At 46.3% G+C, this 125294-nt stretch overlaps 2 protein-coding genes across 2 annotated transcripts; one reads left to right on the top strand and one right to left on the bottom strand.

Annotated features, from left to right (window-relative positions):
* Nucleotides 1–20911: 20911 nt before the first annotated feature.
* COL26A1 (collagen type XXVI alpha 1 chain) lies at nucleotides 20912–125007 on the bottom strand. The gene is made up of 13 exons (XM_088657760.1): nucleotides 124552–125007; nucleotides 101318–101440; nucleotides 95271–95374; nucleotides 40374–40435; nucleotides 38556–38712; nucleotides 35983–36072; nucleotides 34092–34244; nucleotides 28419–28511; nucleotides 26520–26581; nucleotides 25850–25912; nucleotides 23893–23937; nucleotides 22090–22174; nucleotides 20912–21161 (listed from the first exon to the last, which is right to left on the bottom strand). The coding sequence occupies exons 1-13, from the start codon at nucleotides 124707–124709 to the stop codon at nucleotides 21004–21006; spliced, it is 1353 nt and encodes a 450-aa protein (XP_088513886.1). The 5' UTR covers nucleotides 124710–125007; the 3' UTR covers nucleotides 20912–21003.
* PFN4 (profilin family member 4) lies at nucleotides 88438–89059 on the top strand. The gene has a single exon (XM_035140184.3). The coding sequence runs from the start codon at nucleotides 88492–88494 to the stop codon at nucleotides 88876–88878; it is 387 nt and encodes a 128-aa protein (XP_034996075.1). The 5' UTR covers nucleotides 88438–88491; the 3' UTR covers nucleotides 88879–89059.
* Nucleotides 125008–125294: the final 287 nt, after the last annotated feature.

The raw sequence follows: 125294 nt of genomic DNA, 5'->3' as shown, positions 1-125294 counted from the left end.
ATTTCATTGCATAAATCTTTCAATGGTTGTACTAACCAATCTTTCATTATCTTGTAATATGCATCAGTCAAACCATCCGGTCCTGGGGTCTTGCCCGACTGCATTTGTTGTATAGCATATTCCACTTCTTGCGTTGATATCTGTTGGGAAAGTAGGGATTTATTCTCTTCTGGGATTCTATGCAGCCCAAATTTGTCCAAAAACTGCTCCACTTCCTCTTTATTTTGATTATCTTGTTTGTACAATTGTTTAAAATACTTCTGAAAAGATTGTCCAGACCATTGTCCAGACCTTTGTCATTTACAGTGGTACCTTGGCTCTCGAACGTAATCCATTCCGGAATTCCGTTCAACTTCTGAAACATTCAAAAACCAAGGCACGGCTTCCGATTGCCGTAAGGGGCCCTTAAACAATAGCCAACAGCTGCATTCGAAACATTTGAAACATTCAAAAACCAGAACACTTACTTCTGGGTTTTCACCGTTTGGTAGTTGATTTGTCCGTCAGCTAAGCCGTTCGAGAACCAAGGTTCCACTGTACAGTGGCATACCAAGGGGGTGCGTTGGGGGTGGCCCGCCCCAGATGCCACCCTGGAGGGGGTTGACACTCGGCGCCCCCCCCCCACGACTCCCAAGCCGAGCCCTACCGCCTGGTAAAAAGCCTCACTCTGCGTGGCGGTGCCTCGCTTGCTTGCTCACCTGCTCGGCCGGCATACACTTTGCTTCTTCCTTCCTGCTGGGCGGAGCTGTGGAGGCTGGGCGGAGCATAGTGACACATGCGTCATACGATGCTGCGCATGCGCGCTCTGTAGCGACGCCCCATCCACAGGTGCTCGTCATGTTTTCCGCTCCGGGTGCCCGAGCAGCTTCCTACACCAGTGACTGTACTTTCAAGTTTCTTTTCCGCCGTCCCTTCCCTCTCTCCCTCCTTCCCTCCCTCTCTCCTTCCCTCCCTCCCTCCCATATCACTATCCTTGTCTGCCCCCACCCCCAATATTTTCTTCAGGTTGGTGCCTGTGCCCAGTATTGTTTTCCCACCTAATAGCTACAGGTACAGGTGAGAGGGATGGAGGAAATACCCAGGGCCGTCTTAAGCATGTCGGGTGCCCTGGCTCCGTGGTGCGGTGATCCCTCCAGCGCCCCCCACCCCATTTCTCTATGCAGCTGGCAGGCGCAGCGCACAGTGCGGCTGCCGCAAGCGCAGCAACACAGCGCCCCCTGGTGGCCCAGTGCCCCCTGGCGGCCCTGCGCCACCCAGCTTAGCCATAGGACCGGCCCTGGAAAGACCCCAGCCATTAGTGTCTCCAGCTTCCAGCCTCCAATGAAGGAGAGCCCACCACTTTCCTTTTTTTAAAAAAAATATAGAACTTTATTCAAAAGAATTTCAAAGAATACAAAAACAAATTTGCAAATCAGATAAAGACAAAAAATACATTAAAAATTCAAAAGTAAGAGAAAAAAAGGAATACAACATACCTTTACATAAAAATGCCTAGGCTCAAAGGTACGGGGAAAAAAAAGAAAAACCAAGGAGAAAGAAGAGAAAAAAGAAAAAAAAGAAGAGAAAAAAGGGGGGAAGGAAAAAAAAGGGAAAAAAGAAAACACAACTGAGAATAAAAAGAATTGTTTCCTATTATTTGTAACACGCGTCCCTGGATATATTACTTTTCCATTGCTGAATTCTAAATTATATCTATACACAATTCATTATTAATAAATTCACATTATGATGAATTCTCCTCTTGTAATTTATTTACTCTAAGCACATCATTAAATTACATTCTAAATTCTCTTTCTCCATATAATCCTGTACATATCTCCATTCGTCCATGATTCTCTGCCTGGGTACGTCTCTAATTATAGCTGTCAATTTCACCATCTTCAAATATTCAAGTAATTTTTCCTGCCATTCCTGGATTGTTGGTAATACAGGAGGGCCCACCACTTTCCGTGAGAGACCCTTCCACTGTCAAACAGCTGCTGCGGCCATATAGTTCTTCTCAAAGTTTAATCAGAATCTCCTCTCTTGCCATTTGGGCCCAACACTCTGGAACAGTAGAAAACAAACTTGCTCCGTCTTCCACATGACAACGCTTTAAGACAATTGAAGGTAGCTATTTGCACCGCTCCTCTGTTCAGAGCGGAGGGGAGGGGATTCGGCAAATTCATGGAAGGCATCACCAATTACTAGCCACAATGGCTTTCTTCTGCCTCCAGTTTCAGAGGACTTTGAACAGAGGTTGCAGAGAATCACAAGTCAGAAGAGTTGCACTCAGATCCTCTGGAGGGCTGTTTTTGACGATGAATACAAACTGCATTCCCTGCAAGTATCCCAGAAAAAATGGGACATCCTGTTTTTTCTCGTGACAGAGTGGTGGCCATTTTGGACACCATGATCTCTCGCCATTTCACACCGCAATTTCCTTTCCCCAAAAGCCTATTTCGGGGCCTCGATCTTGTGCAGTAAACCAAAATAGATGTTTTGAGGTGCCTGGGAAAAAAATGCTTTTTTGAGGGAGAATTGCACGAGATCATAGCGTCCAGAATGGCAGTCATGATTTCGCTCAAGAAACATGGGGAAATGGCGCCCCAGATTATGTCCCAGATTTTGCCATTGATGTCTTGGAGGGTTTGAAACTGTGCAAATAGGACTACAGGCAGGGCAGTCTCGAGCAGGTCGCGCGCCCTGGTGCTGAGGGGCGGAGATCGCTCCGGCGCCCCCCGCCCTCACAGGGCGCAGCATGGTTTCCTACCGGCCCGGCGCCCTGGCGCACCGCGCCACCGGGGGTCTACCTAGAGCTGGCCCTGACTACAGGTGAAACTCGGAAAATTAGAATATCGTCGAAAAGTGCATTTATTTCACCAATGCAACTTAAAAGGTGAAACCAATATACGAGATAGATGCATGACATGCAAAGCAAGATATGCCAAGCCTTTATTTGTTGTAATTGTAATTATTTGTCGTTAGGCGGGTCAATTATAAATGGAATGTAATTAATGAAATGTAATAGCGATGTTTATTTTTGTATTATTGTAACTATTCATTTTATTACTGTGGAATTTCTAAAAGAAAGCATTTGTAAAAATTAAAATGAAAATAAAAAATAAAAAGTTGCATTACTGAAATAAATGCACTTTTCGACGATATTCTAATTTTCTGAGTTTCACCTGTATCCAAACTTTTTCTGTAACTGCTATACTATATAATTTTTTTAAGTGTTTTATTTCCATCAGTTAAATGATGGAGCACACAGAGACCAAGGGTGTGTGTGTGCATTGGGATAGATTTAAACCTGTGCATTATATTTCTTTATTGTTCCTCACAGACACACCCCATTAGAAGTTAGATAAGGGAGAAAAAGAGAAGATTATCTGAGCCCTTGGGGGCTTATTTTGGGGCGTACGAAAAAGAAGAAAGCTAAAGAAACTGTTATTCTCCAGTTGAATAAAATGCCAGGTTTAACATTTCACTAATTATGGCACTGTTTTTTTACAGCAGGGATCTTAAAAGCTTTTTCTTTTTTTTTCCAGAAAGGGGAGGGGAAGAGGAGAGGGGGGGAAATCAAAGGGGAAAGATTGACAAAAACACAGAGGAGAAGGTATAAAACAAGATTTATATCTACATAATTTCCTGTAATTGCTGATAGAAGATGTTAATATTCCTTTTGATGCTCTGTACTTAACGCCTGGGGTCTTTGGCGTAACTGCCAGGAATGGCAAGGAGTCAATGGGGATTAAATCAGAGGTCCCTTGGCACAGTAGCCAACAAAAGAAAAGAAAAACTTTAAAAACTTTAGGAATTGGTTGGGGGAGGAGTAAGAGGTGTTTAACTCAAAGCCAGATTATGTCCTCATGACCCACTTCTTCCCACCCCCAGAAAAACTACAGAAGCATATTGAAAAAATTCCTTCTTCAGAAGAAGTGTGCATGCACACGAAAGCTCATACCAAAATAAAAACTTAGTTGGTCTTTAAGGTGCTACTGAAGGAATTTTTTTATTTTACTTCGATCCAGACCAACACGGCTACCTACCTGTAACCAGAAGCATATTGAGTAAGACAAGAATCACATTCTGTTTTTTTAAAATAATATTTATTCATTTTACAAACCACACAAGCAAAAATATTTCTTATAATACATATTTTTTCTTAAACATTGCTATGTGACTCCTTCCAATCCCCTCCATCTGAATTTCATATCAAATCACCTTTGGCAGTTCCTAAATCCAATACCTCATTCTAACTCTAAAAACAAAACCTATTCTTTACATTTACACCGAATGCCTCCAACCTTTTCCCTAAAGGATATTAAATGTTACAATATTTTTCAAGCTATAACTTACATTTCTTCCAATCTTCCTCCACCTCCTCCTCTTCCCGGTCGTGGAGTCTCCCAGTCAGTTCAGAAAGTTCCATAAACTCCATCATCTTCATTTGCCATTCGTCTATTGTTGGTATCTCTTGACTCTTCCAATTCTTAGCCAGTAGTAGCCTCGCAGCAGTTGTGGCATACAGAAAGAAAGTAATGTTCTTTTGGGGGATTTCTTTCCCCACAATTCCCAGTAAAAAGGCTTCTGGTCTCTTAATAAAAGTGTCTTTCAACACTTTTTTCAACTCATTATAAATCTTTTCCCAGAAGTCTTTTACTTTGGGGCATGTCTACCACATGTGGTAAAAGGTTCCTTCTTTTTCTTTACATTTCCAACATTTATTATCAGATGTATGATACATTTTTGCAAGTTTTACCGGTGGTAAATACCATATGTACATCATCTTCATGATATTTTCTCTCAAAATAGTACATGCAGAAAATTTAATTCCTTTTTTCCACAACCACAAAAATCACATTCTGAATAAGAACATAAGAAGAACCGCTGGATCAGGCCAATGGTCCATCTAGTCCTGCATCCTGTTCTTACAGCATAGCTGCCAAGTCTCCCGTATTCCCCGGGAAACCCCTGTTTTTCTCCCCTCATGGCTTTGATCTATAGGTTGCCACTAAAATGAGGCTGCATTTTAAGCTGCATTTTAAACTGTATTCTAACTTATATTTTAATCAACTGTTTTTGTTTTTAAATGTTTTTACTGTATTTATATTCAGTGTTAGCTGCGCTGTGCCCGGTCTTGGCCAGGGCGGGGTATAAATTATTATTATTATTATTATTATTATTATTATTATTATTATTATTATTAACCCATGAGTGCAGAGGGCACCCTCACTTTGTTGCAACCTTGCTCGTTCATTTGGGGTGCTGATGAGGACACTTAAGTGGCCATCTCAGGTTGTCGCCTTGCAAAGAAAGTTCTCTGACCTGTTCAGCAACCTCCTCCTCTCTTAGATTCTAACCCTCACTGGGTACCAGACCCTAAGAATTGGAAGCAACTCGGGGCAACATCTGGAATGACCCACAATGATATTATAGCTGCACGAAATCACAGCACGAAGCAAACAAGCCCTCTGGGGAGCAGTGCTGTGCTGATGACTAAGCTGTGAATGTCATCCGCACAAATTGACAGCCATACAATAAAACCCAACCACAATGAACATGCTATATGCTTAGAATGATTAAGTATAAATTACGCACCAAAGCTTCCAAAATGAATCAGCGGAGAGAGAGCGAGAGAGAGAGAGAGAGAAGAGGAAGAAGAAGAAGAAGAAGAAGAAGAAGAAGAAGAAGAAGAAGAAGAAGAAGAAGAAGAAGAAGAAGAAGAAGAAGAAGAAGAAGGAGAAGGAGAAGGAGAAGGAGAAGGAGAAGAAGGAGAAGAAGAAGAAGAAGAAGAAGAAGAAGAAGAAGAAGAAGAAGAAGAAGAAGAAGAAGAAGAAGAAGAAGAAGAAGAAGAAGAAGAAGAAGACCTGCAGGCGGGTGAAAAAAGATGAATGGCCATGCTTGCACAGGGTAGAGATGGGGAATAAATTCAGCTCACTTTGCTTTCAATGGTGAACTCCTGCACTTTCAACAACAAGAACAAGAACAAGAACAACAACAACAACAAGAACAACAACAACAACAACAACAACAACAAGAACAAGAACATATTTATACCTCACCCAGCTTGCTGGGTTTCCCCAGCCACTCTGGGTGGCTCCCAATCGAATTCTAAAAACACAATACAGCATTAAACAACAGAATTTGAAACAGAGCCCACCTTTGAAATCCAGACTTTCCTGAATTTTGCAATGCAGTTCTACAGCTGTGTAATGTGCACAATAATGATGTAAGATGAGCACAGCAATACTAGTGAAAACAACATGCTAAACTCCATTGTATCAAAGGAAATTGCTTTGCAAAAATTGCTTTGCGTCTGGCAAAATTGCATCTAAACGTGTGTATTCACACCAAAATGATGAAAGGAAGACTTAAAATAATAATACAATACAATCACATTTTATGTGGTGGTTCAGTTCCAAGGGATCCACATAGACTCAAAAATGTGTATACAGTCATATCTCGGTTTAAGTCCGCTGTGGTTTGAGTACTCTCGGTTTGAGTACTCCGTGGATCTCTGCAGCATGCACATGCACAGAAGCGCTCTATCGGCGCTTCGCACACACGCAGAAGAGGCACTTCATTTAAGTACTGCTCGGGGAGCGAATGGCTCCCCGGAACCAATTGCGTCCTTAAACCGAGGCACCACTGTGCTCAAATGATAATGATAATAATGATAATTTATTATTTATACACCGCCCATCTGGCTGAGTTTCCCCAGCCACTCTGGGCGGCTTCCAATGCAATAATCTATTAAACATTAAAAGCTTCCCTAAACAGGGCTGCCTTCAGATGTCTTCTAAAAGTCTGGTACAGTGTTACCTCGCTAGACGAATGCCCTGCTAGACGAAATTTTCGCTAGACGAATGGGTTTTGCGATCGGAGGTTGCCTCGCAAGACGATTTCGTTTTGTGAAAAATTCATCTAGCGAATCGCTGTTTCCCATAGGAATGCATTGAAATTCAATTAATGCGTTCCTATGGGCAAAAAAAATAATCAATGCATTCCTATGGGATTCGCTAGACAATTTTTTCGCAAAACGAATTGACTCACAGAACAAATTAAATTCGTCTTGCGAGGCACCACTGTAGTTGTTTTTCTCTTTGACATCTGGTGGGAGGGTGCTCCACAGGGCGGGTGCAACTACCGAGAAGGCCCTCTACCTGGTTCCCTGTAACTTGGCTTCTCGTAGTGAGGGAACCAGCAGAAGGCCCTCAGCACTGGACCTTAGTGTCCGGGCAGAACGATGGGGCTGGAGACGCCCCTTCAGGTATACTGGACTGAGGCCGTTTAGGGCTTTAAAGGTCAGCACCAACACTTTGAACTGTGCTTGGAAACGTACAGGGAGCCAATGTAGGTCTTTCAAGACCGGTGTTATTTGATATCAGCGTCCGCTCCCAGTTTCCGGGTCACCTTCAAAGATAGCCCGACATAGAGCGCATTGCAGTAATCCAAGCGAGAGATAACTAGAGCATGCACCACTCTGGCGAGACAGTCTATGGGCAGGTAGGGACTCAGCCTGAGTACCAGATGAAGCTGGGAGACAGCTGCCGTGGATACAGAATTGACCTGTGCCTCCATGGACAGCTGTGAGTCCAAAATGACTCCCAGGCTGCGCACCTGGTCCTTCAGGGGCACAGTTACCCCATTCAGGACCAGGGAGTCCTCCACACTCGCCCGCCTCCTGTCCCCCCAAAATCTGTTCACCCCACCCATCCTCCAGCCGCCTCCAGACACTCACACAGGACCTTCATCGCCTTCACTGGTTCTGATTTGAAAGAGAGGTAGAGCTGAGTATCATCCGCATATTGATGAACACCCGGCCCAAACCCCCTGATGATCTCTCCAAGTGGCTGCATGTAGATGTTGAAAAGCATGGGGGAGAGGACAGAACCCTGAGGCACCCCACAAGTGAGAGCCCAGGGGTCTGAACACTCATCCCCCACCACCACTTTCTGAACACGGCACAGGAGGAAGGAGCGGAACCACTGTATGACAGTGCCCCCAGCTCCCAACCCCTCTAGACGGTCCAGAAGGATGTTATGGTCAATGGTGTCAAAGGCCTCTGAGAGATCCAGCAGAACTAGGAAACAGCTCTCACCTTTGTCCATAGCCCGCCGGAGATCATCAACCAGTGCGACCAAGGCAGTTTGGAATTGCCCTCCACAAGCAACCTGGGACTTCCCAAGTATGGCAGAGAGCTTTAAAAGCTCTCTTTTGCAAGGTTTATCCATTCCCCTCACAGAGCTACAATTCCAGAGAGGTTCAACAACTAATCCCTCTTTCCCATAGAACTCTGGCAATTGTAGCTCTGCTTGGGAGATATAGGGGTCTCTTAAGAATTCTCAGCACCCTTAAGAAACTACACATCCCAGGATTCTTTGGGGGAAGCAGTTAAAAATGTTTAAAGTGGCATAGCGCTGCTTAAAATGTATGGTGCAGATGTGGCCCAAATCTTTCCTGGTATTTCTCGGTGATCTGGTGTTTCTATAGCGAATCTTTCACCAACTTGCAGTGACACACAAATATTTAAAGTGTGCCATTATATGCAAGACCTTGCCATTCTTTCTATTCCCGAGTCAAATATTCCATGCTAAAACATTCGCACCCACAACACGAGGAGGGTGGCAAGGCAAAATGTTCAGGCTTTTAACTCCTTTCATAATTAAGGGCCATTTTAAATCCCTGGTGTTTTTAGTAATGGCTTATTTTAGGCATGTTGTGCCGATGAACGATTGTGGGGATATATTATTCACCGAGCCCATGTCTAGTGAGAAATATTTTGACGGGTTAATGAGTTTTGGTGGGGAGACATTTGCACTTTTATTAACTTTAGATACGATACCCCAAGGATACAAAGAGGCCAATTTTGTAGTTTAAAGTGTTTGGGTTTCTTTTCTTAATGACAATTTAATTGAAGTCACAATGCATTAAATACAATTGTGTTCATCCAGGTGCAGAAAGGAAGAAGGGGGGTCTAGTTAGATGAACAGATACGTCCAACCAGATGCAGTGGCAGATTTGTGGCCTGTGGTCTGCAGAGTCCTTTTGGGGGGGCGCGCATATATATATGGTAGAACTAAATGTATAAGAATGTGTCACTGATTAACATGGACTATACGGTAAGTTGTTGTTAGGTTTACTTCTGTATCAACATATTCCTTCTCTCCATGGCCTTGGTGCTAGCAGTTGTGGACCCTGACTTCATTGTACTAAGCCAGGCATAGGCAAACTCGGCCCTCCAGATGTTTTGGGACTACAACTCCCATCATCCCTGACTACTGGTCCTGTTAGCGAGGGAAGATGGGAGTTGTAATCCCAAAACATCTGGAGGGCTGAGTTTGCCTATACTGTACCTGTACTAAGCATTGGTACTGCCCACTGGAAAGACAGATCGTGAAGCTGAGGCTCCAATACTTTGGCCACCTCATGAGAAGAGAAGACTCCCTGGAAAAGACCCTGATGTTGGGAAAGATGGAGGGCACAAGGAGAAGGGGACGACAGAGGACGAGATGGTTGGACAGTGTTCTCGAAGCTACCAACATAGGTCTGACCAAACTGCAGGAGGCAGTGGAAGACAGGAGTGCCTGGCATGCTATGGTCCATGGGGTCACGAAGCATCAATTCTTCAGCGATCAGCCTCCCATCTCCTTCCCAAAGCTGGGAAAGAGAAAAGGAGCATGTAGGACTCTAGGACCCTGTCAGAGCCTTCATGCCTCCTTCCCAAAGCGCAACACCTCTCCTACCTGACTTTGAGAAGGCAGCATGGGGGCAAGGGGGCAGGGCATCAAATGTTGCCGAGAGCCGCCAAAATGGCCTTGAGGGCCACATGTTGAACTATCCTGCCCCAGACCCCCAGAAAGCTGTTGCTAATATACCTCTTATACTGAATAACCTATAGTCAAGATGATTTGGGAGGTGTCTATTAGGGTGGGCGATATCTGGTTTTCAACTTTGTGATACATCATCAGCTAAACATCACAATATACTGATATATCACAGTATCTGAATTCAAGATGGAGCTATGTAGAGGCATTGGCTAGCTTCACAGTTTTTCCCGCATTGTGATTTTTGCATAGCACACCCACCCACCATGATTTGCAATATATTGCGAGGTCAAAAATTATGAAACCGATATGGACTTGAAACTGGTTTTGGACGATATATCGCTCAGCCCCAACACAACCCATGATTTGCGATGTACTGCTGAATCAAAAACTACTACACAAGATATCACAATATCAAACCAGTTTTGGTTGGTATATCGATATATCAACCAGCCCTAGTGTCTATATAAACATGCGTCCCTGAATCGCTGCCTCTTCGAATTACTAACAGTGTTATATATATGTTTGTGTTTCATGCTATTGCTTGAGTAATAATTGCTTGAGTAATTTGTGAAAAACTTGAGAAACCATTTCCTTTCCTTTTACAGTCGTTTTTAATTGTCATTTTCAAGAACCACCATGAAAAACGTACGAGAAGAGTGTCGCTTTATAGAAGATTAACTATAGAAACACTCCTGATTTAGGTTCCCTGCTTAATACTGGAGTGTGAAATAATTGTTTCTTTCCTTCATCCTCTAGGCAGTGGCTGCAGTTAAAGGAACAAAGTCAATATAATTAGAAGGCGTTGCCAGTTTGGATTGAGTTGGAGCCTGCCTGGGTGGGGAGAAAGCAGCCCTGTTAAATCCCGGCACATCCATTGTCCCCGGAGATTACAGCTAATGCTTCCTGTTGCCACCCATCTTGAAGAAATTAGCAGGTGGGCAAGTTCGGTATTGTAGGATGAGCGGTTGCGGTTTACTTTGCCTGCTTCTCAAAGTGTGCGACACATTCCGGAAAATGGTTGCTTGCAGGAATGTGTTGTAAAAGGAAGACATACCTATTGTTTCAGCAACCAGTACAGTGGTACCTCTGGTTAAGAACTTAATTCGTTCCGGAGGTCCGTTCTTAACCTGAAACTGTTCATAACCTGAGACACCACTTTAGCTAAAGGGGCCTCCTGCCGTCGCCGTGCTGCCGGAGCATGATTTCTGTTCTCATCCTGAAGCAAAGTTCTTAACCTGAGGTACTATTTCTGGGTTAGCGGAGTCTGTAACCTGAAGCGTTTGTAACCTGAGGTAAAGGTAAAGGGACCCTTGACCATTAGGTCCAGTCGTGACCGACTGGGGTTGTGGCGCTCATCTCGCGTTATTGGCCGAGGGAGTCAGTGGACAGCTTCCAGGTCATGTGGCCAGCATGACAAAGCCGCTTCTGGCGAACCAGAGCAGCGCATGGAAACACCGTTTACCTTCCCGCTGTAGCGGTACCTATTTATCTACTTGCACTTTGACGTGCTTTCGAACTGCTAGGTTGGCAGGAGCTGGGACTGAGCAACGGGAGCTCTCCCCGTCACAGGGATTCGAACCGCCGACCTTCTGATCGGCAAGCCCTAGGCTCTGTGGTTTAACCCACAGCGCCACCCGCATCCCCTGAAACCTGAGGTACCACTGTACAAATTTGGACAAAAAATATTGAACCACACCAAAGGCAATTTGTGGGTTTCTGCATGAGGACAGGAAGGTGACTTTTGATAAGACTGTCACAATTTCTCCCAGGAGAGGATGGTTCTCAAGCCAAGACCTTGTAGGTGAGTGGTCTGCAAGTATGTGAATACCCTGTTCTGAACAGGATTGCATTCACTCTGAAGGAACAATTAAGTAACCTGGAGGGGTTCCTGAGACTCTATCTTTGTCATATGAGACCAAGTGACCCCCTCTGTGGTTCAGAGTGCCCCGTACCAACTGGTTGGTACAACAATTACTGGTACACCTTTTCCTGGATAGGATTAGCTTAGCAAGTGTGGTTTATTTATTCAATTACTTTTATACCTTTCATAAAGGACACATTGCATGGAAATCCCATTGGGAAACTGTAGAGAATCACTCTCCAGAGAGGTGGACAGCTGGAATCTGAGAACCTGCTTTAGCTAAATAATAATAATAATAATAATAATAATAATAATAATAATAATAATAATGCAGAGTAATCCAGGGGGTATTGAAAAGAGATAACTTCAATTTTGTATGGTTCCTTTTGCTCTCTTATATCAATGCTATCATCCCTCCCACCCCCAATCACTCAACCCCTTATGGGGAGGTTCCGGAAGGAGGCCAGTCTGGTGCAGTGGTTAGGGTGTCAGACTAGGACCTGAGAGACAAGGGTTCAAATCCCTCCTTGGCCATGAAGCTCACTGGGAGCAACTGTCATGGACTGTGGAACCCCAAAGGGAACCCCCAGGGAAGAAAGCTCAGAGCCAGGGGTATGGGATGGTGACGAGCAGTCAGAAGAAGAAGAAGATGGAGAAGACTGGGAGGAGGAGGTGTCTGAAGATGAAGAGGCAACAGGGTTTAGTGAGCAGGAAGAGTCTGTGGCAGAGAGCAGTCCAGACTCAGAGGCAGCAGTAGAGAGGGGCCAAGAGGCAGAGTAGAGGCAGGCTGCTAGCTCCCCTCCCTTCTGAACACACAGAGAAGTGAAAAGAGCAGAGGAGAGATTAGTTGCATGCAGATGGCAGTCTGTGGTTGCTTAGGGGGGAACCCTGGAGAGGAGAGAACTTAGGGATCTCTGGGAAAGCAGGGGCTTTTAGTCCCCACAACTGGGCAAGACCTACTGAGAATTGCTGTGATCACTAGGCCTGTGCTGTTTTGGTTTCTTCGAATAAGGAGTTAACTTCAACAAACACTGTTTGTTTATTGCTGATCTACACCTGACTCTGGCTCTTGAGAGTGACCCTGGGCCATTCACTGTCTCTCAGCCTAGCCTAGCCCACAAGGTTGTTGTGCGGATTAAATGACGAGAGAAGAGAGCAGCATACACCATCTTGAGCTGTTTGGGGAAGAAAGGTGGGATAGAAATGCAAGGCAAATAAAATAAATAAGACAACTAGACATTGTGAACTAAATATCTTTCAAATATTTACTCTCAGCCGTTTCAGAATACAAATATTGTAGTGTATTTGCACACTTTGCTTTGAGTAATTAACAACCGTTGTACTCCGGTTTTGTATCTGTTTTTCATATATTGGGTCCTCCCTAACCAGAGGGCATGTGTTGCAGTGTGACCTGGCAACCAGACCCTGTGTTGTGGGTGGGAACGTTTGGATGGCCACAACACCCTATTGGAGGTCCCTCGATCATGGGTGCAATCAGACCGATGGGATGACGGCTAAATCGATCGAGGGACCTCTATTTAAGCCCATGCATGTGTCCCTGAGCTTCCTCTTTTGGGTTTGTGCATCGGAACACCCGCCCACCTCTCCCTATATTTAGGTCTTGCGCTTGACTTTGCTATGCCGTCGTGTGTCATCTATTGTTGGGACAGGGACACAGCAGGAATTTTCCCCACTTGGCTGATTGGCTGGTGCCATTTGGGTTTCGCCTGCTGCATAGCAAATCGTCACAACATGTAAGGTTGCGGATAGGCTCTGGTTCAGGTGATAGGGATGGGGGAACGTTCTCGCCGTCCCTATGCGATGGGTATTCCGCTAAAGGAATCCACAGACTCATTGGTTGGTCAACCCTGTGAGGGGTTGTGCCCTGAGCCTGAGTCCAGGGGACATCTGGGTGGAGGACTAGCAGGGCCCCTGCTTTCCACTGTCCTAGGTGTTCACCCGAGGCTGACCTATGGTTGGTGCCCAGGTGCAGGGAGCTAGTCAAACCAGAGCCTATGCAACCACTCACTTGATTGTAATCAATAAAGTTGTGACCTAAATTCTGCCAAAAACCAAACCTAAAATTTGAGTCTTGTCTGAATTTATTTCTGGGGTGTGTGTGTGTGTTAATACACGCAAACTTACCTAAAATTAAAAAACAATAAAATACATTTGCAAAAAGGGAAGTGAAATATACTCAGAGTCGAGAGTGAATTTCATGCTCTTTATTCAGCTTGTAGTAGCAATAGAGGAAGAAGAGAAGATTGGCTGTTTCCCTAAAAAACGTCTGCTTATATACATTATTTACACAATGGCCTTGCGTGATTGGCTACTTCAGGGCTGCACCTGTGGGCCAATCAGGTTGCGGATTCACTTCCACCTGGAGCTGGATTGGGTGGCTCCTGCGGACCAATCAGACTGCTGCATTCTGGATCCTATTGTTCTAGGATTCAGCTCAGTACATAACAAGAAGCAAGCAGAAGGTAGCAGCAGTGCATAACAGAGAAAGCTGTGGTTCTTGGTGCAAGGGAATGCGAAACACAACCCATTTGGGTTCATGAAAAGCTGAGGGGCTGTGGAGTCTGCTGTAGGCTTGTTAGTGCCATCTAGTGGCTCCCAGTTTTTGGTTTCTGACAACACAAAGCTGAAAATCCCCAAAGTTCAGGGAGCTTTAACAGTATATGCCAGTGTCTGTGTTTTTCTTTCCTTGGAAGACCAGGGTTCAGCAACCTTTTTCAGCTGTGGGCCGGTCCACCATCCCTCAGACTATTGTATGTGGTGGGCAGGACTATATTTTGGAGGGGGGGGGAATGAATGAATTCCTATGCCCCACAAATAACCCAGAGATGCATTTTAAATAAAAGCACACATTCTACTCATGTAAAAACACGCTGATTCCCGGACCATCCGCAGGCCGGATTGAGAAGGCGATTGGGCCGCATCTGGCCCCCGGGCCTTAGGTTGCCTACCGCTGTTCTAGACTTTCCAGGTGGAAAGAGGCACATTGCTATCTTGATGATCAGAGCAGTGAGGAGCATAAAAGGGCAGTTTGGGCCAACTCTCACATACCCTTACAAAAAAGTGAACATCATTAGAGTCAGAGGATCTCAACCCTCTTGACAGCAACATTGGATGTGGCCATGACTCTGCTGCAGAAGGAACGATGTTAAGAACCTCCCTGCTTTTCCTCCAAGCTTCTGGGATCACGACCAGTTCTCCACAAGCCCTCCGAAGCTTGCAGCTGCCATGATGTGCTTTGCTTTTCAAAACAATTACAGGCCGAGGAAAGCAAATGAGATCAGAGCGGTGTTGTCAGAAGGCATCGAGGCAGAGGACATCTCCAAGGGGACAGAGCCTGACAGAGACTTTTTCTTTCTTTCCTTATCATCGGCTGCTGAGGCATTAGCGCTCTCCCTGTTCCCATTGCCCTGGCTGAGGATGAATCAAGTGTTGTCAGTGTCAGACCTCCTTGCTGAAAAAGGGAATTAAAAGGGAGGGAAGAGGGCAAGAGATTGCAGGAGAATGGGGGAACACTGCTTTGGGAAACCATTTTTGACTCCAAGATCTGCCAGGCTAATATCATACAATGGGTCCATTGCCAACTAGTTGTTGTTGTTGTTGTTTAGTCGTTTAGTCGTGTCCGACTCTTCGTGACCCCATGGACCAGAGCACGCCAGGCATTCTTGTCTTCCACTGCCTCCTGCAGTTTGGTCAGACTCATGTTGGTAGCTTCGAGAACACTGTCCAACCATCTCATCCTCTGTCGTCCCCTTCTCCTTGTGCCCTCCATCTTTCCCAACATCAGGGTCTTTTCCAGGGAGTCTTCTCTTCTCATGAGGTGGCCAAAGTATTGGAGCCTCAGCTTCACGATCTGTCCTTCCAGTGAGTGCTCTGGGCTGACTTCCTTAAGAATGGATAGGTTTGATCTTCTTGCAGTCCATGGGACTCTCAAGAGTCAACTATATTGTCCCCCCAGTTTGTAACACAAGGCAGTTTTCCCCAAGCCATGACTCTCTGTCAATCAGCTGACACCATTGTGATGTCAGCTGAATTCTCGGTCACTTGTCAAATTTGGCCCATGGGGCCAATCCTAAGGGCTCGATGACCCTTGGGGTCCTTCCAGGGCAGTCTCGAGCAGATTGCGCGCCCTGGTGCTGAGGGGCGGAGATCGCTCTGGCGCCCCGCCCTCGCAGGGCATAGCATGGTTTTCGCGTGGCTTTGCCACGCGGCGCCCTGCCTACTGGCCCGGCGCCCTGGCGCACCGCACCACCGGGGGTCTACCTAGAGCCGGCCCTGGGTCCTTCCCAATACTACAGTTCCATGCCCTCCAACATTTCTCTGGTAAAAATAGGGACAACCTATTTCATAATAATAATAATAATAATAATAATAATAATAATAATAATAATAATTCTAGTATTTATACCCTGCCCATTTGATTGAGCTGCCCCAGCCACTCTGGGTGGCTAGTAACATATATAAAAGCATAATAAACATTAAACATTTTTAAACTTCCCTATATTCTTCTGTGTCCAACCAGTCCATGACAAGGGGGAACCCGGGTTCAACCCCCAGTATCTGCAAGCTGGGCTTCGAGCGTCCCTCGACTGCAACCCTGGAGAGCAACTGCAGGTCAGTGTTGGCAATACTAAGCTTGATGGACAATGTCCGGGATCAGTATTTATTTACTATTTCATAAAATTAATATGCCTCTTGATCGTAACAAACCTCCAAGCAGTATACTGTAGTGCTTCCTGGTTTGATCCAGCAGGACTCTGTGCTAAGAAACCCCCACATTGCGTAGTTATATTTTGGGATGCAACTTTTGGCCAAAAAGCCAGACTTAATAGAGAAATAAAGGACAGAAGGCTCCACTTTTCGCTTACAGTATGTTTTATTTCTCAGTGCATTAAATAAGAAAGTTTTGGTATCTATGGGTTCTTTAATAGTGTCTCCAATAGTACAAAACATTTCATACACAGTAATGAAACCCATAGCAAATTGGGAGGGTGGGAGAAGATACAATTAACACCTGGCAGGTCTGAACAGTAATGATGCACGATCTGTAGGCAAAAGCTTTCTTTTCCCTTTAGGGGAACTATTTCCCTTTAAGGGTCAGCATATGGAAGCCTCCAGGCTGAACCAGGTTTCAAAACTGCCCTGCCCACATCAGGTTTCCATATCTCAGACCCAAAGCGAGGTCTGCAGGAAGCTGCAACACGAACTTTTGAAAGTAGGCTGCTTTAGGGTGGGGAGGCCCAAGCTGGCTTCCATGTCTGCCTGAAATCTAGCTGCCAACCGGGGCTCGCTGCTCTATAGCCTGACAGACCAATGGAGCTCGATGGACCTTGGTAGCTGAACATCAGCGAGACCACACAACCAGTTGCGAAGGCAAGGAGTTTATAACAAGACGAGATACTTGCAAACATTTAAAACACACAGAGATCCGGCCGAAACCGTCTTGCATAGCTCAAAACATCTCAGAATGAGCTTTGCGGAAACTAATAGCACCTTTCCTGTTCGTTTGATTCTACAGCAAACGGCGGGTTTTGTGGACATCTCTGTAAACACTGAAGCAGAATGGGCGGGGGGCTGCCTCCCCTCCAAAAGGATATTGCAGAGATGGAAATGTTTGTGAAAATGTTGAGCGAAATGACCAAGGCGCTGGAACAACTCCCCGATATGAGGAAAGCTCGCCATATTTATGACTTTTAGTTTAGGGAGAAAGGTGAGTACAAAGTGAGGTTATAGAGATGTTGTTGTTTTTTTAAAAAAAATATATATACATGGTGTGGAAACGTATTAGTGCAGGGTAGTGTTTAGTTTGTTGAACATGGGAGAGCCGGGTTCAAATTTTCACTCATCCATGTAGCTCACTGGGTGTGACCTAGGACCAGTCACTGCCTCTCAGCCCAAACGATCTTACAGTGGGTGGGGATTATATGAGAGGGAGAACCATGTACACCATATTGAGCGCTTGGAGAATCAGCTAGGATCTGAGTGCAACAAATGTAAGTGTTAGGACAGGCATAAAAATAAAGAATGGCATTGACACCCACAAGGGATGAGATGGCCGCCATCTTGGATGGCTTTGAAAGAGGATTAAACCCTTAAAATGGCTTTTCTTGCCGGAAGCAAGCCTATACAGGTGAAACTCGGGAAATTAGAATATCGTCGAAAAGTGCATTTATTTCAGTAATGCAACTTAAAAGGTGAAACCAATATATGAGATAGATGCATGACATGCAAAGCAAGACATGTCAAGCCTTTATTTGTTGTAATTGTAATTATTTGTCATTAGGCGGGTCAATTATAAATGGAATGCAATTAATGAAATGTAATAGCGATGTTTATTTTTGTATTATTGTAACTATTTGTTTTATTACTGTGGAATTTCCAAAAGAAAGCATTTGTAAAAAATTAAAAGAAAAATAAAAAATAATAAGTTGCATTACTGAAATAAATGCACTTTTTGACGATATTCTAATTTCCCGAGTTTCACCTGTATACGTACTTGCAGAGGCAGAGAAGAGTGAAGGAATCCCCAGTTATTACTTCTCTCCTACAAAGTGGCATGAGATGGGGGAGGATTTCTGATTTATAGCAGAGATCAGGCTTTTTAACCCCCTGCCCTGGGACTTATCTTATGGGTTGGAATGCGGCTTTGAGTTCTCGGCTCAAAGAAAGGAGCTGAATGTTTAAAATAACCGCATTTCTAACAGGGTTAGTCAGTCTTTTAACAGTGTGTGGGTAAACTCTGGCAGAACCAGTTCCTTACTGGCATTGCATGCTGAGAGAATGCCCTTAGGATCATAGAATTGTAGCGTTGGGAGGGTCCCGGAGGGTCAGCCACTCCAACCACCTGCAATCACTTTTATTGGTTGTGGACTAGTAAATACTGTTGGTCGATAAGCCTAGCTGAAACTGATGAACCAGAATTCCCCTGGTACGCTCTTTTTACTAGTGCATGCGTTTGTAGGTTCACTTTCTCCCGATAGATGCGTACTGTGTGTGTGTGTGTGTGTGTGTGTGTGTGTATAAACACTGGTGGATGAGAGAACTGCCCTGCAGAGTATGGATAAGTGTGAATTTTGTAGGATGGCTGTGTTTCGCTTCTCGTGCTGTGCGACGTCGATAAATTCGGCTTGAAATGCACCCTGTGTGCAATTTCCCCCCCCATCCCGAGTCGAGAGATAAAGAACTGTGCAAGAAGGAATAGAGCAGTCTGCTTGGTGTGCATGAATTCTCTAGGACTGTTCCCTTGCTTATGCAGTATGTGAAATGAGAGGTCTGGGACTCCAATCACCACCACTGCTCTCCTGGAAAAGCTGAAATCTCTCCTTCCTTTGTTTCTTCAGATACTTACATGGCTGTGTTTCATCCCCCCCCCCAATTCGAGTTTGCAGGAAGCTGTTGGGCTGCCTTTCAAACAAACTTTCTGCTAGATCTGTGATTTGTTCTGAAGTCTGTCAGGCCTGTCTTGTACTAGTTCCCCAATCAAACATTTTGGTACCTGTAAGGGGGTGGGCTTACAGGGAACAGCCACCCCTCCTCAAATCCAGCTCTTCGAATGGCTCGGACAACAGCGGAGGGACAGGAGACAGGAAGGAGGAAGTGAGCGGAGCGGGCCAGGGCTCAGGCAGCATACAAGAGCCCTACCTGCAGCCTGTGATATCAGCAAGGAAGGAGGGGCCAGCAGAGAGTTCCAGCAGGGAAACAGCAGAGGGGTGTCCTTTCAAATTCAACCCGGAACTGAGGCGATCAGCGGCTCGCAGACGCAGGGGGAGGAGATTTAGGGGCCCCAAATCTCTGCTGGGAGAGGAGCCGAAAAGCGCCATTGGGAGAATCTGATAGTACTGAGTAGACATGTTTTCATGAAGCTCTTGCATTGTAAATAACTTTCACAACAAAAGTACTAAAGAGAAGATGGTTTGGAGTGTCGTTGCTCGAGGGTAGCCAGCAACCGCCCTGACAGTACCTAATGAAAAACCCACCTAAAATTAAATTGGTACAACGGCCACATCCAGCCATGAATTCACAGGATCATAGGGTGGGGAGGAACCTCCAACCCTCTGCAATGCAGGAATCACAGCTAAATATTCCGGAATGCAGGCGGATTCCACCGCAGACACAAAAGGGTACCTCAGCAAGCAGGGGTCGATGCAAAGGCTTCCATGAAGGTGGGAAATTTGGGCAGCTCTTGCATCAATAGCACCCTCTAAGAAGTGTCCTTATCACACATGGCCTTGAGGGTTTCTGGGCAGGATTGTAGTCATCTGAGATGGACACTGACACAGGGGCAGAGATAGGGCAATGTAGTAACTGTGAAGTATACATTTTAAAGATCAAAGAGAGTTCAAGGAATGCCTTCCTATTCCGACGGGTTGATTCATCCTCCTGTCCTGCAGGGACCTCTGTGCCTAAATCTCTGGAAGATCTTCAGCCCTCGCTCTTGGACCTATCAATAAAAGGGCTCATTACAGTGGGACGCCTCCCAGATGCGAAAAAAATACACATATTGCAATTTTGTCTGACCTCGGCGCCTGCACAATTTTATTTCAAAAGAGGAAACTTTCCTCCTCGAGATGAAGCAAGATTGTTTCGTTCAGCCCGGGCACCGAAATCCACCTCTGAGGGCCTTCAGGCAGTTCCCTCACTGCGAGAAGTAAGGTTACAGGGAACCAGGCAGAGGGCCTTCTTGGTGGTGGCACCCGTCCTGTAGAACTATTTGACTTTTTGTATGTGCTGGAAGCCGCCCAGAGTGGTTGGGGCAACCCAGCCAGATGGGTGGATGTCATTTGAAGCAAAATGGTGATGAAAGCTGTACTGATCCAATCAGGGCAAAGAAAGCCTTCTGTGCAAAGCAGACCCACAAAATCAAGTACCCTGGAGGAAAAGGGTTTGGATAAACGGAAACGTTAAACTAGCAGGGCCCACCCTGATCTAGCAGCAGATCTCCAGGGATCCAGGACAGAGTCCTTCCCAGCCCTCACTGGAGCTGCTGGGGTTTGGGTCTGGGACGTTCTGCATATAAAACAATGGGAGTTAAGTTAAGGCACGGCCAACTTGTCCCCTTGATTTCAATGGGGTCAAGGCATGGCCAACCGAAGCTCAATGAGCACATGACGCAACTCAGCTCCCTTATAGCCTGGCAATGGAGACATCGCTGTCTTTCCCAGTGGTGCCACTGAGGATCGAACCTGCGGCCTTCTGCAAGGCAAATCAGACACTCAACCCCTGAGCTACGATCCCTTCCCCAGCACAGCCTCCGCATGCAATTTGACATTGTGCTTAGACGGGTAGAGGATCAGGGCCCTTACTGGTGTCCTATTTCCTCCGGCTCCTTTTCCCTTTGCTCTCACTGCCGTCCAAAAGCGAGGAAAGAATCTGGTTGGAATGATGCCGCTTGGTTTTCACATTTGCGCGGAGAGGGGCGCCCAGGATCACGTCTTGTCCCGAGCCTGGTTCAACGGAAGACAAAGAATCTGAAAACAAAGGAAAGCCAGGGACAGGGAGACGCAGTCAGGCCTGGGGGCCAGATGTGGCCCTCAGGATCTCTCAATGCGGCCCTTGGGATTCTCCCCCAGGCCATGCCCCTCACTGGCCCCAATCTATCCCTTCCACAGGCACTAATGCCTGGCTGGAATGCACCTCTGAACTGTGGCAATGCCTCGATGAAGAGAGATGTGATGAGGCGGGAATTGGGAGAAAGAAACCTCTTTTGCACAGTTGCAGAAGCTTACTGTACTGAAGGTAAGCGTCATAGCCTTTGCATATCATCCACTTTTGCTTCTAGCCCTGCCCACCCTCTGCATGCAGTTTTCCCCGCCCCCCCCCCAGCAAGGGAATTATTATTATTATTATTGTTATTGTTATTGTTATTATTAATCATTACTATTTATTAATTACATTTCTATACTGCCCTTTACCCAATGACTGGAAATAGGTTTGTATTTATTTATTAAATATCCCTTCTTTTTTTCCTGGCCTGGGACTCAAGGCAGCTTACACAAATTAAAACAAGGCAGAAAGCTAAAAACATATCCAAGATCACGCTTTAAAAAGTGATTAAGCTGTAACAGGATTAAAACAATAGGAAAAACAACTGTATTAAAATACAGATAACAAAAAGGGAAGCCCTTTCCTTAAAAAAACAGTCTAATCCCAAAGCCTGTCGGAATAAGACAGTCTTCACTTGTCCGTGGAAGAATAAGGAAGGGAGCCTGCCTGGCGCCTCTAGGGAGGGAGTTGCAGAGACTGTGAGCAGCCGCCGAGAAGTCTTGCTTACCGTGATCTGTAAGCTACTCAGGGAGCCTTTTTCTGATGGAAGAGCTGCATGAATATTATTCAATAAAAGGAGCCTCCTCTATCCCCATAAGGCAAAGCTGAGCAGAACATTTCCCCATCACTCACCATGGATTCCAATCATATGCTCTAAAATCAACACTCTCTCTGCTAAAATCTTCAGGGCCTCCCGAAGCTGTTGGACACCTTCGCCCTACAAAGGAGAGGAGGAGGTCTGGGTTGCTGGAGGCAAGCCATTGTGGTTCATGCATTCAAGGGACACCCGTTACTTAGGGAAATTGCAACCACCCTGCTTAGGCTTCTTCCTTCCTTACTAAAACAGCCAACTTGTATCTGGACTGTACCACTGCAGGCAGGAGGGGGAGGCGTCACATGGTAGAAGATAAATAGATGGTCGATCATCTATATATCCAGGCACACTAGGGAGAAGGGAAGGCTGCCTTCGGTATACAGTGGTACCTCTACTTACGAATAACTCTACTTACGAATGGAGCTCCGTCCGCCATCTTGGATGCAGTTTAGATAGGATTTTTTCTACTTACGAATTTTTAGATAGGTTGCTTCTACTTACGAATTTTTTCTCCCAATGCATTCCTATGGGATTCGACTTACAAATTTTTTCGACTTACAAATGTGAGTTCGGAACGCATTAAATTCGTAAGTAGAGGTACCACTGTAGGTCTCTAGAATATGTCCTTAGGACTCACTCGTTCCCATCTGCACAACTCTCAGTTAACAATGGTTAATTAACAACTAGCAGCCTGAAACATGGCGTTGCATGGAAACTGCAGTTTTGCAAGGTTCCGTGTGTCATCTTGACTCAAAATGGCACTCAAATGCGTCCAAGCATAGCTGAAAACTTGTACACCCATGGTTCAAAATTTGGTCATGATATCTTAAGAAGCATCCAAATGCAAATGGAGATGTTCTTTTATTTCTTCATATTCTTTCAATTTTAGTGATAGCCAACAAGGTGTCTTCGATTCTAGTAGGGCTTTGCATTTTCCCCCAAACTTTATACAATGATTTCCTTATTATGTGGTTGTGGAATCCTTTGTGTATTTTTGCTTTCCCATACCTAATAATAATAATAAATTTTTATTTATACCCCGCCCTCCCCAGTCAAAAGCGGGCTCAGGACGGCTAACACCAATAAAATTACAATAAAACATAAAAAGCAATTAATTCAAATACAGATTAAAATACAATATTAAAATTTAAAATGCAGCCTCATTTTAAGTAGTCCATAAATCCAAGCCATGAGGGAGAAAAACACAGGGGTCAGACTAAGTCCAGCCCAAAGACCAGGCGGAACAGCTCTGTCTTGCAGGCCCTGCAGAAAGATGACAAATCCCACAGGGCCCTGGTCTCCTGTGAAAGAGCGTTCCACCAAGTTGGGGCCAATACTGAAAAGGCCCTGGCCCTAGTAGAGGCCAATATAGCCACCCTATGGCTCGGGATCTCCAGAGTATTGTTGTTTGTGGACCTTAAGGTCCTCCGTGGGGCATACCAGGAGAGGCGGTCCCGTAGGTACGAGGGTACCTACCTTACCTTAAGTAAGCATGCCTTGCCTGGCCTGGCCATTCTAGATCCTTACGTTTTCGGCCATTAAAACATATCTCTTTTGGGATCTACTTTAGCTGCAAGGCAAATCACGAGGACTTTGCATATGCAATACATAAAGGACCACAAGGCAAATCCTACGATATTAAGGAGCCTTCGCCAATGTGGTGCCCTCCGGAGGTCGGCTCCCATTGGCCACAGCCAGCACAGAGCAGTTGCGCAGCCTGATGGAAGTTGTAGTCCACAACATCTGGAGAGCATCAGGCTGGCGAAGGCAGATCTTAAATACCTACTAGCAAGGGAAGAGGGGAGAGTGTAGCAACAATAAAGAACTGGTTGTGCTCTTACATCTGCGCCTTTGTCTCCTTCGTCACCTTTCTTACCAGGTTCCCCCTAAAAAAATAAAGAACACCGGGAAAGAATGAGGAACAGAATGAGGAACAGAATCCCAGTCGCTAACTAGGGGTGTTTCAAACAATCTGTTTACTGAGCATTTAGCCTGATTTGTTTGCAAGGGGAACTGATGGTGTTGGGTGTTTGGGTTAGTTTTTACTTTGATTTGTTGGTGGGGAGGCTAGCAAGAGTTATCCTGCACTCCCAAACCAGCTTCCATTGCAACTGGATCCCACTGGAAAATAGTGATAGTTTACATCAGGGGTTCCCAAACTAAGGCCTGTGGGCCGGATGCAGCCCAATCACCTTCTAAATCCGGCCCACGGACGGTCCGGGAATCAGCATGTTTTTACATGAGTAGAATGTGTCCTTTTATTTAAAATGCATCTCTGGGTTATTTGTGGGGCCTGCCTGGTGTTTTTACATGAGTAGAATGTGTCCTTTTATTTAAAATGCATCTCCAGGTTATTTGTGGGGCATAGGAATTCGTTCATTTTTTCCCCAAAATATAGTCCGGCCCCCCACAAGGTCTGAGGGACAGTGGACCGGCCCCCTGCTGAAAAAGTTTGCTGACCCCTGGTTTACATGCATTGCTACAAGGGAACCCCTTGACTTTCATAGAACTTCTTTTGGAGCAAATGGTTGTGGGGGGCAGATTTTGCACAAGGGTAGCTGATACTAACTTGCTCCACCAGGAGGTAGTGATGATCACCAATTTGGATAGGTTTAAAAGAGGACTGGACAAATTCTAAGGTGGAGGGTAAGGGATAAGGTTATCTGTGGCTACTAGCCATGATGGCTATGCTCTGCTTCAATGGTTGGAAGATATTAGAAGTATGCTGGAGATACAGTGGAACCTCGGTTTATGAACACCTCGGTTTATGAATTTTCGGTTTATGAACACCGCGGACCCATCTGGAACGGATTAATTCATTTTCCATTACTTTCAATGGGAAAGTTCGCTTCAGTTTATGAACGCTTCAGTTTATGAACAGACTTCCGGAACCAATTACACCCATGCTTCAGTTTATGAACATTTCAGTTTAAGTACTCCGTGGACCCGTCTGGAACGGATTAATCCACTTTCCATTACTTTCAATGGGAAAGTTCGCTTCAGTTTATGAACGCTTCAGTTTATGAACAGACTTCCAGAACCAATTGTGTTCATAAACCGAGGTACCACTGTATAATGAGGCAGAGGGTACGTTTTATCATATGTGGTGGACTTGTAAAAGGGTAAAAGAGTATTGGGAAATGATATATAATGAATTGAAAAAAATGCTCAAAAGTACCTCCCCCCCCAAAAAAAAACCCCACACCAGAGTCCTTATTGTTGGGGATAATTCAGAGGGAAATTCCCAGGTGTCAAAAAAGACTATTTATGTATGCCACTACTGCGGCCCGTGTTTTGCCAGCTCAAAAGTGGAAAACGAGTGAAGTCCCAACCGAAGAAGAATGGCAACTTAAACTAATGGAATAAGCGCAGCTTGCAGATTTAACATATGGAGTAAGAGAACAAGAAGAATATACGTTTAAAGAAGACTGGAAAATGTTTACTGGTTATATGGGTGAAAATTGTGTACATTTAAAAATGCTGGTAGCATTAAGATAAACTCAACAGTGTAAATGAGTTTTGATGGTATAACAATGGATTACTGAATGGCTTAGTTCATTTTTCAAAATATGTGCAATCAGAATGTTGGACTAGATGGGCCACTGGTCTGATCCAGCAAGGATGTTCTTACGGTAGGTTCTTATAATCCCCGATCATTGGTCATGCTGGCCGGGGCTGATGGAAGCCCAAAGTTCCCCATCCCTGATGTCCTTGCAGTTGCCAAGCACGGCCACCCAAATACATGAATGAAGGGAGCACCAGGCGATTTGCCATGCATGGACTTGAAGGTGAACTCACCCTTTCTCCTCGATCTCCTTTGGAGCCTTTTGATCCGGGCTGTCCAGGAGAACCAGGCATGCCCTGCGGGGAAGAAAGAGAAGCGGGTAGCCGCCGAGTGTAAGAATGCTTTGCTCCCATACAGTATCTTGTGCGGTGGAACGAGACCTTGATCTGGGAGCGGTTAGGGCTTCAGAAAAGGCAGCCCTCTGTTGAAAGGTACCTTCTGTTTGTTAGGCAAACCGGCCCCACATCTGATGTCGTGTGGGATATCAACGTGGGGCAGCTGGGCATGGTTCAGCCTGGTGGGCCAAAGGAGGGGAGGGAACCAGGGGCTGGAGGTTCCCAACCCCTGATATAGACCTTGGGCCTTTGGGAAGAAGAAGAAGAAGAAGAAGAAGAAGAAGAAGAAGAAGAAGAAGAAGAAGAAGAAGAAGAAGAAGAAGAAGAAGAGGAAGAAGAGGAGGAGGAGGAGGAGGAGGAGGAGGAGGAGGAGGAGGAGGAGGAGGAGTTTGGATTTGATATCCCACTTTATCACTACCCGAAGGAGTCTCAAAGCGGCTAACATTCTCCTTTCCCTTCCTCCCCCACAATGGGAATGGGGGAAGGTGTGAGTAGGGCTGAGGGAGGAGAAATAAGGCGGTTAGAAGCTTGCCACTGTTTTCATCTGTGAGAGAGCTGGTTTGCCTACCTGCAGCCCAGGTGCGCCAGTAGGTCCCAGGGCCCCTTTGGGACCCGAAGATCCAGGAGGCCCTAGTTGGGGGGGAGAAAATAGATCGGAATATTAGGAGCTAGTCTGGATTATTGGCACAAGGAAGTATAGGATACAGCTTTACTTGAACAACCGGCATTCAGATTGAGTCCTTAGAGGCCAAAGCAAAAAAGATAAATTCTATTTTGGTATGGCATGGCTCTCCTTTTGCTCGTAAAAGACATTGGGCTATAGCCAATGCTAGCCGTACTCAGAGCAGACCCACTAAAATTGATGGGTACAACTACCTTAGGTCTATATTTTGGTATGAGCTTTCGTGTGCATGCACACTTATTCAGGTACAGCTCATACCAAAATATAAACTTAGTTGGTCTTTAAGGTGCTACTGAAGGAATTTTTTTATTTTGCTTCGACTCAGACCAACACGGCTACCTACCTGTACCTTAGGTCTATTCATCTCAGTGAACGAAATCTACTCTGAATGGAACATACAGTGGTACCTCGGGTTACAAACACTTCGGTTTACAGACTCCGCTAACCCGGAAGTAGTACCTCAGGTTAAGAACTTTACCTCAGGATGAGAACGGGAACCGTGTGGCGGCAGCGGGAGGCCCCATTAGCTAAAGTGGTGCTTCAGGTTAAGAACGGTTTCAGGTTAAGAACGGACCTCCGGAACGAATTAAGTTCGTAACCAGAGGTACCACTTTACAGTTAGATAGAACCCAAACCGCTATAAGAAGAGGAGAGCCAATGGCCTATCTAAGTTCAGCATCCTGTTCTCACAGTGGCCAAGCAGATGCCTCCATGGCAAACCCTCAAGCAGGACTTGAGCGCAAGAGCCGTCTCCCCTCCTGTAGGGGTATTCAGAAACATTGCTGCCTCCAGGTGTGAAGTCAGAGCATAGCCACCATGACTAGGAGCCATTGAAGAAAGCCAGCTTCCTGGATATTGTCCGCTAATACTTTACACATGGACAACAACACCCAGCTAACCCACTCGCATTCATTCCCCAAGATCTGCACAACCCACCCATTTTTATTTTTATTTTATTTTTTGCTATGGCCCTTGACCTTTCCCAGTTCCAGGATCTGAAGTTTGCAACTCCGGACGAGAAATTCTCTCCGTGTGACTTTTTTTTCGAACAAGGAAGCATTTAATTATTATTTTTTTAGAGTGTCTTCCTGGCGTGGAGCTGAAGTGCTTGGCAGAATGAGAACACTCATTTGAACATATCTACTTGTTATGCTGCATTGTTAAGGAGATGTGTCTCCTAATGGCTTTATCCCACTTAGGGAGTGTGTGGGTGGGTGGGGGATTATAATTTCTTCCAGACGCTGACTATTAATTACACTTGCAGTTCGAGGAGAGGGGGGGGCAGAGGAGGACTCCTTCCGAACTCAGCTTTTAATTGTTTCGGATGAAACCCCCACAAGCATCAGGCACCCACCAGGGCAATTGAATCAGCCTCCATAATTAATGCAGCCCTCATATATCAAAGTCAGGAATGAAATGAAATGAAGTCTAAATGGATGAATGTGGTAATAAGAATGGGGGGGACGGGATGGGGAACCTCTTGCGCTCTTGACGGGAGGTCATTTCTGAGTGCCTCTCATGCAAAACCATTTAAGACATTTCCCTTCTCCTTTAAATCAACATTTTTTTTAAAAAAATGGAAGTGCACGCTCAAGTCTAATAGCTGGGATTCTTCATAGAATTGTAGAGTTGGAAGGGATCCCAAAAAGTAATCTAGTCCAACCTCCTGCAAAGCAGGAATCTCGGCTAAAGAATCCATGACAGCGCCTGGCTTCGTTGTTCCGGCTGCTGTCCCTTGTTGCTTCCCACTCCCTGAGCCCACCTCTTTCAACCAGATCTATTTACCTGGAAGTCCAACGGGCCCAGGTGCGCCACGAGGTCCAGGCAAACCAGCCAGGATGGTGTCAATCACGGTGGACGCCAGTTGTGGCTCCCCATCTGCATTAGAGAGAATCAAGGAGAGGAAACCGCTGTAACTGAGGAGCACGGGAATCTGGTGAACATTTCCCATCGTTTGGGGACATCGTGGTGATTTGGGGCTCGTCCCCACTTCCACTAGCCCCATGCGGTGGGGGGGGAGGGGCTCCAGCAGTTTTCTCCTTGTCTCGTTCCTTTCCCAGGAAAAACCTGGCCTTTAGCAATAAATCGGAACAAACAGCAATCTGCGGGGAAACCCCCGAATTGCCATTTGCTCCAACTGAGAGCTAAATAGAGGCTTCCCCGCTGGGGAAAGCAGCAGAACAAGAGGTACACCCTTTGTTAGCTGCCTTGAGCAAGTCAGTGAAACATTATTATAGTGGTACCTTGGTTCTCAAACGCCTTGGTACTCAAACAACTTGGAACCCAAACACTGCAAACCCGGAAGTAAGTGTTCCGGTTTATGAACTTTTTTCAGAAGCTGAACGTGCTCCATTTTGAGTGTTACGCTTCCGATTTGAGTGGCACACTTCCGTTTTGAGTGTTAAGCTGAGGTCTGTCTGTTTTTGCTATTTATTTTGCGTTTTTGTTTTTGCGGCTCTTTTTGTTTTGCTTTTGTGACTGTGTGGAACCCAGTTGAGCTACTGATTGATTGATTGATTGATTGTGTGACTGCAGTACATTGTTTGTTGCTTTCATTTTATGGATCAATGGTCTTGTTATATAGTAAAATTCATGTTAAATCCCTGTTTTAGGGGTTGCTTTTAATGCAAATCCATTTTGCCTTACTTTCTATGGGAAAGCGTGCCTTGGTTTTGGAACACTTTGGTTTGGGAACGGATTAAATTTGAGAGCCGAGGTACCACTGTACAAAAGGCTAATAATAATAATAATAGCTGGAAAGTAAAGTACAAAAACAGGTCTGTTAAAACAGAGGTAGGTTAAAAACAGTACAGCACTATTTAAAAGTGGGACCTAATCTAACTGCTTCAGTAATCAGCATGTATGGATGTTTCCCCACCCTTATTCTGGAAGGTCCATGTGAGCCTAAGAGATCATAGCTGCAACTTGCTCCAGAATGGAGCCTGCTTTCTTTACCACGGATGGCTGAAAATGTGACAGGCAATTGCTGACAGCAGGACGCTCTGGTGCACTGAAAGCATGCTGGATAGTCATAATCAGGCACACGCACACCCCAAAATACCCCAAATAGGCCTGTTCTTCCCATAATTGTTTTGGGAGTGTGTGTCGTCGGTAAGCAGGGCTCTACTTCCCTCTGCTGTTGGCAGTTTGGAATCCCATGTCACTGGTTTTTGGGAGTGCTGCATTATGCAAAGGAATCTTTTATGCATTAGGTCTCCATAGCTTGAAGAACCGGCGTTTCCAGCCAGGCTCAAGCAAAGGAACTTGCGCAAAAGCCAGGAACTTGCGCAAAAGCCAATAAACAAAACCGGCCAAGCTCCGATGTTTGCAAGGGCAAGGCCAGCATTTGATACAAGGCGGTATAGATCCCTGCAGGATCTGAACCAAGCACCATCTAGTTCAGGGTTTCCCGAACTCGGGTCTCCTGCTGTTTTGGACTAAGACTCCCATTATCTAGCAAGACCAGTGGCCAGGGATGATGGGAACTGTAGTCCAAAAACAGCTGGAGACCCAAGTTTGGGTAACCCTGATCTAGTCCAACATCCTGTTCCCCAAAGTGGCCAAGCAGATACTTACTGTGAAGCGCAGGCATCCCCAAACTTTGGCCCTCCAGATGTTTTGGACTACAATTCCCATCTTCCCCAACCACTGGTCCTGTTAGCTAGGGGTCATGGGAGTTGCAGGCCGAAACATCTGGGGAGCCGCAGTGTGGGGATGCCTGGTGAAGCGCATGAGCAGGATGTGAGGGCAAAAGCATTTCTCCACATTGCGGGTGTTCCAGCAAGTGGAATTCAAAGCTATCTTATCTCAAAAATATCTCATCCATGGCTGGAGGCAGCAACGCTTCTGAATACCAGTTGCTGGGAACCACAGGAAGGGAGAGGACTCTTGTGTTCGGATCCTGCTTGAAGGTTTGCCATGGGGTCATCTGGTTGGCCACTGTGAGAACAGGGTGCTGGGCTGGTCACTGGCCACTGGCCTGATCCAGCAGGCTCTTAAGTTCTTATGAGAGCGAGCTTGATGTGTCACGCTTGCTTTAGATATTTATTCTAAAAATGCACATTCCTAAATTCTCAAAAGAGACCCAAGGCAGCAAGCAAGCCCAAACATCACACTCTGTTGAACTATATTGCTATCCCTGTGCCAAGTCCCAATCATACTGTCACCAAACACCAAGCTAAGAATTAGTGCCTGAGCGTGCTTTCCGCCTCTCCTCCCTCCCAGGGTTGTGCCTCTTACATTTGTGAGCCTGAGAACAGGAGACCTCGCAGGGTCTTCTCACCGATCACTGTAAACCACTATGGGAACCTTTTGGGGATGACCAGTTCCAGCCAGCATGACCAGTGGCCAAGCACATTGTCCTAAAACATCTGGATGCAGCCAGATTGACCACTGCCCAAGGATGGAGAAATATGTCAGACTTTTCCCTTCACGTTTGGTTTAAGAAGTCCCTGCATATCACAATTTCAGAAAAAAGTTTTCTCCTTTGATGCATTTTTCATGAATGAACCACAACCATGAGTTCTTCTGAAAACTATTTTGATGTGAATGAACCACAACCATGAGTTCTTCTGAAAACTATTTTGATATGAATGAACCACAACCATGAGTTCTTCTGAAAACTATTTTGATATGAATGAACCACAACTATGAGTTCTTCTGAAAACTATTTTGATATGAATGAACCACAACCATGAGTTCTTCTGAAAACTATTTTGATATGGTGAAGTGATCAGGAGTTACCCTCTGTTAAAGCGGTTCTCGAAAGGTGTGGCGTGCCTCGCTGGGGTAGCAGGAAAGGACGGCAAGCGTGACAGGAAGATTTGAGGACAGTCAAAGAAACATTGAAACACTTCAGTGTGCAGTGGTACCTCGGGTTACAAACGCGTCGGGTTACAAATGCGTCAGGTTACAGACTCCGCTAACCTGGAACTAGTACCTTGGGTTAAGAACTTTACCTCAGGATGAGAACAGAAATCGCAGGACGGCGGCATGTCAGCAGCAGGAGGCCCCATTAGCTAAAGTGGTACCTCAGGTTAAAAACAGTTTCAGGTTAAGAATGGACCTCCAGAACGAATTAAGTTCTTAACCAGAGGTACCACTGTAGTAGAGTTGTCGTGGACTGTGGGGACACAGAAAAATTGTGGGAGACACCAGCTGGGGAACCCCCAAGGGAAGAAGAAGAAGAAGAAGAAGAAGAAGAAGAAGAAGAAGAAGAAGAAGAAGAAGAAGAAGAAGAAGAAGAAGAAGAAGAAGAAGAAGAAGAAGAAGAAGAGTTTGGATTTGATATCCCGCTTTATCACTACCCGAAGGAGTCTCAAAGCGGCTAACATTCTCCTTTCCCTTCCTCCCCCACAACAAACACTCTGTGAGGTGAGTGGGGCTGAGAGACTTCAAAGAAGTGTGACTAGCCCAAGGTCACCCAGCAGCCGCATGTGGAGGAGCGGAGACACGAACCCGGTTCCCCAGATTACGAGTCTACCGCTCTTAACCACTACACCACACTGGCTGGTGGGAAGAAGACTTGGAGCCTGGGGAGGGGTGGGGGCCCAACAATGAGTGGTCAGGAGGAGAAGACGGGGAAAAGGAGGCATCAGAAGATGAGGAGGCAACAGGATTTAGTGAGCTGGGAGAGTCTGTGGCAGAGAGAAATCCAGAAGAAGAAGAAGAAGAAGAAGCTGCAGCAGGAGAGGAGGGAGACCAAAAAGCAGAGATGTGTCAGGCTGGTGAAAAAGCCAGGGTGTCTCCCCATCCTATGGCAACAAGCTCCCCTCCCCCTGGTCTCCCAGGACCAGAAGAGGTATGAAGAGGAAAGAGCAGAGACAGGCACACCAACAGAGTCTCAGATTGGGAAGGACCGGGGGGGGGGTTAGGCAGCGGTGGGAAGGTGGGGCTCTTCAACCTCTGCAACTGCCTCATAGGAGTAAGACCTACTGAGAAGAGTTGCTATGCTCATTAGGCCTGGCTCCCCTGAGCTGGCCTGGTTTATGCTAATAACAAGTTAACTTCGTGTTCTCCATGTGGTTTATTGCTGGCTTCCTGGCTATAGTATTGTATAGTATAGTATAGTAGAGTATAAAAATAAAAGGGACGCGGGCGGCGCTGTGGTCTAAACCACTAAGCCACTTGGGCTTGCCGATCAGAAGGTCAGCAGTTCGAGTCCTTGTAACGGAGTGAGCACCCATTGATCTGTCCCCGCTCTTTCCAACCTAGCAGTTTGAAAACACACCAGTGCAAGAAGATAAATAGGTACTGCTGTGGCAGGAGGGTAAATGGCGTTTCCGTGCACTCTGGTTTCTGTCACAGTGTCCCATTGCGCCAGAAGCAGTTTAGTCATGCTGGTCACATGAACCGGAAAGCTGTCTGTGGACAGACGCCGGCTCCCTCGACCTGAAGCGAGATGAGCGCTGCACCCCATAGTCAAGTTTGTCTGGACTTAACCATCCAGGGGTCCTTTACCTTTTTATAGTATAGTATTTTTATAAATAAGATTACCCAGCAAAAGCAAGCTCACATCTCTCATTGAGTCTGCATATAAACTTAAGGGACATATGTAAGAGTTTCATTTATCATTATACAGTGGTACCTTGGGTACCTACTTAATTGGTTCCAGGGTGCCATTCGCACCCCGAAAAATACTTAACCCGAGCGGCGATAGCACACGTGTGTGAAGTGCCGATAGAGCACTTCTCTGCATGCACGAAGCACGCAGAACGCTTCTGCGCATGCGCACGTGGTGGAACCTGGAAGCAAATACTTCCAGGTCCGCCGTGTACTTAACCTGAAAGTACGCACCCTGAAGCGTACTTAACCCGAGGTATGACTGTATTGGGAATGATTCATGTTCTAATGTAGCTGCATGGTTTTTATACTTTATGGATGTCCCATGATCATATTATAAAGTAGTTTTGTTTTATAAATCAAGCACTGCTAGGGGTTGTTTCCTGTTTTCCAATGTTCCTAAAGGTAAAGGTAAAGGGACCCCTGACTGTTAGGTCCAGTCATGGACGACTCTGGAGTTGCACGCTCATCTTGCTCTATAGGCCAAGGGAGCCAGCGTTTGTCCGCAGACATGTCATGTGGCCAGCATGACTAAGCCGCTTCTGGGGAACCAGAGCACCGCACGGAAACGGCATTTACCTTCCCGCTGGACTGGTACCTATTTATCTACTTGACGTGCTTTCGAACTGCTAGGTGGGCAGGAGCTGGGACCGAGCAACGGGAGCTCACTCCGTCGCAGGGATTCAAACCGCTGACCTTCTGATCAGCAAGCCCTAGGCTCTGTGGTTTAGACCACAGCGCCACCTGCGTCCCTAATGTATTTCCTAGCAATACAAAAAATTGGCATGAGCAAATTTTTATTCTGAAAGCGTGGCCCAGAGAAAAAGGTTTGAGGGCAACTGGGTTAAGCAGATGATAGGCTCCTGCGGCTCCTCTTTGAAATGGAAGGAGACCTACTTTCTTTCTCAGCGTTGGGCTGCAGCGAGTACAGAACTCCTTGCTGGAAGGTTAACGGGAAGCCAGGAGATGCTGGTGGTCCTGGGGGTCCGGGAGGGCCAGGAATGCCGGTTTCACCTGGATATCCCCTGGGTCCCGGAGGTCCAAGCAGCCCTGCGAACCGGAACAAAGAGAAGTCAGCAATTACCCAGGCATTTGTGAGACCGCTAGCACTGCATGCACTTGAGTTAGCAAGGTCCTGTTCCAGATGCCAAGGCATCACCCTGGAACACAAGGAGCACTGATTGAGAGCCTCTCCCCCAGCACTAAACCCGGCTGGACATGCGCTGCTGTTCCATCGCCAAGTCACAGCCACACCACAGCTGGAACATCAAGCACCATGTGTTTACATGCAAGTTCCAGGTGTTCCAGGAGGCAGTCATGGTGAATCAAGGAGCCAGAGATCCTCAGTGTGTCAGCTTTGAGCCTCGGACGGGAGTCCGAGTTGAGCTGGGGACCAGGAACAGTGACTACGAAGCCAGAAGTCAAGACCAGCGAGCAAGGGGAGAGCCACAACATAAATTTAAAGCGCATCCAACACACATTTAAAGCATATGGTTTCTACCAAAGAATCCTGGGAAGCTGTTGTTTGTTAAGGGTTCTTGGGAATGGTTGTTGTCGATTTCTACCCCACCCATCTGACTGGCTTGCCCCAGCCACTCTTGGGCGGCTTCCAACAAAATATACAAAGACACAACAGAGCATTGCACATTAAAAACTTCCCAATACAGGGCTGCCTTCAGATGTCTTCTAAAAGTTGTGTGGTTCTTTATCTGCTTGACATCTGATGGGAGGGTGTTCCGCAGTTTGGGCACCACTACCAAAAAGGTTCGCTGTAACTTCACTTCACTTCTTGCTGTGAGGAAACTGCCAGACGGCATCAGAGCAAGACCTCAGTGTCTGGGCTGAGTGATGGGGGTGGAGACACACCTTCAGGTATCCAGGGCCAAGGCTGGTTAGGGCTTTAAAAGTCAGCACCTGTCAGGGGCTGGGTAGAGGAGGAGGAATGCTGGAGACCGCCTCCTGATCCTGATCTTTCAAGGGAGGAAGTATAGACTTATAACAGTGGTTTGTGGGAGGTCAAAGCTCAGGGGCAGATGAGGGGGAAAGTTGGGAAATAATGGGAGAGGGCAGGCAGAGCCAGAGCAGCAGCTGGCTGGCATGTTGTCACAAGAAAGCGTTCCAGGTCCAACATCTCCCAGAACCTGGCGAGCCTTAAAAATAGGAGAGCAAAGAGCTTGAAGACAGAAGGCACTTAGCGGCACCCAGAGGAGGTGATGATGACGACGAATAAGGAAGCAGGAGATAAGGGGATGGAGGTTCACTCAGGACAGCACCATTATCCAAGAGGCTGGGTTCTAGAGCCTCTCTCTGTAAAGTTTGAAATAAAAAAGGACTGCAAGAAACTTTCCCTTGTCTTTATGCTTTCCTGGGCAACCAGCCGGGGGCCGCTGACAGCATCCTGACAGCACCAACACTTTGAATTGTGCTGGGAGCCAATGTAGATCTGTCAGGACCGGTGTTATATGGTCCTGACAGCCGCTCCCAATGTGACAGTCGTGTTCTGGATTAGTTGTAGTTTCCGAGTCACCTTCAAGGGTAGCCCCACATAGAGCTCATTGCAGTAGTCCAAGCGGGAGATAACCAGGGCATGTACCACTCTGTCGAGACAGTGCACAAGCAGGTAGGGTCTCAGCTGGCGTACAAGATGGAGCTGGTAGACAGCCACCTATAGGTCTGTAAGGGGGGAACTACATCCCTGCCTGGAGATGCTGGAGATTGAACCCGGGATGTTCTGCTTGCAAGGAAAACACTCTACCGCTGAGCTGTGGCCCTTCCTCCGGAGACTCACCTGGTGGTCCAGATGGGCCCCTGTCACCAGTCTCTCCCTTTTCACCTTTCGGGCCTTGCGGTCCTGGTTTCCCAGCTGGCCCCGGTAATCCTGAAAACATTGAGGGCACAAACAGTTGGGCAGAAAAGAAAAGACCCCTTTGCAGAGAAGATGTACATGTGAAGTTGAAAACAAACATGTAACATGGAAGAGAGCACCTTGAGCAATAGCAGAGTGCAATTCACTCAGCTCAACCCAAGCGGTGGGCTTGGGTGGAAGTGTTCCCAGAACAAAGGCTGCAGCCTTGCCAAGCACTGCCTGGGTGCGGTCCAGGAAACTGCAACCATATCAAGGCTTTCCTGTGTGGAGTAAGCCATCAGGGTTGCCAGCTGGAGCATCAGACACTGCAGGTGACTGCAGGTAAGTACAGTGGTACCTTGCTTCGCAAACCCAATCTGTTCTGGAAGTCTGTCCGACTTCCAAAATGTTTGCAAACCAAGGCGCGGCTTCTGATTGGCCTGGGAAACAATGCCGACAGCCGAAACGGACGTTTGGCTTCCAAAAAACATTCGCAAACCGGAACACTTATTTCTGGGTTTGTGGCATTCGGGAGCTGATCTGTTCAGAAGCCAAGCCGTTTAGGAACCAAGGTAACACTGCACTGCCATTTTACATGTCTAAGGGGTAGCCACAGAGAAGTAGTGAGTCAACCCATGCAAATAGTGTAATTTGCATTGAATAATGTAATTTGCATTGTTTGCCACTGTCGTTTGGTTGCAAAAATCTTACCAAATTTCTTCACAGGATGCCTTGTTTTTCCAAAATTGCAATGTTTGCTTCTAAGACCTGGGGCATTGGGGTCTTGAACATAGCTGCCAAGTCTCCCGTTTTCCCCGGGAAAACCCCTTTTTTACTTACCTTTTCCCGGTGGTCCCCCGTATCACTTCATCTCCCGTTTTTCTCCGTTATTTTCTCCTGCCGGCGGCCATTTTTTTCTTTCCGATTTGCCCTTCTATGGGCACAAAAAATGGCCGCTGCCAGCTTCAAAAGTCGCATCTACGCATGTCCGGAAGTGTATAGACGTGACTTCCGGTATTGGCGGTGGCCATTTTTGGTGCCCATAGAAGGGCAAAGCGACACCGGAAGTTACATCGACACAACTTCTGGTGTCAAATGGCTGCCGGTCCCGGATTCTGCAGTCCGGAACTTGGAAGGTAAGGTCTTGAATGTAAAGAGGGAAAGAAAGGCTAGGGTATGAGGAGAGGTGAGCCAGCAGGATTCAAAATGAAAACATGCACTGGCAGACTCTGCAAGAAAATGCCTTCTGGACGGATGGATGAATGAATGAAAATGTCATCAAAAAAAATCAAAATATGGATGTATATGAAACAAAAAATAAAAAATAAAAATAGGAAGAGGCTCTCTCCTGTCTCTGGAGAAGGAAGGTGATCTCCAATGCTAGTCATACCAGGGGGACAGCTATACAGCTGCAAATACAACCTTTTAAGTGTGTTTTAAGTGCATTATACAAATGTAACACCATATGGCGCTGATGAGCTAATGGCAAATTCCATATACAGTGGTACCGTGTTTTTCCGAAAATAAGACACTGTCTTATATTTATTTTTCCTCAAAAACAACAACAACAACCCACTATGGCTTATTTTCAGGGGATGTCTTATTTTTTCCCTCCTTCTCCTGCCGCGGCCAGCATTGCTGCTGCGCCTATCACTATGCCTTATTTTCGGGGTATGGCTTATATTCCTTGAATGCTTAAAAATCCTGCTACGGCTTATTTTATGGCTACGTCTTATTTTCGGAGAAACAGGATACCTTGGTTTGCATACGTTTTGGATTACAAACATGTCAAACCCGGAAATATGTGTCCCAGTTTGCAACCTTTTTTTGGATTACAACCCATTTTTTGTGGAGGCCCTATTGGCGAAAGTGCGCCTTGGGTTACAACCTGTTTTGGTTTACAAATAGACCTCCGGAACGGATTATGGTTGTAAACCAAGGTACCACTGTACTGTATATTTTACAACTTTTTTAAAGAAAAACACACACACACAACATTTTCACATTTCACAGTGGTATTTTTTTATATCTGTTTAGATTCTGCCAAGGGCTATTTGTTGCCTTTGTAACTTCCTGGTTCGCTACTACAGTAAACAATGTACTGGACTCAATGGCCCTCTGTTGATTTATTAGAGCTTTCCCTGTGGTCTAACTTGGGCAACAACCCCATGAGAATAATGTTAACCAATTAAATTATTTTATTAAACCACTGGTAAGAGCAGCTATTGCATAGCTGCCAAGTTATCCCGTTTTTTAAGGGATTTTCCCTTATGCTGAATAGGCTTCCTAGCGAGAAAAGGGAAAACTTGGCAGCTATGCTATTGCAAAACAGCCGGGTATAAATGCTGCAAGGGAATAATTAAATAAAGCCCTGTAATGCAGAAGTGGGATGGAACGGACTTGGGCTGCAAGTAAACAAATAAAATTACAGATAATTGCATGCAAAAGCGACACAGATCAGCTCCTCCTTCGCACAGCATGATGGGCAGGGAAAGGATTCTCTGCAGTTTGCTCACCAATGGGTCCTGTCGCTTTCCTCAGGATGGTCCCTGGATTGGCCAGGGGGATGGCATCTGGCACTAAGTCGTCGTACCATGTGGGGACCGTCGTCTTTGCCATTGGCAGGTCATTTTCTGATGGTGGAGCCTGCTCTGCAGCCTCGAGCAGAAGGATCTGGATTCAAGTCACAACAATCAACCGGAGCCCCAAACAGCTTGAGAGACCGGTGTAACCGTGAAGCCGTCTTACCCTGCAAATGCCCGCTCCAACCAACCTGACCTGCAGAACTGGGACAGTTACAGGGGCCACACGATACTCATTCAGCCAAACCCCTCCGCTCCTCACAGCAGCCCTATCACTACTTGATTCAAACCTGTGCTGTTGTTTAAAACCACCATTTAAAAACCTGCCTTCTCTTTTTGCTCCTGACTTCAGAAGCGCCAGCTTCTGAAAAAGATTGCAGGGAGCCGACGCGACGTCCTGACATCACCACCACCATAATAATAATAATAATAATAATAATAATAATAATAATAATATATTACTGGAAGCTGGGATTTATAGCAGACATTTAATCCACACTATGGAGGGTTTTTGTTTAAAGATGTGGGCGGGTTTCACAATAACAGGCTAGGGACTGTGGTCATGCGAGGAATCTAGTCATTAAATGGGGCTTCAAAGAGTGTGTGTGGATCAGGGCTGTCCTCACAGCCAGATGAAAGACACTCGCTGCCTGCCTGCAAAGCCACAGAGAAGGATGGATCAGGGGCAGAGGGGCTAGAATTTCATCTGCAACTGAGGGGGATACATATCACATGTGGTGGCGGTGTAAAAAAGTAACATCATTTTGGGAACAAATATATAATGAGTTAAAATGATTACTAAAATATACATTCCCAAAAAAACCGGAACTATTTCTGTTAGGATTGATGGGGAAAGAAGTTAGAAAAGAGGACCACAGAATATTTATGTACGCAACCACTGCTGCCAGAGTGCTTTTGGCGCAGAAGTGGAAAACCCCAGATACTCCAATGGTGGAGGAATGGAGGGTAAAGATGGTAGAATATTTAGAACTGGCCAGGCTGACTGGAAGAGTAAGAGATAAAAAAGACCAAAAAACTCAAAAAGAGTGGTGTAAATTTAGAGAATATCTGAAAACATATTGTAAACCGACAATAACGCTAATTGGCTTGACATAATCCCAACAACTGTTTAAAATAAGAAGGGGATATGTTAGAGAATTCTACAAAGGAGAAAACATATGGAAACAAAAAAGAACGAGCAGATAAGAGAGAGGAGAATAGAAAACCAACTGTTAAAGAAGGAGGAAGCTGAATTCGGCAGAATTTACAGAAAACGGAGATAAAATATTACAATTGGTGAAGGGTGGAGGATAGGGAGAAGGGTTGTAAAATGTTGTATATATGTATTGTATATAGTGACTGATGATGTACAAGGATGCATGAATGCTTATGTTTTATTCTTTTCTTTACATACTCGAAAATTCAATAAAAATTATGTTTAAAAAAAATATTCATCTGCAACACGCTTGGACATTCCAAGATGGCGACAGGCTGTCTAGGATGCCAGAGAAGTTCAGAGGGCTGGACTTTGCTCTCTCCGACCCCCACATGAAGTGGGAGGCAATGACTCAGCAGAGTTACACCCCGGGGGAGGCTGATACAGTCGTACCTCAGTTTGCGACCGCTATCCGTTCTGCGGAGCCGGTCGCTCCCCGAATTGGTCGCTCCCCGATGCACACTTCTGCGCGTGCGTAATAGACAGTAGTAGTAGTAGTAGTAGCAGCAGCAATAGAAATAATAATAATCCTTTACCTTGGCTTCAAGGGTGTTCAGCCTCTCAGTCATATCTGTGAGTCTCGTGCAATTCATACATTCTAAAACAGGGGACAGGGGAAACACAGTAAAAAACAAATTAACATCATTTGGAAATATTTGCCATTATTTTCATTTTATTAGATGAGCTATAGATTAATGAAATCTCCTCTAGGGACAAATATTTATATAAAGAAGCAAAAAAAACACGAGAAGTTCCTTCACGGTGCGTATTGACCTCCAAACCAAGAAACATCGTTTTCTTTCATGACAAATGGGTTGCAAGATTCTCAGCAGTTTTAGCAAATAACGCTTTTCAAACACATGGCAGCAATCAGACAAGAAAGCTAATTTTTCTGACCATCTGTAAAGTTGGATCATTTATTAATAAGTTTGTGCACAGATCTCTCTCTCAGATTGATCTATCGATCAATCAATCAATCAATCAATCAATACCCAGGAACATAGCTTGGAAATGTGGAGCAGAATTTTCTTAGCGACATTTGTTGCTAGTGGCCATTCTTGTAAATTGCAGGACCAACTGAGAGATGCCTGTCGCCTCCAGCTTCAATAAGGGGCATCCAAAATGATCATGGGACTCGCTGATGCTGCCTGTGCGGATCAGGAGAAATGGAATCTATCGGCCATATACTTCTGTGATGCTGTGTCTATGAGGATGTGCGAGGCGAGCTTATCCACACTATACTGGCAGAGCTACCTGGACGCTCGGATAATTTCTATATAGAGTGGCTTCTTTCTGACGCTAACCCTAATGTGTCAGCGAAGGTTGCCAAATTCTGTGCTAGAGCCATAAAAATTCGGTCCAATCTAATTAGCAGTGTCCAAATCATAGCTGCCAAGTTATCCCTTATTTTAAGGGATTTTCCCTTATGCTGAATAGGCTTCCTCGCGAGAAAAGGGAAAACTTGGCAGCTATGGTCCAAATATCCTCAGAACATCTTCAGGACTAGCTAAAGAGGATCCAGTGATATTAACTGCTGTAGTCTACCTCCCTAAGTAGTAATACTCCTTTTAATTAGTTTTCTTTTAACCAATTGTTAAAACTTATACTTATTGTCTATTTTTAGATATTCTTGTCTTCTTTTATTGTTTTTATGTATTGCATATTTATGTGTGCTGGTCAAGAACCATAATAAATCAAAGATGGGACTCTCTTATGAGGAAAACTTGCCGTGTTGGGGACTTTTTCATTTATAAAAAGGCCAGGAAGAGGTGACCTGATAGAAGTTTATAAAATGATGCATGGCATGGAGAAAGTAGGTAGATAGATAAAGTTTGTCTCCCTCTTTCAAAACACTAGAATTAGTGGACACATCCAATGAAACTGAATGTTGGGAGAGTCAGGAAATAATTAAGACTATTGAACTCACTCCTCAAGAGGCAGTGATTGGTCACCAACTGGGATGGCTTTAAAAGAGGATTGGACAAACCAGAGTCCTTCCTGTTGGGGATAATTCAGACTGAAATTCCCAGGTGTCCAAAAAGGTTATCTATGTATGCCACTACTATGGTCCGTGTTTCGTTAGCCCAAAAATGGAAAACAAGCGAGGTCCCAACCAAAGAAGAATGGCGGCTTAAGTTGACAGAATATGCGCAGCTTGCAGGCTCAACATACACTTAGAGAAGATTGGGAAATGTTTATTGAATTCCTTCTTCTTCTGTAGCGATCACTCGTAGCCGAGTAAGATTGTCTTCCATAGACACGGTTTAAACAATGAGTCCGTAAGTGACAAGTTATGGAATACATGGGAAATAACTGTGTACAGCTGAAAACGCTCACAGCGTTAAGATAAATTCAACAGTGTAAATAAGCTTTGATGGTTGCAATAATGGAATGCTGAATGGTATAGCTTTTGTAAAATATGCACGGATTTATGATATGTAAAATGAACCATGGAAAGAGAAGGAGGGAAACATCGATATCGCAAGGATGTAAAAATGAGTACTTTAAATTGTAAAACAGAAAATTTAATTTAAAAAAAATTATATGCAAAAAAAGAGAGGATTGGACAGATCCATGGAGAATTCATGATTTCAGCTGTAGAAGAAAAGGCATCTATTTATAAAAAGTTTAGCAAATTTAACCATTTTCAGGAGAGGAGGGGGGCAAAATCAGGCCAAACGCTGGTGGCACTTCCTAGCAAACATGCCAGGACAGCGGGACAGAAAACCATTTCTTCCCAGAAGTCCCATAGGAATGGAATAGGAATGTACTTCTGTATCATCTTGGGATTCCCCCAGGTATGCAACAACTTCTCATCTTTCTGGTGACGGCCCCACTTTTTGCTATTCGAGGGAATTCTAGTTGGCATCTGGATCCTCCTCGGACACAGGTAGCCATGTGAGCAGGGATGCTAGAGGGGTTTTATTTCTGTGAATCCCAATGCCAACTTTTCTGATCTGCAGCTCCTGGATCATAGAATCATGGAATTGTAGAGTCGGAAGGGACCCCAAGGGTCATCTAGTTCAACCCAATGAAATGCAGGGATCTTTTGCACAACACGGGGCTCAAACTCACGACCCTGAGATTAAGCGTCTCATGCGCTTATCGACTGACAATCCTTCCGTTTTCACACTTCTCCAAATTTAGCAGTGCGGTTCTCTACCTAAGACCCATACTGGATATAATAGTGTGTTTTTAGGACATATCTGATATGCAATTAAATTTGCATTCAAATATGAATTTTCACGCAAAACTTGTTTTAAAAAAAATTATTTGCAGGCAAATGCAGAAACAGGATGGAAAGGAATTATGCATGTACACAAATAAATACTGACTGCACAAAGTTTCATCCATCCACCTCTTTCTTCAAGTATCAGCCACTTGGACCAAGGCAATAGCAGTTGTTGTTTAGTCGTTTAGTCGTGTCCGACTCTTTGTGACCCCATGGACCACAGCACGCCAGGCACTCCTGTCTTGCACTGCCTCCCGCAGTTTGGTCAAACTCATGTTCGTAGCTTCGAGAACACTGTCCAACCATCTCGTCCTCTGTCGTCCCCTTCTCCTAGTGCCCTCAATCTTTCCCAACATCAGGGTCTTTTCCAAGGATTCTTCTCTTCTCATGAGAAGAGAAATATGCAATAGCAGCATATATGCTAAATATCAAGCCACTAGATATATATGCTATATATCAAGCCACTAGATGGCAGCATTGGCAAAGTTATGGCCACAGTGGACCATCCTTCTCCAGCCTATGCTGGCTTGAGGGTGATGGGAATTGTAGTGGTACCTTGGTTCTCAAACTTAATTCGTTCCATAGAAAATAATGCAAAACGGATTAATCTGTTCCAGACTTTTAAAAACAACCCCTAAAACTGCAATTTAACATAAATTTTACTACCGGTATCTAACAAGACCATTGATCCATTAAACCAAAGCAATAATCAATGTACTGTACTATAAAATAAATAAGACAGTACTGTATTGTAGATTATAAAAATCAAAATTAATCCCCCCCCCGCAGTCACATAATCAATCTATCAGTAGCTGAACTGGGTTCCACACAGTCACAAAAACAAATAAACCGGAAAAAAACATCAAAAACAAAAACGCAAAATAAATAGCCAAAAACAAAAGCGCAAAACTTAATCCGTTTTGGAAGTCCGTTTGACTTCCGAAATGTTTGAAAATCAAGGCGCAGTTTCTGATTGGTGCAGGCACCCCAGAAACAATAGCCGACAGCCACATCGGACGTTCGGCTTCCAAAAAGCGTTCAAAAACCTATTTCTGGGTTTTCGGGGTTTGAGTACCAAGGCATTTGAGATCCAAGGTACCCCTGTATCTTTGTGGAGGCAGGTCCGTCCCAAGGAGCCCAGCCCTTGAACCTCCACTTTCCTTCAGCACTGCATTCCACCTGCAGCTGTGGGACACCTCTAGAGTAAATGGCATGTGTGTACACCGCAGCTGGACTTCAGTTCCTCCCAAGCCTGCTTTATCCCTTCTTGCCCCCAGTTTTCTTTTTTCCAAGGGTGGCAAGAGGCAGGCATCCAAGCCTCCTTCTCCCCAGATGTGCCGTTGCTGCCTTCACAAAAGCCCCTCTTGTGTGTGCGCTTTTAGGTAGCTCATCTGCCAAGCAGATGTGCGGCTCCCAGAGCTCCCAAGGCTTTCCCTTACAACAAATCTGCAGATGTTAATCGAGGTACAAAGCTGCTTCTTAAGCAACCTTTTACCTCCTCTGGAAATCCCCAGAGCTTCCTGATTAGCCTTCGCAGGAGACCTGAAATCTATTTTCAAATCTGAGCTCGGATTCTTCTCTTTTTTCTTTCCTTTCTTTTTTTTTTAGTGTGTGCACACCGAAGCAATTTCCAACTGCATGCATTTACCAGCTTGGGAAAAGCAAGTGTTTCACAGTCCAGAGGGAAGAGGGATAGAATGCAACGGCTTTGGTATTATGGGTTGGCGGTGTTATAAGAATTTAAGGCAGGGGTCAGCAAACTATTTCAGCAGTGGGCTGGTCAATTGTCCCTCAGACCTTGGGGGGGGGGCTGGACTATATTTTTGGGGGGGGGATGAATGAATTCCTATGCCCCACAAATAACCCAGAAATGCATTTTAAATAAAAGGACACATTCTACTTATGTAAAAACATGCTGATTCCCAGACCGTCCACGAGATTTAGAAGGCGATTGAGCCGGATCTGGCCCCCGGGCCTTAGTTTGCCTACCCATGATTTAAGGTCTCAAATATATAAATTAAATGTTCATAAATGTACAAGGCAAACACATACATACATATGTAAACCACGTATCTGAAATACCGTAGTACACAAGCCAGAAGTCATTTTGACTCTCCCAGTGTCCTCAAATATTCCTTTGCAGTTTGGATGGAAATGGGGAAAACCCTCCCCATTGTCTCTGTGCTCACAAATCCTGCCTTAAGAGCACATTTAAGATATGAATAGGGTGAGCCTGTGACCTGGACTCAGGAATTAAATATTTATCCTCACAAAAGAATGGCCAGGATGCCCAGATAAAAGCAATCAATGACCATTAACAGGTTTCCTGCCAGACCACCCCCTTATGTATTTCTGCTGGGGACCACCTCTTTCTGTGATGTATGTATGATGTATTGGGGGGTGGTCTTGGGCTACAGGGTGGCAATTTCAAAAGTCTATATAAGGGCTTGCACACCATTGTTCTGGGTTCCTCCTCCCTCCTGCATGTGGTGAGTGAGGACCCTGTTGCAACCGTTTAATAAAGATCAGGCTTACTAGCCACTTTGCTTCTCAATATTCTCTGGTTGGCCTCTGTTATTTTCTCCTACCAATAGGGAACCGACTTAAGGACTCTATACGGGCTCTTGGATACCCCATAAGGCAGGCTTCCACAACCTCAGCCCTCCAAATGTTTTGAGACTACAATTCCCATCATCCCTGACCACTGGTCCTACTACCTAGTTGTAGGAGTTGTAGGCCAAAAACATCTGGAGGGCCGAGGTTGAAGAAGCCTGCCATAAGGGGAAAAGAGCAGATTTCTTCTAATAAACATTTAAACAGTTAACTTGACTTACTCCTTGTAATTTATTGCTGGCCTGCTCCTGCCAATGTACCAACGTTCTACCTATCTAGGTAGGCTTGAAACAGAAATATTTTTAGCAGGCAGCGAAAAGAGTGCAGTGTTGTCAATAGGCAGGGAGTTCCAAAGTTTGTGTTCTGCCAGACTAAATGGGTATTGTGGGTATTATGTGGTACCTGTAACCGGGGACCCAGGTGGCGCTGTGGGTTAAACCACAGAGTCTAGGGCTTGCTGATCAGAAGGTCGGCGGTTCGAATCCCTGCAACGGGGTGCAGGGTAAAGGGCGTTTCCGTGCGCTGCTCTGGTTCGCCAGAAGCAGCTTTGTCATGCTGGCCACATGACCCGGAAGCTGTCTGTGGACAAATGCCGGTTCCCTCGGCCTATAGAACGAGATGAGCGCCACAACCCCAGAGTCGGACACGACTGGACCTGATGGTCAGGGGCCCCTTTACCATTTACCTTTTTATGTGGTACCTGTAACAGTGCCAGTTCTGCAAATCAAAGCGTTTGAGTGTGCTTACCTAGGGTAAGGTGATCATAGAATCATAGAACTGTAGAGTTGGAAGGGACCCCAAGGATCATCTAGTCCAACCCCCTTGCAATGCAGGAATCTCAGCTAAAACATCAATGACTGATGGCCATCCAACCTCTGCTTAAAAGCCTCCAAGGAAGGAGACCGCACGACCTCCAGAGGGAGACCGCTCCATTGTCAAACAGATCTCATTGTCAGAATTTTTTCCCCCGAATGTTTAGTCAGAATCTCCTTCCTTGTAACTTAAAGCCATTGGTTTAAGTCCTGCCCTCTAGAGTAGCAGAAAACCAGCTTCCTTCCTCTTCAATGCAACAGCCCTGAAGATATTTGAAGAAGGCTATCATATCTCGTCTCAGTCTCCTATTTTCCAGGCTAAACATACTCAGCTCCTTCAAGTGCTCCTCATAAGGCTTAGTTTCCTGATCCTTGATCACCTTGGTTGCCCTCCTCTGCAGGAGGAGTTTTCTTGCAAGAAAACTGGTCCCAAGTGTTAAACTGGTCCCAAGTTATTTTAATTGTAATGACTTGTTCTGGAATATACTCCTCTGCCTTTGGCTCCCCACCGCTTTTTTTTTACATCAACATTTTTACTTTTCTCATGTGGCCCCTGTAAGCCTGCCCAGAAGGGAACGCGGCCCCCGAGCTGAAAAAGAGCAGCAAAAAGTTCTTACTCTCCCCACTGGGGACTATGCTGTAATATAAGCAACGTTTTATTCCGCAAGGAGGACATTTCTGCAAAGATTCCTGGGAGGGGGGGGGGGAACCCTCTCCGTCCAGCTTCCTATGGCTCAGAGAAAACGACGCTTGGCAAGGAATCTAGAAAGCTGGTTGGAAAGAAGGACTTATGTTTTATATGTTTCATAAATATTTCCTTTTTAAAAAAAAAGAAAAAGAAAGAGCCCTGGATTATGAGAGAATCCTGTAGGGCGAGTGCCAAAGTAGAAATATGTTTTTACATGGAAACAGAGGTTCCACCTGCTTGGGACGAGGACTTTTTAAATCCTTGATTTATATGACTTTCTGGGCCAAGTACAATATCTTTAGAGGCAGACAATTAATGCAGGTTGATCTAATTTAACCTGAAGGATTCATGCAGAGCTGCTTCCAGGGAGTACGTCTCGGGGGCGGGGAAGGATAGCAATATTTATCCCTTTATTTTTCTATCTGTCCATGTTGCTCAGGGGTAACATATTGGGCGTTATCCCCATTTTAACCTCACAAATGACCCCGCTATTCCCTCCAAGGAGCTCAGGGTGGGGTACATGGCTCTGTTCCCATTTCCACTCACAGCAGCCCTATTAGGCAGGCAGTTTATTTATTTGGGACGCAGATGGCACTGTGGGTTCGGCGGTTCAAATCCCCGCAAGGGGGTGAGCTCCCGTTGCTTGGTCCCAGCTCCTGCCAACCTAGCAATTCGAAAGCACATCAAAATGCAAGTAGATAAATAGGTACCACAACAGTGGGAAGGGACCCAGGTGGCGCTGTGGTTAAATCACAGAGCCTAGAGCTTGCTGACCAGAAGGTCAGCGGTTCGAATCCCTGTGACAGGGTGAGCTCCCGTTGCTTGGTCCCAGCTCCTGCCCACCTAGCAGTTTGAAAGCACGTCAAAGTGTAAGTAGATAAATAGGAACCGCTACAGCGGGAAGGTAAACGGTGTTTCCATGTGCTGCTCTGGTTTGCCAGAAGCGGCTTTGTCATGCTGGCCACATGACCTGGAAGCTATACGCCGGCTCCCTCAACCAATAAGTCGGTCACGACTGGACCTAATGGTCAGGGGTCCCTTTACCTTTACAGTGGGAATGTAAACGGTGTTTCCGTGTGCTGCTCTGGTTCGCCAGAAGTGGCTTTGTCATGCTGGCCACATGACCTGGAAGCTGTACGCCGGCTCCTTCGGCCAATAACGCGATATGAGCGCCCAACCCCAGAGTCGGTCACGACTGGACCTAATGGTCAGGAGTCCCTTTACATTTATTTCTTTCTTTCGGGGTGGGGTGCACAATTAATACACACAAGAACCCCCAGAACGCCCAAAGGTCCCCATTTTCCAGATTTACAGAAGTTTTTGATTTGATCCCAGAATGTCCCTCTTTCCCTTAGGATGTCACTATTTTCATCGGAGAAATGTTGGAGGGTATCTTCCCCAAGCCAAGCTTCAGAATACATCTGAAGGCAGCCCTGTATAGGAAAAAAAATTCAATGTTAAATGGTTTATTATGTTTTTATATATGCTGGAAGCTGCCAAGATTGGCCAGGGCAATCCAGGCAGATTGGTGAGGTGGTATTATTATTATTATTATTATTATTATTATTATTATTATTATTAAAAAGGTCGTCCCTATTTTAATTGGAGAAATGTTGGAGGGTATGCAACCCTGTGAGGTGGGTTGGGGTTGGGAGTTTGTAACTGGCCCAGTCTCACCCAGTAAGTTTCGTGGTAGAACAAAGTCTTAGCCCGATGCTCCATCCACTAAAACCCTTCACTACAGTGGTTAAGAAGAGTTTGGATTTGATATCCCGCTTTATCACTACCCTAAGGAGTCGCAAAGCAGCTAACATTCTCCTTTCCCTTCCTCCTCCACAACAAACACTCTGTGAGGTGAGTGAGGCTGAGAGACTTCAAAGAAGTGTGACTAGCCCAAGGTCACCCAGCAGCTGCATGTGGAGGAGCGGGGACGCGAACCCGGTTCCCCAGATTACGAGTCTACCGCTCTTAACCACTACACCACACTAGCTCCACTCATTATAAGGCCTGAATTGATGACACAACCGTCTGCGCCTTCTTCTTTGTTCCTTGCATTTACACCCCACCTCAAGGAGCTCAAGGTGGTGGGCATAGTTCTCCCTCTCCTCATATAACCCCCAGAACAGCAGCCTTGTGAGTTTGGGCTGAGTCAGTGAGGGAACTCCAAGATCACCCAGTGAGCCTCATGGCTGAGTGCAGGATTTGAACCCTGGTCTCCCAGGTCCTAGTCCAAAACACTAACCACTGTACTAGACTGGCAGTCAGAGCACCTTCAGAGTATAAATCCTTCCATTCTGGACAAGGATTCGTCAAGAGATTACCCAAACATCCTGTTCCAATTTCACAACAGCTTTGTTTACTAAATCTATGGGACAATCAGCTGAAAGGTTTCAGCTCTCGGGAACTCTTGACGGGTGGTGGCTGCCAGAACCTCAAAATTGCCCCAAAATGGAAAACTTTACAGAACTTGAAACTTTCACTTTTGTATTTTATTTAATTTTTTTAAGTGGAGTTTAGCATTGGCTGAGGGAAAAACAACAACTCGTAAATTACGTGTTGCCAAAAGCTTGGAATACCCTGAAAAATGATATACTTTTTGGTAGGGTTTTGTTTTATATACAACAAATGCAGACCCACAGGACTCCCTCTGTACAGCACAACGTGACATTTGGCTTTCCTCGTGGTCTTTAGTTCTCTACCAATCTAATATTAAGATTTTTTCTGGATATACTGCGGTGCTTTTTTGTACCTCCCTTTTTTATTGCATCAATTTGTTTGATTTGCTGCAATGAAATGGTTTTTTTTAAATAAAAAAACCCTTCCCCAGCACAGATGCAGGTCACCAAGCCCAATTTCACATTTGCAACCCCTTGCTTGAGTTTGGAGGCGTTTGCAAAAAAACAAAACAAATGCAAATAAATAAAATGAAAATTCAGTTCTACGTGAAGCCATATAGATTGCATCTTCAGGTCAATAAGAGGTTGGCTCCTTGGGTTCTTGCTGGGGCCCCTGGTTTGGCCCCTCTGCCAAACCTCATTCCCTGCTGGCCTTTCTGCAGCCTCTCCTCTTCCTCCTTGCTGTGGTTGCCTGTTCAACCTGACCTCTCTGCTAGGTAAAAGGTAAAGGGACCCCTGACCACTAGGTCCAGTCGTGGACGACTCTGGGGTTGCGGCGCTCATCTCGCTTTACTGGCCGAGGGAGCCGGTGTACAGCTTCCGGGTCATGTGGCCAGCATGACTAAGCCGCTTCTGGCGAACCAGAGCAGCACACGGAAACGCCGTTTAGCTTCCCGCCATAGCGGTACCTATTTATCTACTTGCACTTTGACGTGCTTTTGAACTGCTAGGTTGGCAGAAGCAGGGACCGAGCAATGGGAGCTCGTTCCATCCTGCCAACCTTCTGGTCGGGTAGCCCTAGGCTCTGTGGTTTAACCCACAGTGCCACCCGCATCTCTGCTAGGAGCCCCTAACAATTGGCTCCTATGTTTGGAACAAACCTTAACTTTTTTGCACCCCATGGATTATCCTGTCTCCTGCTGGAAACAGAATACTGGGATGGACTAGTAGACTAGAGATTCAGTTTGATCTGGCCAAGCAGTTCTTATTGGACTCCTCTGGCTTCTAAGCACACAGAGGTGAGATGCAATGCTAGCACGAGCGGTTTTTTTAATTTTACAAAACAAAACAAAACCAGAATATCGCCTTCCTCCGCTTTAGTCGTTGGGAGTTGTCTTATAATCCTCACTCAGGCAACTGATTTCTCTTTGCTTCTGTGCTGCTGCCAGTTCGGATCCTGCTGTCAGCCTGCATCACTCCTAGCAGGCTAACAAGCTTGCAAGAGGCAGCTAGATAAGCCCTAGCCAAATGCTTGAGAAAAGATGGGGATCAAATGCCAGCCGCTAAAATGCAGAGGGGTGCCGCCTAATCTAATCTCCCATTGCCAAACACCTCTTCTCGAGTAACGCGGCTAAATCTAAGAATCTCTGCGAAATAAAACGTTGTCCGCTCGCTTCTTTGCCCGAAAGACTAATGGGCTCGTTCCACAAACTGTTGCACCCACGATGCTTTCCTAGCTAATGCAGACCCACAGCGTCAGATATCTATCTGCTTCTGATAAAATATTAGTTGCTCGCTATTGCCCTCCAATCTTACAGGAAGCCATGTTCGAGAAGACGTATTGTCTGCGTTCGGGGGGTGTTGTTGTTTTATTGAAACCATATGAGCGCAGAGTCTCGGGTCCTGGCCTGCAGCCAAAACACATCAGTAGAAAATTACGAGAGTGTAAAATGGTGAACTGGATTAAAGAAATAAAGGAGGGGGTGTTACCTTTAAATAGGAGCCCAGAAATCTGCCTTATGCCATCAGATCACTGGTGCTTCTAGCTCAGTATTGTCTACACCAGGCATAGGCAAACTCGGCCCTCCAGATGTTTTGGGACTACAACTCCCATGATCCCTAGCTAAAAGGACCAGTGGTCAGGGATGATGGGAATTGTAGTCCCAAAACAGCTGGGGGGGGGGGCGAGTTTGCCTATACCTATGCCTGGTCTACACACTGACTGGCATTGGCGCTCCAAGGTTTCAGGATGCCAGGAATTGAACTCGGGGCTTTCTACATGCAAGCCAGATGTTCTACCATGGCCCTTCCCCAGTAGAATTTTAATCGACAGGTGGATTAAAATAAAACCTGGGATAGCCCAGTTAGTAGAGCATGAGATTCTTAATCTCAGGTCATGGTTCAAGCCCCACTTTGGGCAAAAGATACCTGCATTGCAGGGAGATCACTCCCCAGGGTCCCTTCCAGCTCTACAGATTTATGATTCTATGATAATATTTCTACCTTACTACCCAACCCAAGACTGGCCCAACAATGGCTCATGGAAACTCGTGGATTGTCTCACAATTGAGCATCCTAGAGTTGGGCTTGTCCCCAGCAAGCAAGCTCTTTCCATGCCAGGTAACCCCCAAGCAGACATTGCGCAAAAAAAAGTTTTTAAATTCTCTTGCATTTATCTTGCACAATTTGAACCAGACTCCCTTCAATAGCACGCGGTCAAAACCGCACAAGTTTAATGTGCCGAGATGCAATTGCCCTGTGCTTATTATTATTATTATTATTATTATTATTATTATTATTATTATTAAAATGTGTGTTTAAGAATGTAGGTTATATTCTGTAATTACAGTCGTACCTTGGATCCTGAATGCCTTGTGAGCCGAACCTTTTGGAACCCCAACGTCCCGACACTGCTTCCGATGGGCAGCCCATCGGAAGCCAGGCCTTGGTTTCTGAGAGTTTTGGAAGTTGAACGGACTTCCGGAACGGATTCCGTTCGACTTCCAAGGTACCACTGTATTAAGCACAAAGGAAGCTGCCTTCTCGAAGTCAGGCCAGTGGTCCATTGAGTTCAGCATTGTCAATGAATGGCAGTGGCTACCCAGGGCTTCAGATAAGGAATTACACCCAGCCCTATGTAGAGATCCCGGGAATTTAACCTGAGACGGTCTTTGTACAAATCAGCTTCTCTGCCCTCTGAGTCACATTGTGCAACAGGCAGTGAGCTGAATGCAGAACATCTGCAAAAGCAGAGCCCTTAGGTTTCCAATTGTCCCCAGGGAAAAGTAGCTAAGATTGCTTTCTAAAAATAAAATGAAAGACTGTCTAGGGCTTCCACAGCACAACCCGCCGTTTGCTTTAAGCTTTTACTGATGCCCGAGTCCCCCATTTCCCTTCCCAGGGCCTATAATTTTTTTTTACGGGCAAGCTGGAATTACTGAAGTGCTTTGCACTTAACCATGTCATCCCGGGAGGAGCTGGTGGCTCTCAAAGTACACACAGCCACATTCTCTCAGGATACGCCTGCCCTTTGCAACAAGAAAGGAAAAGGAAAGGAAAGAAGTGCTCTCTGGAGGGTCACACTGCAGACTTGAGAGCGGAGGGGCTGCCTTGACGCTGAGTGACTAAGATAAATTGCAACCTTTGTGTTATTGCTCAGCCTTCAAACAGGAAACTCCAGTCGGTGAACCCTAGGAAAGAACAACACACGCAAGATGTGCTCTGTAATTTGCTCTGGATGCTACCCGCTCCCAAATCCCACTCCCCTCTCCAATTGTTTTTGGAAGGACAACTGCATTTCCACCCATGTTCAACCCTTCTCTCCAACACGGAGCCCGGCACTCTAAGCACAGAATCACGATGTGGGAAGGGAACCCCGGGGGTCATCTAGTCCAACCCCCTGCGATGATGGACTCACAGCCAAATAATCCCTGGCATACCTAGGTTATATGTGCTTCTCAAATCCAGCTTGGTGAAAAATGCTGGAGGGGCTCCTTCATGAGTCCTGGCATCAGAGGGAGGGGGTAGCGGTTGGGCACAGTGATGAGGTTGAGATCACAGAAGGCGAGTTAAGTTGGCCGAGATTTCCCCATTTAGAAGACATCTGAAGGCAGCCCTGTTTAGGGAAGTTTTTAATGACTGATGGTTTAATGTATTTTTAATCTTTTGTTGGAAGCTGCCCAGAGTGGCTGGGGAAATCCAGCCAGATTGGGCGGGGTATAAATAAATTATTATTATTATTATTATTATTATTATTATTATTATTATTATTATTATTATTCAAAGCCTCCTCATTAGTTATGTGGATGATCCCAGCCAACCAGGGACAACAAGGGCAAATTTTGTCAACAGAGAAAGAGAGAGAGAGAGAGAGAGAGAGAAAGAAAGAAAGAAAGAAAGAAAGAAAGAAAGAAAGAAAGAAAGAAAGAAAGAAAGAAAGAAAGAAAGGTGCAAATAGACTAGCAAATGCTTCTGGAAAGCAATCAATCGTTGAAAACCTTGGGGTGGATTTTAGACACGGCTGAAAATGTTCCCAGTGAACAGCAGGTGATTTTGTCTCAGTCATGATCAGAACCGTGTATCAAATGATAACTGGAGATTAATAGCATGAAACAAGAACCACCAGCCCAAGTGGAGTAACATATGTGAAGTTAATCTCCTTTCTCCCTCCCATTGCCCCCCTCCCACCTGCAATGGCAGCATCTGAAAGGGGATGCCATCTCTCTCCTCTAGCAAATTTCCCTAGAATTCCCACTGGCTAACTCTGGAAGGATGGCAATCCCTTGAGCGGAGCTAAAACATTTACACATTTTCCATTGACTGAACCTCCAGATCTTAGTTAGCTGCGGCAGCAGAGCCATCCCCGGGAACAGTTTTTAACAGGATACTGTTTTAACTCAAAACTTTGCAAGTTGCTCAGAAATGATTTCCCCTGCTGGTGTCTTTGCTTGTCAAGAGCAAAATAAACTTACTGCCTTTGTTGTCTTTGTTGTCTTGAAAGAACACAAAGAGGTGCATCTTCTGCATTCGCTGATAGCTGAAGACACCAGACGCACATTTGCAAGGAGGGCGCTCCACAACTTAGTAATAATAATAATAATTTATTATTTATACCCCGCCCATCTGGCTGGGTTTCCCCAGCCACTCTGGGCGGCTTACAACAGAAAAATAAAATAAAATAATTGATTAAACATTAAAAGGGCTGCCTTCAGATGTCTTCTAAAATTCTGGTAGCTGTTTTTCTCTTTGACATCTGATGGGAGGGCGTTCCACAGGGCAGGCGCCACCACCGAGAAGGCCCTCTGCCTGGTTCCCTGCAACGTGGCTTCTCGCAATGAGGGAACTGCCAGAAGGCCCTCAGTACTGGACCTCAGTGTCCGGGCAGAACGATGGGGGTGGAGACGCTCCTTTAGGTATACTGGACCGAGGCCATTTAGGGCTTTAAAGGTCAGCACCAACACTTTGAACTGTGCTCGGAAACGTACTGGGAGCCAATGTAGATCTTTCAAGACCGGTGCTATGTGGTCTCAGCGGCCGCTCCCAGTCACCAGTCTAGCTGCCGCATTCTGGATTAATTGTAGTTTTCGGGTCACCTTCAAAGGTAGCCCCATGTAGAGCGCATTGCAGTAGTCCAAGAGGGAGATAACCAGAGCATGCACCACTCTGGCGAGACAGTCTGCGGGCAGGTAGGGTCTCAGCTTGCGTACCAGATGGAGCTGATAGACAGCTGCCCTGGACACAGAATTGACTTAGAAAAGAAAAACTTAGGAGTTTTTAAGGATGGTGGGACAACCAAGAACCCCCTGCCCCTGCATATCTTAGAACCCAAGAGGGCCTGTAGGAAAGGAGGCAGTCTTTCAGGTATTTGGGGCCCGAATCACTTTAGACTTTAAACATTAACTTGTGCAACTTGGAACAGGCCTGGAAACAAACTGGCAGCCTGTGGGTGCAAGATCTCTGCTCTATCTATATACTGTATATAAAAATGTAAAATGGCCATGTCTGTTAGTATCCACGTTTCACCAAAACCGCTTGACCGACTGCGTTCAAATTTTGACACAATGCCACATGCGAATATGAGATGAGGCCCATACCATTTTCAAAGACAGGTGTCACACCTGTGCCACGTAAAAATCCCTAAAACCCCGTGTTTCAAAACACACCACTCAGACGAAAATGCATTCTGGGAAAAGAACCAGGTTGCAAACCACCGCCCTCTAGTGACAGCTACACTGGTACTGCACCTATAAAACCTTCCCTCTCAACAGCACCTCGGCTCCCGTTTACATACTAGGCCGAAGCCTTTACAGACTAGGCCGAATAGAGGTACTGACTCGCCTGGGTGGGGGTTGGGGGGAGGAGGGGGCAGGATACATCATGGATCGGCACAGGGTGGGGAGTCACAGGGATGCACCTGCGTAAACAGAACACGTGTAAAACGGGGACTCTGAAGGTGAGGGGAGTCTGAAGGGGGACCCTGAGTCTCCATTTAACAGACTGAGCCACAGCAATGCATGGCAGGACCAGCTAGTATGCCTATAATCCTTGTTTCTTCATGTCGCTGGGAGGGCAAACAGCCTGTCATGACCCCAGAGTCTAGCAGCAACCAAGATTCAGCATGAGAGACAGCAGAATCCCCAGCTATAAATCCAGATCAAGTTCAGGGGCTGAGCATCGAGTTTGGGAGGTCCCTGAGCTCAAGGCTGACAGGAGCCCATGGAGCAATCTCCTATACTGCCAGGCTTGTAGGGGCAGAGCCGGGATCACCTTTATCTGTTTGGTTGTTGACACTCTCAAATAACTTTGATAGGTCAGTGAGACAGGGCTCACCTTTGCTGAAGCCATGCTAGCTCAGCTTCAGCAAGGCTTGTTCTTCCCTAACACACACCTTCCTGTAAGCCTGGGGAACCCAATGCCTCCCAAGGCACCCGGTGGTACAGGGAACATACCAGGCTATGGGGCAGAGGAGGAGTGCCTGTCTTCAGGCCACAGGGGTTGGCCTTTTAGGACTCTAAAGTTATCCACAAGAGGGCAGACCCTGGGAAAGGCAATCTGCAAGCAGAGACTTTTCAAAGGCTCAGTTGGCTCTCTGCCTTCATTAGAGCAAGTTGCTCACTTGGAGCTATCCATGGTCCTGACCCTGGATCCCCATGGGAGCCGGAATCAGATCTGAACACAACACAGCCAGTGGTAACCCCAGACATTTTAGGTAGCAGTTAACGCTAATCCTGCTCAGAGTAGGCCCACCAAAATCAATGAAGCTAAGTTAGTCATGTCCATTAATTCCAATAGGTCTACTCTGAGTAGGACTAGAGTTGAATGTCACACTTTGCTTTGAAGCAGGTGCCCAAATGGTGCCCCAATAAAGTCTAATGGACCGTCTCAGGCATCCTTTTTTGTGCACATAATGTTGAGGTTGTATAACAATCAAGCACTATATGAATGTTGTAAATAATAATAATAATAATAAATTCTTGCTGCTACCTACCACTGACACCTGTCAGAAGGAAGTCACTTCACCCTCCCATAGCAGGCTCAATATTCTTTAAGTGTTTAAATCTATTGGGTATGGCTCATTTAAAAACGGTTTGCTTTTCCAGCCAAATATAGAGGAGTTAAAAATAAGGGGGGCACAATCTGCTATATATTATTTGAACACCACTTCAGATATCATAGCCAAATTTCATCTGTGATTCGATAGATGCCATCTTGATTCAGACTGATTTTTTCAAAACTGCACTGGCTTCAACTAAATTTCTCATGGTACTTCCTGAGATCAAGGAGCGGTCCCATTCCCCCCCCCCCCAGTTTGGAAACAATTGAATACCATTTTGGATCAATATTGTGGCTTGAACCTTTCACAAATGCACTGATTTTTAACCACTACTTTCAAAACTGATTTTGTTTCTTAGAATACCCAAGCAAAGCCAGGCAGCAATGAAAAACTGGACAGCTGTTTAAAATCCAGGGCATCGTTATGCATCTTCAAGTCGATGTTTGGCATCCCCAATGAAAGCAATGGGTGGTGCAAAACGTCAGCCAGTTAACGCAACTTGCTCCTCATTCCCCACTTCTGACACCATGTAGCGTTTCTGGGTCCAGTAACAGGTACCAAGCATGAGGAATAGTTTGTTCAGAGCTTTATTCAGAGGAGGCTCAAAGGCCCTCTGCTAAAACTCAAAACTAAAAGCCTAAGGAACTGCCCAGGTCATGTGACTCAGGGTATAACACTAAAGGAATATCAAATAAATGACAGACACGGTCTTTACAGATGGGTTTTTAAAAAAATAATGAAACATTTTCCATTTCAAAATCTGGGAACACACACACACACACACAATCTCCAATTGTTTTCCCACCCACCGGACCTCAAACACACAAAATCATACTCTAGCCAGCAACTGCAAGGAATAATATTTGCCTGGTGTATCGGATTTCCAGCTGACAAACATATAGCCATGGAAGAGGAAGTAAAGATCTAATTCCCTTTTTATGCTCCCCACCGTAGAACATTATTTTAAGCAGATGTTTATGACTTGGGCCATGAACTAGACCTTATGAACCATCTGGGTGTATCTGTTTTGTCTCAGGGAATGCCCCCTCCTCCCCGGACTCATGTTGTATCCCAACACATTTGAAGTATAAGGTAAGTATAACAATGGAACATTAACCATTCAGCCTCTCATCATCCACTGTAAGATGCTCTATGTCTTAGACAGATCAGGTCAGAGCCAGTGTGGTTTAGTGGTTAGAGTGTCAAACCACAGCCTGGGAGACCAAGGTTCAAATCCCCAGTCAGCCACAAAACTCACTAGGTGACCTTAGGGGGCCTGTCCCTGCCTCTCAGCCTAACCTACCTCATAGGGTTGTTGTGGGGATTAGGGAGAGAACCACTAATGTCACCTTGAGCTCCTTGTAGGAAAAGGCGGTCTATAAATGCAATGAATGAATGAATGAATGAATATTTCCTATCTGTGTCTTTCCATAGTGCCATTCTTCCCCGTTTCCACATAAATCTGGGATTGTGCATTTTTATCACAAAGCACCCTCCCAAAACTCTAACCACTACACCCCACTGGCTCTTTCAAACCCCTATTTCCCCATCCCTCTCCTCCGCTTCTATGAATCCTCTCTACTGTACTTCCACTTCTTCCAATCCCGTTTCCCAATTCCATCCCCTAACTCAAAATATCCACCCATTATACCTGTGGATTCCTGTGGAATGCATTCAGGAGACTCTTGAGAGTCCCGTGGACTGCAAGAAGATCAAACCTATCCATTCTGAAGGAAGGACAGATCCTGAAGCTGAGGCTCCAATACTTTGGCCACCTCATGAGAAGAGAAGACTCCCTGGAAAAGACCCTGATGTTGGGAAAGATGGAGGGCACAAGGAGAAGGGGACAACAGAGGACGAGATGGTTGGGCAGTGTTCTCGAAGCTACGAACATGAGTTTGACCAAACTGTGGGAGGCAGTGGAAGACAGGAGTGCCTGACGTGCTCTGGTCCAAGGGGTCACGAAGAGTCGGACACAACTAAACGACTAAACAACAACAAAGAGCAGATGTACAATGGCCTCAAGCACACTTGGAAAATACCCTTTCTTGTCCTTGCGTAGGGATAAATTTCTTTGCGTCTGGGAAGAGGAAGTGGGAGGCAGAGGTGGCCCTTTGCAGAATACAGGCAATCAGAATTCTGCTTGCAGGCTGTAAGCAAGGCTGTGCATGTCCTCATCCTGATATTGAGCACCCCTGATAGCATGTTCAAGGCGTAACCATTCTACATACAGTATTTCAAGGAATTGTGTTTCTCAAAGTTATGAGGAATGCGGCAAAACCCAAGACTCCATGGGTGTCATCCGAGATGTTTTTGGACTTATGTCATGGTTGGCGGGTGAGCTGGGCGATGACCCAAATGTTGAGGGCAGCAAAGCCAGGAGGGGCCGTTATGGCTAAGGTTACCTGCAGTTACTGTGGAAATCCTGACCAAGTTTCCATTGTGGATGCAGATAACCTTGTGGGACTGTGGATAAGAGATGGGAAAGCCTCTCCATTTCAGTCTCTCTCAGAGAAGAGCAACCAAAATGATTGAGGGAATGGCACAACTTCCCTCTGAGGAAAGGTTGCCGCGTTTGTGGAGAAATGGCGAGTGAGAGACAATGTGATAGAAATTCATTAAATTACGCTTGGCGTGGAGAGAGAAAGGGTTTTCTCCCTCTCTTGTGATGCTAGAACTTGTGGCCATCCAACGAAGCAGAATGTTGGAAGATTCAGAATAAAGGAGCTTCTTCACACAGTGCATAGTTGAAACTATGGAACTCACTGCCACTGGAGGCTGTGATGGGCACCAACGTGGAAGGGAGAGGGCTCTTGTGCTCGAATCCTGCTTGTGGGTTTCCCTCAAGGCATCTGCTTGGTCCCTGTGAGAACAGGATGCTGGGCAAGATAGGCCATTGGCCTGATCCAACAGGCTTTTATTGTGTTATTATGCTCTTAAAAGATGTAGGGTTGTAGCCAGCAGGTTCTCAAGCGTAGTCTTCTAAGGCTCCCTTCTAGATGTAGAGGTGGAGTTCATGCTCTACGCTATCGGGCATCTCTTGGCCCACCCAGGACTTTAATGAAGATGTTCCTTTGCTATCTGCCTGGGGCTGAAAAAAAGCAAAGGAGTCGATCGAGCCCCAGAAGGCCATAAAAAATATGTATTGAATTGATTTTGGCATGGTGGTTCCCATGGTGTGCTGGCTTGGAGCAGAACCTCCCCTGCATGCAACACACCAAATCTCGACACACACAGGATGCCAACAAACACTTCCAAGTCTGACCGCCGAACAAGGAAACATAACATGGAAATTACAGAAGAGCAAATTCTAAACAGACCTCTGGGAGCTTGCTCCAGTTTCCATCCCAAAAGCAATACATGTGAGAAGCACTTAGTAGCATATTATCCCAACGCAAATAGCTTGATTCAGCAAATTGTTGTAATGATGGCAATGGTTTCTGGGGGTCATCTGAGAGGGAATTAGATGCTATTTTGAAACCAATGACTTCTTTTTTAATATATATATATGTATCAAGTTAAAAATAAATGGCGCTTTTCTCTCTTTTTGCTCAGGTGCCTCTTCTCCTTATTTGATTATTCAGCACAATTGCATCTTAGAATCATAGAGTTGGAAGGGACCTCAAGGGTCATCTAGTCAAACCCCCTGCAACGCAGGGACATTTGCACTTCTTCACATGCAATTTTCCAACGTGTGTGCACATTAGTAGGAAGTGTATAGAAAAATGCATTTGTTCCTGAAAAAAACGTACGTACATTAATGCACAACATTGAGGAAACGTGCTTGCAAAAATGTGTCTATCAGGCAAGACTGCATGCAAAAAAGAAAGTGTATATTCAGAGAAATGGACACTAAAATTCTGGTGGATTTTCTCCATGGACCTTAAAAAAAACAACTGCAAACTGATACGGAAATGTGGTGCACTGAGCTCAAGATTGGAAAAAACGAGAAACCAAAATTGACAGATTTGTCTATCCCCAGGTGCAGATGTATCCTTGCACACAGCTGGGATGGCCATTCGAAAGTGACGTCCCTTCCCGAAGCAACTGGGATTGGAAAGTTATGGCTTCTTCCTTCTGAACCAGACAGAGGTCAAAGATTCCTTTCAAACACGCTGAGTCAACGTCAAGCGTTAACCTGGGGTTGATATACTGTCCAGACATCTGGGGTGATCCGCTGTCCGCATTCTCTTGTCTTGAAAGCATTAAGGAAAGGGGAAAACAGCAAAACTATAACCCTCCTCCCTATTCCGACTTGCACAAAGTCTGCATTCATTTCAGACACCTGGATCCAGGGCTCCGTATTCTGGAGACATGTCAAGAGCGCTCCAGAGGGGGGGGGGCAAGGGGATGGGAGGAAACCAGCAGGAAGAGGCAGCTGGATATTCTCTAAGTGCATTCAGTCTTTTGCTCCAGGATTTTGTGAAGCAGGGCCTGCCCAAGATATTTTGCCGCCTGAGGCAAAAGACAAGACCCTTATTCCATGCTCTAAAGCTGACCTGACTAGTCACAATGCATATTTTTTGTTTTGTTTGCAAAGAGCTACATATTGCGTGTTGCGCTGTGGGTTAAACCACAGAGCCTAGGGCTTGCCAATCAGAAGGTCGGCGGTTTGAATCCCCGCGACGGGGTGAGATCCCGTTGCTCGGTCGCAGCTCCTGCCAACCTAGCAGTTCGAAAGCACGCCAAAGGGCAAGTAGATAAATAGGTACCGCTCCAGTGGGAAGGTAAACGGCGTTTCCGTGCGCTGCTCTGGTTCGCCAGAAGCGGCTTTGTCATGCTGGCCACATGACCTGGAAGCTGTACACCGGCTCCCTCGGCCAATAATGCGAGATGAGCGCTGCTACCCCAGAGTCGGTCACGACTGGACCTAATGGTCAGGGGTCCCTTTACATATGCTCCTCTGGGTGTGATTCTTCTCCCCCTGAATGCAATTAGGCTGACATTTGCTTGGACAGTTTCATAGGAGCCAACTCTCAGGGGCTGAGGAGTCTTTGGACCCCCCCAATAAAATATTTGAGGGACCCTTGCAAAGATGATGCGTACACTATGCCATGTGATCTATTATGCAGGTCGGGGCTTACCTGGCCAACTCTGGGGGAGACTGGCCCCCTCAAAATCTTACTGGGGGGCCAGAAGGGCCATCGGGCCCTGGGAGCTGCCTCCTATTCAGGGGACACAGCCATGGCTTGCTCTTTGCAACATAACACACAGTTCTCTCTCCTTAGCATTCTGGTTCATAATGACTTCTCTGCATATAACACCATGCCAAACAGCAGAGAAACCACTTTTCATTTACCCAAAGCAGAGAGAATCAGATCCAGATGAGAGCATGATTACAGGCCAGCCAGGCTTCCATAAGTCCCACAGTCCTTCCAGCATATCCCAATAAAAGAGCTTTGATTTAGGGAGGAGGTAAGGCCCTCCAAACTGCAGGATCCAGGATTCATCTCCTTCCTGTAAAATATTGTTTGCTGAGGTGTGTCACAGCAGAGAGCTGAAAAGCCAACCCCATTAAATCAAGACTGTTAAACAATTCAGAGGCCGCGAGATGTAAACCTCAAAGTGGACAGAAGAAACAAACGCTGGTGAAAAAGAGTTATTTGAAGCGTAGGGAGGAATGGTTGTGGTTTTAGGTCTAGTTGGTTGACATTCATTAACCCATGGGAGGGATTCCCCCAAGAATGGTGCAAAAATAAGGTACCTGAAGATTGGAATTCATGGGAAGAATCATAGACTTCATAGAATTGTAGAGTTGGAAGAGACCCCAAGGGTCATCTAATCCAACCACCTCCAATGCAGGAATCTCAACCAAAGCATCCACGACAGATGGCCATCCAACCTCTGCTTAAAAACCTCCAAGGAAGGAGAGTCCACCGCCTCTTAAGGTAGTCCGTTCTACTGTCAGGACTGCAGTACCTCAAGGACAGCCTCTCCCCACATGAACTGACCTGGACCCTACGATCATCATGTGAGGCCCTTCTTCATGTGACTCCTCATGAGAGCCAGTGTGGTGTAGTGGTGAAGAGCGGTAGACTATAATCTGGGGGACCGGGTTCGCGTGTCCTCTTCTCCACATGCAGCTACAGGTACTGGGTGACCTTGGGCTAGTCACACTTCTCTGTGATAAAGTGGGATATAAAATCCAAACTCCTACTCCTCCTCTTCTTCTTTTTCTTCCTCCTCCTCAATCTCCATGAGAACATGCCTTTTCTGTGGTGGCTCCCCGCTTGTGGAATGCTCTCCCCAGCGAGAATCGCCTGGCTCCTTCGCTGCACATCTTTAGGCACCAGGCAAAAACATTCCTCTTCTCCCAGGCTTGTGGCTAATTAAATCACCTATGGCCTTTTAAAACTGCGCCCGGGGGGTTGTTTTCGTTTGTTTATTATGGTGTGTATTTTGGTGGTTTCACATTGCAAACCTTCCTGTGATCTTTGGATGAAGGGCGCCGTTGAAATTTAATTAATAATCATAATAAAGCAAGCAGGCGAGATTTGAGGACAGGAGCCCTCTCCCCTCCTGTGGTTTCCAGCAACTGGGGCTCAGAAGCATGGCTGTCTCCAGCTGTGGAGGCAGAGCAAAACCCCTGGCAAATTGGGGAGCAGGTGGAATGGCCAGTCCACCACATCAGATAGTTTGAGAAACACTGGATGCAGACAATAATGAGCTAGGTCAGGCATCCCCAAACTGCGGCCCTCCAGATGTTTTGGCCTACAACTCCCATGATCCCTATCTAACAGGACCAGTGGTTGGGGAAGATGGGAATTGTAGTCCAAAACATCTGGAGGGCCGAAGTCTGGGGATGCCTGAGCTAGGTGGACTAATGGTCTAACTCAGGCCATTTTCCTATGTCCCTGGGTTGAATTGCATTGCTCTGAGGGTGCTGGAAAAAGTTATACATTTGTGTTATTAAGAGCATGCCTGTTCTCTGGCTAGTGGCCAGAATGCCTTCTTCCACCTCTTTAAACAGAACAGCAACAATGAAAGCTCTGAACCATTAGCAAAAGAGTAACCTCCACCACCCCACACCCCGCCCCACACATCATTTTCTAATGTGGTTTTATGCATAGCAAGATTTGGAATTTTGGGGGAAAACATTTAAAAATATATCCCATGCCAAGAACATGTGCTAGCAATATGTTTGCAACGTTTCAACAGCAAAAATAAAAACAAAAACAGGCCGAAAAAGGACATGAGATCCGTGGGCACCCTCAGCCAGCGTGCTTGACCCACCTCAAGCATGAAGCAAGGAGGAAGCATTACGTCAAAGGGTTCCTGGGCCAAAAGTTCCATGTGCAACCACTTTGGTGAATGATGCCCATAAAAGAGCAAGAAAGGTCACACGAAAATGTCTTGTCACCTTTCTCCTTTACTGCTCTCAAGAACAACCCCACCACCACCACTCCATGACACAGCTACTGCATAAAATTCTCAGCTTTCTTTCTTTGTAAACCTACCTGTTTTATAGTTTTATAGTCAGTTGATCATTCGTACCTGTTTAAGTTGTCCAATTACATCTGCATATGTTGGCAATTCAGCAATGCTACTTAACCGGGGTGGGGGGGTGGGGCGCAGGGGACAATACTTGACACATGCCTGGAAACGATGCCTTATGAGGAACGGCTTAGGGAGCTGAGTATGTTTAGCCTGGAGAAGAGACGGTTAAGGGGTGATATGATAGCCATGTTCAAATATATAAAAGGATGTCATATAGAGGAGGGAGAAAGGTTGTTTTCTGCTGCTCCAGAGAAGCGGACACGGAGCAATGGATTCAAACTACAAGAAAGAAGATTCCACCTAAACATTAGGAAGAACTTCCTGACAGTAAGAGCTGTTTGGCAATGGAATTTGCTGCCAAGGAGTGTAGTAGAGTCTCCTTCTTTGGAGGTCTTTAAGAATGCTTTGATGATGTTTCCTGCTTGGCAGGGGGTGGGACTGGATGGCCCTTGTGGTCTCTTCCAACTCTATGATTCTATGAGTGGTACCTTGGTCTAGAACGTAATCCATTCCAGAAGTCCGTTTGACTTCCAAAAGTGTTCGAAAACCAAGGCGTGGCTTCTAGTTGGCTGCAGGAGCTTCCTGCACTCAATCGGAAGCCATGGAAGCCGCGTCGGACATCGAGTTCCAAAGAACATTTGAAAACCGGAACACTTACTTCAAGGTTTTCGGCGTTCAGGAGCCAAAACATACAAGTACCAAGGCATTTGAGAACCAAGCTACGACTCTACTTCCAAAGATGTGACCCTTTGTGGGAGTGAAGGGGGCACACCTCTTCTAAGACAGGAATATAACTTCTAAGAAAGTGCAGGTCATTTATGGTCTTGTAATTCTTTTTCTTTTTTTAAAGTATTTTTTATTGATTTTCAGGTAAGTTAGCAAAGGATTTAAAAAGCAGAAAAAGAAAGGAAACCTCAGAAATTGAGAAAAATTATCAAATATAATAGATAGAATGGACATCTGAAACACATCAAACTTTTTCACAGTCTGTGTAAAAGCTTATTACAGTCATACCTCGGTTTAAGTAAGCCTCAGTTTGAGTATTTTCAGTTTAAGTACTCCACGGACCGTCTGGAACGGATTAATCCACTTTCCATTACTTTCAATGGGAAAGTTCACTTCAGGTTAAGTACGCTTCAGGCTAAGTACGGACTTCCAGAACCAATTGTGTTTGTAAACTGAGGTACCACTGTAGTAGAGAAGTTAGCATTGACATCAGGGGAGATAGCAGGTGCCCCCTCCTCCCCCCCCCAAAAAAAGGTGAGAAAATGTTTTTGGAAGGGCAGGTCTTTGAGAAATTTTGGCTTAGTTATATATCTTCCTATACACATAAAAATGCAAGTCTATCATCACGCAGTCCACATTTGAACATCTGTAGCGCTACATCACAATCCTGGATTTTAAGGATGTCAGAAAGCAGCTCACAACAACAGCAAATATTTGAATGAAGCAGCGATGAGCTGTACAGATATTTTTTTGGGGGGAGGGCTCGGCAGAGCTGTGAGGGGATGAGTGGTTGGGTGAGTTGTAAAGGGTTGGCAAGATAGGGGAAGGGTTGGCAGGGGCTGGGAGAAGGTGGTGTTGGCCAGCTGTACAAGCAAGGGTGGCAGCCCCTACTATACAATCAGATTTATTGAAAATGAGTCCTCATTAAAAACCTAACCAACGAATGAACCGAACACTGCAGCCCCAGTTCTGTGTGTGAATCTGAGTAGCTCAGCAACACATGTCAAAGCTCTGAACCTGTTCACCTCGAGAAGAACAGGTTCACTGTCTACCCACCCAAAGCTATGGAGTGTCAGAAGCATGGAACAAAACGCCCTTTCCTCACACCTCTCCCACATCAGCAGAGCCATGGAACAGATACAACTTTGCTGATGTTTTTATTATTCTGGTTTGGCGATAAATTCGTGAGCTGCCAGAGAGGATCAGAAGGCGAAACACCCCATGAATCAGCCAGGGTGTAGCTAAAGGGGAAGTGGGCTTCCCCTCCTTGGCCACCGAGTTGACACAGGAACAGCATCTCGTCTCCAATGATCTCTGGCCAAGTTGACACTTCAGCTTGCACAAGAGTGCCTTTGTCCTTCCAGGTGCGGGAAGCGGGGGTAGGGGGAACAGTTCCCAAGCAAAGGACACACAGGCCGGTCATTTGCAGGTGAGTTAGGATGGAGCCACATAGAATCGCAACGGTCACAGGGTACCTGGAAGGTGATCTTCCCACTGTAGGTTCTGCAGTGCAGGATGTGACCAATGGTGTAGTGTTTCAGAGTGACGGGACGTTGAAGGCCCGTTAATATTTCTGCAGCAGGGTCTCAAAGGGGTGCCTGTCTCCAGAGTCCTGGAGTTGCCCCATGAGCATAACAAAGGAAGCATCGCTGCCAACTCTATAGGGCTGAGGTGTCTCCAGCCCCTACAACAGGCATCCCCAAACTTCGGCCCTCCAGATGTTTTGGACTACAATTCCTATCTTCCCCAACAACTGGTCCTGTTAGCTAGGGATCATGGGAGTTGTAGGCCAAAACATCTGGAGGGCCGCAGTTTGGGGATGCCTGCCCTACAATGGCTGTTGGGACGGGGCTGAACCACCCAATCTTGAGGGGGCAGAGGAGGCCAAGCATGGAGCCAGGTGGTCGGCCTCCTTCAGCCAGTGCTGTTCTTACGATGGAGTGACCAGGACTGTCTGGAGGGTCCCGGGGGAATTTCACTGTGGGGGTCCCACAAGGTCACCTAGAGTCGTGGCAAAAGAACTTCACGGCCCTGCCGTTGCACTGTCTCCCAATGGGTCACTGCCTCTGCTGCGGCTCCCAGTCCAGCCTCCGGGGCAGGGCAAGTAGCCACCTCACATCCCATCATGCCTCCATCATGCCTCCACCCTTCGCCAAGCTCACTTCCTCTGCAGGGCCAGCGAGCCAGGAGCTGAGCGCAATGCATGCCATGCGGTGGGGATTGGCCTCCTCTCGAGAGCCAGTGTGGTGTAGTGGTTAAGAGCGGTAGACTCATAATCTGGGGAACCGGGTTCGCGTCCCCGCTCCTCCACATGCAGCTGCTGGGTGACCTTGGGCTAGTCACACTTCTTTGAAGTCTCTCAGCCCCACACACCTCACAGAGTGTTTGTTGTGGGGGAGGAAGGGAAAGGAGAATGTTAGCTGCTTTGAGACTCCTTCGGGTAGTGATAAAGCGGGATATCAAATCCAAACTCCTCCTCCTCCCCCTCCTCCTCCTCTTCTTCTTCTTCTTCTTCTTCTTCTTCTTCTTCTTCTTCTTCTTCTTCTTCTTCTTCTTGCTATCGACCTCCCAATGCGACAGTCACGCACGTGTTGTGCGTCATCAGAAGCATGTGTCGCGCATCAAGCATGTAACAGCGCGCAGCACACACACACACACACTAATGTAGCTACTGAGAAGAAGTCTTCTCATCCTTTGTGCAGATTGGAGCCAAGCAGAGTATAAGGACGTGAACCAGCCACTGAGGATTGGCTTCCAGGGTCACTGGAACAAAGGCACACAGGAAGGCACACATTTTTCTGTTTTCCTATGCTCCAAAGCTAAGCAATTAAATGTGCTTGTGGGAGGGAGGGGGCATTGGTTTGCTATTCTTTTTCTTTTATTACATATTTTGTACTCTCATTTTGTATTTTTTCTGTTGTGAACTGCCCTGGGATCTTCAGGTGAAGGGCAGTGTACAAATTTTAATAATAATAATAATAATAATAATAATAATAATAATAATAATGGCAATAAATAATTTGGGAGCACTGAAAACACAAGAAGCCTCCGTTTCAAGAGAATGGCGTGCAACACATGGAGATCGGCCTTCATTGTTGAAACGCATTCCTAATTATTGTTGTTGTCATCACTACCGTATTGTATAATAATTTCATTTATTTATAATAATTTCATTTATTTATTTCACAACATTTATACACCGCTCAGTTGCAAAAAACAACAGCAACCCAACCCTCAAAGTGGTTTACAAAATAGAAAAAAAGAAAAAAAAATAGCACTAAGAGAAACAAGCTAAGCCTTTTAAAAAGTTGAATTAACAAGACTAAAAACAGATTAAAACTTGCGTCAGCTTTCTAAACATCTGGGTTTTTAACAGGTGCTGGAAAGGCCGCAGTGAAAGCACCTGCCTACTGTCCATCGGCAGGGAGTTCCAAAGTACATGTGCTGCCACACCGAAAAGTCACTTTCTTGCAAACACGGAATGGATATTACGTGGTACCTGTAAGAGTGCAAATTATAAGATTGTTGTCTAATCAGGGAAGGTGGCGTAATTTTGGGGGGTGCAGGGTGGCTGTCATGAAGGGACTCTGGACTTCTGGATTTAGCATGACACTACAGCATTCTTAAAGCTATGGTTTTCCGAGTAGTGATGTATGGAAGTGAGAGCAGGACCATCAAGAAGGCTGATCGCCGAAGAATTTATGCTTTTGAATTATGGTGCTGGAGGAGACTCTTGAGAGTCCCATGGACTGCAAGAAGATCAAACCTATCCATTCTGAAGGAAATCAGCCCTGAGTGCTCACTGGAAGGACAGATCCTGAAGCTGAGGCTCCAATACTTTGGCCACCTCATGAGAAGAGAAGACTCCCTGGAAAAGACCCTGATGTTGGGAAAGATGGAGGGCACAAGGAGAAGGGGACGACAGAGGACGAGATGGTTGGACAGTGTTCTCGAAGCTACAAACATGAGTTTGACCAAACTGCGGGAGGCAGTGGAAGACAGGAGTGCCTGGCGTGCTCTGGTCCATGGGGTCACAAAGAGTCGGACACGACTAAACGACAACACCACCAACAACAGCATTCTTGACAAATGGCACATCTTGTCCCTCCTTAAACACCTCCGGTGAGGCAGCAGCCAGACCAACTCACAAACAGAAATTTCTCCAAACTTTGGCTGGGAAAGATAAAAAGATGGGAACTCTGTCTGAGCCTGGTTGTAGGATGAGTAAATTCCCTCTTTGTATCCAAGTGAAACATGTCCCTGCCCACCGTTTTATTTGCCATTTGACGGAGGGCAAATTGCCCTGTCCTGCAAACTGAGGATCATCCTCACATATTTCCACAGCTGCTGCTGAGTTTCTGATATCACAGGGAGCCAAGAGAGTTGCTTTGGGAGCGGGGAAGGGGGTCGCAATTGCCTGTGTCCTGAGTCACGCAGCAGTTGCTATGGCACTGCAAGTATTTTTCTGTTTTCCTATGTCTATTTAATCTACCGTTAGTAACGATGATTAAACCACACGTTGAATTACTCCCAGGGAGGGCTTAAATTACCAAAGAGGCGCTCTGGAGAATTTAATGAAGCTTTACACTATAAAAAGACGAGAGAGAGAGAGAGAGAGAGAGAGAGAGAGAGAGAGAGAGAGAGAGAGAGAGAGAGAGCAGAATTTGCATTTTAAGGAACAGGCCTGTTGCCCATTCAAAATGCAATTCTAGGCTTCAAATACCTGAAGGGCTGCAAAAATGGAAGTACGGAGCAAGCTTGCTTTCTGCTGCTCCAGAGGGGAGGACTCGAACCAATGGATTCAAACTACTAAAAAAGGAGATTCTGGCTAAACATCAGGAAGAACTTTCTGACAGGAAGAGCTGTTCAACAGCAGAACGGACTCCCTCAGGAGGTGGTGGACTCTCCTTCCGTGGAGGTTTTCAAGCAGAGGTTAGATGGCAGTGTGTATGGAGGTCCTGGGCTGCCCAGACTACAAGACCCCCCTCTCGGCCTCGCGGATGTCGTCCAAAGGAAGGCAGAGCAATACATTTGGCAGCAGCTTGGCTGCAGGAGTTGCCCGAAGGAGGCATACAAGGCACCTTCACCGTCTTAGGGATTCCACTCCAGATTTGTATAGGGTTTACTCCTCAGCCTTTTCTTCTCTTGAAGATATCCTGCAAGGCAGTGGAGGTTTAGGATTAGAGTTTTCCTTCTCTTGTATTGTATTGTATTGTATTGTATTGTATTGTATTGTATTGTATTGCATTGCATTGCATTGCATTGCATTATATTATTTATAAATTAATTCTATTAAGTGTTAACTACTTCCTTAGTCTGTTTTTCTGCTGCTGTGTAATATGGTGAAGACCATCAAGACCAGGCACCCCCAAACTGTGGCCCTCCAGATGTTTTGGCCTACAACTCCCATGATCCCTAGCTAACAGGACCAGTGGTCAGGGATGATGGGAATTGTAGTCCAAAACATCTGGAGGGCTGAAGTTTGGGGGTGCCTGATCAAGACTACTGTATTAGTTTCCGCAGGTGGGGAGCAGTTGCCTATTTGCTGTTGAATTTTAAATTTGCAAGGGCAGAATTGTTGTTGTTTAGTCGTTTAGTCATGTCCGACTCTTTGTGACCCCATGGACCAGAGCACGCCAGGCACTCCTGTCTTCCACTGCCTCCTGCAGTTTGGTCAGACTCATGTTGGTTTATTCGAGAACACTGTCCAACCATCTCGTCCTCTGTCGTCCCCTTCTCCTTGTGCCCTCCATCTTTCCCAACATCAGGATCTTTTCCAGAGAGTCTTCTCTTCTCATGAGGTAGCCAAAGTATTGGGGCCTCAGCTTCAGGATCTGTCCTTCCAGTGAGCACTCAGGGCTGATTTCATTCAGAATGGATAGGTTTGATCTTCTTGCAGTCCATGGGACTCTCAAGAGTCTCCTCCAGCACCGGGGCAGAATTAAGTTACTGTAAAGCAAGCGTACCTCTTGCTTTTACTGAACAAGCGCATTCCTCTATGTGAATAGGTTTCCTTATTTACTACAGAATATAAAAATAAATATTTTGAAATTTAAAAAAAAGACATGCAGTTCCATAGTTTGGGTGCTGCTGCACTAAAGGGTGGTTGTTGTAGCTGCACAAAAGCAAAATAGGCTTTACTGCTGTAACAGAAGCACAGAGGTCCTGTAGAAAGACATTGCTGTGCTCAATATGTAACAAGCCATCCATTTTAATCAAAAAGGAAGGATAGCAATTGCCAGCTACCTTTCACTTTCTGCCCCCGCCAACCTATTTTTACCACCGCGCAGTCAAATGGAAATAAAAGGTATTACTCGGATTTCACTCTCTGCTGCGTTTTGGCACCGACACCAGCTGCCAATAGGTTACATACCAAAAAGCTAAACATTAATGTTTAAGCCAATTAACTCAACCCCATCACAAGGTGCCTGGGCATATAGACAGTCATAGGGTCCATGAGCACAGCTAATGATGTCTGATGGAAGAGCAAAGCCAGTGGGGAAGTTATAGCTTGCTGGGTAGAGAACATGCCCCATGTGCAAAAAAAAAAGGGGGGGTCCCAGGTTCAATCCCCAGCATCTCCAGTTGCATTGCAGCCCGAGAGACCTTGGAGAGCAACCGCTGGTCAGAGGCAAAGGCGTGAGACCATCACCTTGCTTTTTCCCAATACTATGGCCAGCCCTGTGGCTGCAGCCTGTCTCGCCAGAGTGGTGCATGCTCTGGTTATCTCCCGCTTGGACTACTGCAATGCGCTCTATGTGGGGCTACCTTTGAAGGTGACCCAGAAACTGCAACTAATCCAGAATGCGGCAGCTAGACTGGTGACTGGGAGCGGCCGCCGAGACCACATAACACCGGTCCTGAAAGACCTACATTGGCTCGCAGTATGTTTCCAGGCACAATTCAGAGTGTTGGTGCTAACCTTTAAAGCCCTAAACGGCCTCGGCCCAGTATACCTGAAGGAGCGTCTCCACCCCTATCGTTCTGCCTGGACACTGAGGTCCAGCTCTGAGGACCTTCTGGCGGTTCCCTCACTGCAAGAAGTAATGTTACAGGGAACCAGGCAGAGGGCCTTCTCGGTAGTGGCGCCCGCCCTGTGGAACGCCCTCCCATCAGATGTCAAGGAAATAAACCACTATCTGACTTTTAGAAGACATCTGAAGGCACTCCTGTTTAGGGAAGTTTTTAATGTTTGATAAGCGGGGTCCAAATTATTATTATTATTATTATTATTATTATTATTATTATTATTATTTGGAAGGCACCAGAGTGGGGAAGTCTGGCAGGGGACTGGAGGAACTGCCCATTGACAACTCTGGGCAGGAGCCCAGTGGGTTGGAATGGGCTGTGTTGGGGCACTGGGGGAGGAAGGTGTTGCAGGAGAGAGAGGAGTCCGATCTCAAGGTAGGTCCCAGTGGCACAGACTCCCAGCACACTGCTCCAGATCCTCCTCTTGTCACCCAGAGGTGCTGCACCCACGTTCCCACCTCTTTTTTTGTGCCAGCTTCACCTCCAATCTTGGTACCCCCTGCCAGAGCCTGCCCCAGCCCATCCTCTCAAATTCACAGGGAAAGAATCCTGGACAGGTGGCCTTCCAAACACCTCCAACTCAAGAGTCTTCTGAGGTGGCCTGTTCCACTGTCGAGCAGCTGCAAACCATCTGAAAGGTTCAGTCAAAATCTCCTTTATTGTCATTTGAATTAGCTCAGGTGGTTACAGCGTGGTGCTGATAGGGCCAAGGGCTTGATCCCTGTATGGGTGCATAGCTCCTGCATGGTAGATTGTCACGGTCCGGGCTGCTTACGATTGAAGTCCCAACAAGGAGCGTCGGGACCGGGGGCAAGATGGTAGGCACGAACCTCTGGAGAGCAGAGGTCCAAGGGTCAAGAAGCACAAGGGAAGAAGTCACAGTCCGAAGGTCGAAGCACAAAGTCACAGTCCGAGGGTCTAAGCACAAAGTCACAGTCCGAGGGTCAAGGCACGAAGTTACGGTCAAAAGGTAAGGAGGCACACGGCGAAGCAGAGAGTGCGTTGCTGTGGCAAAGAGCTGAGGGGAAATGCTGGACCGTGACAGTTTGCTGTGGCCTCACCTGTGCGGCCGCGCCCTACCTCTCCAGAACAAGCCGAAGAGGATCCCAATCCTGCAAAGCCCTGCTGGTCCCAGGGCCCGGCTCCTGCACAAACTCCTGACATAGATGATCCGTGGGGTCCCTTCCAACTCTATGATTCTATCAAGCCATTGGTCCAGGTTCTGCAATCTGGAGCAGCTGAGAAGCTTCCTTGCTCCATCTTCCATGCGGCAGCCCTTCAGATATTTGAAGCTGGCTCTCATTCCACCTCTCACTCTTCTCTTCTCTAGGTTGAACAAACCCAGCTCCCTCAACTGTTCCTTAGAAAGCTTGGTTTCCAGACCCTTGATCGTTTTGGCTGTCCCCGAACATATTTTTATTTTATTGTCAGAAACGACCATCAAGCACCGCCTGCCCAAGACGTCAAAGGTAAATAGAAGCCACAATCAATTCCTCACAAAACAATAAACAAGAAATTAAACCACCCTGTGATCTAATTATGTGACTCAGCCTCCCATTTTATACACACAAGCTCCCCTCCGCAAAAGGAAACATTTCCATTTCTTCAGAAGAACTGGTGCCAGAGCCTTTAACCGAGGTTGTGTGCACACTGTTTATCTTTTGACATGACACCTTCAATTCAATTAGGCTCAGAGATTAACTCACTTCTAAACTATTAAGCCAAGTAACAAACCGGTGCCAGGGCAATGCGTCACACCGGTCTCCTAGTTTTGAGGCTCTAAATCCTTTTAATTGCCTGGCAAAGTTTTGCACACTCAATGGCAGATGATGGGAAACAATTTTGGCGTGCGTGGCAAAGGTCTTATGTCTGAGGTTCAAACTATACATTACACAGTACGGTGTGATTCATTCTTCTGTTTGCTTTCTAGCTATATTACACTTACACACACACACACACCCCAAAACAGACACAGGCAGGCAGCATCTGAGTAAACTAGCAAGCAGAGGCCAGCAGGGCTGGGGGAAGGGGCAGCTCTGCCATTCTAACCAACAACCCCACCACCAATGCCTTGCACATAGAAAGTTGGGATTGCACCCTAAAATTATTTCTGAGGGGCCATCAAAGCCCACTGCCAGCCAGTGTAAGCAGTACTGAACTAGGTGGGCCAACTGTATGACATTTTGTAAGGCAGTTTCCTCTGTTCCTGTCTTCTTACCTTAGCATGAGGTTGCTAGGGTTCCCCCTCACCTTTTTAATTTTTTTTTAAAAATGCTACATCTTAAGGGGGGGAGATGGCTGCTCCTGATTTGAACGGGGTGTGTTTGTGTGCTTTTACATGGCACCCCCAATCCCCATAAAATGATGGAGAAAGCATGGGCACTGTGTGTGTGTATGTGCGTTTAGGAAAGTGGTTTGTCTGTCCATCTGTTCTCTATGCATTCGGATGACTCTTGGGATATCATCGCTTAATTTGGCGTGACAGTGCCTGGCTTTCTTCTATGTTTGCAGACCATCAGCCGCTCTTTGGAATCAAGATGGTGGACGAAAGCATTCATCACTGTACAGTGGTACCTTGAGTTACATACGCTTCAGGTTACAGACTCCGCTAACCCAGAAATAGTACCTCGGGTTAAGAACTTTGCTTCAGGATGAGAACAGAAATCACGCAGCGGTGGTAGGCCCCATTAGCTAAAGTGGTACCTCAGGTTAAGAACAGTTTCAGGCTAAGAATGGACCTCCAGAACGAATTAACTTCTTAACCCGAGGTACTATACTGCACTTGTTTCTTAGTTTTCCCAAGCAACGCCAGAATCTCTCTCTCTCTCTCTCTCTCTCTCTCTCTCTCTCTCTCTCTCTCTTGTATACAGACACACATGTCTTCATAGTTAACTTAGCAACGAAAAGTCTCTGTGGCTTCTTTAGTTGGCAAATTCTCCAAAACGCTCGCCAGATGAACATGCACTGATTGAGCAGAAGCCTTTTATGTCAAGGATATAGCGCCGTTATCTGCCTCAACTAAAAAAAACCAAAAAACCAACCCCCAAACCCTGTACTGTATATCCTTCCTTCAGACAGGGCCTGTTCGCCAGAGACATCTGAACACAAGGAAAAAATAAATATAACATTATGTCAAACCTAATAATTCACTCGTCTGGGTTTATCCAGCCTAACTGAGTCAGCAGTTTATTTGATTAGGGCTATTCCCAGATGTCTAACATCATAGTAACCGTTAGCAACCAGTTCACGAACTCCATTGAGAGATCAAATGCAAAAAGTTTCGGGTTGTCGGCTGAAGTTGCGACTTTAAAGAGGAGGAAGAGGGGGAGTGGGTAGGGCTGAGGCTTTAAACTCTTATTAACAAATATAAAAAGCCGCAAAATTGGGGTGGAGGGGGTTGCTTAACATCCAACCCTGTTTTCCCATCAGTTCTTTTCTTCCTGCCTGCCCCTCGGTACTCCCCAATGGCTTGAACCCACACCCAGCAGGTGGAGAAGGAAGAGTAACAGCGTGAGGTAAATTAAGTTGCATTATTCAGCTCCCTTCAAGATGAAAAGGCAGGGGAAGCAAAAGGAATAAAGGTTGTACAAATCGGGAGGAAGAGGCGAGACAGCTATAAATCTGTCAGATGTTTCTAGAACAGAATCAGTAACCTGTTGGGCCCCTTCACATCATACATTTATATTTTTTCTTTAAAATGGGGAGAGGGAGGTAGACAGTGTAGTGCCTTCCAGATGTTGTTGAACTATTTATTTATTAAATTCACATCCTATCTTTTTTTCTCTCCAAGGAACTCAAGATGGGCATACATGGTTCTCCCTCTCCTCACTGAATTCCCACCTCAACCCTGCGAGGTCGGTTAAACTGAGAGGAAGCAACTGGCCCAGGGTCACACAAAGTGAACTTCATGGCTTAGTGGGGATTTGAACCCTGGTCTCCGAAGTTCTAGTCCAACACTCTAACCACTACACCACACTGGCTCTCTCCCTCCATGTGTGGCAGCCAACACAGGCAATGGTCAGGACCGATGACTGAATGGCAGGCAGGCAGGCAGGCAAGCAGCGCAGGTGGCAGGCAGCCCAGGCAAGATGTTTAATGATGGAGAGAAGGTACTATAGAAAGCAGTTTGCCAAAGTGCTCTCAAAAGATCCTACCAACCTCCTTTAAAGGGGGAAGAAGCTTGGAGACAAATGTATGGGTGGCTCCACTGCTGAACAGGACACCTTCATCTGCCCAGCTGCAACAAAACATATCTCTCCCGTTTCGGTCTCTAAAGTCTATGCAGGCACTGCAACCTTGTTTGACCTCAGCCCCAAAGGCACACTCCTCCATTGTCTCCCAAGACAGACGGCTGCCAACTACTTAAGTTGACAGCATACCTTAACGGCATACCTGATCCTTCACAGGAGTCCAACCATGTCCAGCTATGTTGTTCAGGTGGATGTCCGTACTTTGCTAGACCCAGAGAAACTAGCAGGTATTTCCAGAGTTATCTGACATCTCTTAAAACAGGCATCCCCAAACTGCGGCCCTCCAGATGTTTTGGCCTACAACTCCCATGATCCCTAGCTAACAGGACCAGTGGTTGGGGAAGATGGGAATTGTAGTCCAAAACATCTGGAGGGCCGAAGTTTGGGGGTGCCTGTCTTAAAATCAGGATACACCACTAAACTAGGTGCAGGCTGTCTAAGCTATTGGTGACATGTGTTGTTGACTGAGGGAACATCGTCTGACTCTCAGTTATGAAACGAAGTGTTGAAGCTACCGTGCTGGTTAACTGACAGGTACAAATTCATAATTCTTTGGGGTGCCTTATGTTCTCTGCCGCAACTGGGGATGGGCAGAATTGGATTCAGTTTGCATTTGAAGGGAACTCTAAAAACCTGCAGTTTCCAAAACCATATTAAAACCGAAGCACAGCCATCCTTTAATGGTTATTCTTGTCTGAATTATGTGGTACGTTTCTCCAACCAAACAATGTTTGCAGAAATGCATATATTAGGGGAAAGCTTGCAAATTAATTAATACGTATGGGAAAATAACATGCACAACTGTGTTATGTTAGGAGATACTGCTTGAAGAAAGCATGTACATTCGTCAAAACTGCATACAAAAATGTGTTTATTAGGATAAATTCAATGCTGGAAATTTTCCATGAGGATTTTTTAAAATGCAAATGGTTGCAGAGATATGGAGACCTGAATTTAAGACTGGAAAAAGGAGAAATGGAGAGGATTAAACTGACCAATCCTTCCATCCCCACCCTCCATCTGACTTCATTTCCCCAACTTTGGCAACCTCCCCCAACATAATGCCCAGTCCATTTGTTTTGGACTACAATGCCCATCAGCCACTGCTTGCATAGCTGTGGATTATGGGAGTTGTAGTCCAGAACATATGGAGGGTACAATGTTGTGGAAGGCTGTCCTAGAAACAGAATCAATTTGGGGGAGGGGGGTGAGGAGTGAAGTTGAATATACAGAATTCTTGTCTGTAACAGCAATGCAGTTGTTTTAGATTAACGTATAAATAGACATTAGTGTAATACATCTGTTGTTAATCCACGTCTTGGTGGAAGAAGGATGCCAACACTTCATTTATTAGACCCGTCGATCCTATAACATCCTTCCCTGTGTTCCTTTTGTCTTTTTCTCAGAGAGTATAATAGGTTCCAGGATGTCTTTTATTTCACTATATAGACCGTGTTTCCTCCTGTCGAACAAGAGCAAGACATAATGGATTCCAGGATGTAATTTATGCGGGTTTTTTGGAATCGGACACTACGCCATTAATTCTGAAACTTTCTGACAGTGAGCTGATTCTCTTGCGCTACCCTTACTTGTTAGCTGTTAAGCACCAGGGAGGTTGCGAGGGGAAAATTAGGAGAGGGGGAAGCAATCAAGTCTAAGATTGTAGTCCAAGACATTTTGCCTGCCTGTCACCCATTTCAAGTCTTCCTGGGAAAGGGTGGTTAAGAAAACCACTTCCCCTCTTAAGCAGCAAAATCTTAAGAAGAGCTCTAATATGGCCCCATCTGCACTATAGATTTAAAGCACACCACGTTAAGCAATTGTGGCTTCTCCTAATCCTGGGAACTATGATTTGTAAAGGGTGCTGAGTTTTGTTAGGAGACCCCTATTTCCCTCACTGAGCCATGATGGCTATGCTCTGCCTCCACTGTCAGAGGCAGTACATCTCTGAATGCCAGTTGCTAGGAACCATAAGCGTCAATCAGACAAAGAAAGTTAGAAAGCAAAATGTGGAGGCAAAATTCTAAGGGCTATTAGGCAGCTATGATGGGAAACGGGATGCTAGTGTGATGGACCTTTGCTCAGATTTAGGAACCATCTGCATTATACATTTAAAGCAGTGTAATGCCCCTTCAAGCAGTCATGGCGTCCCTCAAAGAATCCTGGAACCTGTAGGCACTGAGAATTGTTAGGAGACCCCATTCCTCTCACAAAGCTATAATTCTCAGAGTTTCCTGGGAAGAAAAATTGGTTGTTAAACCATGCTGGGAATTTTAGAATTTTAGTTTTTAGAAAGTAGACCTCATAGAGGGTGTAAATAGATATATAAAACTCAAATTAAATCTCAGTGTGAGTGAGTCTACACATCTTTATTACACATAAAGGCAAATGTGTGTGCATGAACACAAGGTGCACAGCTTGCCATTTTTGTGTGTTTACTGTACAGTCATACCTCAGTTTAAGTACGCCTCGGTTTGAGTATTTTCAGTTTAAGTACTCCGTAGACCCGTCTGAAATGGATTAATCCACTTTCCATTACTTTCAATGGGAAAGTTCGCTTCAGGTTAAGTTCGCTTCAGGTTAAGTTCGCTTCAGGTTAAGTACAGACTTCCGGAACCAATTGTGTTTGTAAACCGAGGTACCACTGTATATATTGCAGCTGGTGAGACATATTTTGTACTGAAATTAAATGTTAGAGTGGGCAAGTCCACATATATTTAGTGTGAAAATGCACATACTTGAACCCTAAGGCACCACAACTGCTGATGTATCTATCTATCTATCTACAGGTGAAACTCGGAAAATTAGAATATCGTCGAAAACTGCATTTATTTCAGTAAGGCAACTTAAAAGGTGAAACCAATACAGTGGTACCTCTACTTACGAATTTAATGTGTTCCGAACACACATTTGCAAGTCGAATTTTTTTTTAAGTCGAATCCCATAGGAATGCATTGGAAGAAAAAAATCGTAAGTAGAAGCAACCCTATCTAAAAATTCGTAAGTAGAAAAAATCCTATCTAAACAGCATCCAAGATGGCGGACAGAGCTCCATTCGTAAGTAGAAACATTCGTAAGTAGAGTTATTCGTAAGTAGAGGTACCACTATACTGTATATGAGATAGATGCATGACATGCAAAGCAAGATATGTCAAGCCTTTATTTGTTGTAATTGTAATTATTTGTCGTTAGGCGGGTCAATTATAAATGGAATGTAATTAATGAAATGTAATAGCGATGTTTATCTTTGTTTATCTTTGTAATATTGTAACTATTTGTTTTATTACTGTGGAATTTCTAAAAGAAAGCATTTGTAAACATTAAAAGAAAAAGAAAAAATAATAAGTTGCATTACTGAAATAAATGCACTTTTCGGCGATATTCTAATTTTCCGGGTTTCACCTGTATCTATCTATCTATCATCTACCAACACTGCAGCTGGGGATTTTTGTTTTGTTTTGTTACTGTTGATAACCTATTTCAGGGCAGCCATGCTTTTCTAAAATACTGTCATTTACATGCCCAAAGAGCTTGCCACAGAGATAAATGGGTGGGTGTTTCCCCACCTTACTTGGCTGGCTGGAGGATGGAAACCAACAGGCCAAGCAGGGGTGAGTATTGCTAGATGCTAGAAGCTGGGGACAAAGAGACGTGTCTTGCTCTGTGCTGAAATCAAGAGCTGTGGTTTGCGGCTTCCCTGGAAACCCAGTGGGGAAGCAAGACCTGTTGGCATAGCTGCCAAGTCTCCCATTTTTCGCGGGAAACCCCTGTATTTTGTTACTGTTTCCCGCTGTTATCCCGAATTGATTATATCCCGTAAATATCCCGTAAAGCTCCTGCCGGCGGCCATGTCCCGGCTCCCTGCGTCTGGGCATGCGTAGAAGCAACTTCCGGCGCCGCACTGTCCGTGTCTGGGCACCGGAAATCGGGCAGTGCCATCACCGGAAGTCGCTCCTACGCATGTCTGGACATGCGTAGAAGTGACTTCCGCCACCCCGCTGCCGCGTAGAAGCGACATCCGGTGCCGCGCCGCCGCTGATCCCGGATTTTTCAATCCGGGAGTTGGAGGGTATGCCTGTTGGGGTGTTAATGCTGTGAGCACCTCTATCTTATACTGAGGTTGTATATATGGGTAAACAAAACCATGGGCACCATAAGGACACCATAGTCTTCACTGTTTTTTATTCCAAGGAAACCCTTCAACTGAAGGCTACGGGGCAAAACTTGTAGCTTTCCAGCGTTGGAGAAATGCCTCAACTCTTTGCTCTGTTCAGTTGCCTTATTCTGTGCCTTCTTCCAACACCTTTTGGGGATGGGGCAAACACAGCAAATTGGCAGAATCCCCTGAACAGAGCATTCCAAGGCAAATAGTCCATCTCTATTCCCCAAATGCCCTTTAGAGTCTCTGACAAGAGTTAACGAATCAGGCTTTAGAAACAACCAGCGCTTATTTTGCATCTGGAAACAGAAGCATTAGTCCCTAAAGCACAAAAGCTCTAAAAATTAAAAAAATATAAACACAGAGGGAAAAGGTATTAAATTCCTTCTTGGGGGCCACTGGTGCCTCCTGCAATGCAATCTCCTTCACCCTCTCCTTTCCTCGGAGTTCTCCTAGAAATATATCAGCAGACAGCTAAAAATGTGATGTAGGAAACTGGAGGATGAACTGTGGTGGTAGAGCTGACTAGGTCCCTTTTGCAGCAAGTGCATTTAAGATGGCAATAATGATAACTATTGTAATACTAATAATACCGAAATAAGAGTGCCAATGAAAGCAGGGTGCTGTTGTTCCTTGGGGATCTAAATTGTTTAGGGCAGTGTTTCTCAAGGTGGGTGGTACCATCCCGGGGGAGGGGGGGCAGCAGGGAGACGCTGGATCTGAAAATGAAGATCAGACTTTGGAAAGCTGGTATCACTGGATCAAGTTCACAGATTTTGTTGAAATAATTAAACTAAAGAGTTCTAACTGGATTTCGAATAAATGTGCAATTGTTGTCGTTTTGGATTTTATTGTGTTATTATCTTCCTTAGTGGATTATGCAGTGGGTGATGCTTTTTATAGGGTAGGGTGGGGGCACTGGGGGTGAGTTAATGAAACCAAAGGGGTGGTCCGTCCCCCCCCCAAAGGGAAGCGCTGGCAGAGGACTGTCTTCTGAAATGGCCATTTCCTTCTGGCTTATAGAAGATTCAGCCCACCTTCATATACACAGGTGTCCCATGCCCCCACCCCACCCCAAAACTCTGTACTCACAGGAAATGAGACAGGGTTCTTTCGGCAGGGAGGAGGGAAAAAACAGAGGAAGAACTCTCCAATTTCACAAAGTCAACCCTCATTGTCAAACCAAGAGGCAGCTGAGAATTCTCCTAGTCCAAAGGTACGGCATGGCGTTCGAGAGACGACACACAAGAGAAACACAAAAATATCTCGTTAACTTTTTTTTTACAATTCTAACCACTGAACAAGCTACTCCCCTCCCCTTCTCTCTCAATAATTTATACCTGAATGGCTCGTCTAGACATGACATCATTTTAAGGTATGCCTGGTGTTCTGTGGTCCGTTTACAATAACCAGGATGTATAATTGCCTTCGTTCAGGTCAGCAAAAGGGGCGATTAGTGGGCTGGGAAGCGGAGGGGGGGGCAGTGGCGGTGGTGGTGGTGGAGGAGGAATATCACAAAGGCCTTTCTCTCCACAGCTGTTCTGGAGAGCACTTTTTATAGCCTGTTATTTTCTGCCAAGGAGACGGAGCCCTAACAATGCTCTCAAATCTACACCGAACCTCTATCCCTTGCAGGGAAGCAAAAGGGAGAGTGCAGGAGAACAACACATACCGCAGATAATCTCCGATTTGCAAATGGTTTCGGTGTGAACAGTTCCTATTAAAGCCACAAAGGAAAACCAGCTGTGGATGGCGGCCAGGATCTACTCGGCATGGGTGAAGGCTGAAAGGCAAGAGACCCTTGATTCCTTTGCAAAACAGCTGCTGTGGGACTTGAGCGAAAGGCTCCCTATTAAATGGACAACCCTCTTATAAAGGACAACTGCTATAAAAGTTCAATCACATCTTGCGCGTGGGTTCGGTTCCAAAGGATTCCACATACTGTACAGTCGTACCTTGTTTTTTGAACAGCCTAGTTCCCAAACGTTTTGGCTCCTGAACGAATGAAACCTGGAAGTGACTGTTCCGGTTTTCGAATGTTCTTTCGGAAGCCAAACACCCGATGGGGCTTCCTGCGGCCAATCAGAAGCCATGCTTTGGTTTCCGAACATTTTGGAAGTCGAATGGACTTCGGGAACAGATTCTGCTCGACTTCCAAGGTACGATTGTATACGCAAAAATGCATTTGCTCAGTGCTATTTTTCTAGATTATGGTGCTGGAGGAGACTCTTGAGAGTCCCATGGACTGCAAGAAGATCAAACCTATCCATTCTGAAGGAAATCAGCCCTGAGTGCTCACTGGAAGGACAGATCGTGAAGCTGAGGCTCCAATACTTTGGCCACCTCATGAGAAGAGAAGACTCCCTGAAAAAGACCCTGATGTTGGGAAAGATTGAGGGCACAAGGAGAAGGGGACAACAGAGGATGAGATGGTTGGACAGTGTTCTCGAAGCTACGAACATGAGTTTGACCAAACTGCGGGAGGCAGTGCAAGACAGGAGTGCCTGGCGTGCTCTGGTCCATGGGGTCACGAAGAGTCGGACACGACTAAACGACTAAACAACAACAATTTTTCTAGAAAAAGAGAGGCCGGAACTCACCTTCAACGCCTCCCTTGTTCTCTTTTATTTGCAACTAGCTGGCCCTGCCACGTGTTGCTGTGGCTTATCCCTGTGGCTGCCCCCACCCTGTGACGATCCATGATGCGTTGCTGTGCCTGACTCAGGTTCCTTGTTTCCTAGGAAAGGGGGAGGATGTGTACATTCCCCCCGGACTATATCCCGCCCCCCGTTGTGTCTCATCCCTGTGATTCCTCCCATCCTGTCCCGACCCATGAGATATCCCGTGTCCCCCTCCCGTGTCCCCCCAGGACTATGTGTTTTTTCCACCCCCCACCCCTGTTGTTGTGTCTCATCCCTGTGATTACTCCCATCCTGTAGCAACCCATGAGGTATTTCCTCCCTCCTCCCTCCTCCCCCCACCCCCGGGTCATTGAAAATAAAAGAGTTATTGCAAATAAAAGAGAACAACGCCCACCTGAGAGGTGCCGGAACTGAGTTCCAGTGAATTCTGGCTGGGGGGAACCTTGGATATACTCAAACCCTTGGAGTCAACCCTGCACAAACATCTCAAGGCTTCTGGAGGCGGCATGCAGATTTTTTCTTGCCCCAACCTCCCCACCCTCAGCAAGGCAGAGAGCTTAAAGTCTCTTTCTCTGCTGTGCTTTCCCAGCACAGGAAAAAAACAAAAAACTTTTGAATTCTTTGCCTTGCTTGCATTCAAGTTGCAGGATTTCAACCAGTGGCCTCCAAACTCATATGGTTGAATGCTAAATGCGTGTACGATGCATCCATACTGTATCTAATTTGTGCCCATTGCTACCTTTGAAGGATTTCAAACTTTTAAAAATTGAGTCGTACCAGCTGATAGCCTTCCAGGTTCAGCTCCTAACCTCAGAGGGTTTGCCGAAGTTAAATCTCCGGCGCAAACTACGTGCTACAGGAAACATGTGTACATGCGTGAGATGTGCATGCATGATTATGCAGGCCATTTTTATCCTGAAGGAAAAACAGCTGGCCAGGCTCTATATCGGCCTTCCAATCAAGAGCAGGGTCCAGCGTTGGGTTTCCTGCCAAAAAAATCACCCCCCGCTGCCCCCAAAGGCGCAGTAGAAAGCCTATTTTAGGGGTCAAATAGCAGTTGGGAGGGGGGCAGGAAATCAGGGGCCCACACAGCTGCATTTCATTCAAAATAAGAGTAGTTAGGTGGCTTTAAAAGTGGGGGGGGGGGAGTTAATATAGTGTACTGCTTGCTCCTCAACATATGATGGGAGCGAGGACACATTCTCTTTAGTGGAGCACATGACCGTGAGCCAGAGGTGGGAAGATCTGTAGCCCTCCTCCAGATGTTGACGGACTCCAAATCCCATCAGCTCCAACCAGCCTGGCCAGTTGTAAGCTAATCCCGAGAAACCTGCAGTTAACCTGTAGAGTTTAATCTTCCCTTTCAGCCCTTCTTGGCAGGCCAACCAGATGATTTTAAGATCATGTAGCTGCCATAGGGTAGCGTCATCTGTGTTTGCTGCAGAAAAGGTAGGATAAGCCTTTCTGAACCGTGCAAGTGCTAAATCAGGCATCCCCAAACTGCGGCCCTCCAGATGTTTTGGCCTACAACTCCCATGATCCCAAGCTAACAGGACCAGTGGTCGGGGAAGATGGGAATTGTAGTCCAAAACATCTGGAGGGCTGAAATTTGGGGGTGCCTGTGCTAAATGTTAGGAGTAGCTTGAATGTTTTAAATCCTGTTTATTTGAATTCCTGGGGTTTATTCCCAACTTATTGGTTTCATGATCCTTTAGCTCCCCCCCCCCGGTTGTTGTTGTTGTTGTTTACACATTAGTGTTTTGCACTTATATTGTAATGCCCTACAGCCATCATCATAATAATAATTTATTTATAGCCTGCCCATCTGGCTGGGTTTCCCCAGCTACTCTGGGCAGCTCCCAACAGAAAATTAAAAACACGCTAAAACATCAAACATTTAAAAACTTCCCTAAACAGGGCTGACTTCAGGTGTCTTCTAAAAGTCAAATAGTTGTTAGATGATAGATCTTGAACAAGACCTGTATAATTTGTGACACTGTCTGCCTTTTTAAACATACAGTGGTACCTCGCAAGACGGAAATAATTCGTTCCGCGGGTCGTGCCGTCTTACGAAAATTTTCATCTTGCGGAAACAAACGGCAGACGGCAAAAAAAAAAGCGGCAAAATTTTTTTGTCTTGCAAGACAAAAAGCTTCGTCTTGCGAGGCAACAAAGAATCGCTCAACGCTTTCGTCTAGCGAGTTTTCCATTGCGCAAGGCATTCGTCTTGCGAGGTACCACTGTATACAGCTAAGGGTTCTTACTCCCCCCCCCATTCTTCCAGTTGCACCTTGTGAGCTTTCCAATGGCACATTTTGATATTTGAATACCTGAAAGGCTACCTCCTCCCCTACGGACTCTTTCGGGTGCTGAAATCAGCAGAGGGGGCCCTCTTGGTAGTTCCTCTGCCATCAGAGGCTGTTGGAGGGCACAGGACAAGGCCTTCCCTGTGGTGGCCCCTAAGTTGCAAAGCTTCCAGAGAATGCTGAAGACTCACCCCTTTAACCTCGGTTTCTGACACATGCGGTGCGAATCTATAGGAACCATCTTATTTTGATAATTTTAAGTTGTTTTAAGCTGCTTTTAACATTGTGCTTTAATGTTGTAACACACCCTGGGACCTTAGGTTGGAGGATGGGAAACAAACAAACAAACAATCACATATTTCCTACTGCCACCAACTTACAAATCCACACCATACGTTTAAAACAGATGGCTCCCCCACCCCACCCCAATAATCCTGCGCACTGTAGTTTTCTAAGGGTGCTGGGAATTGTAGTTTTGTATGGGATAAACTACATTGTGCAGTATTCTTTAGTGGGGAGGGTAGCATTCTGCTTTAAATGTATGGTGTGCATGTAACAAAAGTAAATTTAGCCTGGAGTAGGGACACCTTGATAAACCTACGAGATGCTGCCGATTCTTAAGATTTCACCCCCATAAAATGCTGCTTCTTTTTTTGAGCTTGAGATATACAGTTTATTTCTCTTCTTCATACAGTCCCTGCCCCACCCCCACGCCAATCTCTTGGTAGTCCCAAGCAGAGAGCAATTGTGTGCTTTTGGCTAAAAACACAGCATTTGAGAAACCAGATCTTGCTCCAATATAAAGGGGAAACTCCTGGATCATTTTTGGAAGTTGTACAGACAAAGGAAGCCCATCTCTTGGGGAGCTGGATTACCAAATGCATTCAGGGCCTCTTGCAGAAATAAATCTGGTGTTGTTCAACTCAGTCTTCCCAAGCGGACTGCTCTTTGTGGGTTTGAGGAGGGGAGGGGAATGCTAGGGGGTAGCCTGGAGATGTAAATGGTTTTATTTAAGAGCAAAACGCAGAGAATGGTCCATTTGATAGACGATGCCTTTAAGAACCAGTAAAAGGAAACATTAAAAGAAATTATAGCAAAGCTATAGGAGATTTTTGAAGTGGTTTTTTCAGATGTATTGCTTTCTTTAAGGTACAGACATTTTCTTTGCCTCTAAATCAAACGGGTTCTGCAGGTTTTTTGAAACATCGCAAAACCTGCAAGGCCTGTTTGACCAGCAATGATCCAAATCCATTTCAAACTAACAAACCAACACCAACACCAACATCCTAACTCAGTATAAAGCAGCTACCTCTGTTCCTATGTTCCTCACTACAATATGATGGATTGAGCTTCTATTCAAAGCCGTCATTCTTTTTCTAAATTTGCTGTTGTTGTTTAGTCGTTTAGTCGTGTCCGACTCTTCGTGACCCCATGGACCAGAGCACGCCAGGCACTCCTGTCTTCCACTGCCTCCCGCAGTTTGGTCAAACTCATGTTCGTAGCTTCGAGAACACTGTCCAACCATCTTGTCCTCTGTCGTCCCCTTCTCCTAGTGCCCTCAATCTTTCCCAACATCAGGGTCTTTTCCAAGGATTCTTCTCTTCTCATGAGGTGGCCAAAGTATTGGAGCCTCAGCTTCATGATCTGTCCTTCCAGGGAGCACTCAGGGCTGATTTCCTTAAGAATGGATAGGTTTGATCTTCTAGCAGTCCATGGGACTCTCAAGAGTCTCCTCCAGCACCATAATTCAAAAGCATCAATTCTTCGGCGATCAGCCTTCTTTATGGTCCAGCTCTCACTTCCATACATCACTACTGGGAAAACCATAGCTTTAACTATACGGACCTTTGTCGGCAAGGTGATGTCTCTGCTTTTTAAGATGCTGTCTAGGTTTGTCATTGCTTTTCTCTCTAAATTTGCATTAACACATTAAAATATGAAAATCACGTGCAAATCTGGGTCGTAGACACAAAGGGTTGATAGTTGTTTTCATTGTTTATTATCAATTGAAATTTTTTGTCATTTATAATGAGGTAAACTGCCCTGGGACTTTTGATGGAAAGCAGGTCATATATACACTAAACAAGATAAATAAAGATAAGTGGCCACCCTAACTTTAGCACCGCTCCCCCTACGCTAGTACTAAATTTTTGAAGGCACTCTGAGAGCATTTTTGCCTAAAAGGTGGGATTTAAATGCCTTAAAGAAACAAACAAACGGGGAACAAGGGAAAAAAATGAGGTAAACCTCCTGGGAATTCCTGCCAAATGATTATTCTCAGCTTGTCATTCCCAACGTTCAACAAATGAGAAAGAAAGAAAATGGATGTGAGAATTGGCACGGTCAGAGGTCAGCGTTCCTTGTGCAGGTTCTCTTTAATTCGCTTGCAAAAATGATACATGTAAAAAAATGAGAGAGAGACACTGCACATACCTTTGCAAATCAATAATATCTTTAATAAAAAAATACTTCAAAAATAAAAAAAAGAATTGGCATGGTCAGCAAGGGGTTACTTGATCCCAGACCAGAACCAGCTCCCTTTCCCATATAGCTTGAACCCTTTGACTTGCATCTCTGTTTTTTTGTTGGTTTTTTTAAAGGCGGCTTTCTAAAAAGAAACGAGAGCTGAAAAATTCAGAGAGAAGGCCTAGTTCATTTCAGGAGCCAGGAGTCTCATCTCACCTCCTTTGGTGGTGGTGGGGAACCAAACAAACTACATTTCCCAGAATGCTTTGGGAGAAGCCACGGCAGTTGAAGCTGTTTTATGTAACCAAGGGAGCAGACAACAGCGGAGAGCCGGGGAGAGAGAAAAATGAACCCGACACAAAGTATGCTGATAGACGGCCTCACTAAGACCAAGCATGTTGCCAACGCCGCTCTCATCAGAATAGTGGACGGCAACATCCTGGCAACGACTCCGGGCTTCAACATCCAAAGCCAAGCCCTGGTCTTCCTCCAAGCTTTTTTTAAGGAGCTGCTCCAAGTCAGAAGAGACGGGCTCTACTTCAAGGACCGGTACTACAAGTGTGTCCGAGCGGACGACCACTCCATCTACCTCAAAGGGAAAGACAACGGGGTGATCTTGGCCAAAACGGCGACCTTCATCGTGGTCGGCACCTATGCCCAAGGCATGTACCCGAGCGTGTGTGTGGAAGCCGTGGAGACGCTGGCGGACTACTTCAGAGCAAAGGGGAACTGAAAAGGGTGTGGAGATGGAGCCATTTCGCTCAGAGACCCCGTGCAGCCCATCCCAGCAAGAGATGGGCTCCCCATCGAAGGGCTGCCGACGCAAGGACCAGGGGGGGGGGCCCTGCATCGTTTCCACAAGAATCCTACTTGTGGGGTTCGAGGGGAGAAAGATTAAATGCACAAGAAGTAAATCCAAATGCCTTGGTGCTTAATTGATATATGTGTATAGTTTCAGGTTCTCCCTGGCCTGAAGCCTTGGCGGGTTGAGGGCTGGCTGCAATTCCTGGCTTCTAAAGAAGAGGTGGGGAAGTTGTGGCCCTCCGGTCCTCTCTGCTTGGCCCTCAGGACTTTCCACGCTCCAGGCCATGCCTTCTCCCCAGGCTACAGCCACCAGCAGCCCTGCTCCCGACCCCCTCTCAAGTGGTTCTTGCTTTACTGGGTGTAGGGGTGTGGGCAGTGTTAGAAATTCCCCAGGTGCCAGGCACATTTTGCAACTGGCACAAGTCCAGTTTTGACCACATTGAGCTCTCTGGATGTCAGGTTGGCGTCTGACATCTCCATCTGGCTGGACGCTCCAGCTTTCTTAAGCAGGTAAGCAGAAAGGCTTATTTATATATTATTTATTGTTATTTATTATTTATACCCCGCCCATCTGGCTAGGTTTCCCCCGCCACTCTGGGCGGCTTCCAATAAATACCGAAATACATTAAAATATCACAGATTAAAAACTTCCCTAAACAGGGCTGCCTTTAGGTGTTTTCTAAATGTCAGGTAGTTGTTTATCTCCTTGACCTCCGATGGGAGGGCGTTCCACAGGGCAGGTGCCACTACCGAGAAGGCCCTCTGCCTGGTTCCCTGTAGCTTTGCTTCTCACAGTGAGGAAACCGCCAGAAGGCCCTCGGCGCTGGATCTCAGTGTCCGGGCTGAACAATGCATTTATATTCCACCTTTTTCTCCAAGGAGTACATGGTTCCCTCCTCGGTTAATCCCTACAACGACCCTGTGAGGGAGGTTAAGAGGCTGTGATTTGACTCCAAGGTCACCCAGCGAGCTTCCTGACTGAGTGGGGATTCGAACCCTGATCTCCCAGGTCCTAGTGACTAGTCCAACACTCTAACCACTACACCACACTTCCTAGAGTCCTTCTGCTATGGGGCAGCTCTATAAATTAAGTAGGTAAATAAATATGGGGAAAGCAAAATGTTACTTGGAGAAGGATCTGAAATATTTCCCTTGAAGCCTGAATGTGATTCATTCTGGGTTGTTTAATTTGGTGTTTTCATGTGTTGTAAACTGCTTTGAGATTTTTTTTCTTTAAAATATAAAGAGGTATAGAAATGAAAATCATCATCATCAATCTCATGTGGGGGTGGCACCTAGACATTCCATTGTGGCAACCAGGTTTGAGGTACCATTTGATGATTAGCTTATACAGTGGTACCTCGCAAGACGAAATTAATTCGCTCGACGAGTCGTTTCGTGTTGCGATAATTTCGTCTTGTGAAGCGTGGTTTCCCATAGGAATGCATTGAAATTTAATTCATGTGTTCCTATGGGGGGGAGCGCAAAAAAGGTGCCGACTCACCCACCACGGCTGGAAGTTTTTCAGGGGGAAGCAGGAGAAGGACCAGGAAGAGGCTCCCTCCCTCCTTCCCCAGCAGCCAGACCCTTGCGCCCAACCAGACAGACAACCCGTTTGCGTGCAGACGGCTTAAGGTGAGTGAGGGGGGATCCGGCTGCTGCGGAAGCCGGGCGATGGCAGCGGCGGAAGCGCGAGGCGGGCTCCGGGCGCCGGAAGCATGTGGGGGCGAGGTGGGCGGGCTCTGGCGGCACCGGAAGTGCGTGGCAGGCGAGGCGGGCGGGCTCCGGGTGTTGGCGGCACCGGAAGCGCGAGGTGGGCGGGCTCTCAGTCTGACTTTCTCCTCCTCGTGGCCCCCTGCTTCGTCTTGAAAAGTTTTCTATGGCACGGCCATAGAAAACTTTGTCTTGCGAGTCTGCCAAAAAAATCGCAAAACGTTTTCGTCTTGCGATTTTTTCGTGCCGCGAGGGGTTCGTCTAGCGAGGTACCACTGTATATCCGAATTTCTAACACTGATGTGAGCACTGAAATTTGGGGTAGACTGGAAGGTGTACAGTCATGCCTCAGAAGTCAAACAGAATCCGTTCCGACTTCCAAAACGTTCGGAAACCAAGGAGCAGCTTCCGATTGTTTGCAGCCAATTGGAAGCAGCGGAAGCCTCATTGGACGTTTGGGTTCCAAAGAACGTTCACAAACCAGAACACTTGCGGCGATCAGGAGTCGAAACGTTCAAGTCGCATGGCGTTCAACTTCCAAGGTACGACTGTACTACTGAACAAAGCTAAGAGTCATCATATCCATTGCTCCGCCAATGTTTATCTCTGGGCCCACCCACTTTTGATTCTGAGCATGCCCACCACTGGCATGTGGACCCCAAAAGATCCCCCCTGAGGGAATATGGCCCTTGGGGCTAAATATTTTCCCCTTGTGTTCTAGAACATTCTGTATAAGACAATATACCTGCAATGGCAACGTATATATAATTAGATTCAGTTCTCCTTTAAAAGCAAACTGACCTAATTTATACTTACTATTATTTATTATTTGTACGATTTATGTACCGCTTTTATTTATTTTTTAAAAAAACCCAACAGCCTCTAAGCGGATTGCAAAACAGGTTAAAACATCTAAAATAAAAAGCAATAATGATGGCAGCCCGTCAATACCTAATAATTATGATTATGGTGATGGGTTTGGTGCTTCTGGTAACAATGACTGGGAAATCTGTAGTTTTTTATCTTATGTCATAAATAGGTCGTCTAGTGATCCTCTCTCTGGCAAAGAAACATTTCACCACTTCTCCTTCCTTGTACCCATATGGCTTATTTCTCCAAAATGTACACCTGTATGGTGTTTTAAAAAAGAGAGATACAGTGGTACCTCGGTTTAAGTACACAATTGGTTCCGGAAGTCTGTACTTAACCTGAAGCGTACTTAATCTGAAGCGAACTTTCCCATTGAAAGTAATGGAAAGTGGATTAATCCATTCCAGACGGGTCGGCGGAGTACTTAAACTGAAATTACAGTACTCAAACCAAGATGTACTTAAACCAAGGTATGACTGTGGATGAAATTCAGAACTTATTGGAAATTAGGGGAAACACAACTCAGTCAGCTGGATTCAATCAGCTGGGAGGCACGATGCTCTGATGGGTCCAGGAGCCCACCTGTCATCTTTGGCCCTAATGAATAAAATTCATTGCACGCCACTGCCTGCAACCCTAGAAAGCTGCTGCCAGCCAGTGTTAACAATACTGAGATGGAAAGCTCAGTGGTCTGTCTTGGTCTAAGGATGATTCAGAATGCATTACACATACACAACCATAAGGACTTGAGACATTTTTAAAAAAAACAATGTGAATCGTAGGAACAGAGTTTCTACACTGCCACAAAATCACAGCATGCAAACTTCCCTTCCCGTTATCAGCCAGGCGGAGGGGGAAATTTTGTTTCCCGGATTTGCACCGTTCCATTCGAAGAAAAGAAAACTTGGGTCTAAAGACGGGAGGAGAGAGAGATGATGTCTGATACAGTGGCACCTCGGTTTATGAACACAATTGGTTCCGGAAGTCTGTTCATAAACTGAAGCGTTCATAAACTGAAGCGAACTTTCCCATTGAAAGTAATGGAAAGTGAATTAATCCGTTCCAGATGGGTCTGCGGCGTTCGTAAGCCGAAAATTCGTAAACCGAGGTGTTCATAAACCGAGGTTCCACTGTATTAGCAAAATTAAAACAAGGTTGTCGTTTGCTGGCTGCCCTCAAATTGGTGCCAAGTTTCCCGGGTTGGTGGGGGGGGGGGACGACACACATTTGCCTCCCAGGAGAGGGTCCCTGGGCTTTGAACTTCGAAGTGTATAAGAGGAGGGGGAAGAGGCTGGTTGGAGGTGCCAGCATCATCCTGGATTGAAATCAATCAGACTGATGCATGATTGCAATAACTAGCCCACATCACCTCTGCGCTGCCCCTTTCCATATGGTCTTTATATCAGGATTCCGCAGGCTGGGTGGCTCATTTCCTGCTGCAGCTAAAAAAATCCCCCTCGCTCCAAAAAGAGAGAAAGAAAACAAAGCAAAGCGAGACTGATCGTCCAGCAGAACTGTTTGACTAAAGTCCCTCCAAAGCTGAAGCAACAGCTCCGATTAAGTTCTTTGTTATCTTATCAACTTAGCTAGATGCAGAGAGAAGCCCAAACAAGACAGGAATTAACTTAAGACTCACTCCAAATGTCAGGGAATCTGACATATTCCATCACTTGGGGTTTACCTGAGACTTCTTTGGGCCCAGGAAGACATAGGAATAAAACCATAAAGCACTGGAGGCCTCAGAACAGAAGCATACCCTCCAACGTTTCTCCAATGAAAATAGGGACGACCGATTCTAGTATTAGTATTAGTATTAGTATTAGTATTAGTATTAGTATCACTCTGCCCATCTGACTGGGTTGCCCCAGTCATTCTGGGCTACTTCCAACATACAGTGGTACCTCGACTTACAAAGGCGATCCGTTCCGCGGCGCTCTTCGGAAGTCGAAAACTTCGGAAGTCGAAGCGTCCATTTTGCGCATGCGCAAAGCACGATTTTGCGCTTTGCACATGCACAGAACGCGCATCCCGCTTCTGCGCATGCACAGAATGCGCACATGGTGAAAATACTTCCGGGTTCGCGGACTTCGGAAGTCGAAACCTTCGGAAGTCGAGGCATTCGTAAGTCGAGGTACCACTGTATATAAAAAATAAGAAAACATTACACATTAAAGAACTTCCTGTACAGGCCTGCCTTCAGATGTCTTCTAAAGGTTGTAGAGTTACTTACATCCTTGGCCTCGGGGGTTGCATAACTACATACCCTCCAACATTTCTCCGATGGAAATAGGAACGTTCTAAGGACATTCCAGGATCAAATCAGAAAGCGGTATGGCTTCTGTAATTCCGGGACTGTCCCCGGAAAATAGGAACAGTTGGAAGTTTGCAGTAGCCAGACCCAAATTAGTGATTTAATCACTGCTTGGGGCCTGCACATAGGGTTGCCAGACTCAATAGAGGACAGGGCTTCTGTGCCTTTAATTGCCCTGCTCTCTTTTGAGTTCTGGAAACCTTAAAGAGAAACCAGCAGACCCTTTGCTAAACTCTATTGAGTCTGGCAACCCTACTTGCACAAGACATTCTGCTGCCCAGGATGAAGATGGTGTCCCCTCCACAGAGTGGGTGCACAGGCAACCGAATCTTGCAGCAACCCTGGTGATGGTATAGACTAGAGCCCTCTGCCGCACCTGAGAGTTGCAGCCCAGCTTAGGGAGTTCAGGGGCAACCCTGGATGTTGGACCATATCAGGTGAGCAAGAGGCATTGTCAGAGTTCAAGGACACATTCCAGCCAAAGAAGGTGTGAAGCAGGGCTGGTGAGGGTGGCCTGGGAAAGGGCCTTCTCTGTGGCAGCCCCTCAGTTGTGAAACTCCGATGCCACCTTCATTATACAGCTTCTGGCAAAGTCTGAAGAGACACCTCTTTGCCCTACGCTTTCAACGCTTGAGGTGTGTATTTTTTGGACTCACCTTATGTTTTAAATATTTTGTGGCACGGTTGTGCTTCAATGTCATAACCTGCCCTGGGACCCAATAATAAATAATGAATAATTCCGCTCAGAACAAATCAGAAGCATGACGTCTCGCGCAGGGAAGCCTGCGATTCGGATGCAAGGATCCCGAACGGTGCTTCCCGGGGAGCACAAACCGTCTCCAAGTTCCCCACGTAAGCACAGTCGTGCTGCATATCAAGTGACAGGCAGCCCGTGAAGAAGGCAAGCCGTTTTCTTCCAAAAGATAAAATCTAAAAGCGAAGATTTAAAGCCCGCAACATTGCACAGCGGAGTTTAGCTAGCTGCCAAGCAAGACTTCCTCGCAGGCTGGAGACCTTCCTCGTCGGCTGCCTGGTTAAGAGTTAAAATTCCTCAGATAATTCTAATTTAAACAATCTGTAGCCATCAGCACTAAGGAGGTGCCCGCCAGCTGGTGATGGTTAAGTGGTTCCTTTTTTTTCTTCTTCTTCTTCAGAAACCTGAACCTATTAGCAAAGGGTCAAGACATTTTGTTATACTCCGTAGCAAGTTTCAACGATGGTTGAAACCCTCTCGTAGAATGCAAGAGACTACCAGGGATGGGGGAAGAGAGAGAGAGAGAGAGATTTCATTTCAAGAGAAGGTTGGGAAAGGAACTCCCACAGATCTATATTTCCAACTTTGAACAGTGCAACTGGAAGGTCCTGCAAACTCGGGGTAAGGGGGGCAGGAAGGAACCTCCACACATTTTCAACTCACGGATGCTTACCTTCCTCGCAGTTCCTTCCCGTGAAGCCAGGACAGCACCTCCATTCCAGGGCAGTCAGTGTTCTATAGGAGATCTTGTACATGGGTCTGATGAGAGTCCTGTAACTAACACAAGCAAGAGGTCACGCAGACTGCTCTGCCCCAAACCTGCCAACCTTGCAAACATCAAAAGCTGCACGTTTGCAAGGAAGCTCAGGTATGCTTCAATGCAAGGTTGACACAGCACAAAACGCTAAGTGCTCGCCCACACTTCCCACTGGTCCTAGGCCTAGGAAGCATGGGTCCATGCAGTCCTGCTCCTTTCCCAGGGAAAATCCGCTCTTTAGCGCTAAATCAGAGCAGAAGCTTCCCAGGCTTTGGGGAGGAGGGCCAGGCTTTAATACTTTAATACTCTTAATTTACCCTGAACATTTAGGGGACTAGTCTAGTCCACTGACTGCACACCACTGCTGTTTATTCTGACAGGCTGTGTGCTAAAAAACAGCTTCCCCCCAAGGGGAAAGGGGACGTTTGGGACAAGAGGAAGTATGGATGAACTCTAACAAGGGTACGGACTCCCAGGTACCGTAAGCAAGTACAGCTGCAGCCTCACCGCAGTTTCATGGGAACATAAGACCCTCCTACTGTACAAGGCCAAGCTTTCTGCATCTTCTATGTGACAGCCCTTTAGATCAGGGGTCAGCAACCTGAGGCCCATGGGTTGGAAGTGCTCGCAGAGGGTGTTTGACCGGCCCACGAGCAGCCCCCCAAACTGAGCTGCCTGCTCGTGTGCTGCACTAAACTGGCACAGCGCAGGGACTCGCTTCCGCGGTGCTGGAAATCGCGTCTGTGCATGCATAGACGCCAAAATTCAGACACCAGAAATCACGCGTGCGCACACGCAGGTGCCGAAAAACGCGGGTGTGCACACAGTCTGGCCCACGGAGGGATCTCTGCTGGACCGATCTGGCCCAGGCAAGATAAACCTTGCTGACCCCTGCTTTAGATATTTGAAGATGGCTATCCTATTGCCTCTCAGTCTTCTCTCTTCCAAGCTAAACCTGCCTAATTCCCTTAACTGTCAACACACAGAAAATGGACTTGAAAGCACCCTCGATGAGCCTGTCAACTTTCTGCTGGCACAATCGAGAAAGGAGACTTGCAAGTTTGATCCCAGTCTACAAGGCAATTGTGTGCTCAAACAGCTTCTTTGCAAAACTGATGTGCATTGCAGGGCAAATGCTTTAAACACACAGGAGGAATACATTTCCTGCGTAGTCCATTTGGGTCCCAGGGTGCTCTTTTTCCTCAGCTTGCTATAAGCCATATCTCTACCCCTCCCCACCCCCCAAAATATTGTCCTGACCAGCTTCCCATCTTGAATGTGTACTTGTTTCTGAAGAATTAGCCTTTGGTGCCAAATGTGGAATCTGATGTTCTGCATTCGGAATTGTTGCATGCTTGAAATCCCCTTAAAACAAACAAACAACTCCCCCCCCCCCAAAAGGTGACGTTCAAACATTCCAGCCGTGACTATTTACCAGTGACAGTTTCGATTTTTTGGTCCCTGGTGATTCCTTGCCCTTATCTTTGCCTTGTTAAAATGCCTTGTTAAAATCATGGTGAGTTGCTAGATGCTAACCCAGAGTCTGTACATCAGGAGTGGCAACCCCCCTTTTTTTGCCTTAGAATGCAACCTGTGACGGGGGGTGGGTGGGGGGTGGATAGGCCAGCGCCACATGCCAGTGGGTGTGGCCAAAGTCAGCAGTGGGTGGAGCCTGGACTGGTGGTGGGCAGGGTCATTGATACGAATTCACACACACACACACACACACACACACACACACACACACACACACACACACGTGCCATTGGAAAGTCAAATCCACTAATGGAGACCCAGATTAATGATGTCTGGGACATAGCTCCCTCTGGTTGTCTTAAACATAGAAGGAGGGCTATCAGGTTTCCATGCTTCTCCTCCATAAATAAGGAGCTGCATACTCTAGATGTTCCTTGTTTGTAAAAACTTCATCTTCTCCAGTGGCAGCTTTGGAACTCCCTGCCTATTGATACCAAGGCTGGGAGCTTCACTGTACCCTTTTCAGCACCCGCTAAAATCTTTTTTTTTTCTCTTTAGGCAAGCCTGCCCAGATGTTCAGTACGTTGATTGTTATTTTAACTTTTAGAAAGTCTGAAATTATTATTGATTTTTCATATTGTTTTATCTTTTGGTAAACCGCTTTGAGGCTTTTTCGCCTGTTTCTTACACTCAAGCAGTATATAAATTTAATGAGACAGATAAACAAGACAAAGAAAGAAACATCTCCTGGTTTCCCAACCCCCCTTTGTAGAGAGGGCATATGTGGGTCCACTGAAAGGGGGGCAATGCAGAAGGCACAGGATCCCTGCAATATGACGGACCTTCACATGCACGAGAGCAGAGTGCTCACCAGGCCCATGGGTGGGGGAAACCAGGCACCCTTGCCTTGGAGGGCTAGGGTTGTTGGGGGGCCCCACCAGGGACCAGCTGCTATTTTGTTTGAGCTTCTAACTTTTATTCTAACAAGACCTCAGACATCCCCATATGAGATAGCTGCATATTCATTCCTGCATTGCAGGGGGCTGGACTAGAATGAACCTCAGGGTCCCTCCCAGCTCTACAATTCTACGATTCCAAGACGCCCAGGCATCAGACAAACTTGGTGTTCGCAATATTACATTGGTGAATACTTTCCTTCCTTTGGTACTCTGCTTTGCTAGGTTCAAGCTTGAAACTGAAATAACTTTGTGCGGTTCCATTTGGTGTTTATAATGTTTGATGAATTTTTTTAAAAAAATGTTAAATACACACACACACACACACACACACACGTGCGTATTTATACATAACGTTCTATATATGCTAATGCACATTCCAACACAAAGACAACCACACATTCATACAAATACGCTTGTGTATTGGGCCTGATCCGGCAGCAAAGATCTTCTTTTGCTGCATGCCTCTGAAGACTGAATACAGGACAGAATATCGGTTGCTGGCAATCGCAAGCAACAAGAGGTACTGTTGCGTTCAGGATCTGTTTGCAGATCCTGCAAAGGTATCTGGTTAGTCTCTATGAGAACTGGAAAATTGAGTTTTTAGCTGTGATTCCTGCACTGCAAAGGCTTCTTCTAGAATCTAGATGACCCTTTGGGTCTCTTCCAATTCTATGATTCTGCTTTTTAACATGTTGGGAGGGCAGACAGAAAAGAACACTGCCCCCCCCCCCCGCAGAAAAAGAAGAAATCATAATCTGACCCAAGCTTGCACATACTATCCCCAACTATCACCTTGGCATACCTTGGTAAAAGCTGGAAGCTGATCCTGACACTAGTTTGCCCTCTTAAAGCCATGTAAGCCAGTCATCCCCGCATTGTGTGGCCAGTGAAATTCACAGAGTTAATTATCTGTTGCCTGAAAAAGCACTTCCTTCTGTCAGTCCAGTAAACCGATTGCCAAACAGCTCCACTGGGTGAAACAGAGTTTATCCTTTATCCTTCCCTTTAAGTCGTCTTCTGTTTCACGACAAAAAAAAAGCCCCGAATGTTTCATCCTCCCTTTATCGGAAAGATGGATCAATTCCCTTACAAAAATAAATAAATCATAGAATCATGAGGGTTTGAAGTGGCCTCAAAAGTCATCTAGCCTAAGACCTCCCACTCCCGATACAGCCTGTTCAAGATCGTACACTGTCCTTAAAAGCTCTTCCAAATGCCCAACTGAAATGCCCTTCCTTGCAATTTGGACTCTGGAGCAACAAAAAGCAAATTTGCTCCATCGTCTATGCAGATGAGACCCAGCTCTACCTTTCTTTTAAATCAGAACCAGTGAAGACGGTGAGTGCCTGGAGGCGGTTGGAGGATGGATGGTGGCTAACGGATTGAGGTTGAATCCTGACAAGACAGAAGTGCTGTTTTGGGGGGACAGGAGGCAGGCAGGTGTGGAGGACTCCCTGGTCCTGAATGGGATAACTGTGCCCCTGAAGGACCAGGTGCGCAGCCTGGGAGTCATTTTGGACTCACAGCTGTCCATGGAGGCGCAGGTCAATTCTGTGTCCAGGGCAGCTGTATACCAGCTCCATCTGGTACGCAGGCTGAGACCCTACCTGCCTGCAGACTGTCTTGCCACAGTGGTGCATGCTCTGGTTATCTCCCGCTTGGACTACTGCAATGCGCTCTACGTGGGGCTACCTTTGAAAGTGACCCGGAAACTGCAATTAATCCAGAATGCGGCAGCTAGACTAGTGACTGGGAGTGGCCGCCGGGACCACATAACACCGGTCCTGAGAGATCTACACTGGCTCCCAGTACGTTTCCGAGCACAATTCAAAGTGTTGGTACTGACCTTTAAAGCCCTAAACGGCCTCGGTCCTGTATACCTGAAGGAGTGTCTCCACCCCCCACCATTCAGCCTGGACACTGAGATCTAGCACCGAGGGCCATCTGGCGGTTCCCTCGTTGCGAGAAGCCAAGGTGCAGGGAACCAGACAGAGGGCCTTCTCAGTAGTGGCACCCGCCCTGTGGAACGCCCTCCCAGCAGATGTCAAGGCAATAAGTAACTATTTTACTTTAAGAAGACAACTGAAGGTGGCCCTGTTTAGGGAAGTTTTTAATGTTTGATGCTGTACTGTTTTTAATATTCAGTTGGGAGCCGCCCAGAGTGGCTGGGGAAACCCAGCCAGATGGGTGGGGTATAAATAAGTTATTGTTATTGTTATAGTTATTGTTATTGTTATTGTTATTATTTGACAGCCCTTCAAGATATTTAAAGATGGCCATTGTGTGGCCTCTTGATCATTTCCCCTGCTTGGCTCATTGTGTTTGCCTTGTCTGTACCTTTCTCTTTTTAACTCTGCGCTATTCTATTCTTTCCTTGCCTGCTGCCTCCAGATGTTTTGGATGCCTACTCCCACCATCTCTGAATCTCAGTCTTTAGCTGCGCCCCCTGCATTGCAGGGCATTAAGACTAGATGACCCCTGAGGTCCTTTCCAACTCTACAGTTTTGTGATTCTATGATGCGGCATGTACATTCAACATGCCGTATCGGACCTGCTTTCTTATCCATTTCCACAGCGCACAGGTAAACTGCGGCATTCATTCCCACAGGATGGGCGAGGACCCAACTTGATTGGCTTTAAAAGATCAGACAAATCTGTGCCTGTCAATGGGTACTGTCAGAGCTGGAGTCAGACACGGGTCAGAATGAAAGACGTGGGGCTCCATTGTTAGTGCAGTTAACTCTGTATTCTGTATCATAAACGGAGAGAGCGCTGTTGCTTGTGGGCTTCCACTGGGAGAATGGCCTTTGGCCTGAACTAGCAGGGCTTTTTATACACTCTTAACTTCTTCACTCCCTTTAGAACAGGCATCCCCAAACTCCGGCCCTCCAGATGTTTTGGACTACAATTCCCATAATCCCTGACCACTGGTTCTCTTAGCTAGGGATCATGGGAGTTGTAGGCCAAAACATCTGGAGGGCCGCAGTTTGGGGATGCCTGCTTTAGAACCACATTATTATTATTATTATTATTATTATTATTATTATTATTATTATTATTGGTACAATTAATTTATTAATCGCCTTCCAAACCACCATCTCAAGGCAATTTGCGTATAAGATTATCAAAAATAGTGGGGGGAGACAACCAATACATTGAAAACAAAGACTAAAACCTTAACAAGTGGACACTTGTGGTAAAGACACATTTAAGTGGTCCATGTTTTGGGAAAGACCGTCAAAACAACAAAGTCTCCAACTGCTTCCGGAAAGTGCAGCTAGGGGGTGACTATCATATCTCGACAGGGATGCGATTCCACAGGACAGGGGCAGCCACCCTGAAGGCCCTGCTCTGAGCTCCTGCAGAGGAGGAAATCTCCCACAGACTGCCGTGATCTGGTGGGTGTACAAGGCAGTCTCTCAACTATGTGGGTCCTTCTTTGTGACTGCGAGCAGCCTGCCTCTACAACCCTGCAAAGAAAACCCAGCCTTCTAACCAAGCCAGGAGACGTTATCAGATGGCGGTTACCTCACTAAGTTGGCGCAAGGTCCCGGCCACCGGCAGCTTTGATAAACCCTCTGGATCACAGTCTCCGAGCCATTCTGCACCTGGCAGGAAACAGTCCGGGTGACCGTGTGTTGACACCAGTGCCTGCGGAGAGGAACAGAAGGCAAACTCGATGTCATTAAGGCCGAATCACTGACTGCTGCAAATCAAGAAGGTGGGACAACTAGCACAGGACAGAGGGGGACTAGATATTATTTAAAATTCCAGTACTGGCTGGTCCACTATGGCTGCTGGGACAGAACCCTCCCAAGGAGTCCAGCGCAGAGGTCATAGCTAAGCCACAGCCACCCCTGCATTGCCAGAATGCATGGCTCCTGAAATAGTCTGGGCCCCTTTAAGAGCAGAGGCTCCGCCCATTAGGGAGGAGCTAGCTGCTCAAAGGAAGCTGGAGGTCCAATTTAAGGCTCTGCCTAAGTTTGCTGGTTGTTAGAACCACATTCAAGCCTGCCTCCACTGCGAGTGCAGGCTCCCCTTGGGGCTGTCCAAGGTGCTACCTTACCATGCTTTTCACTGCAAGAAGTGAAGTTACGGGGAACCAAGCATATTACCTCCTCTCTCTCTCTCTCTCTCCAATGTTTTTTATTAGTTTCATTAGATATTACAAGTATTCCATTCATCTTCAAAACAACACAAGGTACACAAAATACAAAAAAAAATTCACGAAGAAACACCCATAGTTTATGAAAATGTTCAACACTATATGTCTCCAGGATCTTACATCATGGTTAGATAGTCTTCTACCTTTTTAAAGGTGACTTCCATCTACCTCACTGCGGGTCTCCCCCCCTTTTTCCAAGCAAAGGTCCTTCTCAGTAGTGGCACCCGCCCTGTGGAATGCCCTCCCATCAAGGAGATAAATTATACAACCTTCCGTAGACATCTGAAGGCAGCCCTGTATCAGGAAGTTTTTAATGTGTGATGTTTTATTGTGTTCTGTTAGAAGCCACCCAGAGTGGCTGGGGCAACCCAGTCAGATGGGTCGGGTACAAATAATAAAATTGTTGTTGTTGTTGTTGTTGTTGTTGTTGTTGTTGTTGTTGTTGTTAAAGGTGTCACATGTTCTCAGCCTGAAGCCCCCCTCAGCAATCTGTCTGTCACATTCTGCACCAGCTGGAGCTTCCGAACCAGGTCGAAGGGCAGCCCCACAAAGACTGCATTTGGGAAACAGGTTTGTTTCAGCTCTCCCTGGAGATAGGATGAGCATCCAAATAAATATAATGTTGGCCAGCCCTGCTTCAGATGCTAGAGAATGCACAGAGCTACTAGGAGGAAACCACAGAACCGACGTCTAGCACTACAGTACCTCTACTGAGAGGGTAGCTATCGTTTTTTATGCCAATGAACCTGGAGGAAAGGAAACAAGGTGGAATGTCATCTAAGCAGAATTAAACTCCAGGAAAAGATTTACCGCTGGAGGGGACGGCACTCAAGCATTGTTTACATTGCCCAATGCACTTCAAAGCCTGCATCCCAGGATAAAGGATTTCCTAGCAATAAAGCAAGCCACCTAATTAAAAAGCTCTTCTCAGTCTGTCCGATGCACCCTCTAATCTTTATGGGAGTGACATGGCTTTGACCAGACAGAGCTGTAATTTTAAGACTAAGAGAGGGGCTATTTAAAAAACAACAACAACCAACTTCAAGTGAATAATGGAGTCTGCCGAATTCTCACAAAGCACATGGAAGAAGCGTCCTTTATGTTAGATTTTTGTGTGCCACAGATGTTCCTGTGTGATTCTGAGAGTCCTATCTAGGCACACTTGCAAACCTGGAGGCTTCCGGTCAGACCTGAAGTTCAGGCAAACCTAATCAATGTCCAGAATTCCAAGGAGCCATGGATATGGAAGTTCCCATGACTCTCAGGGTCTGTGTATGATACCATGGTTCCCTACGGTACCTACCTATGGCCTGATTGTTGCATCCTGGTAAGTAAGAGGGAAAGAGCGGGATTTCACAATAGAGTCTCAACGTGCAGCCAATCCAATATTGGACCTGTACTGTTTTTCAGTATCTGGAGTGTGCTTGGCATACCTTCTTGGGGTTCTTTAAACCAGACAGCCTTATGGATAGAAAACCCCTTCACAGAGAGAACTTGTCCTTTGCATAGTAGGACATACGACTCACAGTCGTACTATCAGGAGTTGTGTAGACCTAATGCATTATAGCAAGGGACCCAGGTGGCTCTGTGGGTTAAACCGCAGAGTCTAGGGCTTGCTGATCAGAAGGTCGGTGGTTCGAATCCCTGCAACGGGGTGAGCTCCCGTTGCTCAGTCCCAGCTCCTGCCCACCTAGCAGTTCGAAAGCACATCAAAGTACAAGTAGATAAATAGGGACCGCTCCAGCGGGAAGGTAAACGGCGTTTCCGTGCGCTGCTCTGGTTTGCCAGAAGCAGCTTTGTCATGCTGGTCACATGACCCGGAAGCTGTCTGCGGACAAACGCTGGCTCCCTCGGCCTATAGAGCGAGATGAGCGCCGCAACCCCAGAGTCGGACACGACTGGACCTGATGGTCAGGGGCCCCTTTACCTTTACCTTTTAATGCATTATAAGCAAGTATTCTTCATGCACTCGTAATTCTGGCATGCACGAAAAATAAAAAATAAACCCGGGGAGACAATGTCACTGGGTAGAGAAAATGAGACTGTTTAATTCAGCTAAGAGCTACTCAAATCTTTGTTGCGTCACCTCACCTCCAAAAGGATATTGCAGTGTTTCTCAACCTTTTTTGGGCCACGGCACACTTGTTCCGTCAAAAAAATCACGCGGCACACCACCATTAAAAGACGGGGCAAATCCTGGGGGTTGGGAATGGGTGGGGGACTGAGGAATAGGGAGGATGAGGTTGGTGTACTTGCTGAGAGAGCCCTCGAGCACCGCCTCCATCGTCCTGCCTGCCGCCAGCCCCCCGCTCCCTCCTGGGCTGGCCACGGCTGAGCTGGAGCTGCTGCTGCCGCCACCGCCGCCGCCTCCCTCCGGCCTCCCCGCTGGTGTAGCCGCCGCCGCTGCTCCTTGGCGGCCCGAGAGCCCTCCCCGGCTGGCGGAGGAGGACGGCGAGGAGCCCGCCGAGGTGGGGCGGCTGCTGCTGCGGCTGCTGCTGTTACTGCCGCCGCTGGACGGGGCTGCTGCTTCTCCAGAGTCCCCGCCGCCCTGCGCCGCTGCCTTCTCCATTGAGCACGCGGGGAGAGCGTGAGGAGGCGGGCTCGGCCATGAAGCGCTGCCTCGCTCAGGGAGCGAGCGCGAGGAGATGACGGAGGAACACTGACCCAGACTGACCCGGCCGGCTTCCTTTCCGGCGGGTCAGCGCTGCCTATTGGCGGCCGCAAATCGCCCTTCTCGTTGCCTCACGTTGCGGCACAGCAGCCACCGTCTCGCGGCACAGTAGTGTGCCGCGGAACAGTGGTTGAGAAACGCTGGGATATTGAAGAGTTCAAAAAGGTTGAGAAAAGAGCAGCCCAAATGATAAAGGGAATGGAGTGATCGTCCTGTGAGGAAAGGTTGCAGGTGTCTGCGACTTCTTAGTTTAGAGAAAAGTCGAGAAAGAGATGACATGGTAGAAGTTTATAAAATTATAGATGGCATGGGGAAAGTGGATAGAGAAAATGTTTCTCCCTCTCTCATAACACCAGGACTTGTGGACATCCAAAGAAGTTAGAACGATTCAGGACAGGTGGGGAATAAAGGGACTATGGAACTCCCTCCCACGTGAATGATTTTAAAAGCCAGATTAGACAGATTCATGGAGAAAGCCACTTCCGCGCCTGCTACGGAGGTGGGGTTGTGGGCTTCCCGACTGAACCATTGCGCAGGGGCTGCCAGCTCAGCCCCTGCGCGATGGAAGGTTCCCGCCTGCATCACACCCGGACCGACCAATCAGGTCGGTCGGGGGCGGGGCTTCAAGTTTAAAGCTCCCTGCAGGCGGGAACTCTGCCTCTTTTAGACAGATTCATGGAGAATAAGGCTACTGGCAGGTATTAACCATGACGGCTATGCGCTAACCTCCACAGTTGGAGGCAATAATGCTTCTGAATACCAGCAGCTGGAAACCACGGGAGGCCAGAGAGTGCTCTTTAGCTTGAATCCTGCTTGCACGTTTCCCGAAGGCACCTGTGAGAAGAGGATGGCGGATGATATGGACCACTAGCCTGACCTAGCAGGCTCTTTTTATGTTCTTATAGTGGACTTCGGGTCAAGATGATGCGGCTACACATCTGAATAATCCCGCTTACGGCCCATCTGAAAGATATCTGGTTGTAAGGGAAGGGAGAAGGGTTCAAGTTGTCAGTGGGAAGCTAGCTTTCTATATGCAAGGAATGTTTTTTTCTGGGGTGGGAGGAATGGTGCAGTTCACAATCACATGAGCTACACAGTCTGAAGTGGTACAGGCAAGATACTGGCTGACGTCTGTGAGTGGGGTGGGGTGGGGGAATTCTCCTTTCTTTTAAACCAATATCTTAAACAGCCCCACTGATGTGCAAAAGCGTTCCAATGGTAATGAAAAGACCTCCATCTTAGGTTTTAGAGATTATCGATGCCCCCCCCCCGTCAACTCTATTACATACAGATGTACTGGTGTGAGAAAGTTAGGAACGCAGCTGGCCTGAGCCCAGGATAGCAACAGATACGCTGAGCAAAATGTAGCAGCTCAGATTTCAACTCCCCAAGTGCACAAGCCTGCTGTGTCTTTCAAAACTACGTCCATCAGCAACTGATTTAACAAAAGCTTTACAAAAAATGCCTTACAGGGTTCACTCTCTACTCAAGTGTTTATCTTTATGGACTGGGCTACTTCAGTATAGGTGGGAGGGCTGCCAGGGTTTTTTTGGGGGGGGGGTCCTCAGTACTGTGCCCCCCTGGGGGTACTCTGCTTCACCTGGACCACTGCAGGAGCAGGGGAAGGAATTCGGTTCGGTTCACATTTAAAGGCGAATCTGCCTAATTCACTTTTCCAGAAACAATTCACAAACCAAAGCACGGCCAAAATTCACCCCTTTTCCAAATTTTGCAGCGCAGTTCTTCGATCAAGCAGTGTGCACTGAAATGCTTACACTAGGGTAAAGCGTTATTACAATTGAATGCATTGCTATTGTTTTTATTGTTAAATCATGTACATAGTAAATCACTGGTAGAGAGCATTTGTGGGATAAGCAGACATGTGAGCCACTTCCTGCAAAAGGAAAAGTCTCATAGCAATTCAGAACAAGAGCGGAATACTGTTATAGGGATGGTGGGAGGTCGTCTGCATGATATCTTGTGTCCCTTCCATACCTGTGACCTTGTAACAGGGGATAGGATCTAGAAGAGTAAACTGGTGAACCGTTCAGACCGATTCCTTTGTTAAGTCCAGTACTAAAGTATTAGGGACACGGGTGGCGCTGTGGGTTAAACCACATAGCCTAGGGCTTGCCGATCAGAAGGTCGGCGGTTCAAATCCCCGCGACAGGGTGAGCTCCCATTGCTCGGTCCCTGCTCCTGCCAACCTAGCAGTTCGAAAGCACGTCAAAGTGCAAGTAGATAAATAGGTACCACTCCGGCAGGAATGTAAACGACATTTCCGTGCGCTGCTCTGGTTCACCAGAAGCGGCTTTGTCATGCTGGCCACATGACCTGGAAGCTGTACGCCGGCTCCCTCGGCCAATAATGCGAGATGAGCACCACAACCCCAGAGTCGGTCAGAACTGGACCTAACAGTCAGTGGTCCCTTTACCTTTTACTAAAGTATTAAAGTGAGGGGGGGGGACAGCATACACACAAGCTGGCAGCCACCAAAGAAAAGGCCTGTTTTCTTATTGCCACCCTCCAGACCTCCCGTCGAGGGGGCACACAGAGATTCTGGGCCTCAGATGCTGAGCACATTGGGTCCAGAATTGGTTCTGTAAATGGGACAATGAGAATAGGTCTGTTCCATCAAGCAGATGGAGAGATGGGGATGCAGGGCCACTCCATCCAAGCCAGTTAAAGATCCTTGAAATAAATGGAAAGATAAATAACATCAGGATCTGTGGCTCAAAGAAACACAGTTCTGTGACTCTGCACGGCTGGAATGGATCTCAGAGCTGTGGGCTGCCTGTAAAGCTTTTGTTATCAGCCCAAACAACTGCACCGAATTATCTCCTTGTTTTCCTAAGGAGGAAAGGTCTCTGTGTGATATTTAATGGAGATCAGCACCGAGGGCACAGAAAATAGTGGGAGTGTTTTGATAAGGAGAGGGTCTCTCTCTTCACCGCCCCCCCAACCACACCCAAGCTTCTCCATAGTGTTTCATTCCAGAGAGATCTCATTTCTCTTCAAGAAGGGAGAGGAATTTCAATAAAAACTCAAAGGTCATTGCTTCTGAGAGGGGAAAGGGGGCTGGCTGAATTCAACAAAGACGTTTTGAACTTTTGCTTTAAAAATGCAGGGGGGGGGAGTGGGAATATGAAGCTAGTGGTGGGGACACAGATTGTGCAGCTGAACAGGCTTGCACTACACCTAGCTTAAAAACCTTGGTCCTTTAAATGCAGGAAAGTTAAGTACAGCAGTCTTTTCGCCCTTTCTTAACTTGTGGCAGTGGTTGGGTATGCAGATAGATATGAGGGTACGGATTGGTGTAAAAGATGACAGCTGTTGCTGCCAACTTGTGGAGAGGCCCTCGAGCAGTGATATTGCACTTGAACTCTCTTGCTGGATGAAAAATCTGTGCAAACCCCCCCCCCCCAGCAGTGGTTCTCAAAGTGAGTGGTACCGCCTCCTGGGAACCTTGGGATTACCTAGGGGGCGCTGGAGGTATAAATAACTATGAGACTTTGAAAAACTGGCAGTGCTTTTTTTTCTAAAGAAATGTCTAGGGGTACTCACATTTTCCTACTCATATTGAAATATTGCCCCTCGAAGAAGAAGAGGAGGAGGAGGAGGAGGAGGAGTTCAGATTTGATATCCCGCTTTATCACTACCCTAAGGAGTCTCAAAGCGGCTAACCATCTCCTTTCCCTTCCTCCCCCACAACAAACACTCTGTGAGGTGAGTGAGGCTGAGAGACTTCAGAGAAGTGTGACTAGCCCAAGGTCACCCAGCAGCTGCATGTGGAGGAGCAGGGATGCGAACCCGGTTCCCCAGATTATGAGTCTACCGCTCTTAACCACCACACCACACTGGCCAAACTAAGATTCACAAAACGTTTAGGGGTATGTGTGCCCCTACGTCCCCCCAGGAAAAAAAAACAACACTGAAAACTGGTATCACCGGATCACATTCATCAATTTTGTTGAATCAATTCAACCAAATAGTTTGAATCGGACTTTATATAAATGTGCAATTAATTGTTCCTGTTCTGAATTTTATGACTATCTTCCTTAATATGGGTGGTGCAAATTGTTTACCGGATAATGCTTTTCATAGGGTAGTGTAGAGGACATTGGAGATGGGTTTATGAACCAAGGGAGCAGTAGCCCAGAAAAATTTGGGGACCACTGCTTTAAATAAACAAACAAACAAACAAACCAGCTAAGCCAATGGCTATTGCTATCCTGCTAAAACATCCAAGAGAGCCTTTGATTCTTTTAAAATCCCTGGTCACAAGGCATGACTATGCTCCCCTTCACACTCACCGCAAGGTAACTGAAATATACTCGGAGTCAAGAGTGAATTTCATGCTCTTTATTCAGCTCATAGTCATCAAGGAGGAGAAGAGAAGACGAAAATGGCTCTTTTCCCCAAACCATCTGCTTATATACATTATTTACACAATGGGCCTTGCGTGATTGGCTACTTCAGGGCTACACCTGTGGGCCAATTATATTATGGATTGACTTCTGCCTGCAGCCTGATTGGCTGCTCCTACAGGCCAATCAGGTAGCAGATTCACTTCTGCCAGCCGCCTGATTGGCTGCTCCAGCAGGCCAATCAGGTTGCGGATTCACTTCCACCTGGAGTTGGATTGGGTAGCTCCCGCTGATTCTGAATCCTATTGTTCTAGGATGCTCAGTACATAACAGTAACAAAGAGGAACAAGGCTGAATGGGAAAGCGTCCCACACACCAGCACAACACACTGAAACGCAATTAGGCCCCTTTGCCAACTGCGCTCCATTAGAATTGGTGCAATCCAAATTCTTAAGATCTGCTTTACAAGTACCTAAATACGTCTCTAATGCCACCATACGCCTCGAAACTGGATTCATAAGAATCGAGGCCAGAGTGTGGCTTGCCACTCTTAATTACTGGCTGAGACTAGCCTTCCTTCCGAGCGGACTTGCTTCTTTGACCATTAAAGACAATTTCCAAACAACGTGGAAAGGAGCAGTGGAAAATATAACAACAACTTTAGGATTTAATCCACAGATCTTACTTGCTGTGGGGTATGAAGAAGCAAAAAACAACATCAAACAGCGAGTGGTTGATACTGAACGACAGGTAGACCTAGCCAGGTCCCCAAAATTCCTAATTAGTGAAACTAGAAGATACTTGGCTTCCCAAATGCCATACATAGCTAATCTCGAAATACCAAAATAGCGAAGGGCTTTTCCCTTGGCCCGCTGTCAGGCTCTCCCTTCAGTAATTCAAGAAGGCCGCTATCGGAAGATACTATACGAGGAGCGGAAATGCCCATGTGGCTCTGGGCAGCAGGAAACAATGGAACACACCCTTCTTCATTGCAAGTATTATATAGACGTTCGAGCCAGGTTTATCCAGCCCATCTTATATAAATTCCCAGGGCGTTCAGAACAACACATCTCCCTATTACTACAGGACGAAAGCCCAGAAGTCACATATTCAGTCGCCAGATTCTACGCTGCCATCGAAGGATGGTCTATGTTACAAATCAGTCCTAAAATGAAGACCCATTGTTAGATCTGTATTATTGAAGCCCCGTCCCATATAGCTGTTTTAACGAGTCTTTTTTAATCTCTCTTATTAGTTATTATTCACCCATTACTGTATTTATGCTTAATTAAGTATTTTATGTATATGTTTTAATCTACGGTTGGTTTTTGCTCCCATTTATTTAATAATAGGGACCCAGGTGGCGCTGTGGCTAAACCACTGAGCCTAGGGCTTGCTGATCAGAAGGTCGGCGGTTCGAATCCCTGTGACGGGGTGAGCTCCCTGGTCCCAGCTCCTGCCAACCTAGCAGTTCGAAAGCACGTCAAAGTGCAAGTAGATAAATAGGAACCGCTACAGCGGGAAGGTAAACGGCGTTTCCATGTGCTGCTCTGGTTTGCCAGAAGCGGCTTTGTCATGCTGGCCACATGACCTGGAAGCTATACGCCGGCTCCCTCGGCCAATAATGCGAGATGAGCGCGCAACCCCAGAGTCGGTCACGACTGGACCTAATGGTCAGGGGTCCCTTTACCTTTACCATTATTTAATAATGATTTGCTTAGATTCATATTGTTATGCTGTTTCTTTAAATGCTCTGCTTATGCTGGTCTGTGACCGAATAAAGTAAATTAATTCATTCACAGATACAGACAGGCATCGTAGGAAGAGCCCTTGCCAAAGTGAGGAGGGAGGGGTGGCAGGCCCCGCAATTGTTTCTCGCAATATCCAAGACACACCAGGGAACGCAGCGCTTGTGCTAAAAGCAAGTGTTTTATTTCAGACATCAGGTGCTAGTGAAGGTGTGCATGAGTGTATGGGAGAAGTTACAGCCTCTTGAAAAGACCCTAGAGCTGGAGAAAGGTAATAATAATAATAAAGAAAAGATCCTAGAGCTGGAAAAAGGGGCAGAAAGGGGCAATCAAAAATATCAGGTGGGCAGGGGGAGTGGATACCTGTTTTAGTTTAGGGAGAAAAACCAGCCAAATTTGTTTGCCCCCCTCCCCCCCCAAAATCAGGCATTGTGGGGAAGGGGGATAATTTCGTCCTACCTTTCATAACACTAGGCCAGGCATAGCCAGGGTGGATGCCCCCTGATGTTGCTGAATTGGAGGCAGCAAAGCTTCTGAATACCAGTTGCTGGAAACCTCAGGAGATTGAATGGTGCTTATGGGTTTCATCCAGGCATTTGGCTGGGCAATGTGAGAACAGGATGCTGGACTGGGTGGGCCATTGGCCTGATCCAGCAGGCTCTTCTTATGTTCTTATGGATTCTGTCAGGGGATTGTTGCGGCTACTCTCGAGTAAAGATGCTCCAGTCCGCGCTGTCTTTAAGAGTTTTATTGTGCATACTATTTACAGTGCAGAGATAGCAGAAAACACGACCACCTACCGTAGTCACTTTCAGAGTCCGGCAATGGCTTCTGCCTGCTTCGGGGCGAGCATAAAAGCCTGAGCACCCCGAAATGCCGCCCCTTCGCCCTACTTGTGGGCGCACACCTCAATTCGGGCGCCGGAAGGAGAGGTCTCCCCTCTTGCTGGCTGGGGCGGCGCCTGGGCTCCGGTGTCTCGCTGAGCCCCTCATCCGCTGTCCCCCTACCAGAGCGGTGCCAAGGCTCTGACGCATCTCTGAGCCCTTCCTGCCCGCTCTGCTCCCCATAGCATTGCCAGGGCTCAGACGCCTCACTGAGCCCTCCCTCCATTCCGCTCCATTCCTCATTCCCTCCTCCTGACTCGCTGCTCGTGCTATCGCTGGGCGAAGTGCTGGTCAGGATGATGGGGGGGGAGGCTCCCTGTTGGGAGTCCCCCTGACATATTCCAACTCCCATCATGCTTGAACGCTGGTCGTGTTGGCAGAGGCAGGCTGGAGCTGGGAGACCAATAACATCTGGGGGGTTACAATATTGCCTATCTGTCTCCAATAACTTGGGATCATGCACTTAAACCCAGTAGAAGTAGATTTAAGAGGCAAGGAAAAAGCTTGTTTTAGTATCCAGGCTAGATGTAGTGTAGTGGTTAGAGTGTCCAACTCAGAGCAGGGAGACCCAGTTTGAAATCCTTGCTCAGTCATGAAACACACCCTGCGACGTTGGAGCCAGCCACAATATATCAGATTGAAGTACCTCACAGGGTTGTTGCAAGCCTTGTATTACCAGGCGGTCTCCCATCAAAGTACCAACCAAGCCTGACTCTGCTTAGCTTCCGAGATCAGACAAGAGCGGGAGCGTTCAGAATAGTATGGCTGTAGACAGCTGTGGCAAGCATGAAATAGGGCCGGAGAGGAAAGCCATTCAGAAACAATTCTGACTCCAGTCCAACACCGGAGAAAGACTGTCACTATCGTGGCTAATAGTAGCCATTGGACAGCCTTGCCCTTCATAAAGTTGCCCAATCCTCTTTCAAAGCCATCCAAATTGGTGGCCACCGGCCGCTTCCTGCGGGAGGGAGTTCCATAGCTTAAATATACGCTGCGTGAAGAAGTACTTTCTTTTATCTGTCCTGAATCTTCCAACATTCAGCTTCATGAGATGTCCACATGTTCTTGGTATTATGAGAAATAAATAATAATAATAATAATTTATTATTTATACCCGCCCATCTGGCTGGGTTTCCCCAGCCACTCTGGGTGGCTTCCAACCGAATATTAAAAACAGTACAACATCAAATATTAAAAACTTCCCTAAACAGGGTCGCCTTCAGTTGTCTTCTAAAAGTAAAATACAGTGGTACTTCGGTTTATGAATACAATTGGTTTCGGAAGTCTGTTCATAAACTTAAGCGTTCATAAACTGAAGCGAACTTTCCCATTGAAAGTAATGGAAAGTGGATTAATCCGTTCCAGACGGGTCCGCAGAGTACTCAACCTGAAGCGTACTTAACCCGAAGCATGGGTGTAATTGGTTCCGGAAGTCTGTTCATAAACTGAAGCGTTCATAAACTGAAGCGAACTTTCCCATTGAAAGTAATAGAAAGTGAATTAATCCGTTCCAGATGGGTCCGCAGCGTTCGTAAACCGAAAATTCGTAAACCGAGGTGTTCATAAACCGAGGTTCCACTGTAGTTGCTTATTTCCCTGACATCTGCTGGGAGGGTGTTCCACAGGGCAGGTGCCACTACCGAGAAGGCCCTCTGTCTGGTTCCCTGTAACCTCACTTCTCGCAATGAGGGAACCGCCAGAAGGCCCTCGGTGCTGGATCTCAGTGTCCGGGCTGAATGAAAAGAAAGAGAAACTTTTCTCTGCCCACTTCCTCTATGCCATGCACAATTGTATAAGCTTCTATCATATCACTTCTTACTCACTAAGCTAAAAAAGCCCCCATATCTGCAACTTTTCATCCAGGGGGAGTGGCTCCGTCCCCTTGACAATTTTGGTTGCCCTTTTTCAACACTTTTTCCATTTCTTCAATACCCTTTTTGAGGCGAGTTCACTGTTGGGAAGGTGGGACGGAAATCAAGCAAGCAGATAATTCTGGCTTCCAAAGAGGATTTGATGTGTTCGTGGGAGAGGACAGATCTATCAAGCAGCACCAGTAGTGAAATGAAACCTCCATGGTCTGAGGCACTGTACCTCTGAATACCGTTTGCTGCATACCAACAGCAGGGGAGCACCAAAATCATTCCCCAGGTTTCTTGTGGAGGGAAACCTCTTTCCCATTCCTTGCAATCCTGACAAAAAATCAGGGTCTCCTGGCAGCTGTTTATGGTTGCAAAGGAAAAAAGAGGAGATACGGCACTTTCTGAAGGACACTGTGATTTTACCGGTAATGGACTGCAAAACATAAGAGATGCTTGGATCAAATACGATGAGACTTTTTGTTAAAGTGCTATTTTATATTCCTGGTTCTATATTTGGTGAAGACCCTGCCATCTGGCTGAGGATGGCCTCTGGTACCTGCTTAGCTTGGAGTAAGCACCACCAAACTCTAACTAAGCAGGGACTTGTAAGCAGGAATGTATAGGATTCCACAGTCATTTCTGTTTTTCAGGACATTTTATACAGAACCAGGAAACAGCATTCCTTCACAGTGCCCATGAGTTCCCAACTCCTGAAGCTGGACGGATTCAGAAGCCAAGTTCGCTTGTATGCTGCCCTTCCGATAATTTGCTTTTTGGCTCAGCCTGAGCAACTGATCCATTTAACTTGGCTCACAGTCCGGTTGAAAGTGTGTTTCCATGCAGCTCTTTTTAATAAAATAAAATTTAAAAAAATGAATCCCAGGGTGTTGCAGGGAAGGTGCTGTATTTCTTCAAACAATTGCTCCCCTCGTTTTTTTCTTCTTGGCCTAGCTTGCTCAAATGCTGTCCAGCCCACATTTCTGCACTATGTAATGAATCCATTTTTTAAAGAAAAAGAAAGAAAGAGGTTTGCTCGGAGCTTACGGGCAATCAAGAGCAGCTTATCTCTGTAAATGTGAAGTGAGAGGCACTGGCTTGTGTAAAAGCAAGTTCCCATCCTGTATTTCTTCATGCTGCTGAGTTATGAGGTGATTTGGTTCACAAGTTCATGGCATCTCTGAGGTTAAGCGCTTGGGTTAAAACCGCATCTGCCTATTCCGCTCTGCTTCTCCCATCTACTGGGTCCCGCTCAGGACAAACTTCTTAAAACAAAAAACTCCCAGTTAACAGAATAAAAGGCCTACACCAGGGGCACCATCAGGGGGAGGAGCTAAGGACCCCCCCAAAACAAAATTTAAGGAGAGAGCCAGGCCCCCTCCATATTCTGCGGCCTGCGGCAGGCCTCCCCACAGCCATGCCAGGCCTTGCCAGGCCTACCCATAGCTGTGGCAGGCCCTGCCAGACCTCCTCCTAATGCGTGACATCAAATGTGTGTGCCATGCACATGACATCACACGTGCACGCTGCTCCCCCCCAAAAAGTTGGACAGAGCCCGGCGACTGTGACCCACATCTTATGCTCTTTAAGCCTCAGCTACACATAGGTCTCTGCAATATGGAGGTGGCAATACTAATCTACCTTGAAAAAGCGTTTGTAAAAATGGAAACAAAGCTGTATTTGAAAAGAGTTCTGAACACTCAAAAGCATTATCTAAAGGCTATGTTTACACTCTCTTTAGGGCACGGCTGTATTACTAATGGGGCGTTTAATATTGAATGCATTGTTTGTTTGTTTGGTGCATTTATATCCCACCTTTCCTCCAAGGAGCTTAAAGCAATGTACAGTCATACCTCGGTTTAAGTATGCTTCGGTTTGAGTCATAGCTGCCAAGTCCGGGTCGTAAAGATCCGGGATCGGCAGCGCGCACATGACCGGAAGTTGCGTGACGCAACTTCCGGTGGCGCTTCGCCCTTCTATGGGCATCAGAAAATGGCGGCGCCGGCACCGGAAGTCGCTTCCGCGCATGACCGGAAACACGTAAAAGCGACTTCCGGCGCCGGCGCCGCCATTTTCTGATGCCCATAGAAGGGCGAAGCGCCACCGGAAGTCGCGTCACGCAACTTCCGGTCATGCGCGGAAGCAACTTCCTGCGCCGGCGGCGCCATTTTCTGGTGCCCATAGAAGGGCAAAGCGGCACCAGAAAAATGGCCGCCGGGAAGAAGCGAATTTAAGGGAGAATGCCGGGATTTATCTCCAAACGGGATACTGCCAGGAAACAGTAAGAAAAAAGGGGTTTTCCCGGCGGATACGGGATACTTGGCAGCTATGGTTTGAGTACTTTCAGTTTATGTACTCCGCGGACCCGTCTGGAACGAATTAATCCACTTTCCATTACTTTCAATGGGAAAGTTCGCTTCAGGTTAAGTACAGACTTCCGGAACGAATTGTGTACTTAAACTGAGGAACCACTGTATATGGTTCTCCCCCTTCCCATTTTGTCATCCCAACAACCCTGTGAGGTGTTGTCTCCTGGAATGAGAGACAACGGCATGTCCAAGGTCATTGAGTGAGTTGCAAAGTTGAAAGGGAACTAGAACCCTGGTTTCTCAGGTCTTAGTCCAACGCCTCAACTATTACACCACACTGGATCTCTTTCTTTCTTTTTTAAATATACTTTACTTTCAATATAATTTACTTTTAATATAGAATGTTGTGTGCCTGGAGGCAGTTAGGGTTGCCAAACCAGCAGGGCTGAGCTGAAATATCCAGCATCGCCTGGCCCCCTCCAGGTGGCAGGGGGAGGGCTCGACTCTCCAGGTGAGCAAGAATGCCTTTAATTAATTCACTTTTTAATTAAGAAGACTATACGTGCACCTTGCAAGCTTCAGCCCGGCAAGAGCTGGCTGCAGATTTTTGCATGGGCTCCTTAGAAGGTCTGCTTTCCTCAGCTCCCTCCTCCCAATTAACCCCCATCTCCAGGGCTCAGTGGTGGGAGGGAGCACAGAGGAGGGCAGAGAGCTATTGCACTCAGGTCCCGCTTGTGAGTTGGCCACTTTGAGAACAGGATGCTGAGCTAGATGGGCCCTTCGCCTGATCCAAATGGGCTCATCTTACATATCCTCCAACATTTCTCTGATGATCCTAAGGGAAAGCGGGGCATTCCGGGATCAAATCAGAAACTGGGACGGCTTCTATAAATCCAGGACTGTCCCCTGAAAATAGGGATACAGTGGTGCCTCGACTTACGAATTTAATCTGTTCCGAAGGCACCTTCGTAGGTCGAAAAATTCGTAAGACGAAAAGCGCCACTGGAAACGCGATTTCCCATAGGAATGCATCGGAAACGGAAGAGTTCATAAGTTGAAGCAACCCCATCTAAAAATTCGTAAGTCGAAAAAAACCCTATCTAAAACCACCGCGGTTTCCGTTCGGATGTCGAGAAATTCGTAAGCGTGCAGCCGTTTGCCCCATTCGTAAGTCGAAAAATTCGGTTGTTGAGTCGTTCGTAAGTCGAGGTACCACTGTACTTGGAGTATTTTCCTATTGTGTTAATGACTTGAGAGGGATGCAGGAAAATCAGCAGAGACTGGCAGAACTCCGATATGACAAATTCCCAGGATAAAGTTGCCCAGGAGGCCGAGCCACTGCTTCCCATCCGGTCTGCGCAGCCACCGCGCCCGCTCAGACAGAGCCACCCCCCAAAGCGGCAGCTCCTAATGTTTCCCTCGCTGCCCCCGCCCCAACCTCCATCTCCATCTCCTGACATGCTCAGCTTGACCCACTAACTCAAGCCAACTGTGGAAAGGTCAAATGCAAAGACTGACTCCCAGAAGGGAGAAACCACATCAAGGAAATGGAAAGGAAAGGAGGGAAGGGGGGGGAGAAAAGAAACAGCAGGTCTCTCCCCCAGGCCCACCACCCCACAAGCCTTCAAGTCTGGCAGGCGCAGATGGGGGGGGGGAGAAGGAAACGAGGCGAGCTTTACGTTTATTTATTCTGGAGCCAAACCTGAACAGGAGCCAGGCCGTCCCGTGCCAGCATATAATAAGAGCTCTGAATTGGGTAGGTGGGTCTCTCACACACAGACACACGCTAACTTTTTGTCAAAAAGTATCATGTTTCTAGATCTTTCAGTTATGAGATTTCTGGCAGGGCCCATTATCCACCCCCCACCCCCACCCCGGGATAGTCAAGTGGTTTTCTTCCTTTTTTATTTTTCTCTTCATAGGGTTACAATTCCCAGAATTCCCTGTGAAGAGGGATTGACTGCTTAATACACTCCGTGAATGATAGCTTTGGGAGGGGAATAGGGGGTCTCCTCCGCAACTCCCAGCACCCTCGACAAATGACAAGCTCCCAGAATTCTTTGGGGGAAGCCATGGCTGTTTAAGCCATACTTGTTTTCCCAGTAGTGATGTATGGAAGTGAGAGCTGGACCATAAAGAAGGCTGATCGCCGAAGAATTGATGCTTTTGAATTATGGTGCTGGAGGAGACTCTTGAGAGTCCCATGGACTGCAAGAAGATCAAACCTCTCCATTCTTAAGGAAATCAGCCCTGCGTGCTCACTGGAAGGACAGATCGTGATGCTGAGGCTCCAATACTTTGGCCACCTCATGAGAAGAGAAGACTCCCTGGAAAAGACCCTGATGTTGGGAAAGATGGAGGGCACAAGGAGAAGGGGACGACAGAGGACAAGATGGTTGGACCGTGTTCTCGAAGCTGCGAACATGAGTTTGACCAAACTGCGGGAGGCAGTGGAAGACAGGAGTGCCTGGCGTGCTATGGTCCATGGGGTCACGAAAAGTCGGACACGACTAAACGACTAAACAACAACAAACAATGGCTGTTTAAAGTGGTTGGAAGAGTGCTGTAAATGTGTGGTTCAGATGTGGACAATGGCACAAAATCATTGGCTTGCGCTCGCCGGCTTCTCCCTTCCCTCCAGTGATACGGGCCACATTTGCATTTAAAGATTTAAAGATGGAAGATTCGTGCATTTGTACAATCAGTTTGTACTTTCAATTCTTGTCAGCCTTAGAACTGATTTCTATGAGGCTTCCTCAGTTCCAGGTCACTGACAACATTAGGCTGGTTCATTTAGGCTGGGGGACTTAGATATCTGCGGAAGCAAAGTATGGGGTCCAGATTCACAGCTGTTCTCCGAAATGTTGGGAATGCTTGCTCTGGAAATTAGAGGTGCTCCCTCTACTGGAAGAAACAATATTCCAGGCTTGTGACTTCCACTACAACGACGTCCACATTTTCCACCTTGGGGAAACTCTTTCCAGCTCACATTCAGGCTGATGGCAACACCCAGCACCCTCAAATGCACCTCACAAAGGCCCATCAGTATTGAAAACTGCCCACCCTCCAGCAGATGGCTATAAGCCACCATTTTAAAATTCCCATAATGCCTTGGGATGATGGCACACTGGGAAACATAGAAAGAAATACTTGAGCGAGTGACTGAGTAAATCATATATAATTGTGGAGTTGGAAGGGACCCAAATGTGTGAGTAGTATATCCATCTGTATAAATATATTACTTATAAATATATAAATTACAGTCTTTGTCGATGTGTTGCCCTTCAGCAGTTTTGGACTACAACTCCCATCAGTCCCTAAATACCTGGAGGGCACCCAGGTTGGCAAAGGCTGCCCTAACAGATTGAAAGTCACTGATCTAAAGGAAAGAACCTGTGTGCAGAACTGTTATCTGGCTGATTGGTTCCCTGTGTTTTAAAACAGAAGCTGCCCCCATGCCTGGCACTAATTGGCTAGGAACAATGTCATTACTAACCTCCTCCATCCCTCCTAGCCAAGAGTTTTAAAGATGTTTTTTAACATTTTTATTCTCCTTTAAAAGGATGTGTGTGTGTGACACAAATGTATTTAATATCAATGTATATATATTATTTTTTATTAATTTAATGACCCTGTGCATTAGGGCATGTCATTTTAGTGGGTGAAATATCATTTTTGCAAATTTCCTTGGTGAGGGGTCTTCATAATATGTTTTGGGGTGTGAGAATTTCAAATATGCTCTTGTTTTTTGTGAATGGAAAACAGTTAGCATATGACAACATTTAGCTTTTGGAAAACCAAATAATTTTATCTTCTGAAAATGTCAGGTAATGCTAAATAATAATAATAAACAATAAAAATAATATTAATTTATAACTGCAAGTACTTGGCAATCCTTTTTTAACGATTTCTATGTAATTTTACAGATGTTTTACTTACCAAGGAAAACTATATTATATTAGTATAACCAAAATATATTTTGAATTCCCAAGTCATGTTACAACTTCTTAGCACCCCTCGTTTCTGGAAGCTGCAAGTTCAAAAACTCAACATATCCTACTGTGTGTATCAACTTTTATTGGTCTGTTGCCTTAATCATAAAATCACAGAATCATAGATTTGGAACGGACCCCAATGGTCATCTAGTCCAACCCCCTGCAATTCAGGAATCACAGCTAAAGAATTCCTGACAGATGGCCATCCAACCTCTGCTTCAAAACCTCCAAGGAAGAAGAAGAAGAAGAAGAAGAAGATATCTCGCTTTATCACTACCCTAAGGAGTCTCAAAGCGGCTAACATTCTCCTTTCCCTTCCTCCCATACAACAAACACTCTGTGAGGTGAGTGGGGCTGAGAGACTTCAAAGAAGTGTGACTAGCCCAAGGCCACCCAGCAACCACACCACACTGGAAGGAGAACCCACCACCTTGCAAGGAAATCTGTTCTGCCATTGAACAGCTCTTCTTAGCATCAAAAAAATTCTTCCTAATGTTTGGTCAGAATATCCTTGTAACCTGAATTCAGTGGTTCAGGCATATTTGGTTTTTTTTTTTAAAAAAAAGAAAAAGCTAAACAACTTCCGGGTTTCCCTTTTAAAAGCTGAATAATTTTGTGGTCTTCCTTTAAAAAGTTCAACAACTTTTGGGGTGTCCTGGTTTTTACTTTTTGAAATTTGGCAACCCTATCTCATATAACCTATCAGTTTTCTTTTCCCCAGGCTAAACATACCTGGCTCCCTCAACCATCCTTCATAAGGTGTCATGGAGCCGCTGGATGCAGAGAAGTGGGGGGAGGCACCAGCTGGGGAACCCCCAAGGGAACTCCCAGGGAAGAAGGCTCAGAGCCAGGGGACTGGTGGTGGGATGACAATGAGTGGTCAGAGGGAGAAGAGGGAGCAGACTGGGGGGGAGGAGGTGTCAGAAGGCCAAGAATAGCCTGTGGCCAAGAGTTTCTTCACCCATTAGATTGATTCCAATTATATGGTTTAAAAAACCTTTGTGTACTTTGACTTTATCCTGCCATAAATACGAATGCCAGCCGAATCTATTTTCATACCCTTCTAGATCCAAAATATCTGCATTATTTAACAAAATCCATTCTCTTAACCAGCACAGACATGCTGCTTCATAATAAAGTTTTAACTCCGGCATGGCAAAATCCACCTCTTTCTTTTTTATCTACTAAGAGTTTCAATTTTTTCTTGGGTTTCCCCCCCAACCAAACAAATCTTGATAGGGCCCTTTGCCATTCTTTAAATTGATTTGTCCCTCTAATCACAGGAATATTCTGGAACAAAAACACGTTCATTTTTACCACAGCAATTCTGCTAAAAAATGATAATTTTAACCTTTTCCAATCTCCTAAATCTTTTTTTATTTATTTCCAGGTGGACCTACTGGGTATATAAGGCACTTGGCTGACAGTTCTTGATGTTGCTTGGAAATCAAAAGGTACTGATATTTGTAAACGGATAATGTAATTTGTTAGTTTTTCTGCCTGCTGCCACTACCTCGAACAACCAGTTATATCCAAATAAATAAAAAATATATCCCTCATCTTCAACCTCAGAAACCACCATGCCAAATTTGGAGGTGGTCTATTCAGAGGTGTCCAAGCCAGCACAATTTGGTGCCCCATCTTGATTCAAAATGGCCTCCCACGGTTTCCAAATGTAGGGCAAGAATCATGTGCACTTTGGGACCATCATGCCAAATTGGGCACTGCCAACCTAGCAGTTCGAAAGCACCTCAAAATGCAAGTAGATAAATAGGTACCACTACAGCACGAAGGTTAACGGCGTTTCCATGTGCTGCTCTGGTTCGCCAGAAGCGGCTTTGTCATGCTGGCCACATGACCTGGAAGCTGTACGCTGGCTCCCTCGGCCAATAACGCGAGATGTGCACCGCAACCCCAGAGTCGGTCACAACTGGACCTAATGGTCAGGGGTCCCTTTACCTTTACCTTCAGAGATGTCCAAATCAGTGCAGTTTGAAATGGTTCAGTAAGCCATTTTGATTCAGAATGGCACCCATTGGTACCCAAACATAGATGAAAACCAGTTCCTCCATCTCAGGAAATGCCACACCAAAATAGGCACCAAATTTATTATTTATTATTTATACCCCACCCTTCTGGCTGGGTTTCCCCAACCACTCTGGGCAGCTCCCAACAGAATATTAAAAACACGATAAAACATCAAACATTAAAAGCCTCCTTAAACAGGGCTGTCTTCAGAGGTCTTCTAAAAGTCAGATAGTTGTGTACAGTATTTCCTTGACATCTGATGGGAGGGCATTCCACAGGGCGGGCGCCACTACCAAGAAGGCCCCCTGCCTGGTTCCCTGTAACCTCACTTCTCACAGTGAGGGAACTGCCAGAAGGCCCTCGGAGCTGGACCTCAGTGTCTGGGCTGAACAATGGGGGTGGAGACGCTCCTTCAGGTATACTGGGCCAAGACAATGCACAGACAAAGCATATGCCTGCAACCAGCAGGATTCCATCCTGCTCAGTTTGACTGTGCACATGTGGTACCTGCTGGGAACAGGGATGCACAACCAAAGTACAGTGCAGGGTTGTTTGAAAGTCCTCTTAGCACCTGACCAGGAATAATCAGGGGCTGTCTCGACCCCACTTGGTCAGAGCCCAGATCCACTTGACCCATTTTGTTTTGGGAATCAGGCTTTGGCTGAATCCAGTGCACAACCCTATTCATTTGCTGCCAAATTTGCTTTAAATCAAAATGGCACTTGACGGTATCTTAGCCTATCCCACAACCTGCTCCTCTGTCTCAGGAACTGTCACGCCAATCTGAGTGGCAATATCTTCAGAGGTGTCCTAATCAGCACAGGTTCAAACAGTTTCGTCCACCATATTGATCCAACATGGCACCCGATGATTTCCAAACATAGGACAAAACCCACTCCTCCGTCTGTAAAACACCAAATTGGGCGACACTATCTTCTGAGACCTCATGAGCAGCACAATTTGGAATGGTATGGTCTGCCATTTTGATTCAAAATGGTGTCCAATGAAATCCAAAGTTAAGACGAAAACTGGCTCCCCCATCTCGAGCACTGCTGGGCCCAGTTTGGGGGTGATATTTCAAGAGGCCTTGGAATCCATAGAGAGCAGATAGACCACTTTCCAAAGTGGGGTTAGGGATGGAGGAGAAACTTGACCCATCTCACATTTCAAGGAGAATCTATCTAATCTGCCATTTCTAAAAGGTTCTGTGAACCAAAACCCAGCCATCCCCCAAAATTCATGCTTCTCCAGTCAAACATGCATATACCATGAAACAGTGTGCACAAAAATACTGTACATTCATTTGTGTAAATAACATTTTAAAATCCATTGGATTCCTGCATTGCAGGGGGTTGGACTAGATGTCCCTTGAGGTCCCTTCCAACTCTACAATGCTATGATTCTGTGATTACATAAGGGGGGGACCTATATTTTAGGTAAAATTGTATCTTAAAAATATGTGTATTGGGAGAAATTAACACTAACACACTGGTGAATTCTTTATGAGGACTTCAAAAAACACACACAGACTTATGCAGAAATGGAAAGGACTTGAATTTAGGACTGGAAAACAGAGAAACTGAGATAATCCAAAATGGACAGAGCCACCCATCCCTAATAAATATTACCAGATCCTTAAAACATGGCTTCATTCACACTTTTTACAGCACAAAAATAACTCCACCTCTACTGCTCTCAGCCAATCGAAGGTCACCCGCTCCTATTAAAAACCCCACCCATTCTCCTTTGTCACTCCCTGTGCCAGGAACTCCCCACTATTTCCTCCAGGAATTGAAATGAATGAGTGGAGAGGGTCAAATGATCATGGAGGTAAGACCTGGGCGCTTTTGCTCTTGACAAAGATGGACTCTGGTGGTAGTTCAATACAGAGACTCAAAAAGCAACAATAGCATCCCCATCCCTGATTGAACAGTTCAGGAGCAAAGCCTTCTTTATGATCTATTTGAATTGAGGAAGATTCACAACACAACCCCTTTCAGGTTTATTGAGAGACAGCGTGGTGTAGTGGTTAGAGTGCCAGACAGACTAGGAACCCTGGGAGAGGAGAATTCGTATCCTGCTTTCTCTCAAAGCCAGAAAGCTCACTGGGTGAACTTGGGCCAATCAGTGCCTCTCAGTCTAGTCTACCTCAAAGGGTTGTTGCAAGAATTAAAATGGAGAGGGGGAGAACCACTGCATAATTAACAACAATAAAAATACAGCTCACTTCTCATTACAGGTAGGTAGCCGTGTTGGTCTGGATCGAAGTAAAATAAAAAAATTCCTTCAGTAGCACCTTAAAGACCAACTAAGTTTTTATTTTGGTATGAGCTTTCGTGTGCATGCACACTAGTGTGCATGCACACGAAAGCTCATACCAAAATAAAAACTTAGTTGGTCTTTAAGGTGCTACTGAAGGAATTTTTTTATTTTATTTAGCTCACTTCTCAGTTTATCTACTGCAGGCTTGTCCAACTGAATATATGTATGGGGTTGTTTTTTTCCTGCAAAAGTTTTTATTCTCATGATTTTGCTAGTTTTCAAAACAACCCCCCCCCAAGGGCTGTCTCCTCATCACCAAAAGAAAAGTCACCATGAAAGTTAATGCAAACTTCAATGGAGTTCTGGAGCTTACTCCTCGGTAAACTAGACTAGCAGCCTCCCATCCCCAGCGGTGCTCCTGAACTTCGCCTTTCCTCGCTCCTACAGACCACCCTGGGATTTGCTTGAGTCACTCACCGGCGATTGGCAAAGCCATTGCCCGACGGCCCTCCGGAACTCGGCTCCGGGTAGTTGTGCTGCAAGGCCGATGCTGGGAACTGGTAGAGGAATCCTGTCCCGAGGGTACAGCCCCAAAAGGAGAAGCAGAAGCAGCACCAAAAGAACGCCAGCGGCATTTTGGGAAGGGCCGCTCGGCTTGCAGAAGCGCTTTGGACGGCTGCAACCTGGGCGCGCAAAAGTGGCGAGGAGGTCTCCCAAAACCTAGCCACTCAGAGGCGCATCGTCCCCAGGCTTCGGAGGGCCCCGCGCGGGAACGGGACTAAGAGAGAAAGAGACCAGAGACAGGAGGGGGATTTGCCGTCGGGGGATCTAGGTTGTTTGGGGGAGCAGCCGGAGAAGAGAGGGAGGCTTCCCAGTGGCCAAAGCGCGAGCTCCGTGCGCCCTGGGCGCACAAGCAGCCTGCGGGTGCGTTTTCAAACCAGAGCGAAGTTGCTTCGCAGCGGCTCTCTCCGAAAGGGGCGGGAGGTGGGGACGTGAGTGGGGGGGCTTCGGATTAACCCTTCAAGGGCGTCATCGTCGCGACTGCTCCAACAGCAGCTGTCTTGGAACAAGCCAGGAGCGGCGAGGCGGCACAGCAGCTCCGGGAAACTTTGGAATGAACCTTGCCTGAAGGCGCAAGTCAAGTCTCTTGCTCCTTTTGAGGGAAGGTGGCCTTTCCCCCTCTCGCCTGTATTTAAATACTGCTCTTCTGCCACTCAGTA

This window comes from Zootoca vivipara, chromosome 14 (genome assembly GCF_965207765.1).
Source record: "Zootoca vivipara chromosome 14, rZooViv2.hap1.1, whole genome shotgun sequence".
NCBI lineage: Eukaryota > Metazoa > Chordata > Lepidosauria > Squamata > Lacertidae > Zootoca > Zootoca vivipara.
This window is presented reverse-complemented; position numbering and strand designations above follow the sequence as displayed.

What these genes read in the sequence shown, in the direction of transcription:
- PFN4 (XM_035140184.3), top strand. Translation starts at nt 88,492, where the DNA reads ATGAACCCGACACAAAGTATGCTGATAGACGGCCTCACTAAGACCAAG.
- COL26A1 (XM_088657760.1), bottom strand. Translation starts at nt 124,709, where the DNA reads ATGCCGCTGGCGTTCTTTTGGTGCTGCTTCTGCTTCTCCTTTTGGGGC. An exon ending in AATGGCTTTGCCAATCGCCG is followed by an intron (nt 101,441 to 124,551) that starts GTGAGTGACTCA and finishes TCCTCTCCGCAG; the next exon opens with GCACTGGTGTCAACACACGG. An exon ending in CTGGCGCACCTGGGCTGCAG is followed by an intron (nt 25,913 to 26,519) that starts GTAGGCAAACCA and finishes TCTTCCCCGCAG; the next exon opens with GGCATGCCTGGTTCTCCTGG.